Raw genomic sequence first — 144,179 nt, forward strand, 5'->3', positions numbered from 1 at the left:
ACTCTGGAGAGTAGCACAGGCTGGCATTAAGCTTAGCTTCACAATCCAGAAAGTTGTCACCTCAGCCTTCCGATGTAAGGAGAAGGTCCTTGCTCTCTCACAGCCTAGAACTGTTCCTTCCTGCCAACTCACACTAGCTGGTATGAGGGAAAGTTTCTCCATCTCACCCCACTTTGGATTTTCCTCATGGCTTGGTTCAGACATTTCTAAACAATGGGAAATGTCATTTTAAGCTGCTGTTACCAAAAGAGCCTTTCAAATACAGCGATCGCCAGTGATTTGCAATCAGCATATTTAATGTTGTCTTGAGAGAAGTGGAAAGGAATTAACATTTGCTGTTTAGCTGGAGCACAGAAGAGGGAGTCTGACAGGGATGTGCTGTGCCTTAACTCAGGGAAGGGAAGGATAAACAGAGTGATATGTAGAATATGGATCTCATGTGCACCAATTAGATAGCACAGCAGAGGCAGTGTCAGTTATGAATGAAAGCCAGATGGGGCCCTCTTTCATTTCAGTCGCTCCCCAGGTGAGATAGATAGGGCTGGATCTGTAGGAGAGTGATAGACATCTGTGCCAGATCAGTATCTTTCTGTCTCTCTCCCCAGCACAGTGTTTCTCACTATGCAGAATGTCTGGCCCCTTGCCGGAGATCACAGGCCCCTGCAAGCACAGACAGCTCTCTAGGTTTGTTGGGAAGTGATACAGACCAGATGTTCACTGTGTTACCAGCACAGATATGGCAGGGTCTGCACTGGAGCATAGAGACCATCTGGGTCTCTGTTATATATATGGCTTTTCCTAGCAATTTTTGTCCTTCCCTTGTATGGATATGAACAGGTCTGTACAAGAGTAATATGGACCAACTGGGTTTGTGCATTGTATTTCCCCAGCACTGATAGATCTGGATTGGAATTGAAGTAATGTAACCAGACCAGACCCCTGTTTTGGACAATATTTCCACCCAGACCCTAGGATTTCTCCTGGAAATGTAGGGACTGACAGGTTATCTGTTCAGTCATGAATGTTGCTCCCCAGGGTAATCAGCAAGGCACCTGCCTGTTCTAGAATGATGGTAAGGGCTTCTGGTTAAGCTAAGTGGTACACTTAAGAAGGGAGGGTTGCTATCTTTCTATCACTGGTTGGGTGGGAACTCAGCCTCCACTTCCACCTTGCACTGAGTCAATGCTCGGTGTCTTCAGAAATCCAGTCTTGGTTCTGCTCCTCCCAAGGGTACAACTAGTGTCCATCCTGTCAGGCAAAGTTCTTCTCCACCCAGGAGAAAGGTCATGCACTGACAGTTAATTCCAGGATAACACAGCCATCCAGTCCAGGTTCACCTGAACCCCAGAGGCCTTTGCAGGAGGGATAGAAAACCAGTAAAAGCATTTCCCCTTGTTGCCCTGCTCCCTTTCTAGAGGTCACAAATCCCATTTAGGTTCTTGACCTAAATGCTGTGCACAGTCCATTCCAGGCAAGCATAGGCATCCACTCCACTTCCATCCACTGTTTCCATGTAGTGTGCAGATGAGCAGTGTGAAAAGCAGAAGCAGCTTTGCAGGTGTATTTTGTTTGATGGTTTCTGTTTATCTTCTCTGGTTTTGTGGGTGTCTTGCATGATTGGGGGAGTCACCAATGGGTCCCCAGGATCCTCCAAACTACAGAATGAGCCTCAAAAATCATTTTATAATGAGCGGGGCTTTTTTTAAAAGCTCTTTTCGGGGTTGGGTGGGTAAGGGCTGGGGAGTGGGAGGTACAGTGATCTCTGGGTGGTATGGGTGGGTGGGAGAATGGGGAGTGGTGTCTTGAAGCATGTTTAAAAGCAACCAAAGGTTTGGGGCTTAAGATTTTGTATTCTCAACATATGAAACTGCTTTTGCATAAGGGGACAGGACAAAGAGGGGTTGTAGCAGGGCAATGTAAAGACCCTCTTCCCCAGCTGTGTGTGATTTTGTGGGGGACTGAATGGAGATTCTTTTCATCCCTCAAGGATGCATTTTGTGGAGGGCCATGGCTCTTCATGGGGAAAGAAAGAGCAGGAAGAAAAGGGGGTCTGTCATTATAACCCTCCTACCCCTGCCTTGTCCCATGCCACCCCCAAATAAACAAAAACAAAACTGATTTGCCTTTGGTCTTCCAGCTCCAAAACTTCTTTGTGTGAAATCTTTTCGCTGGTTATTCTTCGCATGTTTTGATAATATGACTTATGAGAAAAAATATCTCTCTATCTCTCTCTCTCTATATATATATATACACTATCTATAAATATCTATCTATCTATCTATCTATCTATCTATATATATATATATATATAAATTATACATACGGACATAGGAAACTATATGGCACTACACACCTCCATACCTATGTGTGGCAGCAGCCACTGAAAAAGGAGAGGATGTAGGCCAAAATGGCATGTACAGTCCTTATGGCATTATTATTAAACAGAATGTGGTCTTGCCATTCTGGCTGGTGGAAGTGTTTTATTTCTGTGGGGAGGATCTAAGGGACTTGCGTCTGAGGAAACAGTATCCTAGCAGGAGTGGAGGTACAAAATGATTGATAGGAGTAAAGCCAGAGCATGCTGGAGACATATACAAGGATAGGGGCAGTATCTCATTCTAGGCAGGTGAGAGAGCTTTTTTCACTCCACTATAAAAAGATGACACTTCATCTGCAGCCATTGTGTCACAGAACAGAGGTCATTGTGCGAGCCCAACAATGTCTGTCCTGACACTGCTGCCCTCTTCCCTTATCTTTTCATTTAGCTGCGGTATTCATTTTCATGCTGATATTTCTCCAGCGTCCTTCATCTCAAAGCATGTTACAGACTGTACATATAAGAGTCATTCAATTACCAATGAAATGCTGCCATCTTTGAGATGGTTCACAACATGCTAGACAGCAGGTTAGGACAGAACATGCAGAAAAATCCAGCAGTCAGATGAAACCACAGGGAAGGTTTAAACAGGATGAGATCTATAATGACCTTGAGTAATCCAGACATTGGCTTTACATTTAATCCAAAAAACTGCACTTCTAGCTGCATGATGCCCCTACCAGTGTATTGGGGTAGTGGTTTAATGTTGACTCAGAGGGGAGATACCCCTATAGAGTCGCCAACATTGCTGCCATCTCCTTGCAGCTTTTCCAATCTAGTTTACATCTGCCAACCAACATAGCTTCCAACACTTGAAAAACTAAAGGCCTAATACATCTCACTGTCAGGAAGGGTTTGCTGCTATTCATTCTACATGATTTTTACCTTAGTTTCATCCCAATACTTCTAATTGTACCCCCTTTGCCACCTAATATAATTTCTCTCTTCCTTGGTGTGAACACCCTGCAGATGTCCGTACTATTGTGCCCCTTTACCTTAGATGTTGCTTTCACAAAACATACATCGTTAACGCCTCTAGTCTTTCCTTGTCAGTGAGTCCCTCCAGCCACCTAACCATTTCTGGTACTTTTCTCTGAACTACCTCTCTGAACTGCCAGTAGTTGTTCTTGAAATGTGTTGCTCAGAGTTGTAATACTCCAAGTGTGCTTGCACCAGAGGCACAGAAGAGGGCTATCACTTTCCTGACTCATGAAATGATGCCTCTGCATATACCAAAACTATATTGGCCTTTTTACTGCCTGTTACACTACACACAGATGTTTAATTTGCTGTCTGCTGTAGCTTTTCAAGGTCTTTTTAAGCATATCTTTGTCCTAGGATTCTCCTCCCACTGAGTGTATTTTGGATTCTTTTCCTCAGACAAGTTAGCTCTGTTTCCTGCTATTTTCTTATCCTGTTATTTTCTGTCCCAGTCTCAGCTCTCTGTAGGTCTCTTTCTTATTATTTCTCTGTCCCGTCTGGTATTCACTGCTCTTCCCTAGTTATCGTCTGTGAGTTTTCATTAACCATGCCATTTACTTCCTCTTCCAGATTATTCATGAAGATTTTAAATAAGATTGGACCTGGAACAGTCCTGCTCAACACCTCCCCACCTTCTACTTTGCCATTTGCCAGCATGATTTCTTTACAGTTCTTCTGACAGTTCTTAGCTGCACATAGCAGTTCTCATATCCAGTCACTTTGAATTATGACTGAGAGTGAGGGCAGGTCTACACTTATAAAGCTGCAGCACTTTAGTGAAGCTGCTACTATGCTGACAGGAGAGCTTCTCACCTCTGCAAGAGGCGGTAGCTATGCTGATGGGAGAAGCCCTTCCCTCAACATAGCACTGTTTACACTGGGAGTTAGGTTGGTGAATCATACAAACACCTCATAAAATATTGGATCAAAATCCAAGTATGATACAACTCCTGTTTTCTCTGTAACCATTTATATTGTATATCTCAGGAGCAAAAGGTAGCCAAGTTTGTTGGCAACTTATTCTTCATAAATCTTCAGTGCTGCCTTTTGCTCACAGTTCTGTTGCACTTGGGATTAGATGTTAGGTTTTGAGGAATTGTAGCTTCAGCTTGTGTAGCTGAAATGCTGACCTTATGTTAGTGATTTTCCTTTTTCTACCTAGATTTTTTCTTTCATTTTCCTTCATTATTCAGAGTCACAGATGACTTTGCCATTTATTACTGGGCAGCTTTAAGACATTTATTTATATACAAATAAATAGTTTACATTTTAAAATCTGTCTTCATTATGGTTGTTTTAAAATTTGTTATTGATTGGAAAATAAAGTTAGTAATAGCTCTCTCGTGCCCTCTCTCTCCAAGTTTGTCTCTTTCTAGGTATTTATACTGATTAGTCATCTCAGTAGTACCCAAGTTCTTCCTTTAGCATCTTCCAGCTTAGGAACTTTGAAGCCTTAACATTAATGAACTGAGCCTCACAATGCCTCTGTGAAGGTATCATTGGTAACTATAATTCTCCCCATTGTATAGGTGGGGAACACTGAGGAACGGAGTGGAGACTGGTTCTGTTATGGCTGCTCTGTGTGAATCCACTGAGTTGTGTGTGGGAAGGAGAAGGAGGCCCCAGGAGCACTGTCTACCCCTTAGCACACCTTGGCAGAAGGCGGCTGCCAAAATGCTACTGCTGCCTGTGTTCTCAGAGTGCACTGGGGTGAGATGTGTCTGGGCATAGAGGGAAGTGGGGAGACGTGGAGAAGGCCTGGCTTCCCTTCCACCCCATATACCAGCTATTGTGGAAGTGCAGGCCTGTGGGGTACATGTGCTATATCTGTCTTTCAGCTGCAGCAAGTACCACTGCTCAGCTCCCTCCCTCCCTCAGTGCCTCCCTACACACTGCCTTGTTACTGACAATATCCCCTCCCAGGACACGTAGTCCACTAGCAGGAGCCAGAAATCTGGGTGGGGTTGTCTGTCTGCTCTGGAGAGAAAAGGGCTGAGGAAATCGCCCAGATTCAGTTTCTCTCACCCTCCCCTTACTGCAGTGCTCCCTGGCTAAGCACTGGGCTGACAACATCCAGTGACAACAGGCCACTCCGAGCATGTGGAGTATTGCATCCTTCAAGTGAGGAAACGGGAAAGCACAGAGATATAGAAAGGCTAGGGGAGTTGGGCAGGGCAAGGTGGTGCTAGGGAGAGATACAATCTGTTTTCAATTCCATATACTCCAGGGGTTCTTGGCTTTGAAGGGTTCAGTTTTGTAGATAAAGCTTGGGCATATAGACCTAGATTTGAATTTGTAGAGAAAGTTCAAGACTTTGGTGATGGTTCAATTGTGGGATGAAGTTTACAGGTTTTGGGAAAAGATTTTGGTTTTAAAGTAAAGCTCCCTGTGTGTGTTTTATGGGGTAGAAGCTGGAGATTCAGGTTCTGGGGTGAAGGTTTGGGATTCATGTTGTGGAGCAAAGGTTTCCAGGTAAAACTTTGAGGTTTCCTGCAAAGGCATCAACTTTCTAATGTACCAGGCGGTGCTCGACCCTGTAGCTCTGCCCCAGACCCCACCCCACCTCTTCCTGCAAGCCCCACCCCCACTCCGCCTCTTCCCACCACTGCTCCCGCCCTGCCCCCACTCTACCTCTTCTCCCAAGCCCCAACTCCCGCGCTACCTCTTCCCACCCCCGCTCTGCTCCTGCCCTGCCCCCACTCTACCTCTTCCTCCAAACCCCCACCTCCACCTCACCTCTTCCTGCCTCACGTCACATTCCACCCCCTCCCCCAAGATGCCCAATCCTCGCTCCTCCCTCCCCCCAGTGCCTCCTGCATGCCGTGGAACAGCTGATTGTGATGGGTGGGAGGCACTGGGAGGGAGTGGGAAGCTGGCTCCTGCAGCACCCACCATTTTTTCCCCATGGGTGCTCCAGCCCTAGAGCACCCATGGAGTCGGCGCCTATGGCTTCCTGTACAGCACACAGGACCACTTCAATGGAGAAAGGTATCCAGAAAAAAAAACAGGTCTAAGAAGAGAGTGTGGTGCCTTCACTGCCCAGAATATATACTGCATGTAACGGGAAGCCTGGGCAGAGTCAGAGACTAGCACTCGGGGGAATCCTTCACTGCTCTAGAGCACCTGTGTGCTGGCTACATGGCGCAAAGGGGCTGTAGAGTAGCCTTTAGGATTCCTGAGGAATACCCGGATACATGGGACCTCATAAGAGCTCTGCAGATGCCCTGCAGGATTCACCAGTGCTGGGGGCATTCGGGGTCAAGGGCAAGAGGAGTCATGGACCAAGGATTCCTACGCCTGATTATTCCCCAGCTTCAACAAGGCCCTTAGGGACTACAGCAGCTGAGGTGCATATTGAGGTAAATCTGGGGTCTGATCTTACTAGCTCAAGGACTGAACTGGCCCCCAGGATCAAGCAGACACAAGCTTCCTCCCCTTGTTTTATTTGCTGGCCACAGTACTGCCAGAGGATGAATCCCCTTCTCAGCAGGGCATAGAAATGGTTTCTTGTACTTTTAAGGCCAGAAGGAGCCATTATGATAATCTAGACTGAACTCCTCCATAACACAGTACAGAGAACCCACCCAATAGTTTCTGCATTGAGCCCATAACTTCTGGATGAGCTAGAATGTACCTTTTAGAAAGTCATCAAGTCTTCATTTAAAAATGCCAAGTGACGGAAAACTCACCGAATCCCTTGGTAAGTTACCTTCAGAGTTAAAAATGTGTGCCTGAGTTCTAGCCTGAATTTGTCTAGCTTCAGGTTCCAACCACTGGATCTTGTTATGCTTTCTGCTAGATCAAAAATCTCTTCCCATGAACCAATCAAGTGACCTCTTTGCGTTCTCTTGGATAAACTCAATAGTTAGCTTCTTATGGCTCTTACTGTAAGGCAGGTTTTCCAGACCTCTAATTATTCTTGTAGGTCTTTTCTGAGTCCTTTCCAATTCTTCAACATCATTTTCAAAGTGGATAACAGAACTGGAGCCAGTATTCCAGTAATGGGCTCCCCAATGCTGTATCCTGGGGTATACAAATCTGCAACCAATTCTACTTTTTTGCCCAAGGGTTGTAGTGAAAGACTATTCTAGGTGTTCAAATGCATCTTAGGCTACTGTATTGGTACAGCTATAGCAGCAAACCCTTGATAGAGATGCAGCTTATACCTGCAAAATCACTTTTTGCTGATATATCTGCATGTACACTAGAGCTTTTGTAGCATAGCTATCATAGAAATGTAGGGCTGTAAGGGTCCTCAGTAGGTCAACTAGTCCAGTCCCCTGCACTGAGGCAGAGCCAAGTATACTTAGACCACCCCTGACAGGTGTTTGTCCAGCCTATTCTTAAAACCTCCAGTGTGGGGGATTCCACAACCTCCCTTGGAAGCTTGTTTGAGCTTAAACTATCCCGCATAGTTAGAAAGTTTATCCTAATATCAAATTTAAATCTCCCTTGCTGCAGATTAAGACCATTACTACTTGTCCCACCTTCAGTGGACATGGAGAACAACTGATCACCATCTTCTTTATAACAGCCCTTACCACATTTGAAGACAGTTAGCATGTTCTCCCTCATGCTTCTTTTCTAAGACAGAACATGGCCAGTTTTTCTAATCTTTCCTCAGAGGTCAGGTTTTCTAAAGCTTTTATCATTTTTGTTGTTCTTCTCTGGGTTCTCTCTCATTTGTCCACATTTTTCCTAAAGTGTGATGCCTAGAAATGGACACAAGACTCCAGTTGAGGCCTCTTGTGTCTAACATACAATATTCCTGTAAATACATCCCAGAATGCTATTAGCCTTTTTCACAACTGCATCACATTGTTGACTCGTATTCAATTTGTGATCCAATATAACCTCCAGACCTTTCCAGCGGTACTACCATCTAGACAGTTAGCTATTTCAGGGTGTGAGTTTTTCACACTCCTAACCTACAGACAAAAACTCTTTACGTGTAGATGAGGCCTTATTTTGAGCTGCCCGAGCCCCTTGTGTGCATCAGCCCAAGATTCCCCCTCCTTATATTATTTGGTCCTCATCTTAAGACCATAAGAACAGCCATATTGGGTCAGACCAAAGGTCCATCTAGCCCAGTATCTGTTTTCCAACAGTGGGCAATGCCAGATGCCCCAGAAGGAATGAAAAGAACCGGTAACCATCAAGTGATCCATTCCCTGTTGCTCATTCCCAATTTCTGGCAAACAGAGGCTAGGGACACCATTCCTGCCCATCCTGGCTAATAGCCACTGATGGACCTATCTTCCGTGAATTTATCTAGTTCTTTTTTGAACCCTGTTATAGTCTTGACCTTCACAACATCCTCTGGCAAGGAGTTCCACAGGTTGACTGTGCATTGTGTGAAAAAATACTTCCTTTTGTATTAAACCTGCTGCCTATTAATTTCATTTGATGACCACAAGTTATGTTATGAATAGATAACACTTCCTTATTTACTTTCTCCACACCATTCATGATTTTATAGACCTCAATCATATCCCCCTTTAGTTGTCTCTTTTCCAAGCTGAAAAGTCCAAGTCTTATTAATCGCTTTTCATATGGAAGCCGTTCCATACCCCTTTTCTGAACCTTTTCCAATTCCACTATATATTTTTTGAGATGGGGCGACCACATCTGCACGCAGTATTCAAGATGTGGGTATACTATGGATTTATATAGAGGCAATATAATATTTTCTGTCTTATTATCTATCTCTTTCTAAATGATTCCCAACTTTCTGTTCACTTTTTTGACTGTTGCTGCACATTGAGTGTCTGTTTTGAGAGAACTATCCACAATGACTCCAAGATCTCTTTCTTGAATGGTAACAGCTAATTTAGATCCCTTCATTTTATATGTATAGTTGGCATTATGTTTTCCAATGTGCATTACTTAGTATTTATCAACACTGAATTTCATCTGCCATTTTGTTGCCCAGTCACCCAATTTTGAGAGATCCTTTTGTAGCTCTTCACAGTCTGCCTGGGACTTAACTATCTCTTCTCTGTCTGTCTCTGTCTCTGTCTTGCTCTCATGCACACAACTCTCTCCCTTTCTCCGATTTTTTATTTAAAAAGCCAGCTTCAACATCAGCTCAAGCCACAAACCTTGCCCTCCCAGAGAGGTAGGGACTCAGGCTTGGTGGCAGCGCACAGAGCCCTAGTGCTGATAGGGCATGACACGCCAGATAGTTGCAGGTACTTTACGAGAAGATAAGCCTTTATTGTTTTCTTTCTTTCCCCCTTTCCCATGCTTTAAAATATACCATTACTGCCCCCAGCTGAACCAGGGCAGGCCAGATCACAATGGAAACCCCCATCTTCAGAAAGGGTTCTTGTTTACATGTACAAGCCTAATTGCTAGAATTAAGGCCAAGGAGAAATTCTCACTAGTATATTAGCAGGTGCCCCAGGATTTTTACCTGCCTCTGGAGCACTGCAGGGGAACCATCTGCTTAAATAAACTTGGCAAACCCAACATAGTTTGTGTCTCCCAGTTGCACAAACAGGGCAGGAACTGGGAACCATGCTGCCTCTGGCTTTGTCATAGCCTCCAGGCAGCCAGCTCGTGGAGGTGCACCTGGCCAGGCATCAGGACATATCATAAAGTGCCTGGGATCTCCTCTCCTCACAGCCTGATGAGTGGGATTGTGTCTGGCAGAGCCTCGGGACTGCTACCTGGTTTCTTTGATGCAAATTTTACAGTAGAAAGCTGCACAATGGCTGGGGAAATCTGCAGACTCTACAACACTGAATTTTGCTATCGTACTGAGAAAACCTGGCAGGAATAGTGAGTTAGCCTGGCAGTCTCTCATCTCTGAATGTCAGGGTATCACATGCATGCACCAAGCTGCTGCAGCATCTCTCCTCTGGACACAGGTGAAGATGGAATAGCAAAGGGTGCTCCGAGTTACAATTGAGATGTATTGGCAGAGCTGTGTGGAGGGTACCCAGTCCTGAAGTAGCAGAAAAGCAGTGTTTAAAGAGAGGGGCCTTCCTGTGCTAGCAAAGGGGAAGGCAGGGGAGTGGCTTCTCTCTGCCGTTTCTCATCAGCCTGCTCTCAGCCCACAATCTCCCTCCACGGGGGATCGTAAAGTAATGCACATTGGAAAAAATAACCCCAACTATACATACAATATGATGGGGGCTAATTTAGCTACAACTAATCAGGAAAGAGATCTTGGAGTCATCGTGAATAGTTCTCTGAAGACGTCCACGCAGTGTGCAGCAACAGTCAAAATAGCAAACAGGATGTTACGAATCATTAAAAAAGGGATAGAGAATAAGACGGAAAATATCTTATTGCCCTTATATAAATCCACGGTATGCCCACATCTTGAATACTGCGTACAGATGTCGTCTCTTCATCTCAAAAAAGATATACTGGCATTAGAAAAAGTTCAGAAAAGGGCAACTAAAATGATTAGGGGTTTGGAACGGGTCCCATATGAGGAGAGATTAAAGAGGCTAGGACTTTTCAGCTTGGAAAAGAGGGGGAATATGATAGAGGTATATAAAACCATGAGTGGTGTGGAGAAAGTGAATAAGGAAAAGTTATTTACTTGTTCCCATAATATAAGAACTAGGGGGCACCAATTGAAATTAATGGGCAGCAGATTTAAAACAAATAAAAGGAAGTTCTTCATACAGTGCACAGTCAACCTGTGGAACTCCTTGCCTGAGGAGGTTGTGAAGGCTAGGACTATAACAGGGTTTAAAAGAGAACTAGATAAATTCATGGAGGTTAAGTCCATTAATGGCTATGAGTCAGGATGGGTAAGGAATGGTGTCCCTAGCCTCTGTTTGTCAGAGAGTGGAGATGGATGGCAGGAGAGAGATCACTTGATCTTTACCTGTTAGGTTCACTCCCTCTGGGGCACCTGGCATTGGCCACTGTCGGTAGACAGGATACTGGGCTGGATGGACCTTTGGTCTGACCCAGTATGTGGGCATTCTTATATTTTAAGACTATAACTTCATAGAAATTGCCGATAGTGGTTCAGAGACAAACACATAAATATCTGAAAGATATATACAGTCTTACTGCTCATTCGTCCATGCCTTTGTGACCTCTGACCAACCCACTCCAATCTTGGCCATTCTGCTTAAAGACTTCAGTGAGCCAACCGGAAAACAAGAAGTCTTTCCTCCCATCCAATTCTTTTTTAAAGTCCTGAGTATATTAAAGAACCGTGACAAAGATCCAGCAGCCTTTCCTCCCTCCCAACCATGCTTGTGGGAGCAGTAAGAAATCTCCCTCTTCGTGGCAGCGCTGGCAGGCCCAGGCCAAGCCCCCAGCAGTCCTCCCACCAACGAAAATACCAGAGGGAGAATCCGGAACAAGACCCAGTGTTTCTGGACAAGAATGTTCTTGGTGCGCAGGATGGGAGAGGGGCTTGAAGGGGCTACAGGGGCATGGGGTGGTGGGATTCTAAGATGGAAAGTTGCTTCTAGATACAAGTGTGGGAAGCGTGTGTGTTTGTGAGGTGTTTGGGAAGATGGCGACCACCCTTAGGAACTGCAGGGAGGGGTGTTGTGCTAATGAATGAGCCACTGTATATAAAGCTATTATTACCCCAGGGATGCTGGGTGTCTCTAGGTGTCAGGCTGGCTCAACCCACAATCTTCAGGGATACAGCTGTGGCTGAGTGGATTGTACAGGAGGGTGTTCGGGGGGCTTGCCCTCTCCCCTCTCATTGCTTGCACAATCCCCCTGCCCCTGAGAATTTTCACTAGTCAGAAATCCTGGGTTGTGGGAAGGTTCCTGCAGGAACTGTTGGGGGGCAGGGGAAGCAGAGAAAGTCATGCTGTTCTTCAGGGTGTTCTGAGAATGGAGAAGAGGCAGGGCTGTGGCCCCCATCCGCTCCCCACCACTCTCTCACAATGGCACAATCTGTTCAGAGCATCTGTCCCTGCAGCCAGTGGGGTCCATGCCTCATTATGGTTCCTGCTGCCTCCCTCCCCCATATGCTCACCATAAGTGCTGGGAGAGAAAGAGTCGGGCCTTTAATCCCAGCATCCCCCTTGCCACCTGGGGGAGTCCATCTCCCCCCTCACACATGCACCCCTATCTGTCCCAGGTAGCACAACACTCCAGGTAGTGAGGACAACAGAAGGGTAGTCCTGTGATCCCTCCCCCAACTAAGCTACTGCGGATGCTGGAGCATTGGAGAGAGAGTCCTCAGGCTTCTCCCTGAGGAGCATGTGTAGCAGGGCTGGCTCACTGACATCCCCTCCTCCCACCGGTTATAGGGGCACATCCTCTTCATCGTCCTCCTCCAGGTCCGTGGAGCGCAGGCTCAGGTCCTTGAGGATGTCTGAGATGTTCTCAGCAGCAGGGCCAGACAGCTCCATTTCCTCCAGCTCAGCGTCAGCAGCTGAGACAGAGTGCAGCCCCTTCCCCTCCTCAGGGAAGGGCGGGGGCTGTGGGGAGGGGGAGCTGGAGGGCAGTGGGCTCCCCATCCCTGAGTCCGCAGCTCCTCTCACAGGCACCACACAGCTGTCCTGCCGGCTCCACACCTGTGAAACCTGGCTACTCTGCTCATTGCTGACTGAGGTCCGATTGGTGTCTCGGAAGCTGGCGAGGGGCGGACGGAGGCGGACACCAGAGCGCGTGGAGCCCTCAATTGCCTTCTGGAGCTATTGGAGGGGCAGAAGGTCAGAAGAACAGAGAGGGAATTAAAGGGCAGCTGATAAACCACAGCACAAAAGTTCAGCTACTCTCCAAAATAACAGGGCAGGAGACTAGCCCCTGGAGAGATCAGATTTTGCATTGCTATAGTGCCTTTCATCCCACAGCACTTGGCAAACTCCAAACCTCAGTGTAGCCACTTCTGGGAGGGACACTGGCTAAACGGATCTGGCACGGGCCACACAGGTAAAAGCCTGTCTCTCACAAAAAAGACTGTCACTAGGGGATCTTTAATATCCATGTAAAGCAGACAGGCCCTTGGTTTGTTAAGGCTCCTTCTGAAAAACTCACATCCAGGAACACAATTTCTCCCCTCAGAAGGGAAAAGGACTAAGTCAGTGCTGCCAGGACTTGAAACTGGAATGCCTGGAAATGTACTGACTGCAGAGCTGAAACTTCCATCCCAAAGCTGGTTCTCGTCTGCTGTGGGATATTACAATAACACACAGAATGTCTGGGGCTGAGCAGGAGGTGGGAGTGTCTGCATGAAAATGTGACTGTATTTACCTCTTCCAATGCCAGCACTCCCTTCAGCTTCCCCTTACTGGTCACATAGGCATGGCTGAGGCCCAGCAAGGAGAACAAGGTGTGTGTCTGTGGGAGAAAACAAGAGAATCTCCATTACCAGTCACCTAGGGCTTGATGTCCTCAAAGGCTGGGAATGAGAGTCTTGGCGCTAAGCCTAGGCCTGAGATCCCCTCTGGGCTCCAAAGCTAGGAGTGGGAATCCCAACTCAAATTCCTCTGGGTTTGGCGCCACCCTGGTAAGAAGCTGCCCTAGGAGTGGGAAATCTAATGCTAATCCTCAGTGAGTAGCCTCATTGCACTTGCAGGGTGGTTAGTGGGACTTCGGGAGGGGGGGGGGAACCTGGAACTCCTGGTATATGCCTGTAGTTAGCCCAGAGCAGCAGTCCCATACAGCTTAAATATTCCTTTTATTCCTGGGACTTCTAATCAGCCAGGACTCCCCTCGGGTCACACTGGTGCATGCTAGGGACACCCAGAACATTCTCATACCAACTCACATCCCCACACCTGGCATATGGCTACGAGGGTGCAGATCCCAGTCCACTCAGGGACCAATGCACAGTGGGGTAGATCCTGCTGTGCTTTGGAGCTGATAGTGGATCCCAGCAATGATATAATCAGTGACAGACCCCTAATAAATACAGTGATAAAGGCATGCAGATCCCATTGCACTCCGAGGCAGGGAGTGTGAATCCCAGTATTCATGCGCTGGGATGGAGGTCCCTGGTCCCAGAGGGGCCAGGAGTGTGAATCCCACCCCCACTGCTGCATATGGATCTTGCAGCACTCAGATGGGCTAATGTATGAAACCCATCATTATTGTATCATTGCTTTTACAAACATCTGAGGTGTGGCTGCTGCTGCACTCAGTGCCTAGGAGTGGGAATCCCAGTGCTAATGTGTGTGTATCTAGACAGCCCCCAGAGGCTGGGAGAGGGAATTCCAACACTAATGCAATGGCTGGTGGATCCTAGTGTGGTTCTCTGAAGCTCTTTTATTAAACTAATCTGCTCATGTTCCAGGAGACTGCAGTCAGACACTGTGCTGATGGGAGTTCAGTGAGCTTCTCAGATAGAGACGGCGACAGAGAGAGAGCAAGAGAGAGAAAAATGCAAAGCGAGGGGAGGGAGAAGGGGAGAGGGAAGGGGATGAGCCCTGGGGTGGGCTAGCACAGAGACAGACAAGTTGGAGAAGGATGGACAGTATCTGGGAGGGAGGTCAGACCCACCTTGTGCAGGGAAGTCCTCTCCACTAGCTGAAAAGGGGAGGGGTCTATGCAGCAGCTGTCAAAGCACACCTCCTTATTCAGCTCGTCCTGCTCCCATGCATCTATCTGACACAGGGAAGAGGGGATCACACTCACAGTGACCAACACTGCTCCCAGCCCATACTCCAAGCCGCCCCGGTCTCCTGCTGCTGTTTCCCCCTCCTCCTCATCTGCCGCCCCCAATATATTATTCCTCTGAGGTTTCCCATCCCTCCAGCATGAGCTGGGGCCTCCCCTTGGAAACGTGGTGGTGCTGCAGCACTAGAAGCGCCATTGATTGACATGCCCCCAGCAAGGGTGACACAGTGAGAAAAGTAGCCAGGAAGGTGAGGGCTTCCCCAGGCCTGCTTAGAGGGGATGAGAGCCCCCTGTCTCTCCTTCCAGAGCTCTCCCTGCCCCAGTCACTCCAGGATAGGCTGCCCCATTTCCATGGGTTGAGGGGATAGTTTCTCTCAGGATGGCCTCTCCTTGTAGCATATGAGCATATCCTGGCCATTGGACCTTCCCAGGAAGGAGACAGCTTCCAGGGGTGAGAGGAGAACCAGCCCCCCAGTCCTCATCCAGACTTACCTCCTCTGGCTTCATTGTATCTATAACCTCTACATAGTCCTAGGGAGAACAGAAAACACAGCCACGGTCAGCGAAAGAGTACACAGCCCTAACTCCACAGCAAAACCCTGGAGTGCAAGACCCCCTTATTCCTAATCTCAGCTGTATCGCCCACTTTCCAGCAACTAACCCTCCCTTCCCCCCACCCCCCACCGACTCATCCCTAAGCCCAGAAAGTGGCCATTATACTCAGGGTCCCTCTCTTCCTGCTAGGGTGACCAGACAGCAAATGTGAAAAATTGGGATGGGGGTGGTAATAGGAGCCTATATAAGAAAAAGACCCCAAAATCGGGACTGTCCCTATAAAATCGGGACACCTGGTCACCCTACTTCCCGCTCACTCCTAATCCCACTGTGCACCCCCAGATACTCAGGGACCCCCATCTTTCCCTGGGTGTCATTGTCATGGAGGGTGGAATCTGTGCACTGGGATGCTACTGACCTGCACACTGGTGCAAGTCCTGGTTTGGTGTGGGGTTTTGCTTAGTCTTCTCTTGATGCCTTTTGGACAGCCCCTTGGCCTATACTTTCTTAGGCTACGTCCTCACTACGGGGGTGGGGGGGGTCGATTTAAGATACGCAAATTCAGCTACGCGAATAGCATAGCTGAATTCGACGTATCGGAGCCGACTTACCCCGCTGTGAGGACGGCAGCAAATCAACCTCCACGGCTCCCCCGTCGACGGCGCTTACTCCTACCTCCCCTGGTGGAGTACAAGCGTCGATTCGGGGATCGAATGTCGCGTCCCGACGAGACGCGATAATTCGATCCCCGAGAGATCGATTTCTACCCGCCGATTCAGGCGGGTAGTATAGACATAGCCTTAGATCTGAAGCCTGCCTCAGTACCTGCAGATTTCAGTCTGCTTCCTTCCCCAGAGCTGGTGAAGAGCTCTGTGTAGCTTGAAAGCTTGTACCTTCCACCAACAGAAGTTGGTCCAGTAAAAGATATGACCTCACCCACCTTGTCTCTCTCAGTACTAGCAGCACAGACAGCACCTAGCCAGCACGATCCTCACTTCCCCATGCATGCCATGGCCATCCTCTTCTGCGGAAATCCCTAATCCTTTACCAGGAGCTCAGTGTAACAAAGTGAGGATTTTTCCTTGTTATGTTGTATGTGAGTGTATGTGAGTCTTACTGTTGAGCCTATGTGAGTCTTACTGTGTGTGCCTCAGTTTCTCTCTGTGCTGCACCAATGCCTATGTGGTGGGAATAAGGGTGTGTGACTTTGGCTGAGACCCTCAGGAGCAGGTGAGGCTGTTTCAGTTGCCTGCATGTAGGCTATGGCCGGTGCCCTTCGTAACTTGAGACCCAGGAGGGGAATGCAACCAGGTGACACATTGCCTGGGAAGCAAGACAAAGACCAGAAGGAGGAGCAACAGGGGTGTCTGAGATCGGGTCGCTGGTAGCTGGGCGGTCTGCTTGGGGGGCTGCAGGGGGGAGTCCAGGGCATCTGGCCCAGGATTCCCCCAAGATGGACTTGGCTGAAAGTCACTGATTTCTGTGCTAACAAGTTCTGTTCTACACTGTGTTCCTGTCGACTAATAAACCTTCCATTTTATGCTGGTTGAGAGTCACTGCTGACTGCGGAGTTGGGGAACAGGGCCCTCTCGCTTCCCCAGGAGCCACGCACGGGCAGACTCACTACAGGAAGCGCACGGTGTGGAAGGTGATGTTGAATACTCCGAGGTCAGGAAGGTTGAAGCTGTGTAAGCTTCTTGCCCTGGCGACTGTATGCTCAGAGAGAGGAGGCATGCTCCTCCAGAGTCCTGGCTGGCTTCATATGGAGTAGTTCCAGAGCATTGGCCCGGTGACTCTTTAACAACTGATGGAAGCGGTGGGATAAACTGCATCCAGTGGACAGTGCATCCTGCAGTAAGTGACTGGGGAGCAGTAAAATTAAGGTGGGATTCACGGGAGATAGGCGTGCAAAAGTGAGGTGCGGTTCCAGGAGGTGAGGTGCGGTTCCAGGAGGCAGAGGAGCCTACAGCTTAACCCCCGAGAGAGATTGTAACCCCTAAGAAGTGCTGTCGCACTGAAGGGGTTCCTCCCAGGGACCATGGGGAGCTGAGAGAGCACAGGCCTGTGAGTCCCTGACAACTTGGGAACAGCGAAGAGATGGCCTATAACCATCTCCTTCAGAAGAACATTGTACAGCTTTGCAGAGAAAGAGAGGGCTGCGCATTGGAAAGTTCACCAAGGCACAGCTAATGGCTCAGTTGGAAAAGGATGATCGCTCTAAGGAACCGGTTCTTGACCCAACTGGGGCCACGAGAGAGGCTGGGAGCAGTCAGGCAGCCCGAGAGCCCACATCGGTTCCTGATCCAGCTGTGGCCACAAGAGAGGTTGGGAGCAGCTGGGTGCCCCTGAGACCCGTGTCCCCGACCAACAAGGGATCTCCACCGGATTCCCTGCTGGTGGATCTGAGAGGGATGGAATTGGAGCTGATATCGAAGGAGTCAGAGGACTGAGAGAGACAGGGAAGGCATGAGGCAGAACAGCAGGAGAGACATTGGCAGCAGGAACTGGCAATGGCTGAGCTGAGAGGTAGAGGGACCTGTCCCGGGGATCCAGGCCCTGCTCCTGTAACGGTTGAGGATTTAATTTGAATCCAGGGAACCAATCGGCTGAGACTGAAGCGGTCAGTGTAAATGCAAATGGCAGAGAGGAGGAGTTGCTAAGCTCAGGTGCCCTGCCTGTCTGTAACCAGACCCCTGGAGCTGAGTGGGACAGAGAGATGCTCCCTGCCCCTTTGCACGGAGTGGCGGGGGGGAGGTGGCTCATGCTGGCTCTGATACTGTGAACAAAGCAGCAGGATCACTGCCTGCCTCTCTGGGACAGCAGGGGCGAAGCTGAGCCCAGGGGGATCAGAGACCCCAGCTGAGTGTGGGGAACCACAGCCAGGGAGGGACAGCTGCCAACCAGGGCTGCCTTGTCTATAGGTGCAGGAGGCCCCAGGGAAGGGGGAAGCAGCTAAAAGGGCACTACTGGTGACAGAGACGCCTGGTCAGAGGGTGGCCAAGATCAAGATGGGGGCTTTTTACCAAGAAAGCCCGAATCCCAGCGCTCCCATCTGGAGGACTGTGACTGCAGGCAACGAGAGGGAATTGGTTTCACTCCCCTCTACAGCCGTTGAATTCCAGGCCGAGCTGTGGAAGGACCACTCCTTAGAAAAGCTGAAGGAACTTTCTGGCCCCAGCCCAGTGCAAACCCTGGGGGAAGACTGCTGGGAAAGATTCCAGTGGGAGAAGGGATTCCTGTACCGGGAATGGGCTCTGCCAGGGGAAATGGAACCATGGGGGATCTGGAGGTCCCCCAGAAGTACCACCACAGGCTGCTGTACCTGGTCCACGATGTCCCTCTCTCGGGACACCAGGGGAACCAGTGCACCAGGCAGAGGCTGCTACAGAACTTTTACTGGCCCGGAGTCTGCGACGCCATCCAGCAGTACTGCAGGTCCTGCAACCCCTCCCAGAGGGTGGGGAAGGCCCGAGACAAGAGTAAAGCAGCCTTGAGACACCTGCCTGTTATAGAGAAGCCTTTTCAGAAGGTGGCCATGGACATAGTGGGGCCCCTCAGCAAGGTGACTCTGGCAGGGAAGAAATACATTCTGGTGAGGGTAGATTTCGGTACCTGTTACTCAGAGGCGGTGGCTCTATCCTCTATTAAGGCAGACACTGTAGCAGATGTGCTGCTGACAGTTTTCTGCAGAATGGGGTTCCCCAAGGAGATCTTTACAGACCAGGGGTCCAACTTCATGTCAGCCCGGCTCCAGTGCTTGTGGGAGAAGTGTGGGGTCCAACACACCTGGGCCTTGGCGTATCACCCTCAGTCCAAACAGCTGGAGGAGAGATTTAATGGGACCCTGAAGCTGATGCTGAAAACGTTCCTGGACCAGCATCTGGGACAAGTATTTACCCCACCTGCTGTTCGCGTACAGGGAAGTACCCCAGGAAGCCATGGGGTTCTCTCCTTTGCAGTTTCTATATGGGAGGAGAGTGAGGGGACCCCTGGACTTGGTGAGGGACGAATGGGAGGGGAAGGCCTCTCCTGATGAAAAATCAGTGGTGGAGAATGTACGGACTTTCCAGGGAAAGCTTGCTGAGCTCATGGGTCTGGCCCAAGAGAACCTAGCCAAGGAAGGCAAAAGGTCTGGTATGACTCCTCACCTGCTCCTATGGCACTGGGGACCAGGTGAGGGGTCTCATCCCAGTGAGGAAGAATAAGCTGCAAGCTGCCTGGGATGGGCCCTTTAAGGTCATCACCCAGCTGAATGAGATTAACGATGTGGTGGAACTGCCCAACTGGGCTCACAGCCACCGAGTGCACCATGTCAACATAAGTGCCTAGTATTAAATGAGGATATTGATATAATAGGCATAACAGAAACCTGGTGGAATGAGGATAATCAATGGGACACAGTAATACCAGGATACAAAATATATTGGAAGGACAGAACAGGTCGTGCATGGGACGGAGTGGCACTATATGTGAAAGAAAGTGTAGAATCAAATGAAATAAAAATCTTAAATGAACTACATTGTACTACAGAATCTCTATGGATAGTAATTCCATGCTTGAAAAATAAGAATATAGCAGTAGGGCTACATTACAGACCACCTGACCAGGATGGTGTTAGTGACTCTGAAATGCTCAGGGAGATTAGAGAGGCTATTAAAATAAAAAACTCAAAATAATAATGAGGGATTTCACCTATCCGCATATTGACTGGGTACATGTCACCTCAGGAAGGGATGCTGAGATAAAGTTTCTTGACACCTTAAATGACAACTTCTTGGAGCAGCTGGTCCTGGAACCCACAAATGGAGAGGCAATTCTTGATTTAGTCCTAAGTGGAGCACAGGATCAGGTCCAAGAGGTGTATAAGCTGGACTGCTTGGTAATAGTGACCATAATATAATTAAATTTAATATCCCTGTGGCGGGAAAAACTCCACAGCGGCCCAACACTGTAGCATTTAATTTCAGAAAAGGAAACTACACAAAAATGAGGAGGTTAGTGAAACAGAAATTAAAAGGTACAGTGCCAAAAGTAAAATCCCTGCAAGCTGCGTGGAAACTTTTTAAAGACACCATAATAGAGGCTTAACTTAAATGTATACCCCAATTTAAAAAGCATAGTAAGAGAACCAAAAAAGAGCCACCATGGTTAAACAACAAAGTAAAAGAAGCAGTGAGAGGCAAAAAGGCATCCTTTAAGAAGTGGAAGATAAATCCTAATGAGGAAAATAGAAAAGAGCATAAACTCTGGCAAATGGAGTGTAAAAATATAATTAGAAAGACCAAAAAAGAATTTGAAGAACAGCTAGCCAAAGACTCCAAAAGTAATAGCAAATTTTTTTTTAAATACATCAGAAGCAGAAAGCCTGCTAAACAACCAGTGGGGCCACTGGAAGATCGAGATGCTAAAGGAGCACTCAAAGATGATAAGACCATTGCAGAGAAACTAAATGAATTCTTTGCATCGGCCTTCACTGTTGAGGATGTGAGGGAGATTCCCACACCCGAGCCATTCTTTTTGGGTGACAGATCTAGGAACTGTTCCAAATTGAGGTGTCATTAGAGGAGGTTTTAGAACAAATTGATAAACTAAACAGTAATAAGTCTCCAGGACCTGATGGCATTCACCCAAGAGTTCTGAAGGAACTCAAATGTGAAATTGCAGGACTACTAACTGTCATCTGTAACCTAACATTTAAATCAGCTTCTGTACCTAATGACTGGAGGATAGCTAATGTGACGCCAATTTTTAAAAAGGGCTCCAAAGGTGACCCTGGCAACTACAGGCCAGTAAGCCTCACTTCAGTACCAGGCAAATTGGTTGAAACTATCCTAAAGAACAAAATTGTCAGACACATAGATGAACATAATTTGTTGGGAAATAATCAACATGGTTTTTGTAAAGGGAAATCATGCCTCACTAATCTACTAGAATTCTTTGAGGGGGTCAACAAGCATGCGGACAAAGGAGATCCAATGGATATAGTGTATTTAGATTTTCAGAAAGCCTTTGACAAGGTCCCTCACCAAAGGCTCTTAAGCAAAATAAGCAGTCATGGGCTAAGAGGGAAGGTTCTCTCATGGATTGGTAACTCATTAAAAGATAGGAAACAAAGGGTAGGAATAAATGGTCAGTTTTCAGAATGGAGAGAGGTAAATAGTGGTGTCCCCCAGGGATCTGTACTGGGCTCAGTCTTTTTTAACTGATCATAAATGATCTGGAAAAAGGGGTAAACAGTGAGGGGGCACAATTTGCAGATGATACAAAACTACTCAAGATAGTTAAGTCCCAAGCAGACTGCGAAGAGCTACAAAAGGATTTCACAAAACTAGGTGACTGGGCAACAAAACGGTAGATGAAATTTAATGTTGATAAATGCAAAGTAATGCACATTGGAAAACATAATCCTAACTATACATATATGGGGTCTAAATTAGCTGTTACCACTCAAGAAAGAGATCTTGGAGTCATTGTGGATAGTTTTCTGAAATCATCCACTCAATGTGCAGTGGCAGTCAAAAAAGCAAACAGAATGTTGGGAATCATCAAGAAAGGGATAGATAATAAGACAGAAAATATCATATTGCCTCTGTATAAATCCATGGGATGCCCACACCTTGAATACTGCGTGCAGATGTGGTCGCCCCATCTCAAAAAAGATATATTGGAATTGTAAAAGCTTCAGAAAAGAGCAACAAAAATTATTAGGGGTATAGAACGGCTTCCATATGAGGAGAGAGTAATAAGATTGGGACTTTTCAGCTTGGAAAAGAGGTGACTAAGGGGGGATATGATAGAGGTCTATAAAATCATGAGTGGTATAGAGAAAGTAAATAAGGAAGTGTTATTTATTCCTTCTCATAATACAAGAACAAGGGGCCACCAAATGAAATTAATAGGTAGCAGGTTTAAAACGAACACAAGAAAGTATTTTTTCATGCAACGCACTGTCAACCTCTGGAACTCCTTGCCAGAGGGTGTTGTGAAGGCCAATACTATAACAGGGTTCAAAAGGGAGCTACATAGATTCATGGAAGATAGGTCCATCAATGGCTATTAGCCAGGATGGGCAGGAATGGTGTCCCTAGCCTCTGTTTGCCAGAAGCTGGGATTGGGTGACAGGGCATGGATCACTTGATGATAACCTGTCTGTTCATTCCCTTTGGGGCACCTGCCATTGGCTACTGTCAGAGAACAGGATACTGGGCTTGATGGACCTTTGGTCTGACCCAGTATGGCCGTTCTTATGTTCTTATGTTGCCATACTGTGACAGGGAGAGGCTGGTACTGGCCATGTGTGGTCAGTGGGAGAAGGGGGAAGATCCCCTGGTGGGTGTGTTCTCTGAGACAGGAGCTGGCCCCTTGCTGGAATCAATTCCCTTCTCTGACCAGGTAATCCCCTGCCCAGCAGGCAGAGATCAGAAAGGTGCTACGTTCCTACTTGCAGCTGTTTTCCAACCGGCCTGGGCTCACTAACCGCACTGTCTATTGGGTGGAGACTGGAGCCAGCCCTTCCATCAGGTGTTCCCCATTTAGAGTCACTGGGAACACAGCCCAGGCCCTGGAAAGTGATGTCAGAGACATGATGGCTTTAGGGGTAATCCAGCCATCCACCAGTCCTGGGGCCTCTCCCATGGTGCTGGTCCCCAGGAAAAATGGGTCAATCCCATTCTGTGTGGCCTATCGGAAGCTCAATGCCATCACCATGTCTGGTGCCTGTCCCATAACTATGCTTGATGAGATCCTAGACACCTTGGGGGGGACTCAGTACCCCACTACCAGGGATCACACCAAAGGCTACTGGCAGGTGCCTTTGGAGCCAGATGCCAGGTTGAAACCTGTTTTTGTCACCCCTTTGGGGCTGTACAAATCCCTGGTCCTACCTTTCGGCCTCAAGGAAGCACTGGTCACCTGCCCGTGCCAGATGGATCAGTTACTGAGGGGGATGGAGAATTTTACCCAAGCATACATTGATATTTGTGTTGTTAGCCAGACCGGGGAGGACCATGTGTCCCAGGTGAAGAGGGGCCTGGAACGCCTACAGGATGCAGGGCTGACTGAAAAGTTGAGAAGTGCAAGGTGGGGATGGCAGAGGTGTCGTACCTGGGCCACAAGGTGGGGAGCGGCTGCCTAAAGCCAGAGCCAACCAAGATGGAGGCGATCAGAGATTGCCCTGCACCCCAAAAACAAGCCCAGGCCTTTATAAGGATGGCAGAATACTACCGGAGGTTTGTGCCCCACTTTAGCTCTGGGTCAGCTCCCATAATGGAGTTATGCAAGAACGGTAAGCCAGACAAGGTGGTCTGGACTGAGCAGTGCCAGAGGGCTCTCTGCACACTGAAGGAGGATCTGGTCAAGGGCCCGGTGCTGGTAAACCCAGGCTTTGATAAGCTCTATATGGTGTTCACAGATGCCTCAGACAAAGGGCTGGGCATGATGCCAATGCACACTGGTGCAAACACCCCATCGTGTACCTGAGCCGGAAGCTGCTGCCCCAGGAGCAGAGCTATGCGGCCATAGAAAAGGAATGCCTCGCCATGGTGTGGACTCAAAGGGCTGCAGCCGGATCTATTTGGGCATCACTTCATTGTGTACACTGACCACTTGCCCATGCCATGGCTCACCAGATGAAAGGAGCCAATGCCAAGCTCCTGAGATGGAGTCTATCTCTCCAGGATCATGACATGGAGGTGGTCCATGTTAAAAGGAGTGCAAATATTATAGCCGATTCTTTGTCCCGTAGAGAGAGGCCTGAGCTTCCCCAGGTCACTGGCTAAAGTGACCCCACTTTGTTCAGTCTCAAAGAGGGGAGAGATGTGATGAAGTGGGGATTTTCCCTTGTTATGTTGTATGTGAGCATATGTGAGTCTTACTGTTGAGCCTATGTGAGTCTTACTGTTTTGCATTAATACTGTGTGTGCCTCAGTTTCCCTCTGTGCTGCACCAGTGCCTAGGCGGTGGGAATAAGGGTGTGTGACTTTGGCGGAGACCCTCAGGGGCAGGTGAGGCTGCTCCAGCTGTCTGCATGTAGGCTATGGCCGGTGCCCTTCGTAACCTGAGACCCAGGAGGGGAATGCAACCAGGTGACATATTGCCTGGGAAGTGAGACACTCACCAGGGGGAGGAGCGATGGGGGTGTCTGAGGTCGGGTCGCTGGTAGCTGTGCAGTCTGCTTGCAGGGACTGGAGGGGGGAGTCCAGGGCATCTGGCCTGGGATTCCCCCAAGATGGACTTGTCTGAAAGTCACTGATTTCCGTGCTAATAAGTTCTGTTCTACACTGTGTTCCTGTCGACTAATAAACCTTCCGTTTTATGCTGGTTGAGAGTTACTGCTGACTGCGGAGTTGGGCTGCAGAGTCCTCCGGCTTCCTCACTACGGGAAGCGCACGGTATGGAAGGGAATGCTGAATGCTCTGAGGTCAAATCCAGGAAGGTCGAAGCTGTGTGAGCTTCTTGCCCTGGCGACAGTATGCTCAGAGAGAGGAGGCATGCTACTCCAGAGTCCTGACTGGCTTCATATGGAGTAGTTCCAGAGCACTGTCCCAGTGACTCCGTGACACTGAGCATCATTCATGCATCTCCCTGTCTGACACCACTGCCCCCACCCTATGGCCAAGATCTCTCAGAAGGAGCCTTCTTTCCTTCATCTTCCCTCCCTTATCATAGGCGCTGACTTCTACTGGCGCCGGTGGGTGCTCGACCCCCCCCCGTCTGTTTCCGGCCCCGTCCTGACTCCACCCCTGCCCTGCCCCATCCCGTCCCCATTCCAATCCCTTCCCCAAAGTCCCCGCCCCAACTCCACCCCCTCCCTACCCCTATTCCGACTCCTTCCCCAAATCCCGGCCCCAGCCCTGCCTCTTTCCCACCTCCTCCCCTGAACATGCCACCTCCCTTCCGGAGCTTGCTACAGCTGTGTGGTGGCGGCAAGCACTGGGAGGTAGGCAGAGGAGCGGGGACACGGCACACTCCAGGGAGGAGGCGGAGGTGAGGTGGGGCAGGGAGCTTGGCTGCCAGTGGGTGCAGAGCACCCACTAATTTTTCCCCGTGGGTGCTCCAGCCCCGGAACACCCACGGAGTTCACGCCTATGTCTCTCATTACTGCGCAGCTGAGCTCTCTGGGCCCCTAACCTGGGCAATGCTCTCCATCTCTGGTGGACGGTTGTAATGGCACAAAAGCTGCTGGATCAGCTGCCTCAAGCTCCAGAAACTCCTGGCTGCAGGAAGAGAATGAACAAAGAGGAGAAAAAATGAGGACAAGTGAGAGACTAAACACAAGGCACCAGGCCTACCCCCTCGCCCAAGGCAGGCTGGGGAAAATTTGGTGTTAGTATGAAAGGGCCCAGCCAGTCAGAACACACCATTCTATTGCTGACTGGGCAAGATTTGGGACAGGCAGAAATTAATCACACTAATCCATGCAATATCCCCTACCTATGGAGGGGAACTAAATCTGCACAGATAGAGCCTTGGAGGGTGGCTATCCAGAGAGCAATGATTCCAAGAAGGAGCCAGAAGCAGAAAGCCACTCACATGCAAGGTCCCAGTGCCATGCTGTTCACACAGAAAGGGTTGTGGAAACCCTGAGAGGACTTGTAAAGAGGGGTGATAATGTCCAGGGCTTTGGAGCTGTGCTCCGGCTCCGCTCCAGCTCCAGGCAAAAACCTGCAGCTCCACTGCTCTGGAGCTGCTCCATGCTCCACCTCCGGGCTCCGCTCCAAAGCCCTGATTTGATGTCAGAGGGTGAGGGTGAGGAACATGAGTCTGGCAGCATTTTGGTTAAATTACAGGGGACCAAAATGGATGCGTCAGGGGCAGGAATTTGGTTTGGGCAGCAGAGACAGAAAGGGCAGGATGGGATGTAGAGATGCTGTCATAGACAAAGCAGCAGCTGAATTTGTCAACAGTCTGAAAGTGAGGGGTGAAGGAGAGAGGGGTCAAGGATGACACCATGGGCCTGAGGCTGGGAATGGAAAGGACCATGGATTATTCATCCTGATGGGAAGGAGAAGAAAGGAGAGATGATATTGCTACGCAGAGTTTAAGCTGATGGGGGAACACCCAGGAATAAAAATGAGAGAGGGGAAAGCCCTGTTAGGGTACATCTGCTCCATCCCCTGTTCCTCACGCCACCTCAGGATGGCAGTCTATTCTGCAGGGCTTTGTCTAGCCTTGTTTAAAATAGCTCAAGCGATGCCCCACCCCCATTTCTCTTGGGGTGACTATTCCCCAGACAAATAGACCTTTGCCATCTGGTAAGTAGGGGGATTAGCTGGTATACTGCTCTGCAACCACACTTAGCATATAAGGGACCCTATTGTGCCTTAAAGGCACTGGCCTACATTGGTGGTGCTGCAGAAAGGGGAGTGTGCCCAATGCTACACCCCCAAAGGGGTGCAGCGAGGAAGTGCTCTCATCCTTGGCCAGCCAACTCTACTGGCCAGGGTGGGCTGGAGAGTGAGACTATGGTCCCACCTCCCCTCTTCCCTTTTGGGCGGCTACAAGCACTAGCCAAGAGCCCTGTCTTCCTTGCTCACCCTCAGGGGCTGTCTACCATTAGGCTCTCTCTGTGCAGTTCAGGAGGCACAGAGAGAAACTACATCATGGAGCAACAAAAGTGATTCAGGGATCAGAGGAGAGACATGATTAGAGTCAGGAGAGCTCAGCTTATATGGTTCCAAACAGGGGAAGACAATATGTCACTGTACATACACACATCAGTAAAGATGTGTGTATATTCAGCCTCAGGAGATGCACTAAGGAGATAGTCTAAGCTACTAAGGATAAAAATGTAGGGTAAGATGTCAGGACAAGAGTATCCACATGCAAGACAATGTGGAGTGGGTGGGCAAGTGGTGGTGGCGGCAACTTCACGACAGATTCTCTAGAGCTGGCTAGAAGAGATATTAGTGAGAAAGACGGTGTGATGAGTCCTGCAATGTGAGGGAGCCAGACTTGCGAGCCTGATCTGCTCACACCATCACAAGTCTACGAAAGGCTACAGAAGAAGCCACATGCTTTTTGTATATGGTAACAAGGCACATTGCAGAGAGTAATTTCAACACAATCCCCTTAACATGAGGAAAGCAGATGAGCTCACAGCAGCCAGCACCTCCCCCACATCACTCATACACCCAGATACAGGGTCTCAGATACAGCTGGTCAAACCTCACAATTTTCATTTTGCAAGAAATTTCCACATTTTTAAATTTGTTTTCATTCTGAATTGGAACAAAACAAATATATTCAAAATTTGTGTGCTTTTCCCATGAAACAAATGTCTATACAACGTCCATTTTGGAAAATCTGCATTTCAGAAAGTTTTGGATTTTTGTTTTGGAACTGTGAATCTTCATTTCAAATGTCAAACTTTCATTTTGAATTTTATTTTATTTTTCATTTGTATGCATTTTTTACCTTACTTCCTGATATGTCAGTAGTAGTTGTGCATAATATTGTTAAAAATCATTAAGTGCAGCTGCTACTTTAAAAAATAAAATAGTTCCTCTATTATATTATGTCATATTATGACATGTCAATAACAGTAGTGCATTATATGTACTATTCATATGGACATGTCAGAACACACTATAAAACAGTAAAAATAATATAAAAATAAAAAAAATAACATTTGAAACAAAAATTCAAAATGAACCAAAAAAGATTTTTTGAAAAAAATGTCTGTAGTAAATTTTGTCAAAACTGACACAATTTGGTAAAAAAAAAAAAAAAAAAAACAGTTTTGTTGAAATAGTTTTTCCTGTGAAAATTTTCTAGCCTCAGCCCCTCACACTCACACAAGCAATAGGCAGTGTGGCTTTCCCAGTGCTGACTGGGATGTGGCAAGCTGGGGCACTCTGGAGGTCACCATACCTGGGGTTTCCTGGGGCCCCGATGTTTCTGGCATTGGTTTATGAGGAGCCACTGGGCCATTGGGTTCTTCAGGGTGACTGGGAGCAGGAGAGAGTTGCTGAGGTGGCTACCGAAGGAAAGAAAATAAAACAAGAATCATCCTGAATAGCTCCTTTCCCTCCCTTTCCCAGTGCCTCTCTGCTTCAGGGCTCGTGTACGCGTACAAGTGCTGCTGTAGCGCATAGTGACGACGCTGCATACACTGTCGGGAGACGCTCTCCCCTCGGTGTAGGTACTCCATCTCCCTGAGAGCAGCAGCTATGCCAATGATGGGAGAATCCCTCCCAGGGACATAGCACTGTTTACACTGGGAGTTCAGTCAGTATAACTGCGTCACCCGGGGTGTGGATTTTCCATACCCCTGAGTGACAGAGTTATACAGACATAAGTTTCTAGTTAGACCAGGGCTCACTCTCTCTCTCTCCCCTGCATCTCCCCACCTCAGTCTCTCTCCCTCCTCCCCCACCCCCCCCGCTTACCTCAGCCTTCTCCTCTTCATCCTCATCCTCATCCACGAAAGCAAAAGATTCACGCTTCCAACTGGGCATGGCTGCCCACTGGCCTTTGCTGTGCCCATTGTAGGGCGCCTCAGACAGCTTCTGCTCCATTTCTTTGATGATGCGCAGGCGCCGCTCCTGGCCAATATGCCTCTGGAGAAGGGCCTGCAGCTCCGACCGCTCTACTGAGCCCAGCAGGATCATGGACTCTGCAGGAGGAGATAACATGGGGAGCCAGTCAAAGGACGTGTGTGAGCCAACACTCCCTGCCCAAACTGGCCACGTTAGCCCTGAGGATTCCAAAGATGGTGTGGCGAGAGGTCCTCCCCTGGATGCATAGCCCACACTCATCCCAGCTCAAGGCCTCTGCAAAATACTCCTGACTCCTTCTCCCTCCTGCTACCCAACAGATGGCCCTGACATGACACCCCAGCCAACTGACCTCCCACAAGTCCGAATTGCTGCTGAGCCCTGTCTCTGCCTGACAACAAATCAGATCAGCCACCTTCTTAAATACAACACCCATCCCTGCAGCCAAACCTTCCTACCATGGTCTCCTTGCCCCCTCCTGCTGCCCTCACCATTCACTCCCCAGTACCCCACCCTGCCAAGCTGCCCTCACAACCCCACACAACAAATGCCTATCCCACTTCCAGCTGCCAAACCCTCCTTGCAACCCCCTCCTCTCAAAAGTGCTCAGGCCTGAGTTTTTTCCGTCTCAGACAACTAGAGATATTATAGTCACCAGTCTCTTCCGCGACAGGGGAATCCCGGTGTGGTGACACAAGGCAGCACAGGCGGTGTTTGTCAATCTGGGAGCCACAGAGCCAGAGAGAACAACAGAATCTATCTGTCCAACAGCCTCAGCAGAGAACCCCCTGTGTGGCATTACAGCCAAATCCTGTCTCTCTACCACAATGGACAATTGACATCCATTCCAACCAAAGCAGGAAACTAATCATGCTCTTCATCGAAAGATCTCAAAACACTTTATCCATGTGGATAAGGAGCATGATCACTCCCATTTTACAGATAGGGAAACTGAGGAATGGAGAGGGTGGTGGTTTTTTGGACAAGGCCATACAACAAATCAGCAGCAGAGCTAGGGTCACATCTCTGGTTTCCCAGACTGGTTCCCTATCTTCCAAACTACATACCTCTGGAGACAGACTCTTTCAACCAAGGCCAGCTTCAGAAAAGGTCAGATTCCCCATACTGCTTACCTGGTGAATCCACTAGAGGCAAGGTCTTGACAGTTGTGCTCTGAAGCAGGGTCTGCAGGTCCTGGTATGTACAAGTAGAGGAGATGAATTTCACATCACAGACCATAATATCCTCAACAAAGATATTGTATTTGCTAGAGGAACAAAGAAAATAAAGAGTGGGGTTAACATATCATTCAAATATGTCTAAAAGAAAAACTTCCCAAAAAGGAAAAAACAAAACAAGAGCTCCTTTCAGATGTGTGCTTTATACAGCCAGATACATACTCGCAAGTGGGAGTAACTACAGGGGAAGTGAGACCATCCACAAACCAACTGGGTTTCCACTCAGGCAAGGTTCTGCTCCCTCCCATCATGGATGAGCCCCTCCTTCTCCACTGCCCTCCTGCTGTTTCACAGCCTCCTCCCACTCTATTTATGTGTCTGCCACCCCCCATCCCTGCTCCATTTCTTTGTGGCCTAGCCTATACCCTTTGGTTTCCCATTGCCATTTCTTCTGCTGTGTTTCCCCTCCTCTCCCCAATCCCCACTGGTGGTACCACACCTTATGTAATTCCAGCCCAGGTCAGGCAGGTAAGGCAGCTTCTTCACCTGGATGATGCTGTCATAGAGACTGGGCTGCAAACTCTGAGCCACCATGTTAGCAAGGATGACAGCGACCATCATGGGCAGGATGTGGGAGATCTGACCCGTCAACTCAAAGCAGATCACTGCTGTGGAGACGGTGTGGCTCACTGCTCCTGTCAGGGCTGCTGCACCTTTCCCAGTTGTGGGGGAAGAGGAAAGACAGTGTCAGGTGGACCAAGGGATTTGTGCAGGTTGGGATAGAAAAAAGAAAGACGTGGAGACTCACCAATGACGGCGTATCCTCCAGGTAAGATTTTGTAAACAATGCCATCAAAGAGGATCCCATCAGGGAAGAGTGATGCCATGATTTCACCAACGAGACGGCCAAAGGCAGCCCCTGGAAAGCATCACATGAAGTCACATGTTAACACCTATCCACCCAAAATGTCTGTGCTCTTCAGGGCAGGGAATGTGTGTGATCTCTGCTGATAAAAGCCATTGGTAATTTACTAGTGCTTATATGTTAAAACAAAAACTACATTATGATGGAGTTAAGATAGAGATTTTGTATCAGTAATAAAAGGGCAAAAACCACTCCAGGAAGGGTGTATTTATCCCAAAACACAGAAATACAAATCCTGGAAATTCAGAGATAAGTTTACACTTAAAATAAATCCAAATATGTTCAAGTCTGAAAATGCACAGTTAAGCCACCCCAATAACCTTAACTCTGCCCTGTAGTGACACCATGCAATGACCATACAATTATGATTACTGTAAGTCTGTGGTCCCAGACTGGACGAAATGATTTTTGGATCATATTTTAAATGGTGTCCATATAGTGCAAAGTTAAGGGTGTCCAAACTGTGCATGTCCAGACACGTTTGGATATCTTTTAAGTGCAACCATAACTGAATTTCCTGGCATTGTAATGCTTGGTTTTGGGATAATTACAACATGTTACTCTAAATTACAGTAGAACCTCAGAGTTATGAACACCTCAGGAATGAAAGTTATTCATAACTCTGAAATGTTCGTAACTCTGAATAAAACATTATTGTTCTTCTAAAAATTTACAACTGAATTGACTCGTTATTCTCTGACACAGCTTTAAACTTTAATAAGCAGAAGAAAAATGCTGCTTTCCCTTTTTAAACATTTTTTTTAGTAGTTTACTTTTAACACAGTACTGTATTGTATTAGCTTTTGTTTTTGTTTTGTTTTTGCTGCTGCCTTATTGTGTACTTCCAGTTCTAAATGAGGGGTGTGGTTGATTGATCAGTTTGTAACTCTGGTGTTCGTAACTCTGAGGTTCTACTGGACTAATATGTACTCTCAATACTAATGACATTTTAACATTTTTTTCTGTTTTAGGATTAACAATCATTAATCAGTCATCAACCACTTGTCATGAGTCACTTAATAATCCATGGCTGAGGTTGTAACGTACTGGTTCTGAGTGAAGGCTTGATGTTGCTGTCTTATAGCTGGGGCCACAGAGACAACAGGGGGCCTACTACTGGTACCAGTGAGGGGAGCTTTTCTTCAGCTCAAGAGGCAGGGACATGAGATTTTGGAACTGAAGTGTCAGGGTTCAAGTCCTGACCCTGTGTCTGGTTTATCTAGTAACTATGTCTGTTGTTTGCAGTGCGCAATCCATTATGTGGAGAAACTGCAGGAATTTCCAGATCAGCATTTGTGAGTTTGGGAAGAAAGGGAGAGGAGCAGAAGGTCAGAGGCTGGGTATCTGGACTGTTAATGAAGCTCCTCATAGACAGCTTGTGGGAGCCATGATCTGAATTCCCTCTTAGAAACACCATTGTGAGCTTGTTGTCTCTGTCTCCCTGTCAATGATAATTTCTCTCTCTCTCTCTCTCTCTCTCTCTCTCTCTCTCTGAGAAGCCCAAGAAGGAGGTTAAAACTCACCCAGTACAAAAACAGGCATGAAGCCTCCACAAGGTATCGGCATGGTAGTGGCGACAACAGACATCCAGAACTAGAACAGAGGGATATGGGGTGATAGTTAGTCTGTGGTAACAGCATCTCCTGCAGCTGCACCACACCCTCCAGCCTGCCTTCTTATGAGGAAATGTCTTTTGGGGAATCTGACAGACTCAACAAGGAAGCCAAGGGCAGCTGGAAATGTGGGGAGCAAAGGAGAGTGGGAGAAATTCATGCAAACCATCAACACCTGCCAGAGACTGTCTACTGCACAGAGCTTCCCAGGGACTGTTGTGCTGGTGGAGAAACTAATCCATAAGGGATGGGATGAACATGGAGAATTACCTGCCCTTTGATCAACACAGATGGGGTCCCCCCTTGGCGCAGGAAGTTTTACTTATTTATAAAATGGTGCAGGCCACAACCTCTGGCAGAGCCACAATGAACTATCATGCTGGAACTTGGCACCCCTAAACCTCTCCCTAGCTGATCTCACAGTCACCTTCCTCAGGAAACAGACCAGCCTTGTCCCATGCCCTGACGACCAGCACACTTGGCCTTCATCAGATTAAAAGGGTGGGTGGATTCTACCATTGAGGGCTCCTCAGAGAACCCTGCCACCCGTCCCCTGAGAGCTCACATCAAGGGATTCTCAGCAGGTGTGGCCCAGCAGATCTCAGCTGCTGAAGTGGTACTGTTCCTAGGGAGAGAGGCGATCTCTATGGTATCCAGAGAGCAACACCTTGAATTTCCTCTAGGAAAGCTGAAAGTCAGTAAGTGCTTCAGAGAGTGGGTGTGACACATCTGCATCATGTAGTTGCTGAGTGCCTTTCAAGGGTAGCTTTGTGCAGAGTAGTTGGTATAAAAAGGCCATAAAGCCAGTAGATCCAGCCACACCCCCAGCAGACGGAGAACCTCCAAGTGGTATAGAGCCAGCAGACTCTACAGCTTCTAGTGTAGCGACATGCTAGGGGAGAGTAGCCATGGCCTGAGCACCTCCACACTCTGGCTATTCTTGGCTGCTGCAATGGGCAGCAGCCCTGTGGCTACTCTAACACAGAGTCTTGGCTGGTCCCAGAATCTGGGGAACTGCAACAGAGGAGTACAACCAGCTCTGCTCCCTTTCCACTGAGTAGTGCCAAACTCAGCCCATATGCAGCTGAGTATTGGGGCCAAGATTCAATGCAGTGGAGAATCAGGCCCATGGGCGGCGGGTTGCATAGACTGGGAGAGGCTTTGGCCTCCCCAAACAGCCAGGTGTGACCCCACCCCCTACTTACCACTGCTCCCTGTGTGCGGCTCCAGTCCTTCAGCCCCCAGTGCTCCAGTTGGGGAGGCTGGGGCCGCGCCACCTGCCCTCCCGGCACTCCTTTGGGCCTGGGCGGGTGGCTGCGGTGGAGGGGGGCGGAAGGGGTGGGGCCTCGGGCCGAAGGGTTGGGGCTGGGCTAGCCTCCCCCAGCCTGTGGTTCACACGCCACCCATGATCAAGCCCAACCTTTGGCCAGAGCCACAGAGGCAGGGCTTCTTTGCGTAGCCTGCTCCTCTTTAACACAACCAACAGCAAAATAAGCAGCCTGAAACAGCTACTCTAGCAGTTTGTCACAGCAGCAAAGAATCTAGAGGCAGGAATGACCTATCAGACTATATGGGAACATTCACATGACTCTAGAAGGATACGTTTCTTGCATTGCAGATCAGATGTACACTGCACCGCTACTCCCCATGGCCCACCGTCTCTCAGTTCAAATAAAAAACCCTTTATCTGCATGACAAGCAATCCCAGCATTACCGAACCTGTTAGCGTCCATTGGAAGTACATACAGTCTGCCAAGGATAGTGTATTGGGACCCCTGTGCCCACTGGCCATTATTGTCCAGTCCTGATCTAGGGGATGCTGTCTCTCTTCCTTCACCCAGGATAACACACAGTTTGTCCTCATCACTATTTTTATGTAAGAAAATCTCATTCTTGCTAGTTCCTATTTTGGAGACTTTTTCTCTTTCAGTCTCAATCTCTTCTCTCAGGTAGAACTTTGTCATCAGCAGATCTCAAAGCACTTTACAAACAGAAGGGTGGTGTCAAGAGCTCCGAGCCCCACAAGAGGGGAGACACACTGACAGTCCAGGATGGGTGGGGTTCCTACCTTCATGACAAAGAAGAGCAGGATGATGACAAAGACACTGACTTTGGGGTGGATCCAGATGGCAGATTTCCCTAGGATTTGTGGGTCCCCCATGTGCTTTGCCCAGGTGTAATTATCAAACAGGGAGCTGATGGCTTCCCTGGGCATCAACTACAAAGAAAGAAGGCACAAAAAGTGTCAGTGATTCTCAAAAGATTAAATAGGGTCAATGTTATACACAGGTTCCCCAGCAGAGAGGATCCCCACATTTGATTCTCTTTGGATATTTCCTTCTAGAATATGAAGAGTTAAACCTTAACCTGCTCAGAAAAGAGAGAGGGCTTTGGATGGAGGAGAATCTAGTTAATCTCCTCTAGTGTTCAAGGGGTTACATTTCCCTGACTAAACCCCCTAGGTGGGAGTGGAGGGACCTTCCCAAGATCTGCCTGAAGGGGAGCTTGGAGATTATTACTCACAGAGAAATCTCTCCTTCCAGCCCAGGAGAGGTCAAACTCTTCCCGAGCAGGAAGCAGGGAGAGATTTAGGAAGGGGACACCTCAGAGTCCTTCTCACTCACCATGGTGTGTGTTTGTTGATCTGGGGATTGGGGAGACGGTTACATGTGTTTCTTTCAGAATTACACATTTACTCCTTTATAACTTCTCTCACCTCTCCAGCCATGAACTGCCCGAACCCCGGCGGGAAGGTCACCGTTGCTATCAGGAAGGTTATTACTCCTGGGTATACAAGGCGGCTGAAACAAGAAAGAATGAAAGAAGTTGAACACAATATTACAGTTCATTTTCCTGCAGTCCTATTTCCTTGGCTGTGACTGTGTCAGATCATACAAGCATGAGTGGGCCTGGGAAATCACTCAATAATTTGCAATGTTCTGTTCACTCCTTCTGAAGCATCTGGCACAGGCCATTGTCGGAATACAGGATACTGGGCTAGATGGACCATTGTTCTGCCCCAGTATGGCTGTTCTTATGTTCATAATGCTTGCAGAAGAGTCAACAACTAAGGTGCTAGACAGACTACAGAGGATAACTCACTAGGGAATGCTCTCCCCTCTGAGTCAGCACTGACCCCAAGGTGCCAGTGTGGTGCTAGGGCGTGCTGTGCAGCAGGGAGTGGGGTAGGTGCTCTCCCCGCTGAATTAGTACTAATCCCAATGCCCTAGTATGGTACTAAAGGGAAGTATGTTGCTTAGCTGAGATGTAAAGTTGAGGCAATGGAATCCTTTGGGGCAAAATTATTATTTCAGTTCAAGATATTGTTATTCATCACACTTTTCTGAATTCCTCCCATGCAGCTTTTAGTATTAAACAGAGGTTACTGGGCTCAATACAGGAGTAACTGGGTGAAATTCTATGGCCTGTGATATACAGGAGATCAAACTAGATGATGTAATGGTCCCTTCTGGCCTTAAACTCTATGAATCTATGTAAAAGTTGTTCACAAATATAAATTAAACTACGTGCTTCTCAGGCTCTGCTCACCTTTTACGCTTACTTTGTCATACTTTCAATTATTCTGATGGTAACCCAGCAAAAGGCACCATAATGAATCAGCGAGAGAAGATTTGGCCTCCACGTCATTAATGGGCTAGCTCATGGGGGGAGGGATAGTTCAGTGGTTTGAGCATTAGCCTGCTAAACCCAGGGGTTGTGAATTCAATCCTTGAGGGGGCCATTTAGAGATCTGGGCCAAAAATCTGTCAGGGGGTTGGACTAGATGACATCCTGAGGTCCCTTCTAACCGTGATATTCTATGAATTCAGTTCTTTTGACACTTACAGGGAAATGTCACTATTTTCATTTAGCTAGGAGCTCCTCACTACTCAGACCTGCAAATTGCTAGCTTTTGAGATCACTCAGCAACTCACAGGGTAAGGCCCTTAAAAATTTTAGGAGGCAATACAATATTTTATTTATTCTTTAAAGGAACAATGCTCACTTAAAACCCACATGTTGCAAACAGACATGTTTCTTTCTCTGTGTTGGTAATAATAATTTAGGATTTATTAGAGATGAAAGATATTTCAAAATATCCTACACAAATGTCATTATTTTAAAGCGACAAAGTGTCCTGCGGCACCTTATAGACTAACAGAAGTATTGGAGCATAGGTTTTCATGGGTGAATACCCACTTCATCAGACGCATATGGTGGAAATTTAATCCTGAGCTGATGGCGTCAAATTTGCAAATGAACTGAAGTTCAGCAGTTTCTCTTTGGAGTCTGGTCCTGAAGTTTTTTTGCTGCAGGACGGCTACCTTTAAATCTGCTATTGTGTGTCCAGGGAGGTTGAAGTGTTCTCCTACAGGTTTTTGTATATTCCCATTCCTAATATCTGACTTGTGTCCATTTATCCTTTCACAGGACACTTTGTCACTTTTTACATATTCCCTACATAAAAGGAAACTGCTGAACTTCAGTTCATTTGAAATTTGACACCATCAGCTCAGGATTAAACAAAGACTGTGAATGGCTAGCCAACTACAAAAGCAGTTTCTCCTCCCTTCACACCTCAACTGCTAGAAGAGGGCCTCATCCTCCCTGACTGAATCAACCTCGTTATCTCTAGACTGATTCTTGCCTGCATATTTATACCTGCCTCTGGAAATTTCCACCACATGCGTCTGACGAAGTGGGTATTCACCCACGAAAGCTTATGCTGTATTACTTCTGTTAGTCTATAAGGTGCCACAGGACACTTGGTCGCTTTTTACAGATCCAGACTAACCCGGCTACCCCTCTGATTATTTTAAAGCTCTTTGTTATCTTTCCTTTAAATATGTCTTTCAGCCGGGACCAAGAACGTGGAAATATTTCTGTCAGCCCTAATTTTATAAATGTTTGTTTTACAAAACTGATATACTGGGTCAGATATCAACTGGCATTTTCTCTTTGATATATTCAAAAAATAAACTGTGGCTCTTATGAAGAAATTATTGATTTTCTACTTTAAGAACATTTCCTGTCTAACCAGTTATATTTTCTCCTCCTAATAAAAATTGCAGGGAGAAGTTAGACTGTCTCTCCTGGACCAAGAAGCTGTTTATGGCTTGTAAAGACAAAAGTTCAGCCCAGAAGAGATTTTCTTCCCTGCAGATAAAAATATCTTAATATGAATTAGACCAGACGTGGGCAAATTACGGCCCGCGGGCCACATCCAGCCCGCGGGATCGTCCTGTCCGGTCCCTGAGCTCCCGGCCAGGGAGCCTAGTTCCTGGCCCCTCCCCCGCTATCTCCCCTCCCCCGCAGCCATGCCACTGCACGGGCCGTGCTCTGGCCCTCCACTCCCGCTGGTCAGCATAGGTAGAGCAGCTGGCTCTGGCTGGGTGTCGTGGCTGTGAGCTCCTGCTGCTGGTAAGGGGGCCGGGAGCGGGGGGTTGGGTAAGGGAGCGGGAAATCCTGGGGGGCAGTCAGGGAGGAGGGGACGGTTGGATGGGGCGGAGGTTCTGGGGGGGCAGTCAGGGGATAGGGAACAGGGAGGATTGGGAGTGGGAGTCCCGGGGGGCCTGTCAGGGGGTGAGGATGTGGATAGGGGTCGGGAGGCAGTCAGGGGACAGGGAGCAGGGGGGTTGGATAGGGGGTGGGTGTCCCGGGACAGGGCAGTCAGGGGACAAGGAGCAAGGTGGGTTGGGGATTCTGAGGGGGGCAGTCAGGGGGCAGGAAGTGAGAGGGGGCGGATAGGGGGCTGTTTGGGGAGGCACAGCCTTCCCTACCTGGCCCTCCATACAGTTGCACAACCCCGATGTGGCCCTCGGGCCAAAAAGTTTGCCCACCCTTGAATTAGACTCTTGGGGCCAGATTCTGATAATTGAGTAGCACCTAACTCCACAGGTATTATCCAGTGTCAGGAAGGGTAATGGCCTCTAAGGCAGAATACTGCTGCTCAAGCACACTCACTATTTGGTGAGAAATTGGCTCAGAGCCGTATGCCGTCGGACACACAGAACCACCTGGCGATTGAGGTAAACGAAAAAGGCTCCAAGGAACCCACAACAGATCCTAAAGTGGAGGAAATGAAATAAAAAGACATGAAGCACAATCCACAAAATGCCATTTATCCACCAGGGAATAAAGCCTAAGTATTTTTCACATATAGATATTCACCAAGCCTTTTAAATGGCAACAAATGGGCAGAATCAAAGTTTGCACCTAAGGCTGCGTATCTCAGTCAGAGCAGCCACTTACTGATGTCACTGGGGTTTCTGGTAAAGGGACAAAAAATGTATTTGAACCCCCTTCTTCCCCACTTTATATCTTAAACATTCCCATGTCCAAAAGGGGATCCAGAATATGTGTTAGAAGGGGATGTCCAGCCCTGTGTGGCACAGGAACCTCCCAAGGGTGTTCCAGTCTTTTGTCTGCTGCTTTCCAGCTTTTTATTTATTTTTTGGGAGGGTGCCATCTGTTACAGAGGCTTCCAAAGATGCTTTCTGGAGGCACACACACCCCACTGCCCCATGGAAAAACCCCAGAGTCAGTCTGTGTTACGTTGGTTGCAGGGATCCAATGCAATGAAGAAGATACCGCTTTTGCTCAACAGTGGAATATAAGACTTGTCAGAGATTCCATTTGGCATTTACCAAGATGGAGACCAACCACACTGTAGCTATGTGTACAAGCAACCAACTAGTTGCTCAGAGACCAGGGTGATGGGAGAGGTGTAAGAAACTATGAGAGTTTGATAGATCTAACTGGGGGATGAAAGAGGGGATCCGGGCCAAGGTGGAGGACCAGTCTGGCCAGAAGATTGGACCAGGAAATACAATCATACTGAGTATACGGGGACTCTGGCACTGATTCAGCAAAGTAATGGTACCACTCATGTGCTTAAAGGTAAGCACATGCTTACGTGCTTTGCTGAACTGAAGCCTATGTTTCTAATTATTCATTATTTAACCAAAAAGTGTGACCAACTCTCTGTGCTAGCATTGGCCTCTGTACTACCTGCTGTAATCAGGACCAGGGAATGTAACCTGATAGACAGGGTTGCATCTCATTCACCCAATGAAGTTAAAAGGCAACACACTGGAAACTGATAAAAGAAAATACTGTTTTCACAGCACATAATTAAGCTGGGGAATTCATTGCCAAAAGATATTGTCGAGAACTCACTTTTCATTGCATGCATTTTTAAAATTGATGAATTTTTCATTTTATGAAATTTTCTATAGAATTTTTTGTCTTTTTAATTTCCAACTCAGTCATTCCAAAATATTATTTTTTATTTCAAAATTGAAAAATGACAAAAAGATACGTGTCATTTTGAAAAATTCCAGCTATGTGACTGGCCCCACCAATCAAAACTGGCAATGGGAACAAAAATCACCCACAACCAACCACTGGGCCTCACAGGCCACAAAGAACCTCTGGCCAAGCTGCACGGGCCACACCTGCCACACCACAAACACCAACAGCCCTACACAAAATAAAGACAAAAACACCAGCAACCGAGTGTTTCACATACAGCGTCTGTCCATATTTTTCAAAAGAAGAAAAACCCTAATCAGTAAACTTTCACCAAAATGTTCATTTTTAAAATAAGACCATTTTTCAATTAAAAAGTGTTCTGTTCTGAAAATGTTGACCAGCTGCCTTTACTCAAGAGAGAAATATTTTTACAACCAGACCTTTAACCAGGCTCTAAACTATTTTCTGAGTATAGCCACAAGGAAAATGTAATCTTACTGCTAACCCCAAGCACTCAAAACTCATGAGTCAGGCCCCAAAAATCTTGAGATTGGCTTAAAAATCATGAGATTTTAAAACAATAAACAGAGGAGCTGTATTTCTTGGCCTTCCAGTTTTGGAGCCTTCAATGTATACTCAGGTGCCTTTTCAAGCTTTTCTTTGAAATCACAATGGCTAGAAACTTACTGTATTTCAATAAAAGCAGAAAATCTTGTGAAATCATATAACTCCAGGACCTGATGTTTTAACAGAAGTGCTAAACAGCATGAGACATAATAAAATCACATGTGTTGTCTACACTATGTATGTAACATTTGTTTATTTTCTGGTTTTAATAGAAAACAAATTCCCTGTGGTGGACTCAGGCGGTGCTCTCTCTAATCTGAAGTGGATTTCTGTGCTCTCCTCCCCACCACCCCGGCACTGAGGGGAGGCGTTGCTCCTCTTAGAACAGTCTTGTACATTTACAAGCCCAGGAAAACAAAATCTGTTCACCCATGTTGCCTGGATTTGTGTCTTTTTTGTGCTGCCTGAAAATGAGGAAAGATGCTGTCTGGAAAGGAAGAGAGAGGGGGAGACGGGAATTTGCTAGGGTGGGGAGAATGCATTTCTAAATGGGTGGGGGATTAAGGTTATGCTGCAATGAGCTTTGTGAGTGCTTGTGAGTTCCAAGGTGGCACCTGGCTTCCTCCAGGGGAGGTTGTTGTCTCCCTTTATACCACACCCATCGCTGTGATTTCTGACACTCCTTTTCAACCTCAGAAGTTTTTTTTTAGTGTCCCATCAGTACACCCCTTTCCCAGTAGAGGGGTGGTGCTGGAGAAGAACAGAACTACAGTCTGAAGCACTCAAAAGGCAGCTGCAGGAGTGGTCACAGTCCTACAGTTTCAAAGTTAAAGAGCCAATTTCCCCTTGCCCACCCAAACAAATGGACTCACCTACAGTCAGTAAGTGAGTGAACCTTTACAAGGCAGCCTTAGAAGCAGGAGAACGAACTGGATGAGTGGGATTTTTAAAAGTGCCTAAGTGACTTTCAGTGGGACTTGTGTTCCTAGCTCACTATGGGTATGTCCACACTGTGAGCTGGAGGTGTAAATTCGAGCTTGGGTAGACATATCAGAGCTAGTGCACTACAAATAGAGTGTTGCCACAGTGGCACAGCCAGAGGTGCTGGAACAATTTGTGTAGTGTGGGTGCTGAGAGCCATTGAACTCAACTGTAAACCCTGTATATGATGGAAACCACTTCAGCACCCCTAGTTCCAGCATGGATGGGCATGAGCAGTAGGAGAGGCTAGCTGCCCCCCAGTATGTGCCTAGTATCTCAGATGGGTACATACGTACTCAAGCAACTAGCCCCTCCCATCGCTTGTGCCTGCAGCTACACTCTATTTTTAGTGTGCTAGCTCAGTCAGAGCTCGTGTAAGCGGGGGAATGGTTCCCCTACTGTGGGGAACTTTCCTGGCTTATCCACTACCCCGGTGAAATTGGCTAGTGGAAGGATCTGAGTCCTCGCTCCCACTTCCTTTACCCAGAAGCCTGCCTGCCCTCGAGGACTCCCCTTCCACTCCCCTGTCTGGCAGAGTCCTTGTAACCCCAACAAGGATGGGCCCAGGATTCAAAGGCTCGACCCCCAACCTTGCTCTGGACACCTCGGACAGGGACGAGGGTGTCCCCACTTCAGGGTACTCTTTTTGCACTGGACATTTCCCTGACCCACTGATCATTACATACAATTTAAAGCAAATACAATTCATTTCATCAGCAATTAATTTAAAAAGGAATAAGGAAAAATGGGAAAGGTTAAAGGAAATCACATTACCCCGCTCTGTGGCAGGGAACATTACAAACAGTGCCTCTGGAATGTCAGTTTACAGTCTGTTTCTTGTAGGTCCCAGGCCTCCTTCTCAGACCCTGGTTGTGCTGCAGGGATGCTGGGGGTTGGACACTTGCTTTGGTGGTGGCCACATACCTCCGGGCTTTGGGTGGTGGGACCCTTCTTCCCTGCGTCAGCCCCCCTCGGGTTAAGATCCCCCTCCTAGTCTGGCCTGCAAGTACCCTTGGTTGGGGGTCTTTATCTGCGCTGGGCCCTTTGCCCAGGGTCCCTCCTTGGCTGGCCTCAGTTGCTCACCACACCCGGCTTCAGACTGCTCCAGCTCCAGCCCCAGCTCCACTGTTTTAGCTCTGGCTCCACTCTGCCTCAGCACTGATGCAGCTGCTCAGCCTCCAGCCCCCTGGGCTGCTTCTCTGGCTCTGTGGCTGCAGCCCTGCTCGGAGCACAGGATCTGCTCTCCCTGGGCTATGTCTCTGGTTCTGTGGCTGCAGCCCTGCTCCCAGCACAGGGTCTGCTCTTTCCTTAGCTCCGCCCCACTCTGTCTGACCCAGGCAATTCCAGCTCACACAGAGGATGGGACCCCCCTGGCATCCTGACTCCCTGATTAGCTTGCCCACCCTATCAATCAGGCTGACCTGGAGAACTGGTCTCTCCCCATTGTTCCTGGGGACTGTCAGTTTTAGGGTCCTGATTTCCCATTGACCCTTCCCCTCTTGGTACTGGGAGCTAGCCAACCAAAACACCCCCACTGAAGTTAATAAAACAGTCCCCTTACACTAGCAGGAGGTACACCTCCAGCTTGAAGTGCAGACATTAGGTGATTTTGAAAATCCCACTGCAGTTCTGTAATCCCCTAGAATGGATTTTGGTGCAGCCTCCCAAAAGAAGGTGAAGAACGTGAACTGGAATTCTGCATTCTTCGAATGGGCTCTGGATTCAGACCCTGTAAACAGTCAAAGAACTGGGACTGGGTTTCCATGATCACTCAAAAGTGGTTGTGTTGCAATATCTCTAAGGGCAAGCCTCCAGAAAGAGTTCTATGATCTAAATAGACTCACTCCATTTTAAGTGAAGATTTGCAATGGAGTCCGCTTGATATCAGTTTAGCACTGCAATTTGTTGAGTCCCTTTGGACTTACCCTATCACAGCAAAGGCTGGCAGCTCCTGCAGATCAAAGGGGAAATCCATTCGAAAGTTAGTTCTGAACAGGGCCGTGATGGTGACTGTGTGAGAGAAGAGAGAGCAAGAGATGGGAAGGGGAAAAAAAGGGTGAGAAAGTCCAGTCTGCATTACTGAATGATCTGTGGGGAAATAGCAGCATGGGCTTGGGTAATTAAAGACTGCATGGCAATGCACACGCCAAATTAAGTGTGTGCAGACAGCTTTAACTTGGGCATTTCCTGCATTTTGAGTGCTTCAGTTTGCACCCTTAATGTTTTTTTAATTTGTGTGGAGAGGGAGGGTAGAGGGTTAATGGAAGAGATGTACTTTCAATCTAGCTTCAGTTTGTCAAAGTTTTCTGCTTGGGAATAGTTTCTTATCCTCAGAAGATAAATGAGAATTTTCCTTTCTATTCACTGTATCTCAGTCAGCCCCTGATAAGATCATCCCTGTCACAAACTGACAAGATCACCTCATGGGGACAAAGCTGGGCTCCTCTCTGGGAACTGCATTTACCCAGTTCTCATAAGAGGTACAGAAGGAATTATCACAGTCATTGAAATCAGAAAGGGAAGAGACCAATTAGGTCCCATCGTATCCACCAGCCCCTTCCTACCCTTCTGGTCCCCAACCCTCACTGAGTTCCACTTTAGTTTTAAATGACTCAAGTGATGGGGTTTCCACCTCTTCCCTTGGAGTCACCTTCCCAAGAGTTAAAACTATAGATATCTATATACCGGTACTAATGCAAAACGTTCAAAAGCTAGAATCAGTGAACTAAGAAGCTCTTGCAGCCGATGAGGATTTTGATACAATAGGCTTTATGGAAACATGTTGGAATGACAAAAATTCATGTGATACTGCAATATCTGGTTATAAACTGTACAGGAAAGGCAAACTAGGCTGAAGAGGTGGGGGAGTAGCTTTATGTCTAAAGGTTTCCATAGAATCTGGTGAGATACAAATGTAGAGTGGACAGAACCACACAGCTAAATCTCTAGGGATACAAATCCCAAAATGTAAGAATGTACTACTGGCCTCCTGATCAAGCAAAGGAAATTGAGTGCACAATGTGGAGAGAGATCAGAGACAGGAAAACCTAATAAATGGTGATAATGGGGGGACTTTAGCTATCTACATATAAACTGGTCAAACAGCACAACATGACCAAATTTAGAGAAACAATTTCTTGACTCTGGGGTGATTGCTTCTTGGAACAGTTAGTTCTAGACCACAAGTGAAGAGAGGTTATTCCCAGCTTACTCTTATGAAACAGAGTTGCTAATTCAAAAAGTGACAGTAGCTGAGTCACTAAGTAACAGTGACCACAGTATAAGGCTCAACATCTCAGGGGCAAGTAAGATACCAAAAAGTGACACTAAACTTTAAAAAGGGAGACTTCAATAAATGAGATGGTTAGTCAAAAGGCCCTAAAGTTGAAAGCAAAGGAAGTAAAAGCCCTCCAGGTGGAATGGATGCAATTTAAAGAAACAATAGTACTCTCAGAAGACATGTGCACCACTGAACAAAAAGACAACCAGGAAGGCAAAGAGTAAACAAATATAGCTTCAGGCAAGGCTTGAGAGCCTATTCAAGCCAAACAAAAATCCTTCAAAATTTGAAAATCTGACCTAGTGAAGCCAGTAAACAGGAAAACAAACTATAGCAGGCATTAAGTGGGAGGGAAATTAGAAGGGCCAAAATGGAGATCGAAGAGCGAATAGCTGAAGGTGTAAAAACCAGTATATGGGAAGCAGAAAACTGGAGAAAGAATTGGTGGGTCCCATGGCTCACCCTCAGGAGTTAAAGGAAGAAATTAAGGAAGACTTGGCTGAGAAGGTAAGATGCATCTGTCTTTGCTACTGAGAATGTTGGGGAGATTTTGACCCTGACCTGCTCTTTCCTAGCATTAGAGATGAGGTCTCAGAGATTGAGGTGTCAGAGAAGAGGTGCTGGAACAAACTGTTAATTTCAAAGGCAATAAGTCACCAGGCTTAGATGATAACATGCAAGAGTTCTGAAATAGTTTAAAGATGAAGTGGATGAGTTGTTAAGAAAAAATACACTCTCTCTCATTAACAACAGCCACTGCTTCCAAAGATTGGAGGGTAGCAAATGTACCTATATTTTAAAAAAATTCTAAGGGTGCTCTGGGGAATTAGCGTTAGCTCCATGCCTGATAAACTTGTTGAAATTATCATTATAAACAATAACAAAGTTTATGATCTGACAGGTTGTAACCTGCATGGATTTTAGGCAAGTCATGTCTCATTGATCTCTTAGAATTCTTTGAACATGTCAGTAAAGTAGGGGCCGGTTGAAATTTATGTAGACTTTTAGAAGGCCCTTGACAAGGACCTGCACAAGATGGTAAGAGGCGAAGTGTTCTCATGGAGCAAAAACTGTCTACAAGACTGATAGCAAAGAGTAGGAGTAAATGGTCAATTTTCATCATGGCTAAAGATTAACAGTGGGGGCCACAAGGTTCTGTAATAGGTTCTGTGCAGTTTAATATATTAATGATCTGGAAAAGAGGGTGAGTAATGAAGTAGCAGAATCTGAAAATGACAGAATTATTTGAGTTAGTCAGGACCAAAGAGGATTGGGAGGAACTTCAGAGAGACCTAAACACACTAGGGGAATGAGCAACATGGTGGCAAATGAAATTCAGTGTTGATTAATGCAAAGTAACACACAGTGGAGGGAAAAATTTTAACTTATACACCGTGTAGAGTTCTAAATTAACTGTATCAACTTAGGAAGGGGACCCAGGTCTCATAGACAGCAGTGGTGAGCTTTCCTCAATGTGCAGCTGCAATCAAAAAAGCAAACAAGATGCTAGAATGCATAAGGAATGGGATGGAGAATGATATGGAGAACATTATAATGCCTTGATATAAATCATGGTGCGGCTTCATCTGGATTGTGTGTGCAGCACTGGTCACCTCATCTCCAAAGGATATTGAAGAGCTAGAGGGGGCTCAGAGAAGAGCAATGAGAATGATTGCGGTCCTGGAAAAATTCTTGTATGAAGAGAGATTGAAAAGATTGGGACTGTTATCTTAGAAAGGAGACAAATAACAGGGGACATGATAAAAGTCTATGCAATAATGACTGGTCTAGAGATGGTAGAGCAAGAACTTCTATGCTCCTTGCCACTTAACACAACAGCAAGGCGACATTCAATTACACTGAAAGGTGGGAAATTCAGAACTACAAGAGGAAATACTTTCCCGCCCAACGTGGGATTACACTGTGGAAATCACTGCCACAGTTGCGGCCAAGCACTTAGCAAGATTCAGAAAGAGACTGGACAAGATTAACAAGAATATCCAGGGTTTTCATAGTTAATGACAGTAAGTATTGGAAGGGATGTTAAACCCCATGCTTCAGGCCCTAATTTAGTCTCTAACTACTAGGGACTAGGATGAGGCCTAATGTGGGGGGCAGATCTGCATGCTGTAGTGTTCTTATACCATCCTCTGAAGCAGTTGGTCCTGGCTGCTGTCAGAGATGGGACACTGGGCTAGATGGACCATACACAGTTTAACAGCCCCTCAACATTAGGAGATATTTTCCTCATATCCAGCTGCTTAATCTCTCTCTCTGTCTCCATTACTGCAGTATCTGAAACATTCCCCTTTACCTCCCTGCACCATCCTGAACAAGCCTCACCCTCTGTGGTGTTAATGTCTGCATGAAAATGCATTTACCTTCTTCTGCTACCTGTAGAGTTATTTTGTCCTTTTTCATCATCATTAGCCAGTATATTTTGCTCTTTCAATCTTTCCTCATAAATCAGTCCTTCCAGCCTCCTATTCAGTTGGTTATTGCACTTGTTTGAATTCCCTCCAATTTGTTACCTTTCTGCTTGACAGCCCAGTGCGAGGCTGTAAATACTGTCACCTCCCTGCTATGGGATGGCATGTCTCTGTGTATGCAGCCCTACATTACATTGACTAACTGTGAATTCTCACCTCAAGAATCCTCCCAGTTCTTGGGGATTCATGTATCCTCATGGTGAATTTTTTGGGCAACCCCAGACACACCTAGGACTGGGAGGAATCGGGGAGTTAGCTAATTTTTGACATAAGTTTGCCACTCTCCCTCTTCTTTCCCTCTCTCTGCCTGTCATGTATGCAAGGAAGATGGTGGAGGAAATGTCACATCCCCACTGTATTTCTGGATTGAGGCGAAATTGGAGATGAAGTAGACAATAGAGGCCTGGGCACCAGACACAGAGGTCTTGGTTCTAGCCTTACCTGCATCCTTGTTCCACACGGCGAGCACTCGGAAAATGAAGGCACTGAACGTGGCTGCGAAGAAACCACGCCAGTAATTGCGCACAGCAAAGTAGGTGGAAGTGACCTCAATGCTGAAGAGCACCCCTAGAGAAAACAGAGATGTTATCACCTGGACGTATACCTGGAAAGCTCCCCAGAACTTCTAGTATCCTGTCCAGCCATCATTGCCCACTGCTCCCATCAAGTTTGGGTCAAAAAGGTTTTGCAAAGGAGGCAAAGTTAAAGGGATGGCAAAAGTGAGAGGGCAGAGACTCTTGCTGCTGGAGGTTGTCTCTCTGTGGGGAGGACATACCAGGGAATGAGTGTGGGTGAGGCTGAAACTATAGCGAATGGTCATTGAATTGGGGGTTGGGGACGAAGATATCCTGAGGGAAGGCAGAGGAAGGGAGCAGCCACTTGCCTCCAAGTGGTGTCCCAAAGCAGCAGCCAACCCCCACAGCACAGCCCACAGTCAGGACATCAGTGTAATAATACGGCTGCTACTGGTGGAAGAGACAGAAGAGAGACAGACAGAGAGACGACAATAGGAAAGAAAAGGGAGAGTGAGTCACAAAATTAGACCAAGTGTCACAGCTTGTCATCAACCCGCTATCACTAATGTTTGTGGGGTATATGTCCATAATCTCTCTCTCATTCCTCCCTCCTAGACACCTCCAAAATATCCAAAGGGACTAAAGTAAAATTGGGTCTGGAATAAGGCATAGGCACTAGTCAAGGGATGAAGGCACAGTCTCAGCTTTCATTGAAGTACATGTATTTCTAGCCCTTGTGGTTGTGAAAAAATGCCCCAGCCAGGAATTCTGTGTTGTGGGGACTCTCACAGCAGCCACTTCATCATGACAGCTGGTGTGGTGTCAGCAGAGGCCCCATATGCAGACTAGTGGGAACTAAGTCCTTCCTCCTCCAGTGCAGAGGCGACAAGTGGGGGAGCATGGAGGGGTCAAATGCAGGGCAGGGAGGGAGAGGAGCTCTATCCTCCTCTCCCTGTGCCTCACCCCTTCCCCCCGCCTGGCATGTTCGGCCTCTCTCCCTGGCAGCCATGCGGGGAGTGGGACAGAGCTGCAGCTACCAGGGAGAGCAGCAGAAGCAGCAAAACATGCAGGGGGAGGTGCAGAGAGCCCACCCCCTCACGGGTAATGTGGAGTGGGGAGAGTGCTGTGGCCCTGGGCTGGGCTCAGGGTGGGAGGAGTCACTGGGCAGGGGAAACATGTGGAGCGGTCACGTGTCCTCACATTTACCTTGTGCCCCTCCAGTATGGGTAGGCACCAGTTGTCTATTGCCTGTCTGAAGAGAGGGGGTGATGGTCTAGAGACAGGGGAGGCCCCAGTTTGCCCAAAGAGGAGCACTGGTGGGTCAAACACCAGCTCAGCAGACCACTCCTGTGCAGATGGTCCCTGACACCCCAAGGAGGGTAGAGGCCATAGTGCAGGAGCAAGACCCGGGGTACACCCAAGTGGGGAAGTGCCTAAGGGACCCATCTTGATTTAATCTTGCCCCATGTGAACCCCTGAAATCCACTGCTTAAAAATGAGGAGAGAGGAACACACCATTCCTTGGGAAAATATATATCAAAACGGAAATTACCTCAGAACAAATCCATCCAAACAGGAAATAACATTAAACATATATATGAACAGGAAATTACCTCAAAAGGAGCTAGCTAGGACAAGAAATGACCTCTACTTGCTACCGTGGCAGAAACAGGAAGCTAAATCATGGTTATGGACAGAAAAGCCATTATGAAAACATGGCATCTGGGTATCTCTGCATTTATTTGTCCCACCTTCAAGGCTGGTGGGCCCAATCAGTTTGTGAGCCTGGAAGGAGGTTTCTCTCACTGCTGCTAGCACCCCCAGCTCATTCCAGCAGTGTTTGCTTTGTGCATGCACATCTCTGATAAGCAGTGAGGGTCCCACAATCAGAGCAGACTCAATGAGGTTGGCAAAAGCCAAATGAAATGCCTTTTGCTCCTTCTGTGAGTCTATCAGCTCCACATATGGAGTTTGGGGGGCAAGGAGACCATGGGAAGGGATTCTCCTGTGGTGTATCTATCTTTGTAATTGCTATGTGCAACTCCTGTTTCCTCTGTGCTGCACTTCTGCATGTCCAGGAATCTGCTATTTGCTGGGGTGGCTGCCATTTTTGTAAGGCAGAGTTTCTGCAGCCTGTTGCAAAGGACAGACACACATTGGACTGTCCCATGGAGAGGCCACTTTCATTTGTTTCTGTTCTGCTTTTTTTTACCACTTCCCCACAAAAATATTCCTATGGCAAGTACTGGATCCCCTCCCAGGTATTGTCACTGTGGGGTTGTGGTACCCGAGCCCCTTCTAGAGATCGGACAGCATGCTCAATGGCCAGCACTAGAGGTGCTCCATGCACCATGTTCACATTGTGCGTGAGCAATGGAGGATTCTTTACTAGGGTTTGGAGACAAGAAAGGGTGCATGTACACTAGGCACAAGGCTTAAACATGTATATTAACTGATGTCACAGTCCAGTAGAGAGGTAATGGGCTGCCCGCAGGGGTTAAAGTGGAGTGGGGTGGGGGCATTTCTCCCCTTCCTCTGCTAAATGCAGAGGGAGCTCCCGCTCTTCCCCCTGGCTTGGGTAAGCAGTGCCCCTCCACAGCTCACCCTGCTCCTTGGCTGGTGCTGTAAGAGAGCCCTCTGCTGTTTTAATCTCCTTTAACCCCTAGTTGCTCCTCTAGTCCATCCCTCTTTTGGAGTAATTAAGTGTTGGCCTGCAGACCCCACTGGCCCATCGTCTGGTGGGATCCCCTTTGCGCTGTCCTCTTGTCCTCCAGATAGTGAGAGTCTCACACCTCCTGTTTGTACAGGGCTCCTCCTGTGTGGTGCTGCTGGCCTTCAGCCAGTCACAGCCTGCTTCTCCGCTAGATACCTAGCTCTCATCCAGCCTCCTCATTGCAGCTCTCAGGCTGCCTGCTATCTAGCCTTCCCTCTGAAGCCAACTTCAAGCTGCCTCCAGCCTGCTGCTCCATTCTCACACACCTACCTCTGTCTCTCTCCCTGAGAAGGATCCCCTGCCCTTTGGATGTCAGGTCTGTTACCAGTCTGCTAAGCATTCAGGAGCCCTTATTTGCCAGATACTAAACTTTCTGGTTTTTGTTTATGGCAAACAGTAATGAAATGATCTCTTTTGGCTGGCCTGAGCCAAGACTGGGCTACAGTTTATTACTCCCCTCACTCACTCCATCTAAAGACAGGAAGTGAAGTATTTGCCTCAAGGAAATAACACAGTATTTGAACAACCACCAAACTTTGAATACCCTCAAAATTACCCTGGGCACAGTGTCCAGGTGATTGGAGTAGGGCCTTGAGGTGGGGTGGGCACACTCAGACACACACTCAGGACTAATCAAAAGGGAAACATTCTATGACAAATGATCTATGTATCAGTTTTCTCCCTCTTGACTGGAGGCTGTTGCACCTTGTGTACTGTTGCCCTGGGCCTTGCCCATCTAGCCAAAGGATAAATATATCTCTGTCATACGTGTTATTTATTAGAGTGGTTCTGATTCCGAAGCAAAGATGTGAGTGATTAACAGTCACATTTTTCTCCACAGCCATATTATTCTCTAGCTTACTGATAAAGAGTTTATTTTGCGCACTAAAAATATAACTTCCTGTTCATGAGTATTATCACTTGCTGTCCATGAGTGATGTCACTCCTCACCATTATGTTTTTTGGTCCTTCCTCTCTATTGTGGAAGGTGGTCTTTACTGATTGTGTAGGCGGACCCACCTTTGGACTTTCGGCCTGATACATGGGGACTAAATAGGCTCAGCCATTAGTGATGACACTTCCTGCCCAAATGTCACTTCCTCTGTGGCATTTTTCCCATAATCCACCTCACCTTTCCCCCCTCCCTTGCCTTTCATCCTCCATGATTACATGAAAAAATTACATTTCACCACAGAACTGGAAAGAAGGTAAGTCTGTGCAGAACTTGTTTTCATGTAGGAGATTCACAGTGAGAGAGTTGAGGTGATTATACAAAATGTCATATATAAGAATACACTTGCCTCCAAGAGGAGCCCCGAAGCAACATCCAACTCCAACCGCGCAAGCCGCCACCAGGAGTTCGAGCTGCCTGTACACATTCTGGAACAGAGAGCCCAGCCAGAGAAGGGCATGCCAGGGTTAGAGGGAGCACAGCCACAGGGTTAGTCCCCACATCCTCTGAAATGAAGCAACAGCCAGCAGCAAATGCAGCCGTCTCTGCTATCGTGAGCCGGGCTCTACACACTGCCAGTCTTTAGTACAGTAAGCTTGTCTCTAATATGGAGATCTGGTCACTAAGTACAGCTAAGGTCAACTGTACTAAAGTGATGTGGTGCCTGCATGCCACCAATCTACTCCTGTGCACCAGTCTCTATACAGATCTGGTCTATGTAAACAACTGCTGTAGTTATCTTATATTACACAGCCAGTCTCTGCAGGGAGCCAGTCTGCACAAGCTGTTTCTATTACAGTGAGTCAGTCTCTCTATATAGCATATAGTTAGCCTCTAGGGACACTGCCAGTCTTAATAAGATCACTACAATGATCTTTTTACTGCAAAGGCTGTTTCTACAGCAGACATATAGACCACTCCTATGATTAGCAGTGCTCTGTGCATGCACATTCTAAGACAAACTGGTCTTTATGCAAAGCTATTTGGCAAGTCTTTATGCATCGAGGGTGACTACAATGAGGTAGCTTATGGCTTTAGCACTATCAGAATCCAGACTTGCCAGACCATATTCCTAGCCAGTCTGTTCTGTAACTTAATAGGCCACATACCTGGCCAGTCCTTATAACTTACGGGACTGTATACCTGGCCACTCTCCATAATCCTGGCCAGTACATGTAATGTACTGGTCTGTAACACCTTGGTGAACTCACTGCGTTCCCTGTACCAATATCCTGCCCCCTCCCCTGCTATGCCCTCCTCTGGAGAAGAAATCATGTTGCCTCTCCCAGGAGATGGAGAGCTTCAGGATAAGTGCACACAGAAACCTGTGCCTTACCTCATACACACCACAGAAGATTGACATGAACTTGCTGAGCACAGCAGCACAGATGCTGGCAATGTGTACAAAGGGACCCTGTTAGAGAAGAGAAGGGGAAAGACGATGAGGAAAGAGGGTCAGTGACATTGTGCCACTGACATGGATTTAATAAACACAGATGTTGAAACACGCTCTCCTCTCTCTCTCTCTCTTTCTCTCTGGTTATCTCTGCCTCTCTCCCCCCATCTGTCCCCTCTTTCTCTCAGGTAGGAAATCAGTGATTTGAAGGTATCTCAGCATCTTCCTGTGACGGGTTCAGTCACAGAGACACCCTTGTGAACTGTCACCTGACATGCTGGAATTACCTCTGAGCCCGTTTTCCCTGTCAGCTTGGGACTCCAGAACCCTACCTTGTTGAGCCAGACATACTAGCCTGCTGCAACACAGACCTAGGTCTGGTCCTCGCCCCCAAAGGTGCAGACTTTAACCAAAAACTGCTCAGCAAGTACTCCTGTCTCCAGAACCCAGACATCCAGTTCCCAATGGATCCAAACCCCAAATAAATCCGTTTTACTCTGCATAAAGCTTATACAGGGTAAATTCATAAATTGTCCACCCTCTATAACACCTATAGAGAGATATGCAGCTGTTTGCGCCCCCAGGTTTTAATCATTTACTCTGGGTTAATTAATAAACAAAAGTGATTTTATTAAATATAAAAAGTAGGATTTAAGTGGATTCAAATAATAACAGACAGAACAAAGTAGGTTACCAAGTAAAATAAAGCAAAAACACACGAGTCTAAGCCTAATACATTAAAAAACTGATTACAGATAATATCTCACCCTCAGAGATGTTCCAATAAGCTTCTTTCAAAGACTAGACTCCTTCCTAGTCTGGGCCCAATCCTTTACCCTGGTACAATCCTTGTTAGTTCTAGCTCAGGTTGTAACTAGGGTTTACTCATAGACTTTAAGGTCAGAAGGGACCATTATGATCTTCTAGTCTGACCTCCTGCACAATGCAGGCCACAGAATCTCACCCACTGTGAAAGTAAAATGAATTATATTAAAGAAATAGAATGAATTAAAGAATGCTGTATGTACCTTTAAGTAGAAATGAGAAATGCTGCAAGCCAGGGGGCAGGAAAGCAGACATTAACTGCTTAATGAATTGCCCCACTTAAGGGCAATTGGTGAAGCATTAGCCTTAGATTGATAAGAGTTAATAAGGAAGCAGGATATGCATATTGTGCCCTATGCAAATTTTACAATTTTGCTCTCTCTGTCCCTTTGTAGACTGTTTGAATCTTGCATGGGGGCTCACATTATCTGAATGTATTAGCAGAGCGCTGTGCTAATAAAACAGAGTGGTCTAACAAACTCTGAGTCCTGAGTCTAACTTTGACAATTTGGAGGTTCCACCGAGATGGCAACTGTCTTCACTGGTGCTGTGTGATTCCTGACCATTTTTGTAGGATGACCGTGGCAGCCGGCACCTGGGCATTTGGCCCAAGCGGTCCTCCTCCTGAACGGAAGGGCGCACAACCACAGTGAGGTCTACGCCATCGAACCTGTTGGTTCCCACTCTGTTCTGGTAGGGATCCCGGGAACAGACATCAGGAATCTGGTCAGGTAATTATTTCTGTGTTTTGTCCGGACTGAGGACTGTCCTGTCTCTGTGTCTATCTGTCCTCTTGTGGAGTGTTTGAGTCTGGGTGCCATCTCCGTCTGGGAATCGGCCGACCAAGGGGTTCCTGTCTCCACGGTCTGAGTAAGTGAAATCTGCACAATCGCAGCCGCACCGCACCTTGGGCAAAACCCTTGGTGTGAAAGCAAGGGCGATTGAGGCAGTAGCCTGTGGGCTCCTTTTGTGTGTTGCACCGGGCATCACTCTGACGAACCTGAATTTCCTTCTTGTGTGATTGGTGTGTGTAAAGTCCTCCTGTATTGGTAACCAGACGTCTAAGTCGGGACAGTTCCCTAAAGGAACACCGGCTCAGTTTTAGGAAGGGTCCGGACTCCTGTAAATTTCTGGAAAAATGGTCTAGGCTAACTCAGGGAGATCCCAAAACTCAGTGGCCACTGTTAAAATCTTGGAACAAAGACTGAGTGGACGTCTTAAAAGACAAACTCGGCTAACCTAAAACTAAATTGGCTAAAGGAGAGGTTAATTGTTTCTGCAGTGGTAGGAAGAGGCAAATCGTAGGTGGACAAAATCAAAACTCACCTCTCTCAAATATATTCAAATAATAAGTTAAAAGCTTTATTAAAAGCCTCCTCTCCCACCACCAGACTGAGCGCTCCCCTTTACCCCGTTCTCTGAAAAAAAAAAAAAAAAAACCCTGGATCGATCCCAACCCCCTCCATACTCCCATCTCATTGTAAAAAGGATAAAAAGCTCCTTGTTTTGTTCCCCTTCATTGTCTGCCTCAGAAACTGATTCTTTAAGGAGGGTGGGCTCCTCAACTAGCCCCCACCCTTCCTGGTCCCTTTCCTTAAACATTTCTTTCAAAATTGTGAAATGACCACAATATCACTCACAAAAATGGTTCATTGGAAAAAGCAGGATCGGGCCCAGACAAGCAGGCTAGCAACAGATAAAGAAACTGAAAAAAAAAAAAACAGGTTGGAAGCCCTAAGGGCATAGTGTCAGGAGTAAGTGCAAGTAAGAACCCCTGGAACAATACGTAGGTAAAATCTGAGTTGATAAAGATGTCATTTTGAGAGATAAACAAGTGATTTAAGGAAAGAGAGTGAAAAGTTAACTCTACAGAGGCTGGAGAGAATTAAGCAGTTAAACCTTGTAAAAATGTTAAGAACCTTGTTAAAATAATTCTTAGTTTCTTTGCAGCCATTCTAAAGGGAAAATGGGCCCTTTTCCAAAAGAATGTCTGTAAATAATCCAGGTAAAGAGACTATCTAATTAAAATCATTTGACTATAAACAATTTAGTCAGATTTGCTAAAAGAACGTTGTGGGTTTTCTATTGGAACTTAACTGCCTCAAATGTATAAAGGTAATGTAATCTATGTACAGCTATGTAAAAATAAAGCAGAGTAAAAGGGATGTTAAGGAAAAGAAAATGTGTATGTATCTGTCTGTCTGTGGAAATATGTGAGGTTTGTAAAACTCCTGCTTTGTAGGTTTAAGATAAATTGGTTTTGTTTTGTTTATAATGCCACTAAAATCCATTTGACTCTTTAATTCAAAGTTGCAAAACTGACAGACCTTTTTGCCAGCACAGGTAATCAGTGTTGGTTGGCTTTGGGATTTGGTAGTTAACCCTTAAGGGGTAACTTGATTCTTTACAAAATTTAAATGTTTTCAAATAAAGACCAAGTCATGACTGCAGCAGGGCAGTCAAAATCAAAAGAATAGGGAGAAATTCTGGATTCTTTTTGTTTGTTTGTTTGTTTTTGTAACAAAATAGCAGATGAAAGCTGTAGTAAAAGAATAAAGACAGTGCCCCTCTGAAGCAACAGCAGGGGTGAGGTGCACAAAACAAAAAGAAGCAATGTTAGAAACACTGAGCCTTGGGATGGCTCTGTGTAATCAGACTGTCACTTTGATAAGGGTACATAAAACTCTGTAAGAACAAAAGAAACAATTACACCTTATGTAAAAATTAATATGGCTAATATTTTAAAAGTTAAAGTATAAAAGGAATGTGCAGACGTGCAGTGTATATTATGGGGGGGGGGGTAAAAGAAATGCAAACAAAACATGCTACTTAATTAAAATCCTATTAGGGCTCCAAAGAAGCCACAATAGATTGTGTTTTCTTTTTCAGATCTCTGTGTGTTTTGGAAGCAAAAGTTAAAAGTAATCAAAACTCTGGTAAAAGTTAATTGTGTTCCTTTTAAGACAGAATCTCTGAGCTCTGCTGATGGCTTTAAATCCAAAAGCCAAGCCTGTGTTGATGCAAATTACCTAACTGATAAAGGAAGTGAGAGAACTGCCAGCACAAAGAAGTTGCAGATAAAGAACATACCTGGTCAGCAAACAAATTGTCTAAATAAAAGGCACGGTATAACAAGATACCTTTAATTAAAATAAATTTAATGTTAATAAGTACCCCTGTAACAATGTATAGTGTGTATGATTTTTGGAAAAATCCTTTATGGTAATGTTGCTTTTCAGCTGTTACCTGTAAACAAACTTAAAGCTTAACACAGCAGGAAAGACACTGTAAACTTCGTCTGCTGTAAAGGGAAAACTGAGGTACACCAGCTCATGGAGTTAATGACTGAACAGTGGGATAATTTCCCCATAACTCTTAAAAGATAGAAGCCATTGAAACCTAGCCTGCCTGTAGAACAAAAACACAGGAAAATATGGAGGTAATTCCTCTTGTTTTGCCTGCAATCAGCAAGGGTATTTGTAAAAGAAAGGAATATTTTAAGCAATAATAAATGCCACCCCAAAAGGGGTAGAAAAATGTTATTTTTGTCTTTCAGAAAAAGCTAATATCAGCTACAGGACAACCTAATAAAAAACAAATAAAAGTGGGTATGATTATCCATGCCTGTTGCTCCAAAGCCCTGTAGTAAAGACATCTCACTAGGATCCTGTATGTGGGATAAAATGAATAATGAGATCAAAGTACTGTATAATGGGCTATGTGTATGTGTTATTTCTTGGGGGAAAGTGTTTTAAAAGAATGGAAGTGTTAGCAACCTTCCAATAGACAAATGTAAATGTAATGTAAGTACTGTGTTTACAAAAGGTTAAAAGGTAACATAGTTCCTAAAACAAACAAAAGGGCAATGTGGGAAACCAACCCATTCATATTATACACGCAAATGGGAACATGTTAAGAATTGCCACTGCAGAAAGACATAACAGCTTTCCATTGGTATAACATATTTTCTGAATGGTCTTCCACAACTACTGGCATACTAATGTTACTAACCCTAATTGGTTTTGGTTTAAAATTGTAAAAAGAAGAACAGGAGTACTTGTGGCACCTTAGAGACTAACAAATTTATTAGAGCATAAGCTTTCGTGGACTACAGCCCACTTCTTAGGATGCATCCGAAGAAGTGGGCTGTAGTCCACGAAAGCTTATGCTCTAATAAATTTGTTAGTCTCTAAGGTGCCACAAGTACTCCTGTTCTTCTTTTTGCGGATACAGACTAACACGGCTGTTACTCTGAAACCTGTTTAAAATTGTGTGTGTTTAATTTAATCAAATTTAATGTTTGAAATGTGCTGTTGGATAAAACAAATGTATGCAAAGCTAGAGCCACAGGCCCAAATCACCTCCCAGTATTTTCTATTACGTGGACTAAATAAGAAGTGACACTGGCGATTAATAATCTTAGTGTCAAAAGGGGGATATGTAGGAGCAGGATAAGAATTAATGTATGATTTGATTTCATCCTGTCAGCCACCCTTTTTGAATAGCAGAAAGGAATGACAGACCAGAACAATCCTTATGACTGATTATGGTCACCCTTTTGTTTTAGAATAAGTTATAATGTCTACTATGGTTTCCTATATGTACTACAAAGTAGGCACTCTAGTTAAATATACATTTCTTTGTTTAAGGTTTAGTAAGTAAGAGACAGGATTCTCTATTGTGTCTATGTTAAGTAGATTAGAGGAACATTAAAGGCCTGGGTCTCAATGTAAATTGTCTTGGTTATTGATTGTAAAACTTAGCAAGGTTTTAATTTGCAATGCCTTTTTGCGCGATATAAAATACTAATGTTTGTATTCTCAATCTGTTTGTGTGAATGAGGAATGTATGCATCAGAAAAAGATAAGGTGTGAAGGCCATTGTTATAGCCAGAGTCAAGGAAAAAGAAGTAAAGAGACTTAAAGGAAATTAAAGAATTATCAGGTACTGCTTACTATCCAGATGGCTTTTAAACTGTCTAGCATCACAGCGTGGATACATGTTTCGCAGGGTAAGAAGGCACCACCCCCAGCAAACCAATCACCACCTCAGGACCACGCAGAGTCAATTTTAACTCCGGAAGAAGATGTAGAGGAACAGCCTGCAATACCTTACCATCTACGTGCTCGTAAGGGTTGCCAGAAGCAGACGAGGACCTAAAGCAAGGCTCAAAAAGAAGCAGTAGTGAGCCTAGCGCCTGCTGCCTGGTGGATGTAAAACCATGACTGCGGTTCCCTCAGTTGAGGTTGTCAGAACCAGAAGGGCCTTGTCTCCAACATGTGCCTCTGGTGGCGCCTGTTCCTCAGCTGCTGGTGTCTTAAGGTCTGGGGAGTCCACAATGACAATTCTTTTATCCAGCAGTAAGTGTGGATAGCTCAGACCCTTAATATTTCTAATTGCTGGGTCTGTAGCCACATCCCAGCCCACTCTCAAGCTGGTGTTCCTGTCCTGGCAATCCCACTCAATTCCCCAGACTTCACTGGAGGACCTTGTTCGTTTAACAAAACATGGAACAATAATGACACTTGGGAAACAGTGGGAATAAATGTATCTAAATGGATAAGTGTGGTGGAGGGAAAAGGTCATTGGTGTTGAGTGTGTAATGAACAGGGCTGGATCTGGGAAAAAGCCGTTGCCTTCAGCATATTGTGGCCAATGGTGTATGGAATTATTCGAATAAAACTAAAAAGTGGCGGGCTGGGTATGGGGATATGAATTTTTTCTTGACCTGAGGATCAAACAGAAAAAAATCAATTTAATGTTCCCCCTACAGTAACCTTAGTGAAAACAATACAATCTTTCAACACCATGCAAAAAGGCTCCTGAGGTTACAAGCAGTAGTTGAAATAATGGCAAATGAAATCGGAGAGAGTTTAAAAAACCCTGGCCAAAGAAACAGGCGATCTGACAGATGGCCCTCCAAAACTGTCAGGCATTGGACATTGTGCTGGCAGCCAAAGGAGGGACCTGGGCTCTCACTGGAAAAGAATTGTTGTGTTCATACCTGATGACACCAATGAGGTAATAGATCGCGCTAGTCACTTAGAACAAATCGCATATCTTCCCCATGAAGAGCCGAGTTCTTTATGGAAGTGGCTAAGTAACCTGTTCAATTTCTCTGGCATAGGAAACTGGTTGTTTCAGGGAGCCCTGACTATCCTGTTTGAAATCTTAATGATTTTTGTATGTTTTCAGCAAATCTCCTGTTGTATCCAGAATTGTGTAAGGTATGCCTCCCAAGTGACTGCCCCAAAACAGAGTGCTAATATGATGATTTTGAAATATCACTGATGAACGAAGAGATAAAGAATGATTAATATGTGGAACCCAGTAATTGTTGGTCTTTGCGTAAGCTTGACCAAAAGGAGGGATTATGAAAGTGAAATGAATTATATTAAAGAAATAGAATGAATTAAAGAATGCTGTATGTACCTTTAAGTAGAAAAGAGAAATGCTGCAAGCCAGGGGGCAGGAAAACAGACAATTAACTGCTTAATGAATTGCCCCACTTAAGGGCAATTGGTGAAGCATTAGCCTTAGATCGATAAGAGTTAATAAGGAAGCAGGATATGCATATTGTACCCTATGCAAATTTTACAATTTTGCTCTCTCTGTCCCTTTGTTTAGTTCACACCCTTTTATCTGTATAAATAAGACTGTTTGAATCTTGCATGGGGGCTCACATTATCTGAATGTATTAGCAGAGCACTGTGCTAATAAAACAGAGTGGTCTAACAAACTATGAGTCCTGAGTCTTTGACACCACCCACTCCTGTAACAAACCCCTGACCTATGTCTGAGCTATTGAAGTCCTCAATTTGTGGTAGGGTGACCAGATGTCCTGATTTTATAGGGACAGTCCCGATATTTGGGGCTTTTTCTTATATAGGTTCCTATTACCCCCCACCCCCCATCCCGATTTTTCACACTTGCTGTCTGGTCACCCTAACTTGTGGTTTAAAGACGTCAAGGTGCAGAGAATCCTCCAACAAGTGACCCATGCCCCATGCTGCAGAGGAAGGTGAAAAACCCCCAGGGCCTCTGCCAATCTGCCCTGGAGGAAAATTCCTTCCCGACCCCAAATATGGCGATCAGCTAAACCCTGAGCATGTGGGCAAGATTCACCAGATAGACACCCAGGAAGAATTCTCTATAGTAGCTCAGATCCCACCCTATCTAGTGTCCCATCACAGCCCATTGGGCATATTTACTGCTAATAGTCAAAGATCAATTAATTGCCAAAATTAGGCTATCCCATCAGACCATCCCTTCCATGGTTTTCTCATGACTGCAGCCTTCTTTGTTCTCTTCCACCCCCTTTTATAGCTTTGGCACAAGGCGGGAATCTTTTGTCTCTTTGGATCCCTACCCCTCCTTCTAAATGGAAAAGCACCAGGTTTAAGATGGATTCCACCATTCTTCCTGGGATGGCTTACATGAACACAGGAAGGCTTGCAAGTAAACAGAGCCATTTACAACCAATTGTCCTAGTCAATGGGAGCCATCAAGATTCTAAACCATCATCAATGGCCCACACTTTGCATAATTACAATAGGACTTCAGAATTATACTTTATATTTCTAGCTTCAGTTACAAGAATGATACATACATACAAATAGGATGAACACACTCAGTAAATTTGTAATGATACCTTACAATAGATCTTTTGCATAAAGCATATTCCAGTTACATCATATTTACACTCAAGCATATTCCACAAAATATTATGGAGTGCAACTTCACACTTCCTTTAATCCTTTCTCTATCGAACCTTTTACAGAGTCAGGAAAATGACCAATGGGAGGTCAATGCTGTAGGGAAATTCAGAAACAAAAGCAGAGCAGTGGTGGTGGAGTGAAATGGCCCCTTGTCCAAAAAGATAAGATAGTTATAGCCCCTTCCTCCCCAGGGCTTCACAGTGCCCAAAGAGACTCCTATACCTGCCTCCCCCTCCCTGGCCATCACTACACACACACACAATAGCAACACTCACCTCTTTCCCTATAGGCATGCCACTCCCCAGCCCAGCTGTCAGGCCTACAACTTTGGCCACAAAAGCTTTGAGTGTGAGGTATTCCTTGAGGACCACTCCACGCATGATTGTCTTCAGCTCAGGAATCCCAGACCCTGAAAAAAACCAGAACAGACAATGAATAAATAAGCCATAGAAACAAGGAACATGCCATTCAGAAAAAGAGACAGAGAAAAGCAGATCTTCCCTTGCCCCCTGCTCTCACCAACAGCCTGTGGGGAGACGAGGTGGCAGAAGACAGCAGCAAAGAGGATGAGGATGAGGGGGTAGGTGACCCAGGCCAAGTACTGCATAGGGACACTCGGGTGCAGCTCCTTGTACATCCACTTGTAAGCTGTGGACAGACAGAACAGGAGTCAGCGAGAGCAGCACCCCTTCCCCCCCAAAGGGGTTGATGAGCATCAAACAAACCCAGCTCAAAAGCACGGGTTGGCCCAACTGAGAACAATCCAACCACGTCCAGGATTGAACCCCTCAGCAGAAAGGGGTCCTGCCAGCAGAGGGCAGGTGTCACAGGGAGCAGTGTGTATTAAGGGGATGTGAAACACAAGGGTGAATGAACCTGAAAACTGAATTCACCCCAGTAGAAAGAGGGTCTCCCAAAATAGGATGTGGGGTCTGGATTAGAGGAGCTGTGTGTATGTATGTATCTTGAGGGGAGAAATATAATATTAAATTAACAGGACTTCATGGTCAAGCCTTACTGTTCTACCTTGGCCTGTAACTGTTAAATATCCTAAGCTAAGCAGGGGATGTCTGGCCTATGTTTTGAGGAGAAACTTCCAATTAAATGAATGTTCTGCAACAACTGTGTGACTTTTAGAGCAGGGGTCTCAAACTCAAATGACCACGAGGGCCACATGAGGGCTAGTTCATTAGCCAGAGGGCCGCATCACTGACACACACCTCCTCACTGCTCCCGGCCCTGCCCCCACTCCACCCCTTCCATGAGGCCCCGTCTCTTCCCACCCCTTCCTTGCCCCCATTCCAACCCCTTCCTCGAAGTCCGCACCCCAACTCCGCCCCCTCCCTGCCCCCAGAGGGTGCATGAGGGGTGTGGCAGGGGCTCAGGGCATGGAGTTGAGGTGCAGCAGGGGGTTGGGGTGCAGGCAGAGGGCTCAGGGTGCAGAAGGGGTGTGGGATGCAGCAGGGGGCTCAGGGCAGGGGGCTGGGTGCAGGCAGAGGGCTCAAGGCAGGGAGTTGGGGTGCAGAAGGAGTGTGGGATGCAGCACGGGGTTGGGGTGTGGGGTGCAGGAGGGCTTCGGGCTCCGGGGTGGCAGCGGCGCACACCGGGGCCGGGGCCGGGGCCAGGGCAGGCTGCCAGCCCCCACCCCGGCCCCGCTCTGCTCCACTCTGGGAAGTAGCTGGAACCATGTCCCTGCGGCCCCTAGGGGAGGGAGATGCAGGGCTCTTCACGCTGCTTGCCGCTCCTCCAGGTACCTCCCCCGAAGCTCCCATTGGCCGTGGTTCCCCGTTCCCAGCCAATGGGAGCTGCTGGGGGGCGTGCCTGGAAGCCAGGGCAACACACGGACGGAGCCCTCTGCTTCTCCCCCCAGCCACAGGGATGTGATGCCAGCCAGCGTGGGGGTCGAGGGGGGCAATCCTGCGGGTGTAGTTTGCCCACCCCTGGCCGCATGTTTGAGACCCCTGCTTTAGAGGATACTCTCCCCTCTGGTCAGTACTGATCCCAGTGCCCCAGCGAGAAGAGCTGTGCTCAGGGAGTGGTATGGGTGACAAACTAGGGGATATTCTGCCCTGGGAGTTAGTACTGACCCCAATGTCCCAGCATGGCACTATGGGGCCATGTGCTGCAGGGAGTTGGTGCTGAACATGGGATATTAGGCATAGAAGTGAATTGTTCATGTGATTTATGAGTCAGTTTCATAACACCTGAATGGGACCCACCCTGCAGGCTCTTGGCGCTGGCATAATCCATTCCCCAGCTCACCAGCGCCATGACCAGACCCAACAGAACCAGGAATATCCAGTCTTCTCCAAGCTTCTTGGTAACGTATTTCTGAATGTTTCTAGCACAGTCTGTGGATGAGAAAGAGTCTTGAGGCAAGAGGTTAAGCTAGGGAGGGTCAAGAAATATTGAGGAAGCCCCCTGTCTGTCTCTTCTTTCCCTTATTGAGTATGGCAAGATAGCAGTGTGACATTCTATACCTTGGGGGAGCACCCTGTAACCCCTATATTCCTCATTTATATATAATTGTGATCTTGCATACAAAGCAAGCCATGTGAGGTATCAAAAAAAAGGTTATAATCTGCTGAAAGTCATTTTTTCTATCCATATATGTATATCATTAATGCCTATGAAGTTGTGAGATTGTGTTGTATGGTTGTCACTAAAACATGCTATAAGTTGGGGAATCAGCCAGATATTAGCTCCCCAGAGGCAACAGCAAGGAAAGTAACCAATTTCCGGGCAGGATATCAAACAACCCATCAACACCATTGTCCAGCAAGGGAGCTACAATGCAATGACTCACCTGCATGAGGCCATACCAGGGGAATTGCTCAGCCTTGCCTGGAGACTCAGCAATGCCCCCAGACATGCCTGGACTTGTGCTCCCCAAGCACATAGGACTGAGAGTATAAAACAGAACTCAGTGGCCACATGTTGGGCCTTTCCCCTGCCCCCACCTATCCTGCAAGCAACAAGGACACCAACTGCGGGGACTGGCCCAGATTTCAAGGGTGAAATCTGTAATACTAGGGACTGCAATATCCAGTGGAGTGAGAAAAACTGCTTAATCTATATGTTGCCCAGTCTAATAGGGTTGAAAGTGTAGTCTGCGTGCTTATATTTTATTTCTTTTAGTAACTAACTCTGACTTTCTGCCTATCACTTAATAGAACTTAAAATGTATCTTTTGTAGTCAATAAATTTGTTTAATTGTTTATCTTTACCAGCGAGTTTGTATGAAGTGTGTGGTAAATCTGCTCAGGTTTTGCAAAGGCTGGTGTATATCCACTTTCCACTGATGAAGTGGTGAACCAATTAATAAATCAGCATTGCTCGTCTTGAGCAGTGCAAGACAGTATATTCCTGGGGTATAGTGCTGGGAGCTGGGGGGATTTGGCTCTGGTGCCTTTCTCTGTGTGATTCATGAATGGCTCTGGGAGCACTCATGCAATATAGCTGGGTGTGGGGCTCCACATGCTGTTGTGCTGAGTGCTCACAGCGCCTGGAGGGACTTGCTGTTGATTGCTAGCAAGACATTGTGAGAGATAGCCTAGGCTGGAGAGAGTTCAGGGGGCACAGTGGTCCCACAGTCCCAGGCTGCACCCCGGGGATCCCATCACAAGCAGCTCCTGTGGAAACATCATGTTTGAGTGCTGAAGGACTTGGCTCCTATCTCTGCGCTATACAGGACTGCAAAGTCCTCTGCAGTATGGGCAGGATGGGGAGTTTAACCTCTTGTGCACTGGAAGGAGAGATCTCCTCAAATGATCCCACAAGTGTGAGAAAGGCCTCTCCATCCTGGACAGGAGATCTGTAACCTACTGTGTGATGGAATGAGAGACTGCTTTGAGAAAAACTATCCCTTGCTGTCACACATATTCCTGGGGGGAAAGTGGGAAAGGAAATTTAGCCTCTGCTAGCTTCTCCTCTTCCACCCAGTGGGACTTCTTCCTCCTTCTCCTGGAACAAGGCTCACTTGTCCCCCTTTTGCCCCACTTGAATTCCATCCCTCTGCACCTCCAGCTTGAACAGTGGCAGTCTGTCCATCTTTTGGTAATAAAGTGAGCCTGTCTGTCCAGTGGGGCTGAGTGGTCCTACCTTGGCATTTGGAGTACCGCTCCTCTTTGACCTCTGTCTGGCTGTCCCGTTTCTGGGGGCTCTGGCTGTTCCCTGGGGTCTCTTTCTCACTCAGTAGTTTTGCCGCTTCCTTCTGTGCAAAGTCAGAGAGCTGGTCTGTGTACTGCCCATAGAGCTAGAGGAGCCGGCAGAGGGAAAGATGAGAGGGGAAAAGCAGGATTAATATCCCAATTCACAGACAGCTCCACAGATGGACAGAGAGTTCCACAGTCATTCAGATGCAGAGACCCAAGCAAACCCAAACAGAGAAGACAGAAACACAGGAAGACCCAGACAGACAGAATTTGTCTCACTGTCCTTCTCCTCTGCTGGTCCCTACCTATTGGGAGGAAACGAGTTCACACCCACAGTAACTGATCCATTGTTCCCTGCCTACAATCTCTCCCCATCATCTCCAGCCACTTATGACTGGGCGTGATCTCTGTGAGCAGCTCCCCTCCACACCAAACATGGTCTGGGATTGTGGGTGGCATGAATACTACATACTCCATGTGACTGATCTTCCCTCAAACATGTCTGTCTCCTCTCACCATATTGCTGGGGCCAGGCCACAATCCAGTGCCTTCTCCAGGGCTACAGACTCCCAACAACTTCCATTCCTAGCAAGAAGAAGAACAGGAGTACTTGTGGCACCTTAGAGACTAACAAATTTATTAGAGCATAAGCTTTCGTGGACTACAGCCCACTTCTTCGGATGCATATAGAATGGAACATATATTGAGGAGATATATATACACACATACAGAGAGCATAAACAGGTGGGAGTTGTCTTACCAACTCTGAGAGGCCAATTAATTAAGAGAAAAAAAACTTTTGAAGTGATAATCAAGCTAGCCCAGTACAGACAGTTTGATAAGAAGTGTGAGAGTACTTACAAGGGGAGATAGAGTCAATGTTTGTAATGGCTCAGCCATTCCCAGTCCTTATTCAAACCGGAGTTGATTGTGTCTAGTTTGCATATCAATTCTAGCTCTGCAGTCTCTCTTTGGAGTCTGTTTTTGAAGTTTTTCTGTTGTAATATAGCCACCCGCAGGTCTGTCTGGTCATTCTTGGGCCTCATTTTGTTTGTCAATGTACCCAATTATTGTAATGGTAATGGTTTTGTTGTATTTCCAATTATTATAATTATAATTGTTTGCATTTGTGTTTGTTATATCTGGTGTTTAGTCAATTGTAATGGTTTTAGTTATATTCACCTGGTTATAATTGTTTGGTTTGTTTGCAACAAATACAAAAGATTTATATGGTGACCACTCAAGAATTGTTCTTGAGAGGTCAAAAGGGGGACAATGTAGATAAATCTCTGATAATTTTCATATAACTTTACATTGTGCCTCTTCATATAACCTTGTGGTGGGTCTACCCACGTGTGACCTCTGTTTTCAGGGAACTTTGTATCAAAGCCTCATTTAGAAACTTTGCATTGCCCTTGGTATAATATTATAGCCCCTAAAAATAAAATATGATAAAAGAAAAATTTCTTTTTGCTAGCAGTAAAACAAGAGCTCTCTTCTCCCCCCCCCCCCACTCTTAATCAATTGCCCTGTTGAATGAATGAGGTGTGGATGAGCAAGGCATGGAAGGCAGCACCTCCAGACAGCCTCAACTGTTGGAGAGGGGCTGGGAGCCAGATCCAAGGACAATAAAACGTGTCAAGTGGGCTCATTAAAAACAAGCAAACATACCGAGGGCCTCGGGGGTTAAAAGCAAGCACCTTCTTTTGGAAACACCCTCTTTGCAGCATTGGAACAACACTCAAAAAAAAGCAGCACAAAGGACCAATGAACACAGACACAGAGTTTAAATCTGGTATAAATTTGCATAAGAGGAAAGCTGCTATAAAAGTGAGGTGTCTTGCAGAGGACCCCGGGTCTCGTCTTGTCAACATGGGAGCATCGATCCGAATCGGCAGAAGCCCGGCTCCACCCCCTCCCCCATCTAACTCACCTGGCCAGTAAAGTTAAGGGGAGCAACTAATTGGTAACAACAAGACGGAGTGTGTTTGTGTGTGTGTGTGAGTGTAAGTGTAATATATTATATGCATATAATACAGTGTTAATGAATACATGTATTACTAATAAATGTAGCGTTTTGTCTTATTCCCCCTAAAAAGATCCTGTGCAGTACTTTAAGTACAACAGCAGCACCGAGCAAGGGGCACCGGGGTCCTAGGAGGGACACGGGGGCCAGAGAAGAGGAAAGGCGGATCACTGGCCTGCAGAGGGCACTCCAGAGGCTGGTGAGCTAATTCCCTGGACGACCAGCAGGAGGCGCCCCAGGGGTGAGTCCGGACCCTCTTACAAACGCCAATATTTAAAAAGGGCTCTAGAGGTGATCACGGCAATTACAGACCAGTAAGTCTAACATCAGTGCCAGGCAAATTAGTTGAAACAATAGTAAAGAATAAAATTGTCAGACACATAGAAGAACATAACTTGTTGGGCAAAAGTCAACATGGTTTCTGTAAAAGGAAATCATGTCTTACTAATCTATTAGAGTTCTTTGAAGGGGTCAACAAACGTGGACAAGGGGGATCCAGTGGACATAGTGTACTTAGATTTCCAGAAAGCCTTTGACAAGGTCCCTCACCAAAGGCTCTTACGTAAATTAAGTTGTCATGGGATAAGAGGAAAGATCCTTTCATGGATTGAGAACTGGTTAAAAGACAGGGAACAAGGGTAGGAATAAATGGTAAATTTTCAGAATGGAGAGTGGTGTTCCCCAAGGGTCAATCCTAGGACCAATCCTATTCAACGTATTCATAAATGATCTGGAGAAAGAGGTAAACAGTGAGGTGGCAAAGTCTGCAGATGATACTAAATTGCTCAAGATAGTTAAGACAAAAGCGGACTGTGAAGAACTTCAAAAAGATCTCACAAAACTAAGTTATTGGGCAACAAAATGGCAAATGAAATTTAATGTGGATAAATGTAAAGTAATGCACATTGGAAAAAATAACCCCAACTATACATACAATATGATGAGGGCTAATTTAGCTACAACTAATCAGGAAAGAGATCTTGGAATCATGGTGGATAGTTCTCTGAAGACATCCACGCAGTATGCAGTGGCAGAGAATATCTTATTGCCTTTATATAAATCCATGGTATGCCCATATCTTGAATACTGCATAAAGATGTGGTCTCCTCATCTCAAAAAAGATATACTGGCATTAGAAAAAGTTCACAAAAGGGCAACTAAAATGATTAGGGGTTTGGAACGGGTCCCATATGAGGAGAGATTAAAGAGGCTAGGACTTTTCAGTTTGGAAAAGAGGAGACTAAGGGGGGAATATAAGAGATGTATATAAAATCATGAGTGGTGTGGAGAAAGTGAATAAGGAAAAGTTATTTACTTGTTCCCATAATATAAGAACTAGGGGCCACCAAATGAAATTAATGGGCAGCAGGTTTAAAACAAATAATAGGAAGTTCTTCTTCAGACAGCACACAGTCAACCTGTGGAACTCCTTGCCTGAGGAGGTTGTGAAGGCTAGGACTATAACAGGGTTTAAAAGAGAACTAGATAAATTCATGGAGGTTAAGTCCATTAATGGCTATGAGCCAGGATGGGTAAGGAATGGTGTCCCTAGCCTCTTTTTGTCAGAGGGTGGAGATGGATGGCAGGAGAGAGATCACTTGATCTTTACCTGTTAGGTTCACTCCCTCTGGGGCACCTGGCATTGGCCACTGTCGGTAGACAGGATACTGGGCTGGATGGACCTTTGGTCTGACCCAGTATGGCCATTCTTATGTTCTTATGTTCTTTTGCAGCATGAAAAGGCCCCATCTTGACCCTCACATCTCACAGGGATTTTGTGATGCTGCTTTTAAAATGAAAACTCTTTTACTTGTAAACGGAGTACAGTTGATCTGGAATCACTGAGATGGTAAACACTAAGGATATGTTTACATTTTGAGCTTGAGGGTGTAATTAGCATCTTAAGTAGACATACCTGCATAGCTCTGACTGAGCTAGGGTGCTAAAAATAGAAGTGCAGATGCAGTGGTGGGAGGGGCTAGCTGCCCAGAGTATGTGCCTTGCATTTTGGACGGGATCATACTTGTGGCAGCTTGCCGTTTGCACCACCCTGACTACTTCTATTCTCAGCGCACTAGCTCAATCAGAGCCATTACAGGAATGTCTACTCAAGCTGGGAAACACTAGGGTGACCAGATGTCCCGTATTTAAGCCCTCCTGCAGGTGTCCTGACTTTTTCTTTAAAATGGGAAAATTGTCCCATATTTTCTGTCTCTTCCCCCCCCCAAATCAGTACTGGCGGGTTCTGCTCCTGGCTGGATCCCTGCTCGCCAGCCACCAGCAGTGAGTGGGAAGGGGGTCCAGTGGTTGACAATGGGGGTGGGTGTGTAAGGCTGGTGACAGAGCAAAGATGTAGTGTGTGGGGCCAGCTGCTCCCCCTGATGATCCGTCAGAACCCCCTGCAGTGTGGCCAGCACTGGCTGTGCATTGCGAGCTGTGGTGGTTGGTGAGTGCTGGCAGGCACCAGGCGGCAGCCAGTTACATGTGGCCTCTGCTGCCCACCCATTGGCCCTTTATGTGCTCCCACTCTCACTGTCCTCTCCCTGATTTGCCCCTTTGCCCCCTAAGCTCCCGGCGGGGCACATCTGCTCCCAGCACTGTGCAGAGAACCAGCCCCTGGTCGGAGCGCTCAGCTCACCACAGCCTGGCCATCAGGCTCCTTCCTTCTCCCACTACCCATATGCAAAGTACGCAGCTGCGTAGGGCACCAAGAAATTTGGGGCACCATATTTCCTGGTGCCCTGCGCAGCTGCATGCTGCTTCAACCCCTGCTCCGTTTCTTCCCTGGCCCCCGCCCCTGCTCTGCCCCAGCCCCACCTCTTCCCACCCCTGCTTCGCCCCAGGCCCGCCCCCACTCCCCTGAGGACTGCAGCAGGGGTCAGGCAGCGGTCAGTGGAGCGACCCGGCCCCAGTCTGCCCTGCGCCACTGGCTCCACTGCCAAAGCCCTGCATAGCACTAGCACTCTCTGCCCCTCAGCTAAGCTCTGGACAGCGGCGTATTATCTCCTAGGCCAACAAGGCCTAGGCCAGCAAATTTGCAGGGGTGGCAAATTTAAAATAGCAGCCCAGCATTTTTATAATCGCGGCATCGCGCGCCGCGATTCTACCAATCATGATAGCGTGTATTGAAACCACCAATGACGGCGCAACGGAGACGCCATTTAGTAAACAACATACCCAGGACTGGAGTCGCGACAATCCTAAGCATTAATTAACAATATGACCGGAAGGAAGAAATTAAGCGGTGCTCAGTTAAAAAAAAAAAGCTATACAGAAGAAAAAAAGGGAAAATGAAATGATAGCAAAAATGCGCAAAATTGATTCCTTTGTTGTATCAGTTAGTGCCGACAGTGAGACAGAAAAAAAAGTTGAAAGAAGTAGTGAAGTAAAAAGTGAAAATATTGGTGTTGATATTGAAAATATTGATGTGTATAAAGTACATATTAAAACTAATGAAGAAATTCTGGCTGCGGTTAGTGTTGAAGAAAATGTTACAAATACTAGCGTATCAGAGACTACCGGGAATCATGTTGCTCTGGATATCTTTGACAATACTGCAGAGATTTGTGAATCACATCAATCAGAAATTCAATCTGACATTGGAATATCTACCATAAGTGACGACCCGGCCCAATGGATTTTGAATGATGCTACAACTGAGTATTTATCAACGCATGGTATTAAACAAAATATCGATAGTGATTTTACTAACTCAAAAAGACAATATACTGATAAAATGCGTGTTCTAACAAAAAATGTGTTTGAACAACATCTTTTAAACGGTGAAGTAAAGCCACGGCAATATCTTGTATATTCGGAGAGCAAAAGAGCCGTGTTTTGTGCCCCATGTCGATTATTCAGAGGGATCTCTAGTCTGGCGACGAGTGGATACCATGACTGGAAAAACATATCAGCTCGACTACGTGAACATGAAAATTCGACTGAACATAAAACGTGTGTACTGACAACGGTGAAGAGAGGCGAGATATCCGGAAGAATTGATAGGAATTTAAAATTTCAAATGGAAGAAGACATTATGTATTGGAGAAATGTGTTGAAGAGGATTGTAGCAGTGGTAAAGAAACTTTAAAGCAAAGGACTTGCATTTAGAGGTAAGGTGGAAAAATTTGGATCACCTTATAATGGCAATTACATGATGGCCCTTGAGCTTGTCGCAGAATTCGACCTATTTTTAGCAAGTCACATTGCACATTATGGAAATGAAGGTCGAGGTAACGTATTTTATCTTTCATCTTATACATGTAATGAATTTATAACATTGGCTTCAAATGTGATCTCAAATATTATTAAAGAAGTAAAAGAAGCCAAATATTTCTTGATAAGCGTTGACTCAACTCCCGACATATATCATGTTGATCAATTGGCTTTTATACTGAGATATGTAAACGATGATGGCATACCAGTAGAGAGGGTTCTTTGTTTTTTACCAAATACTGGCCACAAATCAGAACAGTTAGCTGATGCTGTACTTTCAACTTTGAATTGTTATAGATTAGATATCGCAAACTGCCATGGCCAGTCGTACAACAATGCCACTAACATGTCTGGTGTACATAGCGGGTTGCAAGCAAGAATTAAGAATATAAATCCTTATGCTCTGTATGTGCCTTGCTCTGCGCATTCTTTAAATCTGGTTGGAGTATGTGCAGCAGAAAGTTGTCAAGAAGCATGTTCATTTTTCTCAAATGTCCAACATCTATCTTCATTTTTTTTCTGCCTCTACTCACCGGTGGGAGATTTTACTATCTAATTTGAAGCCAGGCAGTAAAGTAATAAAAAGACTTTCTGAGACTTGCTGGTCATCTCGAGTGGAAGCTTGTCATAATTTGAGTGAAAACTGGAATGCTATAATTAAAGCCCTAAATACAATAAAGGAAGATGCTACTGAGAAACCTGTTACACGTAATGAAGCTGCAGGCCTGCAGCAAAAACTCGATCAACTTGAGGCAGCTTTTATGGCTGTATTTTGGAGCTCACTCTTGGAAAGATTTCATATAACTAGCCAAAAACTGCAAAATGTTTATATTGATATACAGACAGTTGTAGAACTCTACAACTCACTAATAGGATACATTAACTCTATACGGGACTTGTTTGATATGTATGAAGAGAAAGCCAAAGAAAAATCTGAAATTGAAGACTGCGTATCAAGAAATGTATGGCAGATTTCAGTTTCTCTCTAACATTACCAATACTTCAACAGCAGATATAACAGTTCATGCTAAAAAATTACAGCTATGCTACCAAGGAGATTTAGAAGAATCATTCGTAAATGAGTGTCTACATTTTCGATCGTATTTGGAAGGTGTCGAAATTTCTGAAAATGAAAAGAAGTCAATTATAAGATATTGCAGCCTTCTTCGAAATCGAAACATTCATTCAGTATATCCAAATCTTGATATTGCCATCCGAATGTTCGTTTGCACACCTGCTACAAACTGTTCAGCAGAACAATCACTTTTGGCATTAAAAAGGGTGAAAAACTATTTGAGGGCTAATCTCAGTGATGAAAAATTAAACTCCCTTTTTCTCCTGACAATTGAAAAGGATCTTACAACTTCTCTGGATTATACAGAATTAATTAATAAGTTTGCTGCTCAAAGGTGTAGGCGTAAACAAATGTAATTACTTACTACTCAAATACTTTTATTTCTTTCATTGTATCTACATAAAATAGAAAATAAATATTTGATATAAAACCGGACCCCCGCTTGAACGCGGCGTTTTGGATCCATGCGCGGTCTCGCGCTATAACCGAAACCGCGCTATACAGACTAAAACTAAAACAAGTTCATATGGGGCCAGCCACTGGGGGCGGCAATTATTTCAGAGCCTAGGGGAGGCAAAATCATTAATCCACCACTGGCTCTGGAGTTGTGGTGTTGAGGGAAACAATTTCCAGCCTGTTCCTGCCCTGAACCTGCAGACTCCACAGCACCCCCCGGGGCAGGGACTTAGCACCCTCTTCACCTGCTTCCCCCTACCCTGGGTCCTGCCCCCCGGCAGTGCGGGGCTGCTCTGACCCTCCCCTGCTGAGCCACCTCTCTGGCTGGTTCGTTGAAGCCCCTGCAGTCAGGTTCCCTGGGCCCTGGGTAGGGTGACCAGATGAGAGGAAGAAAATATCGGGACGCTGGCGGAGAAAAAAAAACCCGGAGTGCGAAATATCGGGACAAAACTTGGGTCGGGACATGGGCCAAACGCCTAAATATCAGGACAGTCCCGATTATATCGGGACGTCTGGTCACCCTACCCCTGGTGCACAATATGTCCTTAGGGCTTACCCCCTTCCTACCCACTCTGGAGCTGGGGGACAGGAGGTGGCTGGGTTATAGACTCATAGACTCTAAGGTCAGAAGGGACCATTATGATCATCTAGTCTGACCTCCCGCATGATGCGGGCCACAAAACCTTACCCACCCACTCCTGGAAGAATTCTCTCCCTTGACTTAGCTGTTGAACTCCCCAAATCATTATTTAAAGACTTCAAGTCGCTTAGAATCCTCCAGCAAGCGACCCCTGCCCCATGCTGCGGAGGAAGGCGAAAAACCTCCAGGGCCTCTGCCAATCTACCCTGGAGGAAAATTCCTTCCCGACCCCAAATATGGCAATCAGCTGAACCCCGAGCATGCGGGCAAAATTCTCTAGCCAGACCTTCTGGAAAAGCTCTCTGTAGTAACTTTTAATATCCCATCATTGACCATTGTTATCGACCTATTGACTAAAATCACTGTATCCCATCAAGATATCTTGGGAGGTGGGGGTGGGCATATGACCCTGCATGCCGCCCCCCCACCCCCCATGCGTTGCCTCTGCAAGACATGGCACCACGTACTGGGAAAGCATTGTCTCATTCTGTAAAGCCCATGGGGGTATTGTTGTGAGCTTAACAATAGTAATAATACAGGTAAAGGTGTATACATCCTCAGATCCCTCTCCAGGGCGGCCTGACTCCCCCGTCAAAAGTCTTTAGTGTTCTCACTCCTGCTCACATCACACTCCTTGTCCCTATGCCCCAGCTGTGGATCCACTCCACCTCATGGGGCTGACTAGTGTGACCCTGCTTCCTCTATTAGAAGAGATGGGCCAGATTCAGATCTCGTGCAAAGCAGTTGGTTTCACTGAAAGAGCACACACTTACACCAGGACTGAATTTAGCCCTCTGTATTTTAATCTAAATGCATGGTCTGCACACATACTCCTTTCAGGTGCTATTACTTCTGCAAATCCCATAAGCTAAACTGGGCTATGCCTGGTAATAGTTGGAGGAGAGACCTTCTGAAAAGGCCAGGTGCTGCATAGAGTGGTGTGGGTAACTCAAATAAGCCAGCGGATAGATAGAGACGTACAGTATGGTATAATCAAATGTGAAATTTCTTCTGGTTACAGACACTCCCTGGAATTGGCGCAGATGTAAGGGGACTGTTTTCCCCTTACTAAAACTCAGTGGGGGTGTTTTGGTTGGCTAGCTCCCAGTACCAAAAGAAAGGGGAGGGGTCGATGGGAAATCAGGACCCTGAGACTGACAGTCCCCAGAATCAATGGGGAGAGGCCAATGCTCCAGGTCAGCCTGATTGACAGGGTGGACAGGCTAATCAGGGAGTCGGGAGGCCAGGGAGGCCCCATCCTCCGTGTGAGCTGGAATTGCCTGGGTCAGATAGAGTGGGACCGAGCTAAGGAGAAAGTAGGGGCCCGAGCAGAGCTGTGTCAGATCCAGAGGAGCCAGAAAAGCAGCCCAGGAAGCAGGTCAGTGCTGGGAGCAGAGTCACAGAAGCAGCCCACAGAGCAGACCTGTGCTGGGGGAAGAGCTGTAGCAACCAGAGCCAGAGGGGCCAGAGAAGCAGCTCAGGGAGCTGGAGGCAGAGCAGCAGTAGCCGTGCTGAGACAGAGTGGTGGAGCTAAAGCTGGAGCAGTCGGAACCAGGTGCGGTGAGCAGCTGGGGAGAGCGAGGGCCCAGTGCAGGAAGATGCCCCCAGCCAAGACGCCTTGCAGGCCAGACTTGGAGGGGGATCGTAACCTGACAGGGCGGGGGCGACACTGGGAAGAAGGGTCCTGCCACCTACAGCCTGAGAGTGTGTGGCCACCGCCAGAGCAAGTGTCTGACTTGCAGCATCCCTGCAGCACAGCCAGGGCCTGAGAAGGAGGTCTGGGACTTGTAAGGAACAAACTGTGAACTTCCCTTACATTCCAGAGACGCTGGTTGTGATGTTCCCGTGTCATAGAGCAGGGTGGCATGTTTTCCTTTAACCTTTCCCATTTTTTCCTTATTTTTTTAATTGATTGCTGTTTAATAAATTGTATTTGCTTTGAACTGTATGAAATGATCAGTGGGTCAGAGAAGCATCCAGTGCTTTAGTCTTAAAGGTGCCACAGGACCCTCTGTTGCTTTTTACAGTGCAGAGAGAGCACCCAGGAATGGGAACATACTAGCCCCTGCCCTAAGTGACCACAACAAGGTTGGGGGTCGAGCCCCCCAGGAATCCTGGACCTAGCCTTGTTGAGGTTACAAGGACTCTGCCACACAGGAGAGGGAAGGGGAGCCCTTGAGGTCAAGCAGGCCTCTGGGTAAAGGAAGTGGGAGCGATAACTCAGATCCTTTAGCTAGCCCACTTCACTGGGGTAGTGGATAAGCCAGGAAAGTTCCCCACAATAGCGGGACCATTCCCCCGCTTACACAGATGCCCTCAGGTATTGACATGAAATCCCATGAGTTGCAATGGGGCTTTCATTCACTGTTGCATTGTGATGCCATGAAGACACAGCATTCTCCCCAGGGAGTGGAGGCTGCAGCAGCTGTGGGTGTGCATGGGACTCTTGAAATTATCTTATGACTTTAGTCATCCCACAGGGGATTCATAAACCCTGCGGGTGTCCTGGGAATTTGGGGATAGGTGAAAGCTCCACGCTTCAGTGTAGAAATTGCAGGTGCCTAAAGCCAACTCTATCTGCTTGAATGTGCATTTTTTAAATGGTATTTTAAAAAATTTGTCTGAAGGTGGCAGGGATAGGGGTTTGCTCAGTATTTCAGTCTTTTTTCCACCGCCTGCCAGCCAGCCTTCAATCTCCTCTGAGACCCCCTTCTGTGGGTACCAGATGCAACCACAGGTGTCTCCAGCTCTCTTCAGCAGAAGAGAAAGATGTGCTGAGATACCATTTGGGGAATCTCTAGGGAATACATACAGGGGACTGGTGCAGCTCACAGCAGGGTGCTGCCCTCAGGGCTGCCTAGGCAGCCCCGTCACATCTCCCTGCAGCCAGCTGAGATCTCACACATCCAGATGGCTGCAAGTATTGCCTCCAACTGCTCTTCCTGCCAGGGTGGGTGGCTGTGGGACTGCCACTCTGCCTTCCCTCTCACAGCTACCCCTGCTGGATTCCAGTGGGGAGGGATACAACAGGCAGAATCAGCAGAGACATGTGAGGCAGACCTAGTGCTGGCCTCAGCCACTCCCTCAAACCACCCTGTCTGAGCACAGGCCTCAGAAACTGAGCACCCACCCAACCTACCACTCTCCAGCACCCAGACCGCTACGCACCACCCACACACCTCCACACCTCCTCCACCAGAGATGCCTACTTCTTTGGGGCTCCACACCCTATCCCCATTACTGCTTGAAAGTATAAGGCTATGTGCAAATTAATTACAAATATGCAAATTAAATAATTTATATAAAATGTCCCACATCGAGCTGCACCAAACTTGGCAGCCATACCACCTCACAGAGAGAAAGAGCGAGAGCAGGAGGGAGATGGCGAGATCTCTAGGCAGGGACACACTTGAGATGGACCAGCTCAGAACAGCATGACTTCCCCACCCTTTAATGTCCTCAGAGACCAGGTACTCTTAGAAAGTCAGGGATTACATGGAAACTCGAGAGATCCTGGCTGTGCTCTCTTGTAGGGTATCGGGCTCCAGAGGGAGTAGCTGCCCTCCCTCCTTCTGGGCTCAGCAAGTAGGGTGGGGAGCGATTTGTTTGAGAAGCTGAGAATAGGTGGCTCCTCATCACATGCCCTTCAATGACCCGATTTTGTCCTGAGGGCTTATTGGAGCTCGTGTTCCCCTGCTGGTGGCATGTCCTGAGGTCTTGGCACTTCACACCTCCCAGAATGTAGCCCTCCTCCCCCTCTCCAGCCCACACACACGAGTCCTTTAAGATTTTCTGAGTGCCAGGAGGGGGATGGGCCCTGCTTGGAACAACAGAACCAGACACTTCAGCGGGAGAATCACAGGATATAAAAGAGAGAGACATAAAGCATCATGAGTTACCCTGAGCCCCATTCATGACAGTTTGTCCAGCCTCATTTGTAAGTGCCCCAGGAGATGGGGCTTCCATCACATCCCTTGGGGACTCTCACCAGCCCAAAATGTCCCCCATTTGCTGAAGTTCAGCCATCTGCACTTGTACCAGCCTGAACAATCCCTCTCTAGAGTCTTTGGTGTTTACACTCTGGAGACACTTGTAAGCAGTTATCATGCTCCCCTCACTCAGTCACTGCTTTTCCAAGGTGTTTTCCTGGCTGTCAGAGACTGCCCAGTTCCCCCTGCACACTGTATGGTTCCACTCCACCTGCTGGGTATGCTCCTCAGCTAACTATCCTGCTGTTGGAAATGCTCCTTATCCCTCCTCCACCCCAGAAATGCACCTTGTCTGCTGCAACGCTACTGTAGGCCATTCAGGGACAAGGAGGGAACTAGTGGGCGAGGAGTAGAAGCTGGAAGGACTAAGGAGTGGGGAGGAGGGGTTAGTATGTATCTTGAGTACTTGGAGGGTGTTAGATCATTTCTGTAGTGGGAATGTTGTGTAACTGGAGGCCTCAGCATTGTGGGAAGGGGGTTGGGAACTGAGGGAAGGAAACCTGCAGTGGGGCCAGGTTGGGCACTTTTGGGAGGCAAAGGCAGTCTGTACGCTGAGATAGAGCCAAGTCTCTGGACAAGGGAAGAAAGGGACAAGGAGTTAGAACAAGGGATTTCATTCTTACTGCCAGTCTTTTAGGATAAATCCGTCTCCCCAGCCATTAACACGAGCAGGAATAATCCACACTAAGCCCTGGTCTACACTACGAGTTTAGGTCGAATTTAGCAGCGTTAGATCGATTTAACCCTGCACCCGTCCACATGACGAAGCCATTTTTGTCGACTTAAAGGCCTCCTAAAATCGATTTCTGTACTCCTCGCCGACGAGGGGATTAGCGCTAAAATCGACCCTGCTGGGTTGAATTTGGGGTAGTGTGGATGCAATTTGACGGTATTGGCCTAAGGGAGCTATCCCAGAGTGCTCCATTGTGACCGCTTTGGACAGCACTCTCAACTCAGATGCACTGGCCAGGTAGACCGGAAAAGCCCCGCGAACCTTTGAATTTCATTTCCTGTTTGGCCACTGTGGCGAGCTGATCAGCAAAGGTGACTATGGAGTCCCAGAATCGCAAAAGAGCTAGAGCATGGACCGAACGGGAGGTACTGGATCTGATCGCTGTTGGGGAGACAAATCCATGCTATCAGAACTCCGTTCCAAAAGACAAAATGCCGGAATATTTGAAAAAATCTCCAAGGGCATGAAGGACATAGGCTATAACAGGGACCCGCAGCAGTGCCGCGTGAAACTTAAGGAGCTAAGGCAAGCCTACCAAAGAACCAGAGAGGCAAACGGCCGCTCCAGGTCAGAGCCCCAGACATGCCGCTTCTATGATGAGCTGCATGCCATTCTAGGGAGTGCCCCTACAACTACCCCAGCCCTGTGCGTGGACTCCCTCAATGGATTGTCACGCAACAGGGATGCAGATTTTGGGGACGAGGAAGATGATGGGGAGGTTGAAGATAGCGCACAGCAAGCAAGCGGAGAAATAGTTTTTCCCGAAGTCCAGGAACTCTTTTTCATCCTGGATCTAGTACCCTCCCAACCCACCCAAGGTGGGCTCCAAGACTTGAAGGCAGAGAAGGGACCTCTGGTGAGTGTACCTTTGTAAATATAATAAATGGTTTAAAAGCAAGCGTGTGTAATGATTAATTTGCCCTGAAGACTTGGGATGCATTGGTGGCCAGTACAGCTACTGGAAAAGTCATTTAACGTATATGCGGATGGAGCGGAAATCCTCCAGGAACATCTCAGTGAAGCTCTCCTGGATGTACTCCCAGGGTCACCTGATTGAAATAGGGGAATTTTATTAAGGGGACATTCAGAGGTGGCCGTTCCTGCTGGGCTGTTTGCAGGTGGCTGAACAGAAATCATCCCTGCTGTTAGCCACGCGGTGGGGGGAGGGGTGAAGCGATCATCTCAGAGAATTGTGTGTGTGTGCGGGGGAGTTAGTTGGGTTTGTGCTGCACGTTAACCCGAAAACCACAGCCCCTCCTTTTAAATGGGCAGCCCATTTTAAATGGCCAACCCAATGGGTGCTTGGTATGGGAAATGAGGGCATTGGTGTTTGAAACCATCCCTACATGTTATGAAGGTTAAAGAAGCCAAAAGACTGTGGCTTACCATGTCTGCCTGCAAGCCGAAATCTGTTGCCCGCTGACCCTGCATGTGTGATCTCTCACACCAAACTGGCAGGCCCTCAATATAAGAGGCAAAATGCGACCTTGTAAAGAAAGCATATGTGCTATGTAATGTTAACAGCTTGGTTCACCGTGAAAGAGTCTGCCCATTGTTCTCTAAAATGTGTCTTTTTAAATACTACTCTTCCGTTTTTTCCTCCCGCAGCTGCAAATGTTTCAACGCTCCCCGTATCATCTCCATCCCAGCGGATAGCAAAGATTAGAAGGCGAAAAAAACGCATTCATGACAAAATGTTCTCTGAGCTCATGCAGTACTCCCACACTGAAAGAGCCCAGCAGAATGAGTGGAGGCAGACACCGTCAGAGTGCAGGAAAGTACAAAATGAACATGAGGACAGGTGGCAGGAGCAAGAGGAGAGATGGCGGGATCAAGATGATCGGTGGCGTCAGCATGATGAGAGGCGGCAGGAAGTAATGCTTAGGCTACTGGAGGATCAAACTGATAGTCTCCGGCATATTGTTGAGGTGCAGGAAAGGCACCAGGAGCACAGACTGCCACTGCAGCCCCTGTGTAACCAACCGCCCTCCTCCCCAAGTTCCATAGCCTCCTCACTCAGACGCCCAAGAACGCGGTGGGGAGACCTCCGTCCACCCAACCACTCCACCCCAGAGGACTGCCCAAGCAACAGAAAGCTGGCAGTCAATAAGTTTTGAAGTGCAGTGTGGCCTTGTCCTTTCCTCCTCCCCTCCTCCCCCACCCCTCCCGGTGCTTCCCTCCTCCCCCCCTCCCCCCCGGGCTACCTTGGTAGTTATACCCCCATTTGTGTGACGAATTAATAAAGAATGCATGAATTTGAAATAGCAATGACTTTATTGCCCCTGCAAGTGGAGATCAAAGGGGAGAGGGGAGGGCGTTTGGCTTACAGGGAAGTAGAGTGAACCAAGGGGTTGGGTTTTCATCAAAGAGAAACAAACAGAACTTTCACACCGTAGCCTGGCCAGTCATGAAACTGGTTTTCAAAGCTTCTCTGATGTGCAGCGCGCCCTGCTGTGCTTTTCTAATCTAATCGCAAACAGCCTAGTCAGCAAACAGCACCAGTGGGCTTTTAAATGTCCAGAGGCACATTCTACCACCATTCTGTACTTGCTCAGCCTATAGTTCAACTGCTCCTTACTACTGTCCAGGCTTCATGAGCCATGGGAACAAGAGGTAGGCTGGGGTAGGTGCAACCGCACGGTGCTGCCAGCTGGGAGAGCAGCCTGAGGCAAAAGCCTCCAGTTGACATGCAGGAATGCCGCCAGCTTTTTTGCCGCCCTAAGCGGCGGAAGGTCCCGCCCCTGAAATACTGCCCCCGACATATCGACGATGATCAGGATGGCTGAAGATCCAGCCACTGCGGTCACTGCCCCCAAATGTTAGTGCCCTAGGCGACCGCCTAGGTCACCTAATGGGTTGCGCCGGCCCTGCTGGCATGATATTCCAGGCAAGACCGAATCTCCATTAGATGAAACTTAAAGAAGAGAATGATCTGAAGTCATTCCCATTTTTGTCCAGGCACCCCCGACCGACCTCACCGAGGTCGGCCAGGAGCACCAACGAGACGACGTCGACGGTTTAGAGTCGTATTGCACCATCTGCCGCCGGCAAGGCAAGGCAAGGAGATGCTGCTGTGTAGCACTACAGTACCGCGTCTGCCAGCAGCACCCAGGAGACGTACGGTGACAGTGAGCTGAGCGGGCTCCATGCTTGCCTTGATATGTCGTCTGCACGGGTAACCCAGGAAAAAAGGCGAGAAACGATTGTTTGCCGTTGCTTTCACAGAGGGAGGGGGGCCTGACGACATGTACTCAGAAGCACCCGCAACAATGTTTTTGCCCCATCAGGCATTGGGAGCTCAACCCAGAATTCCAATGGGCAGCAGAGACTGCGGAAACTGTGGGATAGCTTCCCACTGTGCAACGCTCTGAAAGTTGATGCTAGCCTCGGTACTGTGGACGCACACCACTGACTTCATGTGCTTAGTAGGGACACACACAATCAACTGTATCAAATTGATTTCTAAAAAATCGACTTCTATCAAATCAACCTAATTTCGTAGTGTAGACATACCCTGAGTTACAGAAGAAGATCTCTTCCTCCTTTTTCTTCTTCCAGACCCCAGCTGGTTGTCACAAGGACAACTGCCCATACCATGAAACATAAATGTGCTGGGCAGAGTTGCTCAGAGCTCACTGCAGGCAGGTCTGGGAAAGAGAGGGTCAGTTTCATTTAATTACTAACTGTTTCCCTGGTCAGACATTTCCATCCAAAGATCTCAAAGCACGGTAGAAACCTGAAGACATTATGCCTCACAGCCTCCTGAGGCAAGGTAGATCAATATTATTAAGCCCATGTTACGGAGAGAGAAACCGAGGCATCAGGTAGGAAAGGGACTTGCTCACATGGCAAATAAGTATCAGCTTCACAAATACAACCCAGGAGTTCTGACTCCCAGTTATCTGCTCTGGCCACCCGACCATGCACCTTCTTTCATTTGTGATGTGGATTTTCACCCGGCCACTGGATTTGAGTGTATCTGGATCACCTCACCTAATGTTTGCTCCATTATCACACACGGACCAGGGATGGACTGTCATTGGTTCAGGTCAAATAAACAGCATTCAAGCTATGAACTGGACTCTGAGCCATGTACGATGCTCAAACCAGACTGCTTAGAGTTCACTTAAAAGTACCTTTCCACCAGGGTCCAGCCAGGATTCTTGGGTCTAAAGAGGACTGAAAACAGAAGCCCCAGGGGACCACTCAGCTGAGTGCTGCTGCCAGCTAGTCAGCCTCCTGCTGCACTTGCCCGGGCAGCCTCATTTGACAGGAGGATGAAAGAGTCAGGACTTGGAGGAAAATAAGTTAGTCCCAGGGGACAGGGAAAGGATTCAGAAGAAAGGTCTGTCCAGTGAGGATGGGTTAAAATCTGTCTGGAGCTTGTGTGTGTGTGTGTTTGTTGGGGAAGAGTCTTGCAAGAAGGAGGAATCTGAACTAGAAGAGGCCAGGTGAAAAAGCCTACCTGTAGTGGCTAGAAAAATTAGTTGATTCAGGCTGGTTAGACTGGATGCTCCGGAAAGGTTGGAATAGCCCAAGTGAAAGGCCATTCATACAACAGTTCCTGCCCAATTGGAAGCAGGAGATATCAAAAATCACATTAAATGTCCACTCCTGACTGCAGGCCAAATATCCAGGCTTCTAGGTGCTTCTACAGACCTCTGGAATTGTCTGAGATCATAAGGAGGAAGGGGTAGGAGTAAAGAGTAGGACAGAGCCTTGAAAATTAGAGCATCTGGCATTCCTAGTACTTAGAAAACTGCGATATGCCAGGAACTCCCCATTCTGTCAGGGGAGAAGAGATGTATAAGTAAAAAAAATAGCACAACAGGTCTCCTGCCATTGACTGGGGGTGGGGTGTGTGAGAGAGAGAGAGTCCCTCTCTGGATGGGACTAGTTCAGTGACTGCACTTTTTCAGCACAGGGAGCAACCTCAGTACCAGAAAACCCCAGAAAAATTGCAGAGGATCCTGAGAAGCAGCTGGAGGGATGGACTTGAAAGGAAAGATTAAAAGGGTTAAGTATGTCTAGCTCAGCTAAATGATGACTAAGAGGGAACATGATAACAGTCTGCAAATATCTGAAGGGTGTAAACACCAAGGAGGGAGAAGAAGCTAAGAGTAAATGGAATGAAATTGGGCAATGGTAAATTTCAAGCTGGATATAAGAAAACATTTTTAATGCTGAAATCTCATAATCTAGTAGAGCATAGAATAGATTCCCAAAGGAAGTGGGGGAAGCCTCATGGCTTGAATTATTCTAAGGGAGGCTGGAGAGAGCACCAGGGAAAATGTATGTACATAGTGATGATCTCACAAGACTTATTGATTTGCTATTCTTGTCCTGGGCAACTGCACGCAGTTGCCAGTATAACTCAGTCCAAAACATGAACTGATTCCCATTCACCTTAGCCTTAACAGCTGCCTCCTCATACCCTGCTATCCCAGTGCTGGGCTCCCCACACAGCTCTGCCAATGCCCCTCAGTCCCGCCCTGCAGCCCCCTGCTATTGCAGTTCTGGGCTCCTTGCACAGTCCTCCCAATGCCCCTCAGTCCTGCTCTTCTTGCAGTCCTACTTCAACTAGCAGTGTGATGTGGCCACAGTTCCTCTTGGCCTTGATGTTTGAGACCTCACCATATTCATTTCATGTGTAATTTTAAATGTCAAGATAAGTCTCTAGACTTAACAGATGGGACATAAAGTCATTGCCTCATTCACCATATCTCCCACAGCAATCTCCTGGTAATCATTGTACCTCCCAATTCCCCTTATGCTTGCCCACCACTGCTCAGAGAACTCCCTGCTGCGAGTGGGGGACTCAGAGTGGGAGACTGTTCTAGTGTGACTCACAACCTGCTCATTGCACTGCCTGCAGCACCTGGAACTTCCTTGGGAAAGCATCTTATTTCGGATGTAGAGAGAGAATGATCCAAAATTCCACTGTGCAGCAGTGTTCATGTATAGATGATTCTTTGTGGGCATGCATCAGACAGTGCGTGTGCATGAGGGTCTGTGTGTGTGTATGTGGCAGAGAGCAAGAGAGAGAGAGAGACTCTGTGAGTGGGAGGGTGGGAGGCTGTGTGCATGCACATATATGCACAAGAGGTTATGTCATTAGGGTTACCATATTTCAGCAAGCAAAAAAGAGGACGGGAGGAGCCCCGCCCTAGCCCCGCCCCTGCCCCTCCCACTTCCCGCCCCCCCAGAACCCCCAACCCTCCCCCCGTTCCTTGTCCCCTGACTGCCCCCTCCTGGGACCCCTGCCCCTAACTGCCCCCCAGGACTCCACTCCCTATCTAAGCCTCCCTGCCTCTTGTCCCCTGACTGCCCCAACCCTTATCCACACCCCCACCCCCAGACAGACCCCTGGGACTCCCACGCCCCATCCAACCACTCCCCACCCCCTGAAAGCCCCCCCCCAGAACTCCCAACCCATCTAAACCCCTCTGCTCCCTGTCCCCTGACTGCTCCGATCCCTCTCCGCACTCCTGCCCCCTGACAGCCCCCCTGAGAACTCCCAACCCATCTAAACCCCTCTGCTCCCTGTCCCCTGACTGCTCCGATCCCTCTCCCCACTCCTGCCCCCTGACAGCCCCCCCCAGAACTCCCAGCTCCCCACCCCCCCGCTCCTTGTTCCCTGACTGCCCCCTCCTGGGACCCCTGCTCCTAACTGCCCTCCAGAACCCCACCCCCTACCTAAGACTCCCTGTTCCTTGTCCCCTAACTGCCCCCTCCTAAGACCCCCCCCCAACTGCCCCCCAGGACCCTACCCCCTACCTGTACCCTGACTGCCCAAAACTTTCTCCACTCTCCCCAAAAAGCCCCCCCCCGTTTCTTGACTGCCCCCTCCAGAACCTCCCTGGCCCCCTTACCCTGCTGCTCAGAACAGGGTGTTGGGCTCTGTGCGAGCCGAGCCGGACACATGGCTGCGCTCCCCAGCACAACAAAACCCGGTCCCTGGCCCTGCACAGTGCTGCTGGACCGGGCTGCAGGGGAGAGCTGCCGGCTCAGAATGCAGGGCGGATCCGGCTCCTCTACAGCTGCTCCAGAGTCCAGCCCGGGACTTTCCTGCAGCCCTCCCAGCTGCTCGCTCTGCTCTGCCGGGGGAGGGGGGGAATCCCGGACATTTTGAGTGTTTTACAAATTCCCCCCGGACGCTATTTTTAGAACAAAAAGGAGGACATGTCTGGGTAAATCCGGACGAATGGTAACCCTAGGTTATGTACATGCATGTGTGTCTGTGCAAGGTATGTGTGTGAGGCTGTGAGTATCCACCTATGTGTTTATGCTGGGGCAATGTGCACATGGAATATATGTATGTGAGAGATGTGTATGCAAGGCATGTTTGTGCATGAATGTATCTTCTTGTGAAGCTGTGTGTGCATGTGCATATGTTTGTATGTTTAAGACCTATGTACTTAATGCTGTGTGTCTGAGTGTGTGCATGTGTTCAGTGAGCGTGCAAACATCTGTGTGGCTGCATGTGTATATATGTTGAAGGAGAATGTGTGAGACCATGTACACATATATATGGGGGGGTATGTATGTGTATGTGCATGCGCACATGTGACTTCTTACTGTTTTTTTGCATGAGGGTGTGTTTATGCATGTGCACTCAGGTAGAGGACATTGAGGGGAAACCATGTGTGTTTGACTACTTGAGGTATGTGTCTGCTTATAACTCCATGCAGTGTCTGGGAACCAGGGCATTGGTAGAGTGTGTGGTGTCATTGTTTGCGGTGTCTGTGACCCTGTGTGCTTGTTTGTGTGTGAGAGAGGGTGGGTATGGGGGTGGCATGTGGCTTTGTGTGTGTCTAAGTAGCTCTGCTTGTGCGTGAGGTTGTGTCTATTAGTGCACTTGTGTTTGTATGGATGTGCTTTGATGATGAAGCATGCATATATTATACAGCATCTGGGTATGTGTGTGTATGTGTTTATCCATCTGTCTCTCATTCTGTGTGTTTATTATAATTGGGCAATCTTTAGAAGAGAACAATTTATATATCGCAAATTTAGACCACTTTTCTGTTTGCAGACACCTTCCAATTTTTCCATTTTGGTTGGTTCTTCCAAATTATTCAGCAAATAGTTCTTGTGAATATATTTCAGTCTAGGGGCCACTCGTAACTCTTTGCTGTGGCTGCTATTGCTGATGAAAGTTTGTTATTTTTGTCCATGTGATTGGTCACCTAAGCCACATGATCTGGATGGCTGACACCTTTCTATCCAGGAGGGAAATCAAAGCATTCTCAAGATGGGAAGTTATGCATGAATATTCACCAGATTGTCACTTTCTGCTACCAACAAAAATCACTCATCCAAATATTTATGAAAAACAACTAGAAAGAGGCTGTGACAGGTTCGGTCACAGAGACTCCCTTGGGACTGTCACCTGATGTGCTGAGATTACCTCTGAGCCCGTTTTCCCTGCCAGCGTGGGACTCCAGAACCCTGCCCTGTTGAGCCAGACACACTAGCCTGCTGCAACACAGACCCAGGTCTGGTCCACACCCCCAAAGCTGCAGACTTTAACCAAAAACTGCTCAGAAGGTCACCTACCTCCAGCACCCAGACACCCAGTTCCCAATGGGATCCAAATCCCAAATAAATCCATTTTACTCTGTATAAAGCTTATACAGGGTAAATTCATAAATTGTCCGCCCTCTATAACACTGATCAAGAGAGATGCCCAGCTGTTTGCTCCCCCGGGTATTTATCACCTACTCTGGGTTAATTAATAAACAAAAGTGATTTATTGAGTATAAAAAGTAGGATTTAAGTGGTTTCAAATAATAACAGACAGAACAAAGTAAGTTACCAAGCAAAATAAAACAAAACATGCAAGTCTAAGCCTAATACATTAAGAAACTGTTTACAGGTAAATCTCACCCTCAGAGATGTTCCAATAAGCTTCTTTCACAGACTAGACTCCTTCCTAGTGTGGACCCAATCCTTTCCCCTGGTACAGTCCTTGTTAGTTCCAGCTCAGGTGGTAACTAGGGGATTTCTCATGACTGGCAGCCCCCTTTGTTCTGTTCCATCCCCTTTTATAGCTTTGGCCCAAGGCAGGAACCCTTTGTCTCTCTGGAATCCCACCCCTCCTTCTAAATGGAAAAGCAGCAGATTTAAGATGGATTTCAGCATCATGTGACATGGTCACATGTCCTGTGAGACCTCATTCTTCCAGGGCTGGCCTGCACATACCCAGGGAGGTTTTCAATAAACAGAGCCATTTATAACCAATTGTCCTAGTCAATGGGAGCCATCAAACTTCCAAACCACCATTAATGGCCCACACTTTGCATAATTACAATAGGACTTCAGAATTATACTTCATATTTCTGGCTTCAGATACAAGAATGATACATACATACAAATAGGATGAATGCACTCAGTAGATTATAAGCTTTGTAATGATACCTTACAAGAGACCTTTTGCATAAAGCATATTCCAGTTACATCATATTTACACTCATAAGCATATTTCCATAAAACATATGGAGTGCAACATTACAGAGGCCAGAAAAAACATCTAAAAAAACCAGCAGCATTTTATTCAAACAAATGTTTGCAAATACTTTCCAGCTGTGCACTCTCTCACTCTTTCTGTCTATAATCACTGGACTAAATTCACTGTCATTGTAAAGCCTCTTTGCCGCCAGCTAAACCTGAGCAAAGTGGCTGCAAAGCAGACATAAGAGCCTTCCCAAGGAATACCAGTGGAGGGGTCCTTTCTGTCAGGTACAGAGCTAGCATAATCAGCTCCTCATCTGCCCCCACTGGAGTCTCTGGTGCAGGGGACATGCCAGGGGCGGGTCATGAGTATGGCAAGGGGAGGGAGGTTGGCATGGCCAGGACACATTTATGCCCTGGCTATCTCCTGTTGCCACTATATGCATAGTGGCTACAGCAGCTAGGGTGCAAATCAGAGCAGGGTTAGGGGTTGAATAAACCTTTATCTGCACGAGGAATCAAACCAGCCCCCAGAAGCCCCAGGATCAGGGAGGGGAGGTGGTGAAAGCTGTTTCTTGTTGGTCCCTGTGCTGGGCTCAGCACTAGTGTAGGATAAATCATGGCATCGGTGTGTGTGTCTTTGTCTATACATCTATATGTGTTCTTTCTCTTTTTCTCTCTCTCCAGATCTCTCTAAATATTATCACGTTGGTGTCTCAGTGCTATGCTATTGTGGTAGACTAAATTTCTCTTATCACACTGTACATGTGTTATGGGGGAAGTTTTCTTTTCCCCACCCCACTTTCCCCATCTCCACTAAGTACTCAGTGTCCCCTGAAGGTGGGAGTGACACTGGACAGCACTATTCAGCATTCCTGAATGTAAGTGCCACCACAGAAGCCCGGTGGAAGGGCCAGTTCCAGCTCTGCAGGCCAAGGAGCAAGGGGAGGGAGAGGTTTGGAAGGGCACTCTGATAGGGCTGCATGCTCCACATCACCTCCAGCAGGACTCCCCAGAACCATTTCAGCCTCATCAACCCATGTCACCCCACAGAGATCTATGTTGCCCCAATGTCCCTATTGCCCAGCCCTACCTGTGGATGGCTGAGGGAGTTCTCCAGGTAGTGCAGGTCATCCCCCGTCCCCCTGGCCTCGCACCCTGCCTCCGACGGGATCCCGTAACTGGTGCACTTCTCAAAGTGGACATAGATGTACTGGGGAGCACCACCCCACAGGGTTGAGTCCAATCTGGGCTCCTCCATCTTATGTTCGGAACTCTCCATGACGCTACTCCCCACCACAAACACACACTCTCAGCTGTGACGATGGTGCTGGTCTAGGCCCAACCCTGAATCACCTAGCCGGCTGGCCCAGAGTATGGTCTCTGCCTGTCTTGCACTCCTCTCTCTCTCTCTCTTTCCCCCTCACCCTCCTCCTTCTGTCTCTCTTACTTTCTCCTCTTCCTGCCCAAAGGCATCTGGGGCACTGATTGCAGAGTTTAACTATATTTATAGCAACCTTCCTCTGTCACATGACCCCCCCAGTGCCACATCTGATCTGAGCGAGAGGCATTAACTCTGCCAGGATTGAGTATCAGGTGTGTGTGAGGGGGGAATCCTGAAGGAGAGGGAAGAGGGGAGAAGAAGGCACTGAGGGAGAAAGAGAGCTACACAGTGAGAAAAAGACCCAGAGGAACAGAGAGACAGAAGGAGGAAGTGTGAGAAGGAAGGAGTGCCCGTCCAAATGCTCCCCTATCCCTGCTCATCTCTCCTGTCGTGAGTGTGCCACATTTACAGTACCCCATTAGTAGGTTGTCTCTCTCCTATGTTTCTCCAGCTCCCAAGAGAGCCTGGGGCACCAAAATGAAAAGGTAAAGGGGACCCTGGATCCCAGTGTGGAATCATGCAGCTAGGACAAACTGGGAATGTGCACAAAGCCCCATAGGTGTTCAAGGCCCTAGTGGCTGTGAGAGTAGCAGCACATGGAAGAGGGGTCCTGGAGCACCTCCTGAAGGTACTTATAACTAGTCTTTAACCACATCCCTGCTGACTGCCCCGAGGATTAATTCTCTGTAAGAATGTAACTGAACTGAATTTTGTGGATGCTCAGCCTTGGCTCCCTTCAGAAATGTATTTGTCCTGGTGCTAAGGTTCCCATGGACGGGAGCAGCTAGGACCTTCACCCCCCCCCCCCCTTTGCCTCCCATTTCACAGCTCTGCTTGCAGTCAGGCTGGGGAACTGGGCCTCTGAGCCTGCCAGCCAGTGATAAGAATAGGGAGCACGTTCCTCCACATGGCCCAGTGGCAGGTCTTCATGCTGTTATTGGCCTGTCAATGACTTTATGACTTTTAATGGGCTATTAATTAATGAGGCGAGGAACCCAGGAATATTTCTTTGGCAGGAATCGCATGCAGGGAAAGAGGAAATCACATGCCTGTTATCAGCCCCTTCCTTCCTCCTATGGAAGCTAGAGAGGGTCAGCCTCTCTGAACGGCCCCAGTCTCTTGTGTGTATCTCCTGGGGTTTGATTGCTCTCTCCATGATAATGGGGCTGCCCCAGTCCCCACACAATCCCCCTGAGAACAGGATTACCCAGCTTTTCACTCTGGGGACCACTTTTCGGGGAAGACAGCCCTTTCATCGGCTCAACACAACAGTCCCGCAGTGCTTGTGGTCTTCAAATGTTCCATTCCACAGCCCCAGCTTGAGACCCCCCGCTGCAGATTTCCAACCCTTCCCTCTCTCGTTCTGTTCTATTCAGAGCTGCCCAAAATCCCCTGGTGAGGATCCCCTAGAAGAGATTCCTGCTCTGCATCTCTCAGCCCCTCTCTCCCTATGTGACTCTTATAGATGGTCACCTGGCTCAGAACAGCCCAGACTCATGTGTGCATCCCCTGTCTGTGTCTCTTGCCATCAACCTCTCACCTCTGCTGTGAATCACTCCAGTTCATCCTCCATGTATCCCCTGAAGGGGTTTCCCTCTGTCTTTCTCCCTCCCCCCATCTCTCTTACTGCCCTCAGCCCAGGGGCGGCTCCAGGCACCAGCGCAGCAGAGCGTGCCTGGGGTGGGAAGCCGCAGGGGGCAGCCTGCCGGTCGCTGTGAGGGCAGTAGGCAGGCGGCTTTTGGCGGCATGCCTGTGGGAGGTCCGCCGGTCCCACGACTTCGGCGGCAATTCGGCGGCAGGGACGCCGATGGTGCGGCACCGGCGGACCTCCCGCAGGCATGCTGCCAAATCTGCATGACCAGCAGACCGCCTGCAGGCGGGCCGCCGAAAGCTGCCTGCCTGCCGTGCTTGGGGCGGCAAAAAACATAGAGCCGCCCCTGCCTCAGCCCTCCCAGTCCTCCTTGCTATCTGGTTTCGTCATTGCTTGGCATATCACTCCCCTTCCCTCAGGACACCGCAGCATTGTACTGGTGGTGTTTGGCAAGTGGCGCATGTGACCCCACCCCAGGACCAAAATATTTCTCATTTTGGGTAAGTTTGCGAAGCAGGGGACGGTGCAAGGAGCCTTCACTATCAGCACAAACTCAGGGGTGGCTCCTCATTCTGCTCCAGAATCTACCCAAGATAGCTGACTGTGCAGGAGGGCTTATGCTGTAGAACTGAGCAAATAATGGATTTTGGGGTTCAGGGGCCAAACTAAAAAATCTGGGGGAAAATCCAGTTTGATTTGAACTGAAATCAATTTTTTCAACATTTTTCATCAAATTGAAAAACTAGGAAAAAATTGGTTTTGAATCAACCAATTTCAGTTCATTTGACATTTTGTGATTGGGTCATTTTGGTTCTTCACCCTCTTTTGTGTTTTTTTTTTTAATTGGCCAAATTTGGAAACAAAATGTCATTTTGAAATGAAAAAATCAAAATAAAATGTCTCAAAATGGTTGAAAAGAAACATTTTGAATTTTTGGAAAAAATCAGGGGTTTTGTCCAGTTTGATCCAATTCATGAAATGTTTCAGAGCCCTGAAAAAATGCATTTTTGGTGAAATTTCTATTCTCTGAAAAAATGAGAAAAAATTTCTATTCTCTGTTCTAATATGCCTCAACCCCTCACAGGCATGGCCCCTCTGCATGCCTGGCAGCATTGGGAGGACAGCTCTGGATTCCCCCAAAGCACAGTGCTCCTGGCACTCCCCTCAGGTTGCAAACCCCCATCTCAGCATGGCCTCGTACTCTATTTTTATTTAAAACAGCATAAAACAGAAAGGAAGAGAAATGGAGGGAACACTCACATGAGATGGGAATCTCCTCCTGTCAGCCATCTCTCTCTCTCTCCTTCCCTCACCAGCTCTCTCTCAAGCCCCACGTTCTTGCCTGATCCCCAGTCTCTCACTCCAGTCCAACACTCCCTTCTTCTGTCTCTCAGGATGCTGCAGTCACCTATTTAGACCTGCTGTAATATAGTTCTTAGTCTCCCACCCACTCACCCACCCAAACCCTCCCCACCTGCCACCTTTATGATGAAAACAGTGAGACTTCCCCTCCCAGGTTCTCACTCAAGGAGAGTGAGAGGAGGGGGCGCTATCTAGACCGACCTTGGGTGCTAGCACCTCTCTCACAGCCCTGTCCTGGAGGAGATTTATTACCTCAAATCCCAGTGCTATCAATCACCAGGGGCAGGACTAATACTACCCACTGTGCCCTGCCCATACAGTTATCAGACACCAGATTCTGAGCCGTCTGTTCAAACCAGGGATTAGAGGAATAACAACCTCATACATTTCTCTAGCACTTTCATTCTAAAAGACCCTAGAGCGTTTTACAATCTCTGTGTATAAGAATCTCAGGACCTCCCATTAGAATGCAGCCACCTCCCAGATGAAACATGGCAGCTGTTTAGTGGGTCATTCAGCAATGCTACACAACAGCTTAGAGAGCAAAGGGTGATGAAGAATCCTATATTGAGTTAAAACTTCAGGGAGATGAGGGAAGAATTTGAGGAGGCAGAGTTACTATTATGCAAAACAACTTGTACAGAGTGCCAGCAAGGTAGACAGAGCTTTACACACACACAGAGCAAGGCACTTTCCTTGCTCCATTCAGATCCTAATACATGCAATACAAAGACAAGATATGTGAAGAAAGAGAAGCTGTGGAGATTATCAGTGAGAGGGAAGGAAGCGGTGGGATTTGAAGGAGAGAGAGAAACTGGTAGACAACAAAGGGGAGACTATCCCACAATTACAGGCAACATGACAGAAGGCACAAAGCTGAGAGTAGGCAGAGTCAAATAAGGAGAGAGGACTAGAAGGACTGGAGGAAGCGAGAGGAAGAATATGAAGAAATTAAAGTGGACTGTACTACAGGAAGAAAGATAGATATAAACACAGAAAGCAAGGGAGATGTGGGCGATAGACACTGGTGGATGTAAGATTATGAAGGTGAGGATGAGGTGCTTGAATTTGATGCATTATGAGACAGGAAGTCAAGGAAGAGTTCAAGGAGATGGGTGATGAAATCAGAGCTTTGGATCAGACAATGTTAGTACCACTTTGGACAGAGTCGAGCAGAGGAAGGGGAAAAGTGAGAAGAAAGTTATCGTAATGAAAGAAAGGCATGGTCAGAGTATAGACAAGGGTTTCAGCAGGGCATAGCAAGGAAAGGCTGTGTGATATTACATACATATGAAATGGTATTAAAGAGGGATGACTGGACATAGTGAGAGAGACTGGAGGTGGAGAGATGAAGGATGAGTCAAAGATGAGGCTGAAAAGACAGTGGAGTTATCAGAGATGGGAGACAAGGCAGGAGGTGGAAAGATAAGGCATTCTGTTATGGAGAGCCTGGGATGGCAGCAAGGTGTCCAGGAGGAAAGGTCAGAGAAGACACCAGACTGAACAGAGCAAAAGAGAGGGTAGTGGAGCAGATTTGAAGAATCATATACCTAGAGATGTTAGCTATGTAGCTAGATAAGCGCTATGGGAGTAGATGGGGTCAGCAGGAGAGAGGATGTTAAGGGAGAAAAAAGATCTGAGGACTGAAACCAAAAGTGACAAAAGGATGAGAAGAAACATCCAAAAAGGTACCACCACTCGCATGTACTAATTCAGACTGGATTCTCCAGAGATCAATAGGCAAAGGAAGGACTTTTGGATAAATACCCTGAGTTTGAACTGACTCAGGGCCTTCTTTCTGATCCAGCAAATGTGCAGGATCGTCAGATCAAGGGGAATCCAATCCTTGCGGAAGGGTTGGAAGGACTTGTCCTACTTGGGCCCCATAAGGCTGAGGGGTGACCCCTTCTGAGCTTTTTAGCATGTGTGTATGTTCCTTTATTGTTTTACTATGTTTTCTCTGTAATGCTTTTACATTCAGAGTAAATGTGCTTGCTTAGAAGGAGCGGTGTGATAATTTATAACTGCCGGCAATACACTGGTCATAGCCCTTGGGGAGAAGGCAAAGTACAGGTGTTGGCCTGTTTAGGCAATCTGGCTTGCTGGTGACATTACTGTGTAATCCAGGGAGCTGTGCAGCCTTAAAACCCCAGTCAGGAGGGAGTGAGATGCGGATTTTCACCCAAGAGAGGTGACAGCTGGGAGCCAGGAGGTGCATTTGGTGAACCATGGAGGGGGAATACAGGTGCAGTTATGCTGAAACTGTCAAAAAAAAAAGGGAGTCTGGGGACCAAAACTAGGGAAATACCAGTAGGGAATGATGAGGAGAAAGGAGATACTGAAGGAGGGGTCAGTAAATCAGGGGGAGAACCAGGAGCGTAGAGAACCACATAAACCCAGAGGAAACAGCATGGGAGGAGAGAGCTTGACAAAGGCAGCAGGCAGATCCAGAGGGATAAGCATAGCAAAAAGCCCTTTGCTTTAGTCAGGAAGGGGACATTAGTGACGCTGGTGAGGGAGAGGAGAATGGAATTGGAGGTTAAAAGGGGAGCGAAATAAGGGGTGTAGGAGAATGCAATGAACACGTGGCATCTGGCTGGGAGAGGACCTGGCTCGGGATCATGTGATAGGCTAGAAAGCCTTTCAACTCTAGGTTACTAGTCCAAATCCAGCCTAACTCGGTAGTGAATGAAAATTGTTTCCATCTGACAACTGCTCAGTGAGCTATTTGAAATGAGTTTGGTGGGTCTTTGTCCATTTCCTAGTAGGACAGGTATCAACATTCCAAACAGCAGCATCTCAATTGCTTCCCTTACAGGTATTCTCAGCAATGGCTCATAGACTGACTGGGGCATGCAGACTCATCCCTAGAGACTGGTTTCCTTAGAGACACATGTGCAAACTTGTGATACTGCCAGCTGTGTACCTGTTGTGGGGATACTTCAGTCTCCAGGGCCATCAATGCAGCACCTTTCGCAGTTGGGTAATGCTGCCATCCCAGACCCATGCTGATCAAATCTTTATAACACAACATTCCACCATGAATCCTATATACACATTAGAGTTAGGTTACACAAGTAGAGCAATGGAGTCAGTACTAACTCAGACTGAAAGACCACCCCTTACTGGGTCACTACCCAATGCTCTCTGTTTCAAAGGAGACACGATTCAGAAAAAATCCTTTTTACAGTGCAGTAGATCTGACGTACATGCCAGACTCTGGAATTGCTAATTGTCCAGCTACAACAGGGTGAACCTGAAGATGTGTAGGTTTTGAACCACATCTGGTGGGGCTGCAGGGGTGTGTGATTGGTTTGATTTCAGTTTTCAGAAGTGTGGAAAACAATTCTTTAGGGCAGGGGTGGGCAAACTACAGAGCCATTTTAAACCGGTCCCCGCTCCAGTGCTCCAGCTGGGGCACTGGGTCAGGGCCACACCACGTGGCTCAGTCCCGCTCCGGCTGAGGCACTGTGTCGGGGCCGCACCATGTGGCTCAGCCCCACTCCGGTGCTCCAGCCAGGGCGCTGGGTTGGGGCCGCACTACGCGGCTCAGTCCCGCTCCGGCTGAGGCACTGTGTCGGGGCCGCATCATGTGGCTCAGCCCCGCTCCAGTGCTCCAGATGGGGCGCAGGATCAGGGCCACACCACGCGGCTCCCGGAAGCTGTGGCATGGCCCTGCTCCAGCTCTTACGTGCTCCATTGGGAGCTGCAGGGGCGGTGCCTGCGTATGGGGCAGCATGCAGAGCCACCTGGCCGCGCATCCGCATAGGAGCCAGAAAAGGGACATGCCACTGCTTCCGGGAGCTGCTTGAGGTAAGTGCTGCTCGGAGCCTGCACTCCCTGAGCCTCTCCCCATGCCCCAACCCCCTGCCCCAGCCCTGATCCTCCTCCCCCTCTCCAAACCCCTCGATCCCAGTCCAGAGCACCCTCCTACACTCCAAACTCCTCATCCCCAACCCCACCCCAGAGCCCGCACCCCCTCCCACACCCCAACCCCAATTTTGTGACCATTCATGGCCGGCCATACAATTTCTATTCCCCGATGTGGCCCTCGGGCCAAAAAGTTTGCCCACCCCTGCTCTATCTCTCGCTCTTTTTTACATGCATTTAGGGCTAGTGTAAACTACACAAGCTTTGCAGATACAGCTATATTGGCAGAGCCCCCTTGTGTAGACACAGCATATGTCAACACATAGTCACACCACCTCCCTGAACAATGGTAGGTATGCTGGCAGAAGCACTTTGTTGACATAGCTGCATCTACACTGAGGGTTTTTGTAATCATAGCCATGTTGAGTAGGAGATGTGGTTTTTTAGAGAGACAAGGTAAGCTCTGTCACAGAATCATAGAATCATAGAATATGAGGGTTGGAAGAGACCTCAGGAAGTCATCTAGTCCAATCCCCTGCTCAAAGCAGGACCAACACCAATTAAATCATCCCAGCCAGGGCTTTGTCAAACCAGGCCTTAAAAACCTCTAAGGAAGCAGATTCCACCACCAACCTAGGTATCTGATTCCAGTGCTTCACCACCCTCCTAGTGAAATAGTGTTTCCTAATATCCAACCTAGACCTCCCCCACTGCAACTTGAGACCATTGCTCCTTGTTCTGTCTTGTAAACTCAAAAGCTTCTGTTGGTCCAATATAAGATATTACCCACCCACCTGTGGATACATTTATTCTGGTATAAAAATGCTTATTCCAGTTCAGCAGGACAAAATAAACTATACTGGAATTACTGCATCTATGCTAGGGTTTGGCTGGTCTAGTTACGTTGGTTAAAAAAATCACACCACTTACCACACTTATGTCAGTAAAACTTTTTAAAAGTGCTGACCAGGCCTCATGCACACAGATACACACCTCACTGCAGCAAATGTATCACAGACTTAGGGGGCAGGAGTCTCTCTCCTGCTTCCCACAATATGATCCACAGTGATGATGTGACAGGAAATGAGAAACAAGTGATAGAGAGAAGAGCAAGCAGCCAGTGTAATAAATCCATTATGGGTGAGGCCAAAGCAATTCTCTCGTGGTGATAACCTTTTCTCCTGTGAAAGCTGTCACTGGCCACAGATAAGGGGATGACTGTGAGACAGAGCATGACGTTGGTGGGACCCTCTCCCAGCTTTTGAGCTTTCCGGGAGGAGTGGGAATCTCAGAGGAGTTGGGGAAGGGGAAGGATGTGGGCAGACAGACAGAACTGAGGCTGCAGCATTGGATGAAGCTTTGTCACCACATTACCAGCTAAGGTTGTAAAAAAAGCTTTCTCTGCAGAGCTCATAAAACTGAAGCTGCTAAAGATTAACTAGCATGAGCTGAGAGACTGCGGCTGCTGCAAAGGGGAGGAGGATGTTGAGAATATCTCAGACCCAAGATGGAGAGCCACCTGCTGGATAATGTGGACAGCCTTCTGTCAGGTCCAGATTGAGATGCATTGGTAGAGCTTTGAGGGCTAGCACTGGAATAACAAGGCGTCAGGATTGAGGGGCTGAGAGCTGCAGAGCTGTGTGTGGGCAGGGGTAGAGGAACGGGGATGGAGGAACTACAGAAATGGAAATGCAGAGGGCAAATAATGGTGATGGGAACTGTCTCTGTCTCATTTATCTTGGCAATTGAGAGCTTTGACTTATTAAACTCAGTTCAGACATGAGAACAGACTGAATTTGGAAGTCCTGTTGGAGTGTTTACCTCAAGTGACATTGCTTATAGCTCACACATCAATTTGGTCTTAGGGGGTCAGCAAAATCAGTCCGGGTGCTTTTAACCTGGTGTTTGGGAGCCAGCCATGTGTTCCTGGCTTCAATTCAGCGTCTTCCCATCCACCTCAGGGACATATGCCAGGGGCAGTCACCACGCTGTCAGTCTGTGGCACATTTCAACAGGAACCAGTCAGAAAAGGATTAGAGCAGACATGCTCCTGAAGAAATTCTCTCAAATCCACTAAGTGTATCCCTGAGGGAGCCAATCCTTTGAGGAGATGCAGGGAAAATAAAGAAACAAGTATGTGAGTGGTGGGTGGGAGAGAACAAAGATTGCTCCCCAATCTTCTAATGGGTTCCCAATCTTATTCTAGAAGGATCTTTATGTTCTTTCAGTCCAGGGGTTCATACCCTTCCATGCATGAAGAATAGATTTGAATTCATATTCTAAGCAGGAAGTTTTCCCTGTGAGCCATTACCATAGTTGTGAGCAACCCCCCACGTCTCTCTTTTGTGTAACCTTCCCCCTAGTGAGGGAAAACAGACAAATAAAAGCATAAATCCTTCTTTTTGTTTTAAAGAAGGGGAAGCAAAACCATAATGTTCTGGAACCCACAGTATGTGTGTAGTGAGCTGTAACCTTGGAACTAATCCACACAGTTATCAAAGGGCTTGATAAGGCTAGATAAAAACTTCTGGGCAAGGGCTGTAGCTGGCAGAAGAGCTGATATCTGATACAAATGAGGGGCTGAGGTAAGGGGGTGTTTAATCACCATTTCAGTGTGACTCATACACCCTATATTCAAGGGCAGCTGATGAATAGAAGCCTACAGGGTGGGATGGCCATCTTGCTTTTTCACTTCTCAAGATTCAGAGAATGTGGGCATGTTTACACTGGCAGAGTTACAGCGCCGGGAGTTGCAGCGCTGCTCAGAAAACATTGAAGGGAAACCGCTGTTGTGTGTTCACACTGTCAGCTGCCTGTGCAATAGCATGTTCACACTTGCGGCACTTGCAGTGGTATTCGAAGAAGTGCACTCTGGGCAGCTAACCCAAAGAGCACCTCTTTCTCTTCTGCTGCTAAGAGTTGTGGGAAGGCGGAGGGGGTCACGGGGCATCCTGGGTCCTGTCCCAATGCCCCATGATGCATTGCTTCACAGCCCATCAATCCCTGTGCTTCTGTCCGCATTTGGCGCCATCTTTCAACAATTTGTGTACTGTGCACCCTGCCTCTTCGGGCTGCAGGAATGGATCCCGAACTGTTGATCAGTATGCCGCTCACTCTGACCAACACGTCACGAGTGGCAGTGGAGTTATTCCTTAAACTACAAATGCAAGAGGAGTGCGACATTGATCTTACCACGCATAGTAGCTACGACATGAGATTCTTTGTGGCAATAACAGAGACTTGGCCCTGGTCTACACTACAAGTTTAGGTCGAATTTAGCAGCGTTAGATCGATTTAACTCTGCACCCACCCACATGACAAAGCCATTTTTGTCGACTTAAAGGGCTCTTAAAATCGATTTCTGTACTCCTTCCCGATGAGGGGATTAGTGCTGAAATCAACCCTGCTGGGTCGAATTTGGAGTAGTGTGGACGCAATTCAACAGTATTGGCCTCCGGGAGCTATCCCAGAGTGCTCCATTGTGACCGCTTTGGACAGCACTCTCAACTCAGATGCACTGGCCAGGTGGACAGGAAAAGCCCAGTGAACTTTTGAATTTCATTTCCTGTTTGGCCTCCGTGGCGAGCTGATCAGCACAGGTGACCCTGGAGTCCCAGAATCGCAAAAGAGCTCCAGCATGTACCGAACGGGAGGTACTGGATCTGATCGCTATATGGGGAGACGAATCCATGCTATCAGAACTCCGTTCCAAAAGATGAAATGCCAAAACATTTGAAAAAATCTCCAAGGGCTTGAAGGACATAGGCTATAACAGGGACCCACAACAGTGCCACGTGAAACTTAAGGAGCTCAGGCAAGCCTACCAAAAAACTAGAGAGGCAAACGGCCGCTCTGGGTCAGAGCCCCAGACATGCCCCTTCTATGATGAGCTGCATGCCATTCTAGGGGGTGCCCCTACAACTACCCCAGCCCTGTGTGTGGACTCTGTCAATGGATTGTCACGCAACAGGGTGAGGATTTTGGGGACGAGGAAGATGATGAGGAGGAGGAGGTTGAAGATAGCACACAGCAAGCAAGCGGAGAAACCATTTTCCCCGACAGCCAGGAACTGTTTTTCACCCTGGATCTAGTACCCTCCCAACCCCACCGAAGGTGGGCTCCCAGACCTAGAAGGCGAAGAAGGGACCTCTGGTGAGTGTACCTTTGTAAATATTGTACATGGTTTAAAAGCAAGCATGTTTAATGATTAATTTGCCCTGAAGACTTGGGATGCACTCGCGGCCAGTACAGCTACTGGAAAAGTCTGTTAACATGTATGGGGATGGAGCGTAAATCCTCCAGGGATATCTCAATGAAGCTCTCCTGGATATACTCCGAAAGCCTTTGCAAAAGGTTTCTGGGGAGGGCAGCCTTATTACATCCTCCATTACCACTCCAGGCCAGTAGCACGTAGTCTGGAATCATTGCATAACAAAGCATTGCAGCGTATGGTCCCGGTGTTTGCTGGCATTCAAGCAACATCTGTTCTTTATCTCTCTGTGTTATCCTCAGGAGAGATATATCATTCATGGTCACCTGGTTGAAATAGGGGACTTTTATTAAGGGGATATTCAGAGGTGGCCGTTCCTGCTGGGCTGTTTGCCTGTGGCTGAACAGAAATCATCCCTGCTGTGTGCCACGCAGTGCAGGGAGCGGTGAAGCGATCATCCCAGAGAATAGGGTGGGGTGGAGGGGTTTAGTTGGGTTTGTGCTGCATGTTAACCCGAAAACCCCAGCCTCTCCTTTTAAATGGCCAACCCAACGGATGCTTGGTATGGGACATGAGGGTGCTGCTGTTTGAAACCATTCCCACATGTTATGAAGGTTAAAGAAGCCAAAAGACTGGGGCTTACCATGTCTGCCTGTAAGCCGAATTCTGCTGCCCGCCGGCCCTGCGTGTGTGATCTCTCACACCAAACCAGCAGGCCCTTAATATAAGAGGCAAAATGCGACCTTGTAAAGAAAGCACACATGCTATGTAATGTTAACACCTTGGTTCATAGAATCATAGAATCATAGAATATCAGGGTTGGAAGGGACCTAAGGAGGTCATCTAGTCCAATCCCCTGCTCAAAGCAGGACCAATTCTCAACTAAATCATCCCAGCCAGGGCTTTGTCAAGCCTGACCTTAAAAACCTCTAAGGAAGGAGATTCCACCACCTCCCTAGGTAATGCATTCCAGTGCTTCACCACCCTCCTAGTGAAAAATTTTTTCCTAATATTCAACCTAAGCCTCCCCCACTGCAACTTGAGACTATTACTCCTTGTTCTGTCATCTGCTACCACTGAGAACAGTCTAAATCCATCCTCTTTGGAACCCCCTTTCAGGTACTTGAAAGCAGCTATCAAATCCCCCCTCATTCTTCTCTTCTGCAGACTAAACAATCCCAGTTCCCTCAGCCTCTCCTCATAAGTCATGTGCTCCAGCCCCCTAATCATTTTTGATGCCCTCTACTGGACTCTTTCCAATTTGTCCACATCCTTCTTGTAGTGTGGGGTCCAAAACTGGACACAGTACACCAGATGAGGCCTCACCAATGTCGAATAGAGGGGAATGATCACATCCCTCGATCTGCTGGCAATGCCCCTACTTATACAGCCCAAAATGCCGTTAGCCTTCTTGGTAACAAGAGCACACTGTTGACTCATGTCCAGCTTCTCGTCCATTGTAACCCCTAGGTCCTTTTCTGCGGAATTGCTGCCTAGCCATCCGGTCCCTAGTCTGTAGCAGTGCATGGGATTCTTCCATCCTAAGTGCAGGACTCTGCACTTGTCCTTGTTGAACCTCATCAGGTTCTTTTGGCCCAATCCTCTAATTTGTCTAGGTCCCTCTGTATCCTATCACTACCCTCCAGCGTATCTACCGCTCCTCCCAGTTTAGTGTCATCTACAAACTTGCTGAGGGAGCAGTCCACGCCATCCTCCAGATCATTAATGAAGATATTGAACAAAACCGGCCCCAGGACCGACCCTTGGGGCACTCTGCTTGATACCGGCTGCCAACTAGACATGGAGCCATTGATCGCTACCCGCTGAGCCCGACAATCTAGTCAGCTTTCTATCCACCTTATAGTCCATTCATCCAGCCCATACTTCTTTAAGTTGCCAGCAAGAATACTGTGGGAGACCATATCAAAAGCTTTGCTAAAGTCAAGGAATAACACATCCACTGCTTTTTCCTCATCCACAGACCCAGTTATCTCCTCATAGAAGGCAATTAGGTTAGTCAGGCATGACTTGCCCTTGGTGAATCCACGCTGACTGTTCCTGATCACTTTCCTGTCCTCTAAGTGCTTCAGAATTGATTCCTTCAGGACCTGCTCCATGATTTTTCCAGGGACTGAGGTGAGGCTGACTGGCCTGTAGTTCCCCGGATCCTCCTTCTTCCCTTTTTTAAAGATGGGCACTACATTAGCCTTTTTCCAGTCATCTGGGACCTCCCCCGATCGCCATGAGTTTTCAAAGATAATGGCCAATGGCTCTGCAATCACATCTGCCAACTCTTTTAGCACCCTCGGATGCAGTGCATCCAGCCCCATGGACTTGTGCTTGTCCAGTTTTTCTAAATAGTCCCGAATCACTTCTTTCTCCACAGACAGCTGGTCACCTCCTCCCCCTACTGTGCTGCCCAGTGCAGCAATCTGGGAGCCGACCTTGTTTGTGAAGACAGAGGCAAAAAAAACATTGAGTACATTAGCTTTTTCCACAGCCTCTGTCACTAAGTTGCCTCCCTCATTCAGTAAGGGGCCCACACTTTCCTTGACTTTCTTCTTGTTGCTAACATACCGTGAAAGAGTCTACCCATTGTTCTCTAAAATGTGTATTTTTAAATACGACTCTCCCTTTTTTTTCCTCCCACAGCTGCAAATGTTTCAACGCTCCCCGTATCATCTCCATCCCAGAGGCTAGCAAAGATTAGAAGGCGAAAAAAATGCACTCGCGATGAAATGTTCTCTGAGCTCATGCAGTCCTCCCACACTGAAAGAGCCCAGCGGAGTGCGTGGAGGCAGACAATGTCAGAGTGCAGGAAAGCACAAAATGAGCACGAGGAGAGATGGCCTCAGCGTGATGAAAGGAGGCAGGAAGCAATGCTCAGACTACTGGAAGATCAAACTGATATTCTCCAGCGTATTGCTGAGGTGCAGGACAGGCAGCAGGAGCACAGACCACCGCTGCAGCCCCTGTGTAACCAACCGCCCTCCTCCCCAAGTTCCATAGCCTCTTCACCCAGATGCCCAAGAACGCGGTGGGGGGGGCCTCCGGGCGCCCAACCACTCCACCACAGAGGACTGCCGAAGCAACAGAAAGCTGGCATTCAATAAATAAGTTTTGAAGTGCAGTGTGGCTTTGTCCTCCCCTCCTCCCCACCTCCACCACACCACCCGGTGCTTCGCTTCTCCCCCACCCCCTCCCGGGCTACCTTGGCAGTTATTCCTCCATTTGTGTGACGAATTAATAAAGAATGTATGAATTTGAAACAGCAGTGACTTTATTGCCTCTGCAAACGGTGATCAAAGGGGGGAGGGGAGGGCATTTGGCTTACAGGGAAATAGAGTGAACCAAGGGGGTGGGTTTTCATCAAGGAGAAACAAACAGAACTTTCACACCGTAGCCTGGCCAGTCATGAAACTCGTTTTCAAGCTTCTCTGATGCGCAGCATGCCCTGCTGTGCTCTTCTAACCGCCCTGGTGTCTGGCTGTGCATAATCAGCGGCCAGGCGATTTGCCTCAACCTCCCACCCCACCATAAATGTCTCCCCTTACTCTCACAGGTATTGTGGAGCACACAGCAAGTGGCAATAACAATTGGAATATTGGTTTCGCTAAGGTCTAACCAAGTTAGTAAACTGCACCAGCGCACTTTTAAACATTCAAAGGCACATTCTACCACCATTCTGCACTTGCTCAGCCTATAGTTGAACAGCTCTGACTACTGTCCAGGGTGCCTGTGTATGGCTTCATGAGCCATGGCATTAAGGGGTAGGCTGGGTCCCCAAGGATAACTATAGGCATTTCAACATCCCCAGTGGTTATTTTCTGTTCTGGAAAGTAAGTCCCTTTCTCCAGCTGTTCAAACAGACCAGAGTTCCTGAAGATGCGAGCGTCATGTATCTTTCCCGGCCATCCCACTTTGATGTTGGTGAAACGTCCCTTGTGATCCACCAGTGCTTGGAGCACCATTGAAAAGTACCCCTTTCGGTTTATGTATTAGCTGCCTTGGTGGTCCGGTGCCAAGATAGGGATATACGTTCCGTCTATCGCCCCATCACAATTAGGGAATCCCATTGCAGCAAAGCCATCCACTATGACCTGCACATTTCCTAGAGTCACTATCCTTGATAGCAGCAGCTCAGAGATTGTGTTGGCTACTTGGATCACAGCAGCCCCAACAGTAGATTTGCCCACTCCAAATTGATTCCCAACTGACCTGTAGCTGTCTGGCGTTGCAAGCTTCCAGAGGGCTATCATCACTCGCTTGTAAACTGTGAGGGCTGCTCTCATCTTGGTATTCTTGCTCTTCAGGGCAGGGGACAGCAAGTCACAAAGTTCCATGAAAGTGTCCTTACGCATGCGAAAGTTTCGCAGCCACTGGGCATCATCCCAGACCTGCAACACTATGCGGTCCCACCAGTCTGTGCTTGTTTCCCGGGCCCAGAATTGGCATTCCATGGCATGAGCCTGCCTCATTGCCACCAGGATGGCCAAATTGCCGAGTACCATGCTCTGAGAGAAGTCCGTGTCCATATCCTCATCACTCTTGTCACCACGCTGCTGTCGCCTCCTCACCTTCTTTTGCAGTTTCTGGTGCTGCATACACTGCAGGATAATGCGTGTGGTGTTTACAGTGCTCATAACTGCTGCGGCGATCTGAGCGAGCTCCATGCTTGCCGTGGTATGGCGTCTGCGCAGAAAAAAGGCACAAAACAATTCTCAGCCGTTGCTCTCACTGAGGGAAGGGCGACTGATGACATGGCTTACAGGTTTGGCTTACTGTACTCTTCCCACAGTCTCTGCCACCCATTGGAATTCTGGGTTGCGCTCCCAATGCCTGATGGGGCAAAAACATTGTCGCGGGTGGTTCTGGGTACATGTTGTCAGCCCCCCCCCCGCACTCCCTCCATGAAAGCAACGGCAAAAAATCCTTTCTCGCCTTTTTTCCTGGGTTACCCATGCAGACGACATACCACGGCAAGCATGGAGCCCACTCAGGTCACTATCACCGTATGTCTCCTGGGTGCTGCTGGCAGACGCAGTACTGCAGTGCTACACAGCAGCATCCCCTTGCCTTGCCCTGCAGATGGCAGACAGTACAATACGACTGCTGGCCATCGTCGTCATCCCGTGGGTGCTCCTGGCCGACCTCGGTTAGGTTGGTCGGGGGCACCTGGACAAAAATGGGAATGACTCCAGGTCATTCTCTTCTTTAAGTTTCATCTAATGGAGATTCAGTCCTGCCTGGTATATCATGCCAGCTGGAGGCTTCTGCCTCAGGCTGCTCTCCCAGACCATTGGGCTCAATGGGTGATCAATGACTCCATGTCTAGTTGGCAGCCGGTATCAAGCAGAGTTCCCCAAGTGTCAGTCGTGGGGCTGGTTTTGTTCAATATCTTCATTAATGATCTGAAGGATGGCATGGATTGCACCCTCAGCAAATTTGCAGATGACACTAAACTGGGAGGAGTGGTAGAGACACTGGAGGGTAGGGATAGGATACAGAAGGACCTAGACAAATTAGAGGATTGGGCCAAAGGAAATCTGATGAGGTTCAACAAGGACAAGTGCAGAGTCCTGCACTTAGGACGGAAGAATCCCATGCACTGCTACAGACTAGGGACCGGATGGCTAGGCAGCAGTTCTGCAGAAAAGGACCTAGGGGTTACAGTGGATGAGAAGCTGGATATGAGTCAACAGTGTGCTCTTGTTGCCAAGAAGGCTAACGGCATTTTGGGCTGTATCCGTAGGAGCATTGCCAGCAGATCGAGGGATGTGATCATTCCCCTCTATTCAGCATTGGTGAGGCCTCATCTGGAGTACTGTGTCCAGTTTTGGACCCCACACTACAAGAAGGATGTGGACAAATTGGAAAGAGTCCAGCAGAGGGGAACCAAAATGATTAGGGGGCTGGAGCACATGACTTATGAGGAGAGGCTGAGGGAACTGGGATTGTTGTCTGCAGAAGAGAAGAATGAGGGGGGATTTGATAGTTGCTTTCAACTACCTGAAAGGGGGTTCCAAAGATGATGAATCTAGACTGTTCTCAGTTGTAGCAGATGACAGAACAAGGAGTAATGGTCTCAAGTTGCAGTGGGGGAGGTTTAGGTTAGATATTAGGAAAAACTTTTTCACTAGGAGGGTGGTGAAGCACTGGAATGTGTTACCTAGGGAGGTGGTGGAATCTCCTTCCTTAGAGATTTTTAAGGTCAGGCTTGACAAAGCTCTGGCTGGGATGAGTTAGTTGGGAATTAGGTCGATCTTTGAGCAGGGGGTTTGACTAGATGACCTCCTGAGGTCCCTTCCAACCCCGATATTCTATGATTCTATGATTCATGGAGGTGCTGATCATAGTGGAAGGCTGCTTTGGGGCTCGGGAAACAAGCACTGAGTGTTGGGATCACATCATTATGCATGTCTGGGATGACGAGCAGTGGCTGCAGAACTTTGGATGAGGAAAGTCACATTCATGGGACTGTGTGATGAGTTTGCCCAGCCCTGCGGCACAAGGACATGAGAATGAGAGCTGCCTTGCCATTTGGGAAGCGCGAGGCAATTGCACTGTGGAAGCTGGCTACTCCAGACTGCTACCGATCGGTCGCTAACCAGTTCAGAGTGGGAAAGTCTACCCTTGGACTCATGTTGACAGAAGGCTGCAGGGCCATTAATCACATCCTGCTCTGAAAGACAATGACTCTGGGCAACATGCGTGACATTGTAGATGGCTTTGCACAAATGAGCTTCCCTAACTGCGGAGGGGTGATAGATGGCACGCATATTCCAATTCTGGCACTATACCACCGAGTACATTAATCACAAGAGGTATTTCTCAATGGTTCTCCAGGCGCTTGTGGATCACCATGGAGGTTTCACAGATATGAACACGGGACAGTCTGGAAAGGTGTATGATGCACACATCTTTCGGAACATCACCTGTTCAGGAAGCTGCAAGCAGGGACTTTCTTCCCGGACCAGAAGATCACTGTAGGGGAAGTCAAAATGCTCATTGTAATCCTGGGAGACACCACCTACCCCTTAATGCCGTGGATCATGACAGCAGCAAGGAGCGGTTCAACAACAAGCAGAGCAAGTGCAGAATGACTGTTGAGTGTGCTTTTGGTCATTTAAAAGCCCGCTGGTGCTGCCTATATGGGAAGCTGGACCTGGCCAATGACAATATTCCTATGCTTATAGCCGCATGATGTACGCTCCATAATATTTGTGAAGTGAAGGATGAAAGCTTCACTCAGGGCTGGACCGCAGAGGCACAGTGCCTGGAGGCTGAGTTTGAACAGCCAGAGACCAGGGCCATTAGAGGGGCCATAAGGATCGGGGATGCCTTGAGGCAGTGACTTGAAGCTGAAAGCCACTAATATTTCTTGCTATGCTCGGGAGTGCAGTGCTTGTAATGCTAGGAGGTGATTGGTGCAGATGATGCAATATGAAGGTTTAACATAATTGTATGTTGCTTTGCAGGGCTCTTTTTGCTTTCAATTAATAGAATAAAGATTGCTTTCAAACCAACACAATTATTTTATTAAAAAACACCAACCAGAGGAGATAGTCAAACCAAAAAAAAATATCAGCAGTGGGGGGGATGAGGGATGAGGGATGGGGGAAGGGACAGTCCCAGGAGGAGGAGGAGTCCCGGGACGGCTAAAGATTTGTGTATGTCCAGGGATCATATCCAACCTTCTCCTCTGGAGTACAATGCAGCGGGTACTGTACTTCAGCAGGGCCAAACTTCAGAGGGATGGGTGTTGAGTGCGGTGGGTAGTGGAAGTCCACAGTGCTGGACTGTGAGGGGGGAGGAGTAGAATGCCATGGGTATAGACTGGAGCCAGAAGGTTAATAAGAGCGTGTTGGTGGTGTCTGGGGGGAGCATGGGAAAGAGTTTTGAGACAGCAGCTGCAGGGGAGGGCGGGCGTGGAGCTGCTCGGTTTGAAGAGCTAGTATCGCCTGGAGCATGTCTGCTTGGCGCTTCATAACCTTTAAGAGCTGCTCCTTGGCTTCATTCTGGCATGCCGTGTTCCCCTTTTGGTCCCTCTTCTCACTGTCCCGCCACTCCTTCAATTCCTGTTTTTCAATGGCAGAGTGCATCATAACATCATGCAGCAAGTCCTCCTTAGTTCTCCTTGGCCGCTTTCTAATTCTGCGCAGCCATTCAGCTGCCGATAACAAAGAGGGAGGCTGGGCTACCAAGGTCATCTCTGTGAAGTTTAAATGCAACATTTTACAGAAGCAGTATTGTTTGCAACACAGAGAACACTGATTCAGTGATTTAAAACACAGCCAGTACTCACACACCTGTCACTAACTGGCTGACCCCAGGCAAGCAAACATGAGCCACAAGACCCCCAAAATGGTGAGTAGCCACAGGATCAGGGTAAATCAGTCTTCCTGGAGTCTGCTGTACACTGGGCACGTGGCTCTTGGGGAAAGTCAGCACTGTAAGGGGGCCTGATAATCATTCCTCTCCCCACACTTTCCACAGGCTGTGTTCATTATGGAAGATATCTTGCTGCTACGGGTGAGCAGAGAATCAAGGGAGGGTCTTCTCCAAGCCTGCGGCTTCCACCCTGGCCCTTATGCAGCTCGCCTGTGTGCAACAATGGTGTCCCCCCCTCCCTCCCTGTGATGGCACAGTGGCACGGGAAAGTTACCATTAATGGAACAAGAAAAAAAGCAGCTCTGCCAAAGAACCTGCTGCAACGGATTGCCCAGTATCGCCATGAGAGTTTCCTGGAGATCTGTGAGGGAGATTACCATGAAGTGAGGGAGTCAATCAACAGCCTGTTCCACCGCTCAGACTAGGCATGCAGTGAGACAAGCCTGCTTTCTCAAACCCTTCTGTCCCCAACAACTTGCTTCAGCGATTCCCAAAATCAAATCCACTTACCAGGGGTGTCTCCTCTCTTGTTTGCGCTTCGCCAACATCCGGCATCTGTGACTGGCTAACCTCCTCTGGGGTAGAAAGGAGTTCCTGGCTGCGTGCATCTCTGACCTCCGAGTCATCCTCTGCCTCTGGGTCCCCCTCCCCCTCCCCCTCCCCCTCCACATCCTCATCCAAGATTTCCTCCTCCTGGCTTGGTCCACTCTCGACTGGCACACAAGACACCGAAGTATCCACAGTGGTCTTTGCAGTGGAGGTGAGGTCACCGCCAAGTATCATGTCCAGCTCTTTGTAGAACCAGCAGCTCGCCTCCTGTGCCTTGTGGTAGGCGTACCACAGCTCCTTCACTTTGACCCTTCACTGCAATATGTCCTGGTCATGGCCCCCTTCTGTCATGCATTGTGAAATCTGTCCATAGGTATCATAATTCCTACGGCTGAAGTGTAACTGGGACTGGACAGCTTCCTCTTCCCAAATGCTGATGAGGTCTGGCAGCTCGGCATTGCTCCAAGCAGGGGATTACCTGGTGCGTGGAGCAGGCACGGCCACCTGGAAAGATGTGCTGAGAACACTGCACGCATCACTGAGCAAACAGGAAGGGGACTTTCAAAATTCCAAAGGAATTTACAGGGTGGGGATGACAGTTGGTCATCTGAGGGCAGAGCAGTAGAGGTCAAATCGATGACCAGAGAGGCGAGAATAGGCATTGTGGGACACCTCCTGGAGGCCAACTGCAGCACTGTAATTGACCATGGTGTCTACACGGGCATCGCAGCACTGTAGCCCCGGCACAGAAAGCTGTACGCCTCTTGTTGGGGTGGGTTTTTTAAAGCACTACAACTGTGCAGTTTCTGCGCACTAAGCGGCTTGGCAGTGTGTACACCTCAGGAGTTACAGTGCAGAAAGCTGCTTTACTGCGCAGAAACTTGCCAGTGTAGACAGGGCCTGTGTCTTGAGAGTTTCTACCTTAGGCACTGAAGCTACAGCTAGGCAGTCAGCCAGCCACACCACCTTAAGCTGGGCAATGAACCTGCCAAGCAGCAGATTCAATAATGTACTCCTCACCATAGAATGACTATGAGGGTATTCAGTTGATAGGGGAGTGGAAACGAGAGGAGAAGAAACTGCACACCACGCCCCTCAGCCAATGAGTCCTGGTAGATTAGAGGCCCTTTAAACGGGTCTTTCCAAGGAGGAAGGGCTTCTCTTGGGATCCAGGTAGCAATTACATAAGACAGGTTTCAGAGTAGCAGCCGTGTTAGTCTGTTAGTCTGTATCCGCAAAAAGAACAGGAGTACTTGTGGCACCTTAGGCCTTGGCTACACTTACCAGCTAGTTCGACGGCTGGAAATCGAAGTTCTGGGTTCGACTTATCGCGTCTAGTCTGGACGCGATAAGTCGAACCCGGAAGTGCTTGCCGTCGACTGCGGTACTCCAGCTCGGCGAGAGGAGTACCGCGGAGTCGACGGGGGAGCCTGCCTGCCGCGTGTGGACCAAGGTAAGTTCGAACTAAGGTACTTCGACTTCAGCTACGTTATTCACGTAGCTGAAGTTGCGTACCTTAGTTCGAATTAGGGGGGTAGTGTAGACCAAGCCTTAGAGAGTTTTTTTTCTCTTACTTAATTGGCCTCTCAGAGTTGGTAAGACAACTCCCACCTTTTCATGCTCTCTGTATGTGTATATATATCTCCTCAATATATGTTCCATTCTATGCATTCGAAGAAGTGGGCTGTAGCCCACGAAAGTTTATGCTCAAATAAATGTGTTAGTCTCTAAGGTGCCACAAGTACTCCTATTCTAATTACATAAGAATCACTTCTGTGATTTACTGGGTGATTTCCCCAGTCTGCTGACTTGGACTCGCAGGGCTCAGGCTGAGGAGCTAAGAATTGCTGTGTAGATGTTTGGGCTCATGGCCAATATTAGACTTGCTTGGGCCCAGGGCAGAAAGCTGAAGCCCCACTGCATGGGGCTGAAGCCTGGGACCCTGAGCCCTACCACCTGGGGCTGAAGCTGAAGCCTGAACAACTTAGCTTCGCAGGGCACTTCTGTGGCATGGGGCCACAGGCAATTGCCCTGTGTGCTACCCCCTAACACTGGCCCTGGCTTTTATATGCAGAAAACCAGTTGTTGTGGCACAGCAGGGCCATGGAGTTTTTATAGCATTTGGGGGAGGGGGGGCTCAGAAAGATAAAGGTCCCTGCTCTAGCCTAAGCCCAAATGTCTACATAGCAATTTTTCAGCCACAGAGCCCAGCCCCCACGGGCCTGAGTCAGCTGACCAGGGACAACCACAGTTTTTTTTATCCCTGTGTAGACATACCCATAGAGGGTGTAAGCAGGGTCTGAATGAGCTCACCCTGACATCTAATGACAAACTGGGGGAAAAGGCTTCATGAGTAGATTATATTTACATAGATACACCTACTCTGCTTAGGTGCACAGCAGATAGAGCTGCCTTTCCAAAGTGATTGATTTTGGCTGGTTTTGGGTTACAATTCACTTTAGTATTGAATGCAGGGTAATGAAATGTTATCCTTATTGTATGAGTAAGGGGTACAGCAGAACTGAACTTAGTATGTCCTGATTGACAGGGTCACCCTAAAAGTGACCTCACTTGCTAAGCAGGGATAGGGATGTCAAATCCCAGTGAAAGAGAAAGAGGGGATAGGTGTTTATATCTGAGGGTGTGGGTTTTGACTGAAGAGTCATAGATACCATTTGACTCTTTTCTTTCCAGCGTTTAATGACACAGTGCATTAGGTTGCACTGAGAGTTCTCATTTCTGTTCTGTGATTGCCAGAGCTGAATCACTGATGAGCTAGGTCTAGGTACTAAGCTTTAGATCTGGAGTAGTGACAGCGCAAAGGCTGCAATAGCAGTGAGGTTCGCTGATATCCAGTGAAATGACTAAAAACTGAAATCACTAAGAGCTGGACTAATGTGGCAACACAGAAGTGGCAGTGAGCAGCAAGCTACAGCAGAGGTAACAGTGGCAGAGGTGGCAGTGAGTGGCAGGCAATGGCCAAAAGCAGCAGAGAAAACAGCGGGAGCAGCAGAGATATTGCCCAATCCCCCCTCCCCCCTTCAGGGCTAGGAAGTGAACCCACATGAGCACATCTCTGAACTCTAGGTCTTTGCTGACCAAAGACAGCCAACTGTGAGTGGGATGTAGTAGAGGAAAAGGGAAGTGATATGTGAATTCCCGAGTGTAGCCAAGGCCTAAGTCTTCCTGTATACATGTGTGCTGGCAAGTGGGCAATGAAGTCTTGCAGTGACATGTGATCATGTCACCTGAACTGGAATCCATCTTTAACCTGGTATCTTTCCATTGAGAAGAAGGGGGTGGGAACCCAGAGAGGGACAAAGGATTCCCACCTTATCCAAAAGATATATAAAGGGGTAGAACAGAACAAAGGGGAAGGAGCCATCATCAAGAATCCTCTAGCTACCACCTTAGCTGGAACAAGAGCTGTACCAGGGGAAAGAATTGTGCCCAGGCCTGGAAGGTGTCCAGTCTGAGGAAAAAACTTGCCGAAGCATCTCTGAGGGTGAGATTATCTGTATTCAGTTTGATTAGACATAGATTTGCACGTTTTATTTTATTTTGCTTGGTGACTTACTTTGTTCTGTCTGTTACTACTTGAAACCACTTAAATCCTACTTTCTGTATTTAATAAAATCACTTTTTACTTATTAATTAACTCAGAGTATGTATTAATACCTGGGGGAGCAATCAACTGTGCATATCTCTCTATCAGTGTTATAGAGGGTGAATAATTTACGAGTTTACCCTGTATAAGCTTTATACCGGGTAAAACGGATTTATTTGGGTTTAGACCCCATTGGGAGTTGAGCATCTGAGTGTTAAAGACAGGAACACTTCTGTGAGCTGTTTTCAGGTAAACCTGCAGCTTTGGGGCAAGTAATTCAGACCGTGGGTCTTTTTTTGGAGCAGACAGGAGTGTCTGGCTCAGCAAGACACGGTGCTGGGGTCCCTAGTTGGCAGAGAAAGCAGGGGTAGAGGTAGTCTTTGCACATCAGGTGGCAGCTCCCAAGGGGGGGGGGGGGGTTCTGTGATCCAACCCGTCACAATATGTTAAAGGTGTGATGGGTTGAATCACAGAAATCCCCTTTGGGACTGCGACCTGAGGTGCCAAGACTACCTCTGAGCCCATTTTCCCTGGCAGCTTGGGACTTCATTGCCCTGCCTGGTTTGAGCCAGACACACTAGCCTGCTACAAACACAGATCCAGGTCAGAACAACGTCCCCCAAAAGCTGCAGGCTTAACTGAAAACAGCTTAAGAAGCGTTCCTGTCTCCAACATTCAGATGCCCAGCTCCCAATGGGGTCCAAACCCCAAATAAATCTGTTTTACCCCAGATAAAGCTTATACAGGATAAACTCGTAAATTGTTCACCCTCTATAATACTGATAGAGAGATATGCACAGCTGTCCCCCCCCACACACCGTATTAATACATGCTCTGGGTTAATTAATAAGTAAAAAGTGATTTTATTAAATACAAAAAGTAGGATTTAAGTGGTTCCAAGTAATAACAGACAGAACAAAGTGAATTACCAAGCAAAATAAAATAAAAACACCCAGATCTAAGCCTAATACAGTAAGAAAGTGATTACAGATGAAATCTCATCCTCAGAGATGTTCCAGAAAGCTTCTTTTACAGACTGGCCTCCTTCTAGTCTGGGTCCAGCAATCACTCACACCCCTTTGGTTATTGTCCTTTGTTCCAGTTTCTTTCAGGTATCCTTTGGTGATGGATAGGCTATATCTTGAGCCAGCTGAAGACAAAATGAAGGGATCTCCTAGGACTTTATATAGTTTCTCTCTCGTGGGTAGACCCCCTCCCAACCCCTGTGTAGAATCCCAGCTACAAAATGGAGGTTTGCAGTCACATGGGCAAGTCACATGTCCATGCATGACTCAGAACTTTATAGGTGGCAGCCATTGCTCACATGCTACCTTGAACATCCCCAGGTAGACTTATTATGTGGACTGGAGTCTTCCAAGGTCCATTGTCCATTAAGTGTTTCTTGATTGGCCACTTAACTTGCAAATTCCTTTCTTAAGAAGCTGACCAAATGCCTTACTAAGGCTACTTAACATCAACAAGTACACAGCCAATATTCATAACTTCAAATACAAAAATGATACATGCATACAAATAGGATGAATATATTCAGTAGATCATAACCTTTACAGAGATATGTTACATGGCATATGTAGCATAAAACATATTCCAGTTATGTCATATTTACATTCATAAGCCTATTTCTATAAAGCATTATGGGGTGCAACGTCACAAAAGGGATATCCATTCCTTGGGCTTTCACACCACATGGTGGGAAACTGAAGCAAGGGACACTGTCCAATGTACTGTGAGGTGGGTGTTTGCTGAGGATTACATGCTTTTGAATTGTGATTGTGGTGGTTTCACAAATTAATGCTGGGTTTAATAGAAGTTTTATTTTGTTGTACACAGGCTCAGTGCTTGCAAGAGGGGAAGTATTGCCTTGAAGATGCTCAGGGTGGTGGTTAGTTTTCCCAGATTTCTGGATGGGGCCTAGAGCCAGTTCTGTTTTGTGCTGTTAAGAGGAGTCCTTGTTGCTGCTGACACCACCTAGCAGAAGGGGTACACAAGATTTGGGGTGGGGAAAAAGTTCTTAAACTTTACTTTCAGGTGGATGTTTGTTGTGTGCCCAAAGCTAATTTATCACTGAATACCCCTGCTCTTTGTCCCTATAAATATATGCATATTTCAACAGCTTAACAGTCTTTGCGGGATTGTGTAGGTGAGATATCCTATCCTATCTCCTAGAACTGGAAGGGACCTTGAAAGGTCATTGAGTCCAGCCCCCTGCCTTCACTAGCAGGACACAGGACTGATTTTGCCCCAGATCCCTAAGTGGCCCCCTCAAGGATTGAACTCACAATCCTGGGGTTAGCAGGTCAATGCTCAAACCACTGAGCTATCCCCTCCCCCCTGACAATATGAACAACAAATTTTTTTAGCAAGTTATTAGTCTCATTTGGTTTGGATAGGGTGATGTGCAAATGTTACAAGGGTCCATTCTTTTATATGATCCCTTACTAGGGTCACTGAACTTTATAGATGATCTCTACAGCCAAGGTTGGGAGTGGGACAGGCAAAGTCTGCCCCTGAAACATCTGTTATTTGTTTGAATGAACACCAGAAAAAGATCTGAGAGTAAGAAAGGAAAATAACTTGCATTAGAAGGGGGAAAGGAGGAATGCCCCCTATGTGGAGATCTATGTACATATGTACAACTACCCTTGGCAGAGGGACTGAAGTATGGCAGAGTTATTTGAGATTCTGTGTGTCAGGACTTGTGAACATACATAGAAAACTTCGTCCCTGCACTGGTGAAGACATTGTCACAGGAACAGAGGAGAAGCAATCTGTGCATTTTCTGTTCAGCATCTGCAAGGGGTGGGCTAGATTTGTCTCCTATCCTGAATTTTGCGGGACAGTCCTAAATTCAGGATGCCATCCCACCTTCCTAAGTCAGCTTAGACTGCTGAGAGAAAGAGAGAGAGATCTTCTCCCTCCCCCAACAATATACCCTCTGGCAGATGTGCTCTGAGCTGGGACAAAGATTATGAGTTCAAGTCTCAGTTAATATTTCTGGGCACTTCACAAACCTGATTACTAAGCAAGGCCTCATATCCCTGTCTTAGCTGGCAGTTATCATTCTCCCCATTTTTCAGATAACCTCATGTCAGGCAGAGTTTAGAATGGAATCCAGGATCCTCACATGGCAGATCCAAGTGTCTTCCACTCAGCCATATTGCATTTCAGAAAGAATATGATAGATCTGTGTGCTTGGCTGTTCTGTTTGTAACCACTGCTCTAACCACTAGACTACATTTGCCTCCCAGAGCCAGGAATCCTGATTCTACTGCAACCTAGCAAATACTTATCTAACTACTGGCAAAGTATGTATCACACCACCCTACTAGTAGCTATCCCACAAATAAGGTAATAGTTTACTTCTGCTACCAGTCACTTCTTTAGTTCAAGTAATAAATGTCAGTGCTGTGGATTTGACAATAGAAATGCTGATGATGATCCATGTGGGAAAAAAACAGTATGTGATCATGTAATTAAATACTATATCATAATGCATATGCACAAAAGGACCGAATTAAGGTTACATAGGTAGTATTAATTTTGGAATTTCCTAAATGTTAAGTGTTGGATTTTCAAAGGTATTGAGGCACCTAAAGCTGTAGATAGGTGCCTAGTGGGATTTTCAAGATCCTAGGTGCCTAAATCCCATTGAGTTAAGTGCCAAGATGCATCTGAAAATTTGACTTGGGTGCCCAGATACCTAAATACCTTTGAAAATCTATTGTTAAGTGATTGACTTTGAAATCTTAATGTTATATTTTTTGCATGTTTGATATCTGTGGGATTCCCTCTGTGTAAGTAGTTATCTTTATAAAGAGCCAGCTTAGGTTTAAAAACATGGAGTCCTCTGGTGTTATTACCCAGCATATGGTGCATGAAACAGGCCATAGCTGTGGGTTGAGGGTAGCAAGGCTGGTTTATGTTTGCGAAGACTTAAAGTGAAATCAATTAAGACAATTAATGCAAAGGGCAAAAGGAGGTTGTGCCCTTTTTTGCTCCTTTCTTATGTAAAAATGACACCACAATTCAGGCATCAAAGAATACAAAGGGCCAAATTCTGCTCACAGTTATGGAGATGCAAAACGCATTGAAAAGGGTTGTGCCTGAATAAATGTGTGCAGAATTAGGCCCAAGGAGTTTTAAACGTTATCTGAATGCAAATCTCTTCCTCTCTCTCAGTTGTGTTTTACCTGCTTGGTGTCTCTGGTACTATAATGCGATATAGTTCTCGCTAGAGTCTTTCAGGAAAAAATGGATTTTTAGAACCTCAGTTTCTTCTAATGTAAAAAACAACCTGGGGGGGCGGGGGGCGGTTCGAAGTAGGACAGACTTTCAGGCCTTCTCTGAACTAGAGCTGGGCAAAAAAAAAATTTAATAGATATTTTTAATAAAAAAATGTGGGTTTTAGTGCTCTGAAACTATTCGTGAATTCTGGTGGAATTTGATTAATAGTTTCAGCCAGGAAAAAATCTGAAAAACTGTTTTTTAAAAAGTCAAAACATTTCATTTTGACTTTTTTGTTTCAAAGTGTTTCATTTTAAATATAAGAAAACATTTGGTTTTGACTTTGCTTTCCAAAACAGTGTTTCAAATTCAGATTTGGCCAAAAAAAACCAACCCAACAACGAGGGAAAACACCTAAAAACAAGTGAATTGAAAAACTAAAAAAAAAATTGTTTCAAGTCAACTGAAACATTTTGGTCAACAAATTGAAACAAAACAAATTGAAAAAACAAACCCTTTCATTTCAAAGCAACCCAAACCGCTTCAGCTGATTTGAAATAATTTTTATTTTTTGAGTATTTTGATTCAACAAAATTTTTAAAAAAATCATTTTAGGTTTAATTGAATTTCCCTTTTAAGTGCTGGTTTGGTCCTTATTTGCTCAGCTCTCCTCCAAACATCAACGCCTAGTAAAAAAAGTCACAGACCAATAGGTTGGGGGTTTTTTTGCTGGTCACCTGTAATTGCATATGAATTGATCTGTTCCTCCCACCTGCCTGGCAATCCTATGCTCAGATTTGCTGAGCCCAGCAGAGTTAAAAGCGATTAACTTTAAAAGGACTTTAAAGCCTTGCCTGCCCTCTCTGGTGGACAGTTGGAGAACTATCAGACTATTTAAAATGCTTTTTTTTTTTCATTTATTATTGTTAAACAACCTTTTTAAAAAAGGTTTTATTTTTAGATATTCATGATCCAAAGTATATGTGCCATCATTGCCCTGCAATAGCTGTGTGTATTGGGTGTCTCCACCATCCACTCCATGGCGCTTCAAGCAGCGACTTCCATGGGAGGGGACTGAAATCAGCCATGCTCCCACCAAGGGAGACAAAAATACCACTTGGGAGGCTACTGCTGGCCTGCCCCCCTCTTTCTGTAGCAGAGAGGAGTTATGCTAGTCTACACTAGAAGCACTACAGCGGTGCACCTCCATGAGAAGTGCACGTCCATTCCAATTAGGTGTGCGCGCACCTCGTGCATGGACGTCGGAAATTTTTTCCCTTAGCAGCTTCTGTCGGGACGGCAGGGGAGCACCCTAGAGTGGCACCCTTATGGCGATGTATATAGTACCCTGCCGGCCTGACCCCCCTTCAGTTCCTTCTTGCCGTTGACTCCGACAGAGGGGAAGGGGAGGTGGGTATTGTAATGGATGTGAACAACACATCTCGAAGAACAACAGTTACGAGAAGTAAGTAACCGTCTTTTCTTCTTCGAGTGATTGTTCACATCCATTCCAATTAGGTGACTTCCAAACTTATCATTGGAGGAGGGTAGGAGTCATGGAACAATTGATTGAAGAACAGCTCTGCTGACTGCCGCATCATCTCTGGCCTGTTGTTTGACAGCATAGTGGGCTGTAAACGTGTGCACTGAAGACCAGGTGGCTGCTTTGCCATGGAGTTTCCAAGCCATGAGATGTGGAGGCTGCATGTTTGGGTGGAGGAGGCACCCATGGTCCTGCGTGATCAGACCAGAAGAGGGGCAGCTCTAGAAGGGTCATGTACCAATGCTGCCGTGGCCAAGACGGGGCAATCATGATTACCATCACCCTGTCCCTGCCAATTTTGAGGAGGACCTGGTGGACCAGTGGGATAGGAGGGAAGGCATACTTCAGCCCCTGGCCCCATGGTATTAGGAACACGTTGGCAATGGAGCCCGGACTGTGGTTTTGGAATGAGCAGAACTGAGGGCACTGCCTGTTGCTCTTGGTGTCGAAGAGGTCTACTTGGGGATAACCCCACTTTTGGATGACTGACTGTATGATGTCCGATCTGATTGACCACTCATGCATGTGGTATGACCTGCTGAGGCGATCTGCCAGCTCGTTCCGTACCTCTGGAAGGTAGGATGCTTCCAGCTGAATGGATCGGACTATACAGAAGTTCCAGAGGTAAAGAGCCTTGTGGCAGAGGGGTGAGGAGTGGGCTCCGCCCTGTTTATGTAGAACATGGCGGTGGTGTTGTCTGTCAGGACTGTCACGCTGTGACCTTGCAAAGTGGCATAAAAGGTTTGGCAGGCCAGATGAACTGCCCATAGCCCCTTCAGGTTGATATGGAGAGGTAATTCGTCCCTTAACCACAAGCCTTATGTCCTCAGATCCCCTAAGTGTGTGCCCCAGCCCAGATCTGATGCGTCTGTTACTAACGTCAGAGAAGGTTGGGGCTTGGCAAAAGGGACCCCTGCACAGACCACTGGTCGGTCCAGCCACCAACGCAGGAATTCTAGTACCTGTCCCAGGATCATCACCACAAGGTCCAGGGGTCTCGGTACGGACGCAGCGAGCCATGCTTGTATGTGCCCGAGTCTCAGTCGGGCATGATTGACCACATACATGCATCCTGCCATATGCCCTATTAGCTGCAGGCAATACCTAACTGTTGTGGTGGGATATTGAAGCATTGTTTTGACAATCTGCTCTATGGCTTGGAACCTGGGCTCTGGAAGGCTCACTTTTGCCTGTACCTAGTCTAGGACTGCTCCTATAAACTCTATCCTTTGGGTAGGTATGAGTGACGATTTGGGTACATTGAGGAGGAGTCCCAGTCTGTGAAAGGTGTTCATGACCATTTTCACGTGGGACTGGACCTTGTCCTTGGAACAACCTGTCAGTAGCCAGTCATCGAGGTATGGGTACACTCGAACTTGCCTTTTCGGCAGGAAGGCCGCCACCACAGCCATGCATTTCGTGAACACTCGGGGGGCTGTGGACAGGCTGAACGGGAGAACCGTGAACTGGTAGTGATGTTGGTTTATGACAAACCGGAGGAAGTGTCGGTGCATCAGATGAATAGCAATATGGAAGTAGCCATCTTTCAAGTCGAGGGCAGCTTACCAATCTCCCGGATCCAGCGATGGAATGACTGTGCTTAGTGAGACCATGCGGAACCAGAGTTTGACCATAAATTTGTTGAGTCCGCGAAAGTCTAAAATGGGTCGAAGACCCCCCTTTGCCTTGGGGATTAGGAAGTAACTGGAGTAAAATCCCCTTCCCCTTAGCTCCTGTGGAACCTCCTCCACCGCCCCATCTTGAGGAGCGAACAAACCTCCTGCATAAGGAATAGGGACAGGAAAGGTGGATGGGAGGGAAGGAAGGAAGGAGGAAAACTGGAGGGAGTATCCTACCTGTATCGTGCATAGGACCCGATGTTATACGGGACCACGCACGGTAGAAGTGGGATAGCCAGTTTAAAAACTGAGGGGATGGATATGGGTACTGGGTTGGTACACTGTCCTCGAGCACGCCTTCAAAACTCTTGCTTGTTTCTGGGCTGGGGTTTATTCTGGCCTTGGTTAGGCATGTTATTCTACTGTCTACGCCTGTTATTTCTGCCCCGCCTGCGATACGGCTCCTGTCTGGGGTGGGGTTGATACTGCCTCTGCTCTGGAGGTTGAGGCCTGAAGGGCTTTCTCTGGGTTGCATCCCTAGCAACTTCTGGGTGGCCCTAAAATCCTTAAGGCCGTGCAGCCTGGAGTCTGTTTGCTCTGAGAAAAATGCCCAAGCCCTTGAAGGGGAGGTCTTGGAGAGTGTTCTGGACCTCTGGAGGGAGGCCCAATGCCTGGAGCCACGCTGAGCGTTGCATGACTACCCCTGAGGCAATGGTTCTGGCCGCAGAGTCAGCTGAATTGAGGGAGGCTTGTAGTGAAGTCTTAGCCACCGCCTTTCCTTCCTCGATTAACACAGCACACTCAGAGTGCGAGTCCTGGGGCAGGCGATCCTTAAACTTGGACATGGCCGTCCAAGAGTTGAAGTTATGTCTATTAAGGATCGCCTGCTGGTTGGCTATGCATAGCTGGAGGCCCCCGGAGGAGTAGACCTTCCTACTGAAGAGGTCCAAACGCTTGGCCTCCTTGGCCTTTGGGGTTGAGGCTTGTTGGCCCTGTCGTTCCTTCTCATTGACTGCTGAAATGACTAGGGAACAGGGAGTCAGATAGCAGAACAGGAACTCATAGCCCTTGGAACAGGTGAAGTATTTCCTTTCTACCCCCAGGCCGTTGGCGTGATGGAGGCTGAGGTTTGCCATATAGTGTTGTAATTTGTCTGTATGGTCTTCATGAGAGGAAGCGCAACTCTGGAGGGTCTCTTGGGAGCCAGGATGTCCACCATTTCTCGACTGTTTCTTCCGCCTGGAGGCCCATGTTGAGGGTGATCCTGCGGAGCAGCTCCTGGTGAGCCCTTTGGTTGATTGGTGGCGATCCTGAGACTGATGTACCCACCCCGCCTCGTCTGGGGAAGAGGAGGAAGTGAGTTGCTGCTGATTGCCCTCATCTAGACCCTCCTGTATGTCCCCATAGGCCTGGGTCACTTCAGGGTCCGACAGGGCTGTCACAGTGCTTGGCACCGCCTCAGGCATTGGGCCTGGCATTGCCGGTCACTCTTGGGGATCCGGGGGTGGCCTGGAGAGAGCGGCCTCCCTTGTCATTGATGCATGTCTGTGTGGCGACCTGGAATGGTGTTGCATGGACTGCCTGGACCTGGAGGCTCTGGAGATGGTGCCCTGCTGTTGATGGTAGGCCCATTGGGTCCAGAAGGGCTACTGACCCAGAGGAAGCCACTGTGGCTGCCATGCTGAGTGGGATTCTCTGCTGGCCACTGTCCGATGCCTGCTATAGCTGGAGTGACGGGAGTTGGCCTTGGAACCGGAGGATGCCGATGGAGAGGACCAGGGTGGTGCTGAACGTTGAGAGTCCGTAGGGTGCCGTGAGGTGTGGGCCAGGGAGCAATGCCTGGCTGACCAGGTCTGCAAACTGTACCAGAAGTCTCGGAACTGGGACCATTGCCTCTCACTTGTTGCCAGTGAGGTTGTTGGTGCTGTGCTCCGGTGCCGGGCGACCGATGGCATTATGGACTGGTGTGTAGTCGCCGCAGGTACCGGTGGTAGGTTCGCCTCCAGTGCCATAACCTCGTGCTGGGTCACGGGTGCCGGGGAGTAGCGGGACACTGAGCTCAAATGGGAACAGTGCCATGAGTGGTGCCAGGACAGTCACCTCAAGCAGCGCACCATTTCCGGCTTCCCTCTGGATGGCACCCTCTTGGGCGGTGCCGGAGGCTTCTCCCTGCATGGGAGGGGGTTTGGCACTGACAGCTCAATGAGGTCTTTCACTGCTTCGAAAGTGTCGGGCATGAAGGGGTGTTACAGGACCTCCTCCAGACATTTGTTGGCACTGAATTTGCTGAGTACTGGACTCAACGGGGCATGTGGCACCAGAGTTGATGGTGCCAGTTCTTGTCTCGGACCTGCAATCTGTCTTTGTATGCTGGGAGCTTCTTTGAGCTGCTTAGCAGCTCTTTGGGGAGAGCGCCCTCTTTCCCCTTTCTTGGGACGCTTAGTCAGTGCCGAAGAGGTCGACTGGTGCCAAAGTTGGTCATCCAATCTCGGTGCCAGCGATTTACTGTGCCTGGGTGGTGCCGATTCACACACGGATGCTGGGGTACTTCGCACCGAGGAAGCTAGTGCCAGTGCCAGTGCCGATGCCAGTGCCGGTCAGTCTGAGGCCGGTGGTTGTAACGCGGCCTCCATGAGCAACTGCTTAAGACGAAAGTTTCTTAGTGCACAGCTTGAAGGCCTTGCAGATTTTGCAGAGCTCTGCCTGATGAGCCTCACCCAGACACTACAGACAGGAGTCGTGGGGGTCACTGTTAGGCATAGACTTGCGGCACATGGCACAAGCTTGAAACCCTGGGCTTGCGGCATGCCCCACAGCCCCTGGCTGGTGCTGGAATTAGCTTCCAGACACCTGAATACAATGGTATTTAACTATCTGATAACTATCTAAGAACAACTCTAACTAGAAGATTGGAAGGCTAAGGGATCACTCACAAGCGCGCGAGAGAGAACGTTCCAACGCTGCCACGAACGGAAAGAAGGAACTGAAGGGGGGTCGGGCTGGCAAGGTACTGTATACACCACCATAAGGGCACCACTCTAGGGGGCTCCCCGCCATCCTGATGGGAGCTGCTAAGAGAAAAAGTTTCCGACATCTGTGCACACGGCACATACACACCTAATTGGAATGGACGTGAACAATCATTCAAAGAAGAACTTACCTTGCTCAGGAGGGTGGCTTATTCTCAGCCCTGAGCCACATAAGTTATACTGATACAACCTGTACTGTAGACAAGCCCTTAGGCACTTCTCTCCCTCTTGCTCCAGGCTGTGAGATGAGAGCAACAAATGAGCCTTGTGAAATGCTGCATTTGACTTTTCACACCTGTGAATGTTATAATAATTGTAGCAACTGAACATCAAATTAGAACATCAACATCATCCCCTTAAATCTGAGAACATTCAGAGTCAGACCCAGACACCACAACACAGGCTTACTGCTAAATGCTCTATGGTAACCAGGCTTGGAGCTCCTTAGCTCTTACAGCCTTCCCTGTGCCCCCAGTGATTGTAATCATCTTCTTCACAGTATTTTCTGGGGTGGGGAGCAAGGTGATCTTGCCTTTTACCAAGTCGTTAGTCTGCCTAATTTTGCTTCCTTAAGATAAACTTTTCCCTACAGCGCTCACCAGTGTTTGTCCCTGGTACAGTCACTCAGCCCAATTCTGGGATCTCAAATAAAGCCAAATTTATAAAAGAGGGAATCATCAAAGGAAGGAAGTTGAACCTAAACATGCCTCAGCTTGATATGGCTGAGAATTTCACTAGATATTCAAAAAGAACAGGAGTACTTGTGGCACCTTAGAGACTTACAAATTTATTAGAGCATAAGCTTTCATGGGCTTAAACCCACTTCATCGGATGCATGCAGTGGAAAATACAGTAGGAAGATATATATACACAGAGAACATGAAACAATGGGTGTTGCCATACCTACTTTAATTAGACTATTCAATTAAGGTGGGCTATTATCAGCAGAAGAAAAAAAAACTTTTGTAGTGATAATCAGGATGGCCCATTTCAAACAGTTGACAAGTAGGTGTGAGTAACAGTAGGGGAAAAATTAGCTTGGGGGAATAGTTTTTACTTTGTGTAATGACCTATCCACTCCCAGTCTTTATTCAAGCCTAATTTAATGGTGTCCAGTTTGCAAATTCCAGTTCTGCAGTTTCTTGTTGGAGTCTGTTTTTGAATTTTTTTTTGTTGAAGAATTGTGACTTTTAGGTCTGTAATTGAGTGATGAGGGAGGTTGAAGTGTTCTCCAACTGGTTTTTGAATGTTATAATTCTTGACGTCTGATTTGTGTCCATTTATTCTTTTGTGTAGAGACTGTGTTTTCATGGCCATATAATTCTTCACCATTCACGGTCACCCCTCACAACTTACAACACTGATCCAAACCTGATTTTTCAAAAATACACACACATGCCAAAGTATTTTCCACTGCATGCATCCGATGAAGTGGGTTTTAGCCAATGAAAGCTTATGCTCTAATAAATTTGTTAGTCTCTAAGGTGCCACAAGTACTCCTGTTCTTTTTGCAGATACAGACTAACACGGCTGCTACTCTGAAAGAGGAGGTTACTCACCCTGTGCAGTAACTGACGTTCTTCGAGATGAGTGTCCCTGTGGGTGCTCCACTCTAGGTGTTGGTGCGTCCCTGCGCCTTCACTCGGAGATTTTTCGTAGCAGTACTCGTACTGACCACACATACGCAGAGGCTACCCCCCTCCCCGCAGTGAGTCTAGGATAATAGTGCGCATGCGTGGCCAATCTCCTCAGTTCCTTATCTACAACGGAGGCTACCCCAACTCCAAAGTAGAGGGGAGGAGGGTGGGTAGTGGAGCACCCACAGGGACACTCATCTCGAAGAACGTCAGTTACTGCACAGGGTGAGTAACCTCCCCTTCTTCTTCGAGAGATGTCCCTGTGGGTGCTCCACTCTAGGTGACTTAAAAGCCGTGTATCTTAAGGAGGTAGGGACTTTGGATCTGATAGGAACGCCGTTGATAGTACAGCCCTGCCCAAACGTATATCAGATAGGGGCCTTGAGTAAGGGCATAGTGTTTAACAATCAGAGGACCAGGTAGCTGCTTTACAGATATCAGCCAGGGGAACTTTGCGTAAGAATGCTACAGACACAGCCATAGATCTAGTGGAGTGTGTTCTGATGCCGTCTGGAGGTGTAACTTTCTTCATCTGATAGCACAACTGGATGCACTGAGAAATCCAGTTCGAAAGTCTTTGGGTAGAAATAGGTGTACCTCTGGAACGCTCCGCGATGGAAACAAAATGTCTGGAAGAATTTCTAAAAGGTTTGGTTCTATCCAAATAGAAGGACAAGGCCCTGCGTACGTCTAGTGTATGCATTGAGGCTTCGAACGAGTTTGCATGTGGCTTCGGGAAAAAGGTTGGTAAGTGAATCGGCTCATTAATGTGGAATGAGGAGTGTACCTTAGGAAGAAAATTGGGGTGTAACCTGAGGGTAACCTTGTCTTTGAAAAATATCGTATATGGTAGGTCCGCCATAAGAGCTGCTATTTCTCCTGCCCGCCTGGCGGAGGTAATTGCCACTAAAAATGCTGTTTTCATCGAAAGGTGTAAAAGGGAACACGTGGCTAGGGGTTCAAATGGTTGTTGGGTTAGGCAAGAGAGAACTAGATGAAGGTCCCACGGGGTGGTGGGTGGTTTTATGTCTGGGTATAGGGTTTGGAGTCCCTTGAGGAAGCGCTTGGTGATAGGATGAGCAAATACAGAAGTACCATCAATTTTGTCATGAAAATTTGTAATAGCAGCTAAATGGACCCTGATGGAACTGGAAGCGGGTTCTAAAAGGGCTATGTTGATTGGTAATGCCACTCTAGAGGAAGAAGAGGGCTGCAAAATGTCTGTTAGTTCATGCCGTTGTTCAGTGACTTCCTCTAAGTTAATTTTCAAGTCACCTGCAGCTCTTTTAAAGAGGTCTTGGAATTTAGCATAGTCATCCGACGGGGTTGGAGGAAGGGGAAGTAAGGCTTCCTCAGGTGTTACGTCAGACTCTGCTGGAATAGGAGCAGGACTCAGTTGCTCCTGGAAGTGTGACGGTGCTGCCTGGTATCTTATGTCACTGGCAGGTCCGTCACAAGGCAGTGCTAAACCGGTGTTGCGCCTGGTCGAAGTGTCGTAGCGCATGTGTTCTCGGGGGTACGATGCCCATGGTGCCCAACATTGCCAAGGTGGTGGGTAGGGCATAGGTGGTGCCATCCAAGGGTTCATTCCTCATGGGGCAGGATACTGAGAACAGGCTGAGATAGTTTTTTTGTAACCCCTGTTGATCTGGGTCTGGGAGTCTTGATAAGGAGAAAAAACTGCCTGTGGATCAGTTTCCTCCTCACTGGAGGAAGGTTGTTCTGATCCTGAGTCCAGCATTGGAGAAAAACAGACATTTATCAGGGGAGACCAATAGATCTGCTGTCTGAGTAAATTGAAAAGGTGAGGCTCCTGCATGAGGTGAAAGCTGCGGAGGAGGAGGTTGCCCTGAGGGAACATTCCTCTGAGCAGGGGGGTTTCCTTTGATCTCCCTGTCAGCCTGTGTCGCGGTTGCCGGTGCCGTGGTAGGTGCCGGGGGTGCAACATCAGCCCGCAGAGGGTCAGGCAAGGCTGGAAATGTCAGCACCGTGTCCGTCTCGGTGCCGAACGGTGCCATAAACGAGGCAGGCAACTGAAAGCCTGAAGCCTCGGCACCGGAGCTTCGCGCCGCTGCTGCAGCCTGAGGCGGCTTTCGTGCGGTGCCTGAGGAGCCCGGCTCTTCAAAAGTGCTGAGGTGAGGAAACACAGGCAGGGAAACTGTTGACCTGCCTGAGGCACTTTTGTGCCTCACCAACTTCTTTGTTGGAGAGGGCTGCCCCTTTTTTGTAGCTTTCTTCAGTTTTTTTGAAGCAGGGGGGCTGTGGCGGGCAGTAGAGCTGGAGTCGGCGCCTGGGTCTGAAACTGACCCGATAGACTTCTGCAGGAGGAGCAGTTTCAGTTTAAGCTCCCTGTCCTTTCGTGCCCTGGAACTGAGTTTGGTACAGTGGGCACATTTTTGGGGAATGTGTGTTTCCCCCAGGCATTTTATACAATGAGAGTGGCCATCAGAGAGCGGAATAGCGTCCTTACACGTAGAGCAGCGCTTAAAGCCTGTGGAGCCAGGCATGGTAGAAGCGGCTGCGGCTGAGAGAATTTTTTTTTTTTTTTTTAAAACAGATAAAAGAACTAATGAGCTACACTAACAAGAACTGACAACAAACTAACTACTAGAACAGGTAATTGTAACAAAGTGAGGGATTTCCTAACGAGTCTGCTGAGCTCCGTCTCAGGCTGGGGACGGTAGAGAAGGAACTGAGGAGATTGGCCACGCATGCGCACTATTATCCTAGACTCATTGCGGGGGGGGGGGGGGGGCAGCCTCTGCGCATGTGTGGCCAGTACGAGTACTGCTACGAAAAATCTCCGAGTGAAAGCGCAGGGACGCACCAACACCTAGAGTGGAGCACCCACAGGGACATCTCTCGAAGAAGAACTAGATATTCAATACACTTAACAACAGGACCACCATTTTCAACTTAGGGTATGTAAAAAGTGAGAAAGAGTCCTGTGGCACCTTATAGACTAACAGACGTATTGGAGCATAAGCTTTCATGGATGAATACCCAGTTCGTCAGACGCATGTGGTGGAAATTTTCAGGGGCAGGTATAAATATGCAGTCAAGAATCAGTCTAGAGATAACGAGGTTAGTTCAATTAGGGTATGTCTACACTACAAAATTATGTTAACCTAAGTTACGGCGACATACAGCCACTGCAGTAATTAAATCACTTTTGCATGTCCACACTATGCGTCTTGTGTCAGCGATGCATGTCCTCACCAGGAGCGCTTGCATCGATTTAACTGTCAGTGGGGGACATTGTGGCATGGCATCTGAAAGGCAGCAACAGTCAATCAGCCTAACACAGCATCAGCCTAACTACATCGACACTAACTTTTAGGACTCTCGCGGAGGTGAAGTTTTTAAGTCAGTGGACTGGGCAAGTTACATCGGTGGGAGCAACATTTTAGTGTAGACACTTACAGAGTTCAGTTAAAGTAAGCTGCCTTATGTCGATCTAATTCTGTAGTATAGACTAGGCCATAGGTTCTTAAAGTTTATATCCACATTTAGGCACCTAAATCGGTAACTTTGTTTTCAGAGATGCTGAGCTTCTGCAGCTCACACTGACTTCTCTAGGCACTGCACTTGTGAGATTAAAGGCAGAACTGGGCTGCATGTATGGAATGATATAGTATGACTGAAAAGTCCTTTATTTGGCTCACAGCCGAATCATTTTGGCCCAGATCCACAAAGGGACTTAGGCGTTGCAATGCTCAGTATCCTAGGCACCTAGAAAATCACTGGAATGCCACTGTGTTCCACAAAGCCTGAGTTAGACTCCCTGTACAATGAATGGGAAGAAAAAGGAGGCTTAGAATGCGCAAAAGCCAGCACTCTAGATGACTTCCTGCCTAGGTTAGCCGATAGGAAACAGCAATGAGAGTGTCCTAAGCACCACCCCTCTCTCGGAGGTAGGTGCCTAAGTCCAGGCAGATGTCTATCATAGAATATCAGGGTTAGAAGGGATTTCAGGAGGTCATCTAGTCCAACCCCCTGCTCAAAGCAGGACCACTCCCCAGACAGATTTTTGACTCAGATCCCTAAATGGCCCTCTCAAGGATTGAACTCACAACCCTGGGTTTAGAAGGCCAATGCTCAAACCACTAAGCTATCCCTCCCCACTGTCTCTACTTCTGATCCACAACTGGAAACTCCTCTGCTGAAGTCAGGCAGCTTAGGTACCTAAGGCATTTCTTGTAAGAATGAGTGAGGCACAATACAAAATGGTGGGGGTGCTGCCTACTTTATACAGTAACTCCTCGCTTAATGTTGTAGTTATGTTCCTGAAAAATGTGACTTTAAGCAAAATGATGTTAAGTGAATCCAATTTCCCCATAAGAATTAATGTAAATGGAGGGGTTAAGTTCCAGGGAATTTTTTTTTACCAGACAAAAAAGGATATATTATGTAGATATACACACAATATACATTTTAAACAATTTAATACTGTTCACAGCTATGATGGTTGGAAGAGGGAGGGATATTTCCCAGGGAATGCCTTGCTGCTAAATGATGAACTAGAACTCGGCTGAGCACTCAAGAGTTAATACATTGTTGTTAACGTAGCCTCTCACACAAGGCAGCACGAACAGGAGGGAGGGGAGAAAGCATAGCAGACAGAGACAGACACACACCTTGGGTGTGGGAGAGAGAGAGATATGCACACTGCCCCTTTAAGTAAGCTGACCCACTCTTAAGTGCATTGTCTTTTTAAGTGGGTCAGGAAGCTGAGACAGCAGCTGCTGCCCCAAACACTCTCTGTCTCTCTCCCTCCGTGTCCCCTCCCTGCTCTATATGGAGAAGGGGTAAGTGGGGTGCAGGAGCAGGGGGACATCCTGACATTAGCCCTCCCCTTACCCCCCCTGCACAGCAAGCAGGAGTCTCTGGGAGCAGCTCCAAGGCAGAGGGCAGGAGCAGCACATGGCAGTGGGGGGAGGGACAGCTGAACTGCCTTGATAGCCTGCTGGGCCACTGCAGCACAGGGAACTTAAAGGAGTGGGGAGCTGATGGGGGCCTGCCAGTCCACCCTGGTTACAAGCCCCCACCAGCTAGCTGCAACGGGCTGCTCTTCCTGCAAGCAGTGGACAAAGCAGGCAGCTGCCAAATGACGTTAGAAGGGAGAATTGCACAACTTTAAACGAGCATGTTCCCTAATTGATCAGCAATGTAACAACGAAACAACGTTAACCAGGATGACTTTAAGTGAGGAGTTAATGCTTTGAGCCCAGTGATTACAGCACAGGCATCAATCTCCCCCTCTGCCTGAGGAAAGTAGAGGGGTGTCCTACTTCTCAGGAGAATGCTCTAACCACTGAACTATCAGATATTCTGATGTCAGTCTCCCCTGTTGAATCTGTTCCACTGTTTATAGATAATTAAAGTGGAATGGGAGAAAGAGTACTGGAGCCTGAGCCCTGGTCTACATTACAAACTCATGTCAGTATAACTACGTTGCTCAGGGATGTGGGGCACTCTCCCATCAGCATACTGTGGAGCCGCTGCATCGGTACAGTTGTGCTGCTGTAAGGTTTCTAGTGTAGACACAGGCCTTGTCTACACTACACTGTTTTGCCAGCAAATGGCAGGTTTTTTTCCAACAAAACAGTGGAGGTGTACACACTACAATGCAACTTTTGGCAACAAAACTCTCCTGTTTTGGCAACAAAATAAAACCACCTCGACAAGAGACATTGGGCTTTTTTTCAGCAAAGCTTTATTGACAAAGTGTCAGTGTAGACACCATGCTTGGTTTTGTCACTGTAAATGGTCTCCAGGAGGTGTCCCACAATGCCCATATGACTGCTCTGGTCAGCAGTTCGAACTCCGCTGCCCTGCAGCCAGGTAAACAAGCATCTGCCCCTCCCCCTTTAAAGGCCCAGGAATTTTTGAAATTCCACTTCCCGTTTGCTCGGTGTGGAGAGCTCACATCGGATCTTCCCAGCTGACCATGGTGGCGCCATGCAACAAACATTCTCCCACTTGGACCTCTGCGGAGCTGTTGGATCTGCAAGTATATGGGGAGACGAGGCTGTGCAGTCCCAGCTGCACTCCAGCCATAGGAATTTCGATACTTTCAGGCAGATTTCATGTGTCTTGTGTGAAAAGGGCTACGAATGAGATGGTGCAGAGCAGAGCGAAGATAAAGGAGCTGAGGCAGGCATACCAGAAGGCAAGATAGGCAAACCATCACTCCGAAGCTGCACCAAAGACTTGCCACTTCTATAAGGAGCTGGACGCTATCCTCAGCAGCAACCCCCACCAAGAGCCCCGTACATACTTTGGCTACAGGTGGCAGAAAGTTGGCCTAACCCAGAGGACGAAGTCGTGGATGAGGAGGTGGAGTTGGAGGATGATGTACAGCCCATGGCAGGGTTGCCTGGTGGGGCGGCTAGTCAGGAACTTTTCTCCACTTTGGAGGTATGTAGCCAGTCCCAGCAGTACGTCTCTTGTGAGCAAGAAGCCAGAGAGGAGACCCCGGTAAGTGATCTTTTTGAGTTGATGCTGCTCAGTTATATGACGTTTAACTTTCCTTTGTTTTGTGTAATGTGGAAGTGGATGAAGGGCAAGAAGTTTACATGACTGGCTGTGTTTCGTTGTGCTACAAATTCCCCTGTGCAGTTGAGCAGTGCGGTGGAACAGTTTGTTGACACACACCAAGATTTCACGGAATCCTCCAGAGAGATCTCTAGGAAACTTTCCTGGAGGTACTTAGTGTGACAGTGTTCCCCATAAGGCTTTATAGAAATATGCTTATGAATGTATATATGACATAACTAGAATATGTTTTATGCTACATATGCCATGTAACATATCTCTGTAAAGGTTATGATCTACTGAATCTATTAATCCTATTTGTATGCATGTATCATTTTTGTATTCGAAGTTATGAATATTGGCTGTGTACTTGCTTGATTTTTAAGTAGCCTTTGTAAAGCATTTGGTCAGCTTCTTGAGAAAGCAATGTGCAAATTAAGTGCCCAATCAAGAAGCACTTAAGGGACAATGGATCTTGGAAGGCACCAATCCACATAAGAAGACTACATGAGGACGTTCAAGGTAGCAGGTGAGCAATGGCTGCTTCCTGTAAAAACTGAGTCATGCATGGATATATGACTTGCCCAGGTGACTCCAAAACTCCATCTTGGAGCTGGACTTTGCATAGGAGAGAGGAGGGGGTCTCCACCCACAAGAGAAAGTCTACTTAAACCCCTGGGAGACTCCTCCATTTTGTCTTCAGCTGGCTAAAGAGATAGCCTCTCCACCCCCAAGGATACCTGAAAGAAACTGGAACAAAGGACAGTAACTACAGGAGATGTGAGTGATTGCTGGACCCAGACGAGAAGGAGATTAGTCTGTAAAAGGAAGCTTACTGGAACTGGTGAGGTTTTTTCTGTATTCAGTTTTCTTACTGTATTAGTCTCAGACTTGCGTGTTTTATTTTATTTTACTTGGTAATTCACTTTGTTCTGTCTGCTATTACTTGGAACCACTCAAATCCTACTTTCTGTATTTAATAAAATCACCTTTTACTTATTAATTAACCCAGAGTATGTATTAATACCTGGGGTGGGGGGCAAACAGCTGTGCATATCTCTCTATCAGTGTTATAGAGGGCAAACAATTTATGAATTTACCCTGTATAAGTTTTATACAGGTAAAATAGATTTATTTGGGGTTTGGATCCCATTGGGAGTTGAGCATCTGAGTGTTAAAGACAGGAACACTTCTTAAGTCTGCAGCTTTGGGGCACGTGGTTCAGATCCTGGGTCTGTGTTGGAGCAGACTGGCTCCAACAAGACAGAGTGCTGGAGTCCCAAGTTGGCAGGGAAAGCAGGGGCAGAAGTAGTCTTGGCACATCAGTTGGCAGCCCCAAGAGGGTTTCTGTGATCCAACCCATCACACTTAGTAATTCTCTGCCGAAGCTTTCTTGGCAGAGCTGCTTTCCCATGCCACTCGGCAATCACTTGTGCAGGGACCAAAGCAGCACACAGGCAAGCAGCATAGGGACTGGGTCTGAAGCCAGATGCATGCAGTAGATGCATCCTTGCATCCTTGCTTACCCACAGCAGTGAGGCATCTACTTCAAGGACCCTGCCTGTGGAAAATGGCATCAGAATTTACAATTTTGTCTCTAGTCACCTATACTGCTACCCTTGAATCATCATCATCGCTGTTGACCTCAGCTTAAATGTCCCCTACCCACTTGGGCAGAACTCACCATGTTTAGGGTGTTAGCCAAGATGTGGGCTTCTAAGGGTCAGTGACAAAGTGATTGGTATGTGTAGTGGGGCGGCCTGGCTTCCAGGCGCCCCAGGAAGCGATGAGTCAGAACAGCCGCCAGAGTGGGCGGAGCCACTGCGGCCTGTCCCCGCCCCCCGGAAGTCAAGGGGCGGGACAGGAAGTATAAAGGCCAGGCCACAGCGCTCAGTAGCTGGCCGGCAGCGGGAGAGGACAGACGCTGGTGCCCGAGCTCCTGCGGACCTGAGCCTGCCGAGAGCCCGGTATCCCGAGGAGGACTGGCCAAGCCTGCCGAGAGCCCGGTATCCTGAGGAGGACTGGCCGAGCCTGCCGAGAGCCCGGTACCCCGAGGAGCGGCCTGAGCTTCCCCCCGCCGAGGGCCCAGAGGGAGCGACAGACCTACCTGGTGCTCGGGGCCCGGAGGAGCCCATGATCTGCGACCCAGCAGACGGAACTCAGGAGGAGCAGGTACCCATGGAGGAGGAGATGGGAAGTGGCCCGGGGATAGCAGACCCCGAACCCATGTCAGTGTGTTGCGGTCAGGATCCCCACTGACTGCGCGACAGACGGACTGCTGCGGATAGGGCCCCGGGCTGGAACACAGTGGAGTGGGTGGGCCTGTGTTCCCCCCTGCCACCCCGTGCCGGGTGGCAGTCTCTCCTCCTCCTTGTCAAGGGGCCTGGGCCCCTGACAGACTGTTGGCTGCCCCGCCCTGACCCAGGGCCGGAGCTGTTAATTGTGTGCTCAGTCCCTGCATAAGGGCCTGAGCTCTGAACTGTTAATTGTGTGCTCAGTCCCTGCATAAGGGCCTGAGCTCTGAACTGTTAATTGTGTGCTCAGTCCCTGCCTAAGGGCCTGAGCTCTGAACTGTTAATTGTGTGCTCAGTCCCTGCACAAGGGCCTGAGTTCTGAACTGTTAATTGTGTGCTCAGTCCCTGCACAAGGGCCTGAGTCCTGAACTGTTACTTGTGTGCTCAGTCCCTGCACAAAGGTTGAGCTCTGGACTATCAATTGCGTGCTTAGCCCCTACCCAAAGGTCGGGGCCCTAACTGTTATTCGCTTTGTAGCAGGGCGGCCTGGCTTTCAGGCGCCCCAGGAAGGGACGAGCCCCACCCCGGAATTACTACACGTGGCAAGCCAGGCAGGAGTTCCGCCCAGGATGTGGGCGCGAACCCTTGACTCCGGGGAGAGAGGGGCCGGGGGAGAAAGATCCCCCTCCCAAGAAATGGATCTGTCCCAGCTCTTGGCCCAGGAGCGGCAGCAGGCGGCCCAGCTGCAACAGCAAAGGGAGCAGCAGGCCGCACAGCTGCAACAGCAGCAGCAGCTCATGGAGCAGCTTGGAACTCAACGGAACCAGCTCATGCAAGACCTGGTCACCCAGCAGCAGGAGTTCCAGCGGGAGTGTCTCCAGCAACTCGCAGCGGCGCTGGCCCGACCTGGAGAGGCACAGCCTGGAGGGGCGGCCGGGACTACGCGGCCCAGCCCCCCGATCCGGCTGACGAAAATGGTACCCGGCGATGACCCCGAAGCCTTTCTCGTCACCTTCGAGCGGGTGGCCGTCGTCGCCGGTTGGGCCCCGGAGCTATGGGCTTCCATATTAGCCCCATACCTGACTGGGATGGCACAGATGGTCTACCGAGGCCTGTCGGTGGAAGCCGCCCAAGACTACAGCCAAGTAAAGGCTGCCATTCTCGATGCCCTGGATGTGAGCCCCAAGACTTTCCCCCAGCGGTTTAGGAGTCTGACCTACCCCACGGGGGCCCGACCTCGGCAGGTGGCCCAGGAACTCCGGGAAACCTGCAAGCGGTGGTTACAACCCAAGCACCAAACATCGGAGGAGGTAATGGAACAGGGGCTGCTAGAGCAGTTCACCCCTGTTCTTCCACCACGGGGGCGGGCCTGGGTCCTCCACCACCGACCAGTGACCCTGGCCGCCGCCATGTCACTAATGGAGGACTTCCTCGCGGCTGACACGCCGATAGGCCCGGGACTCCGAGGGGCCCCACCCGGGGCGGAGCGCCCTACCCCCGAGAAGAAAGGGACACCCGCTCGAGCGGATTCACGGATTTCCTCCCGGGAAGCCGAGGGTTGGACTCGGGCCCCAGTGGCACCCAGGCGACCCGCTTGGATCCCGACCCCCGTAGGGCAAAAAGACCACCGAAGTCCGCCGGGACCCCCCCCAGCGCCTGGCCCCGGACGGGGCGGGCCACCCTGGGGCCCTGTTTCTCCTGCGGGGAGTACGGCCATCTCCAGCGGGATTGCCCAGGGCTGGAGTGTACCTTTGGCCAGGTCTGTGCAGGGGAGGCTCGGGCCCGTCCTTTTCAGGCAGCTAAGATCACCGTGCCGGTGGTCCTTGAAGGATACCCGACGGTGGCCCTCCTCGACTCGGGCTGCGGACAGACGCTAGTCCGCCAACGCTTCGGTCCCCCAGCTGACGCCCGATTGGGTGAAATTCGCCTGCAGTGCATCCATGGGGACGTACGGCCCTACCGGAGTACCCGGGCCCAGCTGACGATCGAGGGGGGTCACCCAATCAATGGTGGTGGGACTGGCCCCACGACTGGCATACCCCGTGATCCTGGGCCGAGACTGGCCGGAGTTTCCAGCAATCCTCCGCCGGCACGCAGGAGACGACCCGCGGGCCATGCCCACCTTAGAAGGGGAGGCCCCCGAGAGTGAAGGAGAGGAGAGGGAAACCCCCGAGCCAACCAGCTCGGCCGGAGAACCAGAGGATGCTCCCCCAGGGGCGGTGACAGATTCCTCGCCCACCACGGACTTCTGCCGGGACCAACGGGCCGATCCCACACTTCAGCGAGTATACGAACAATTGGCCATGGCGAATGGGACTGTCCTCGACCCCGGTCGAGCGGCCCAGTGGCCACACTTTGAGTTGCGGCAAGACCGCTTGTATCGGGTCAAGCGGGACCCCCACACGGGGGAGACCCGAACCCAACTCCTCGTTCCCCAGCATCATCGACCGTCCGTCATGAAGTTGGCCCACGACGTCCCCGCGGCTGGGCACCTCGGTCACGAGAAAACCCTGGCCCAGATTTTGGGATGCTTCTTCTGGCCAGGGGTGTACCAGGAGGTGAAGAATTACTGTAATTCCTGCCCGCGCTGCCAGTTGGCCGCCCCGGCCCGGACGCCCAAGGCCCTGTTGGTCCCGATGCCCCTGATTGAGACCCCCTTCGAGCGCGTGGCCATGGACCTGGTGGGGCCCCTTCCCAAAAGCAGTGCAGGGTTTCAATACATCTTGGTGATGTTGGACTATGCTACCCGGTTCCCCGAGGCAATTCCCCTCCGGAACATTACAGCCCGCACCATCGCTGATGAACTAGTGAAGATTTTTGCCCGTGTCGGCCTACCCCGCGAGATCCTCACGGATCAAGGGACAAACTTTACTTCGCGGTTGCTCCACCAGGTGTGTGAGCTTTTGGGGGTCAAGCAACTGCGAACGTCAGTCTATCATCCCCAGTAGGACGGGCTGGTCGAGAGGTTTAACCGGACCCTAAAAGACATGCTCCGTAAGTTCCCCCAGGAGGACCTTTGCCGATGGGACCAGCTACTCCCACCCTTGCTCCTAGCGGTCCAAGAGGTCCCCCAGTCATCGACGAAATTCTCGCCGTTCGAACTGCTCTACGGCCGTCGACTGCGAGGCCTATTGGACCTAGTGAGGGAAACTTGGGAGCAAACCCCCTCACCGGCCCAGGGCCTCTTAAAGTACGTGATCCAGCTCCAGGAGCGTCTTAAGCAGGCTGGAGACCGGGCCCAAGAGAATTTGAAAGCCACCCAGGAGACGCAAGCCCAGGCCTACAACCGGGACGCCCAAGCACGGGACTTCTTACCCGGAGACCGGGTATTACTCCTTCTCCCCTCCAGTGAGTCGAAGGTTCTGGCTCGCTGGCAAGGACCATATGAGGTGGTCCGGAAAGTGGGCCCGGTTACATATGAGATCGACCAGCCCGACCGGAAGAAGCGGATACAGCAGTACCACATCAACCTGCTCAAGCCCTGGCGGGAACGGGAAGGGCTTTTGATTAACCCCTATCCACCAGAGCCCAAGCTAGGGCCCCAGGTAGCCCGTACCCGGGACCCTGAGGAACCCCAACTTGGGGAGACCCTGACAGAGGAACAACTCAAGCAAACCCGGTGCCTCCTACGAGCATTCCGTCACACCTTCACTGCCCAACCAGGAGCCACCTCCCTGGTGTACCATAGGATCCAAACGGAGCCGGGGGTGGTGATTCGCGGCGCGACCAGACCCTTGCCTTATCACCGGAGAGGCGCCGTGGATGAGGAGGTACGGACGATGCTGGACCTGGGCGTGATTGAACCATCGCACAGCGAGTGGCGAAGCCCCATCGTGTTGGTACCGAAGCCCGACGGCTCCCAACGGTTCTGCATCGACTTTAGGCGTGTGAATGCCATCTCCAAGTTCGATGCCTACCCCATGCCCCAGATAGACGAGCTGTTGGCTCGGTTAGGAGGAGCTCGTTACATCATGACCCTGGACCTCAGCAAGGGGTATTGGCAAATCCCCCTGGATCCTACTTCCAGGGAGAAAACTGCGTTTGCCACCCCTACGGGCCTAAACCAGTTTACTAGAATGCCCTTCGGCCTCCACGGAGCCCCGGCCACGTTTCAGCGCCTGATGGACCGCCTCCTCCAACCCCACCAAGACTACGCGGCGGCCTATTTGGACGACGTAGTCATTTACAGCCCGCAGTGGGAAAACCATCTAGAACAGGTCGCAGCCGTCCTGAGGTCCTTGCGGGCCGCCGGATTGACGGCCAACCCGAAGAAGTGTTGCATCGGCCGACAAGAAACTAAGTATCTGGGGTACGCTATCGGGCACGGCCAGGTGAAACCACTGGTGGACAAGGTGCAGGCCATTGCGACCTGCCCCCCGCCCACCACGAAACGGCAAGTACGCCAGTTTCTGGGGCTAGCGGGGTATTATCGACGCTTCATTCCCTACTTTGCGGCGATCGCAGCCCCCTTGACGGGACTCTTAACGAAGGAAAGCCCCCAGCAAGTGGTCTGGACCCGTGAGTGTGACGAAGCCTTTCAAGCCCTCAAAACAAGCCTCTGTCAAGAGCCAGTCTTATATAGCCCCGATTTCAAGCAGGCCTTCGTCCTGCAAACCGACGCTTCGGAGGTGGGTCTCGGGGCAGTGCTCTCCCAAGAGGTTGGCGGCGAAGAGCACCCGGTCCTTTACATCAGTCGGAAGCTCTTCCCCCGAGAAAAGAACTATGCCGTGGTGGAAAAGGAAGCCCTAGCCGCGAAGTGGGCTTGTGACGCCCTGCGGTACTATCTCCTGGGAGCCCCTTTCATCTTGGTCACCGATCACTCTGCTCTCCAGTGGTTGGCCCGCATGAAGGACCATAATATGCGGCTGCAGCGGTGGTACTTAGTGCTGCAACCTTATGCCTTCACCGTTCGCCATCGGGCTGGGAGAGACCACGCAAATGCCGACTTCCTTTCCCGCCTAGGAGGTATGGAAGGGTCTGGCCCCGGTACCCGGGAGCCAGCCTTGAGGGGGGGGCCGTGTAGCGGGGCGGCCTGGCTTCCAGGCGCCCCAGGAAGCGATGAGCCAGAACAGCCGCCAGAGTGGGCGGAGCCACCGCGGCCTGTCCCCGCCCCCTGGAAGTCAAGGGGCAGGACAGGAAGTATAAAGGCCAGGCCACAGCGCTCAGTAGCTGGGCGGGAGAGGACAGACGCTGGTGCCCGAGCTCCTGCGGACCTGAGCCTGCCGAGAGCCCGGTATCCCGAGGAGGACCGGCCGAGCCTGCCGAGAGCCCGGTATCCTGAGGAGGACCGGCCGAGCCTGCCGAGAGCCCGGTATCCTGAGGAGGACTGGCCGAGCCTGCCGAGAGCCCGGTACCCCGAGGAGCGGCTTGAGCTTCCCCCCGCCGAGGGCCCAGAGGGAGCGACAGACCTACCTGGTGCTCGGGGCCCGGAGGAGCCCATGATCTGCGACCCAGCAGACGGAACTCAGGAGGAGCAGGTACCCATGGAGGAGGAGATGGGAAGTGGCCCGGGGATAGCAGACTCCGAACCCATGTCAGTGTGTTGCGGTCAGGATCCCCACTGACTGCGCGGCAGACGGACTGCTGCGGATAGGGCCCCGGGCTGGAACACAGTGGAGTGGGTGGGCCTGTGTTCCCCCCTGCCACCCCGCGCCGGGTGGCAGTCTCTCCTCCTCCTTGTCCAAGGGGCCTGGGCCCCTGACAGACTGTTGGCTGCCCCACCCTGACCTAGGGCCTGGGCTAACCCAAACTGACCCAGCCCCTGCTACAAGGCCTGGGCCACTGACTGACTATTGGTTTGCTGCCCCGCCCTGACCCAGGGCCGGAGCTGTTAATTGTATGCTCAGCCCCTGCCTAAGGGCCTGAGCTCTGAACTGTTAATTGTGTGCTCAGTCCCTGCACAAAGGCTTGAGTTCTGAACTGTTAATTGTGTGCTCAGTCCCTGCACAAGGGCCTGAGTCCTGAACTGTTACTTGTGTGCTCAGTCCCTGCACAAAGGTTGAGCTCTGGACTATCAATTGCGTTCTTAGCCCCTACCCAAAGGTCGGGGCCCTAACTGTTATTCGCTTTGTAGCAGGGCAGCCTGGCTTTCAGGCGCCCCAGGAAGGGACGAGCCCCACCCCGGAACTACTACACTATGTTACAAGAAGTGTATTTTACTGTAATGATTCAATGCTGTTCATGAACTAACAATCATGCTTCTGTGCATTGTTTCTTGTGCTTCTGCAGGTGTGGCCTTCAGGGGAACCTCCTACACACTGGCAGAGTACCTCCACCAGATAAGAAAGCGACCAAGGCGGAGCAAGGACATGTTCCAGGAAGTGCTGCAATCCTCTGAATCAGAAAAAAGGGAATGCAGGGAGTGGAGAGAAATAGAAATAGAAAGGTGGGACAGAAAAGAAAATCAAGAGATTGTTCAAAAGGTCATGGAGCCAGGGCCGGCTCCAGGCACCAGCCGACCAAGCACCAAGGGACAGCGGGGGGTGCTCGCAGTGTTTTTCTTTTTGTTCGCAGGGCGGCGCTCGAGGGTTGTTTTTTTTTTGTTTCTGTGGCGTGGTGCTGTGGGGGGCGGGGATTTGGGTGGCCAGGTGCAGCGCTCGGGGGTTTGGGCGGCCCGGCCCGGCACTCGGGGGGGCAGGGGTTTGGCCGGCCTGGCGCTCTGGGGGTTTGGCCGGCCCGGCGCTTGGCGGGGGTTGGCCGGCCCGGCGCAGCACTCAGGTGGGGGCGTGGGGGTTTGGCCGGCCCGGCATGGCGCTCGGGGGGTTTTGGCGGCCCAGCGCTCCGGGGGTTTTGGGCGACCCGGCGCTTGGGGGGGGCGGGGGTTTGGGCAGCCCGGCGCAGCAATGGAGGGAGCGGGGGGTTCGACAGCCTGGCGCGGCAATGGGGGGGGGGGGTCGGTAGCACGGCACTCGGGGGGGGGGGGTGTTACAACGGGGTGGCGCTCTGCTTTTTTGCCTGGGGTGGCAAAAAAGTTAGAGCCGGCCCTACATGGAGCGGATGATTAAAGTAATTGAGGAACAAACAAAGCATCCGAAGCATCCGAAGAAGTGGGCTGTAGTCCACGAAAGCTTATGCTCTAATAAATTTGTTAGTCTCTAAGGTGCCACAAGTACTCCTGCCTGTTCTTCTTTTTGCGGATACAGACTAACACGGCTGTTACTCTGAAACTTGAGGAACAAACAGAAATGCTGAAGTCCCTAATCACGCTGCAGTCAGAACAGATGCATGCTCACCTTCCCCCCCCCCCCGCCCCCCATACAGAACTGTTTTCCATGCCCTCCCGAAACTCCCCATTCACAGTCCTTTCAACTTTCTGGAACGTCTCGGTTTCCTGTTCAGTCCACCCCTTCGGACAGCTTCCAAAATGATATTTGGACTTACTCACAGCTATGAGAGCCTGCCCTTCACTGGTACCTCCCTTCCCCCAAAGCCTGTGCATGCGTGTGTTAATTGGTGTTTATTAAAAACTAAGTCTCTTAAAAATAACAAATATTTATTCTCCTACAAATTGTGATAGCAGCTGGTGGTTAAATGTATACAGGATGTTTAATCATTTACTTACTGAAAATACAGCTCAGGAATTGTCACAAGTGCTAACAAACTAAACTCTACTTAATGATTGCTGTGTAGAAATATACATCACTGGTTCTCAAAGCCTCCCTGATTCAAATTGCCCCCTGTTGTGCCCCTCTGATAGCCCTGGTATCAGGCTGCTCAAAATCAGCAGCCGGGCAATCTGCCTCAGCACCCCACCCCTGAGCAAAACTTTCACTCTTAGCTTCACAAAGATTATGCAGCATGCACCAGGCAGCAATGACCATTGGAATGTTTTCCTCACTTAGATCTAACCTGCCATAAAAGCATCTCCACTGAGCTTTTAATCTGCCAAACACACATTCCACTGTCATTCTGCACCTACTCAGTCTACTTTTGAAGCACTCTTTGCTGCTGTCCCCGTTTCCCATGTAAGGCTTCATGAGCCATTGAAATAAGGGGTATGCTGGGTCTCCCCAGATCACTATAAGCATTTCAATATCCCCCACTGTAAGCTTCTGGTCTGGAAAGAAAGTCCATGCTTGGAGCTTTCTGTACAGGCCAGTGTTTCTGAAGATGCCTGTGTCAGGCACCTTCCCAGACCACCCCACGTTGATGTCAGTGAAATGCCTGCGGTGATCAACAAGTGCCTGGAATACCATGGAGAAGTACCCCCTTTCTATTGATGTACTCTATTGCAAGGTTTTCCGGTGCCAAAATTGGAATTTGCATGCCATCTATTGCCCTTCCGCAGTTAGGGAAACCCAGGATGGGAGGACTCTGTCCCACTCCCACTGTATCTGCCCCCTGGCATGTTTGGCCCCTGTCCCTGGCAGCCGGGCCTGGGCAGGGAGCAGTACAGAGAAGTACCCCTTTCTATTGATGTACTCTGTTGCAAGGTTGTCTGGTGCCAAAATTGGAATATGCATGCCATCTATTGCCCTTCTCACACGGCTGAAGCAGGCCACTCTGGGTCGTTGCTATGTGCAGTGCAGCACCTTCCTGAGAGACAACATAAGCACGGCCATACTGGGTCAGACCAAAGGTCCTTCAAGCCCAGTATCCTGTCCTCTGACAGTGGCCAATGGCAGGTGCCCCAAAGGGAATGAACATCAAGTGATCCATGCCCTGTCACCCAATCCCAGCTTCTGGCAAACAGAGGCTAGGGACACCATTCCTGCCCATCCTGGCTAATAGCCATTGATGGACCTACCTTCCATGAATCTATGTAGCTCCCTTTTGAACCCTGTTATAGTATTGGCCTTCACAACACCCTCTGGCAAGAAGTTCCAGAGATTGATAGTGCGTTGCGTGAAAAAATACTTTCTTGTGTTTGTTTTAAACCTGCTACCTATTAATTTCATTTGGTGGCCCCTTGTTCTTATATTATGAGGAGTAAATAACACTTCCTTATTTACTTTCTCTATACCACTCATGATTTTATAGACATCTATCATATCCCCCCTTAGTCACCTCTTTTCCAAGCTGAAAAGTCCCAGTCTTATTAATCTCTCCTGATATGGAAGCCGTTCTATACCCCTAATCATTTTTGTTTCCCTTTTCTGAACCTTTTACAATTCCAATATATCTTTTTTGAGATGTGGTGACCACATCTACATTCAGTATTCAAGGTGTGGGTGTGCCATGGATTTATACAGAGGCAATATGATATTTTCTGTCTTATTATCTATCCCTTTCTTGATGATTCCCAACATTCTTTTTGCTTTTTTGACTGCCACTGCATATTGAGTGGATGATTTCAGAGAACTATCCATAATGACTCCAAAATCTCTTTCTTGAGTGGTAACAGCTAATTTAGACCCCGTATATGTATAGTTATGATTATGTTTTCCAATGTGCATTACTTTGCATTTATCAACATTAAATTTCATCTGCCGTTTTGTTGCCCAGTCACCTAGTTTTGTGAAATCCTTTTGTAGCTTTTCGCAGTCTGCCTGGGACTTAACTATCTTGAGTAGTTTTATATCATCTGCAAATTGTGCCCCCTCACTGTTTACCCCTTTTTCCAGATCATTTATGAATATGTTAAAAAGGACTGAGCCCAGTACAGATCCCTGGGGGACACCTCTCTCCATTCTGAAAACTGACCATTTATTCCTACCCTTTGTTTCCTATCTTTTAATGAGTTACCAATCCATGAGAGAACCTTCCCTCTTAGCCCATGACTGCTTATTTTGCTTAAGAGCCTTTGGTGAGGGACCTTGTCAAAGGCTTTCTGAAAATCTAAATACACTATATCCATTGGATCTCCTTTGTCCGCATGCTTGTTGACCCCCTCAAAGAATTCTAGTAGATTAGTGAGGCATGATTTCCCTTTACAAAAACCATGTTGACTATAGTTTCAACCAATTTGCACGGTACTGAAGTGAGGCTTATTGGCCTGTAGTAGCCAGGGTCACCTCTGGAGCCCTTTTTAAAAATTGGTGTCACATTAGCTATCCTCCAGTCATTTGGTACAGAAGCTGATTTAAATGATAGGTTACAGATGACAGTTAGTAGTCCTGCAATTTCACATTTGAGTTCCTTCAGAACTCTTGGGTGAATACCATCAGGTCCTGGAGACTTATTACTGTTTAGTTTATCAATTTGTTCTAAAACCTCGTCTAATGACACCTCAATTTGGGACAGTTCCTCAGATCTGTTACCCAAAAAGAATGGCTCAGGTTTGGGAATCTCCCTCACATCCTCAAAAGTGAAGACCAATG

At 48.2% G+C, this 144,179-nt stretch overlaps 1 protein-coding gene across 1 annotated transcript; it reads right to left on the reverse strand.

Moving 5' to 3' along the window:
* Positions 1 to 11,932: 11,932 nt before the first annotated feature.
* CLCN1 (chloride voltage-gated channel 1) lies at positions 11,933 to 89,394 on the reverse strand. Its single transcript, XM_054016377.1, has 23 exons — positions 89,206 to 89,394; positions 65,473 to 65,626; positions 63,576 to 63,722; positions 61,891 to 62,019; positions 61,647 to 61,780; positions 52,769 to 52,846; positions 48,136 to 48,214; positions 47,694 to 47,819; positions 43,409 to 43,493; positions 38,646 to 38,747; positions 35,398 to 35,482; positions 34,750 to 34,899; positions 32,592 to 32,661; positions 30,952 to 31,062; positions 30,643 to 30,856; positions 30,099 to 30,232; positions 28,858 to 29,084; positions 28,340 to 28,445; positions 25,598 to 25,683; positions 15,407 to 15,445; positions 14,798 to 14,902; positions 13,550 to 13,636; positions 11,933 to 12,990 (listed from the first exon to the last, which is right to left on the reverse strand). Exons 1-23 carry the CDS (start codon positions 89,392 to 89,394, stop codon positions 12,598 to 12,600), a joined length of 3,030 nt encoding a protein of 1,009 aa, XP_053872352.1. The 3' UTR covers positions 11,933 to 12,597.
* Between the last annotated feature and the right edge of the window lie 54,785 nt (positions 89,395 to 144,179).

Source organism: Malaclemys terrapin, chromosome 1 (genome assembly GCF_027887155.1).
Source record: "Malaclemys terrapin pileata isolate rMalTer1 chromosome 1, rMalTer1.hap1, whole genome shotgun sequence".
NCBI lineage: Eukaryota > Metazoa > Chordata > Testudines > Emydidae > Malaclemys > Malaclemys terrapin.

What these genes read in the sequence shown, in the direction of transcription:
- CLCN1 (XM_054016377.1), bottom strand. Translation starts at nt 89,394, where the DNA reads ATGGAGAGTTCCGAACATAAGATGGAGGAGCCCAGATTGGACTCAACC. An exon ending in CATGCCTGTTTTTGTACTGG is followed by an intron (nt 31,063 to 32,591) that starts GTGAGTTTTAAC and finishes GATGCTTTCCAG; the next exon opens with GGGCTGCCTTTGGCCGTCTC. An exon ending in GGGGCCCCAGGAAACCCCAG is followed by an intron (nt 25,684 to 28,339) that starts GTATGGTGACCT and finishes CTCTTCCTGCAG; the next exon opens with CCAGGAGTTTCTGGAGCTTG.